This window comes from Nicotiana tomentosiformis, chromosome 5 (genome assembly GCF_000390325.3).
Source record: "Nicotiana tomentosiformis chromosome 5, ASM39032v3, whole genome shotgun sequence".
NCBI classification, from domain to species: domain Eukaryota; kingdom Viridiplantae; phylum Streptophyta; class Magnoliopsida; order Solanales; family Solanaceae; genus Nicotiana; species Nicotiana tomentosiformis.
In genome coordinates, this window is record NC_090816.1 from 111,224,184 (window position 1) to 111,368,362 (window position 144,179).

Below are 144,179 nucleotides of genomic sequence, written 5' to 3' on the forward strand. Positions count from 1 at the left end.
GTGAAAGCTTGTACGGCCCAGTCGTCTGTGACTGGTGGAAAATCCATGCGTTCCATTTGAAACCAGGATACGAATTCCCTCAGTATTTCGTCACCCCTTTGTTTCATTTTGAATAGATCCAATTTCCTCGTTGCGACCTTTATGGCACCAGCATGTGCTTTTACGAACGAATCTGCTAACATGGCAAAAGAATCGATAGAATTTGGTGGTAAGTTGTGATACCAGATCATTGCTCCTTTTGCGAGGGTCTCTCCGAACTTTTTCAATAATACGGACTCGATCTCATCGTCTTCCAAATCGTTGCCTTTGATGGCACATGTATAGGAGGTGAGATGTTCGTTAGGATCGGTCGTACCATTATATTTGGGAATTACGGGCATACAGAACTTTTTTGGGATTGGTTTCGGGGCCGCGCTCGATGGAAAAGGCTTTTGTATGAACTTCTTCGAATCCAGCCCTTTCATCATTGGCGGAGCCCCCGGTATCTGATCGATCCTAGCATCATATGTTTTGAATTTTTTGTCGTTGGCTTCGACTTGTTTTGTGAGTTCCTCGAGCAGTTTAGCAATTTCAGGAGCGGTTCCTGATTCTCGCTCGTTCGATTTCACTGTGTCGGGCTCCGTTCTAGGGGTTACTTCTCGAAGAAGCGGATTGGAGTTTGGCTTACTTTGCATATGAGTTTGGCTCTGCAACTGAGCTATCGCTACTTGTTGGGCTTGTAGCATTTCAAAAATCATACGCAAGCTGACCTCGATTTCCCCCGTGCTGTGGGTGTCTCGGGCTATGGGTCGAGCGCCACCCTGAACGCTTCTTTCCTGCTCAGAACGCTGATTCGCTTCTAGAGCTATTCGTGAATTGATATCTACTGGTACTTCGGCTCGAATTTCGGGTTCCTCGATTCGAGCCTCGTTGTCGTTGTTGGGTATCCTTTCGGCCCCGGGCACCAAGTTATTGGTTTCATCCTGAAGGCCAGCTTCGAGGTCGATTGGCAGAGCCATTGCTGGTATGAAGTTGTAAGCTGGAGTGTACTGTATATTTCTATCAAATAATCACTTATTATCCTTAGCCCCACGGTGGGCGCCAAACTGTTTACCCGAAAAATCGGATAATCGTTGAATTTGTGTATGGTTCTAAGGATAGGTAGATTCCTTTGACCTGAAGGTAACAATACACGTATTTGTTATATGAAATAGAAATGATGAACGAAGATACTTAGTGAGCTTAGAAAGATAAACACAATGAATTTTTGATATCCTGGAGAAGATGCCTTCTATTACAATCTATCTTGCTTTTTATAGCCAAGGATCACCACTTTATCTATAACAACATAATAGAATAATATTACTAGTGGAGGACCCATGATGGTATGTCTCCTCCTTAATTCCCGCCAAGATTCTCTCCTTTGGTATGGTTGTAACGGCTTTTTGTCTGTGAGCTCGATACTGACTCGAGCTCGGTGTCGGATCGGAACCTCGGCCTTGGTTTCGAGCTTGGTGAACACTTTCGGGCATCGATGTTCGGGACCTGCGTCGGTCGATGTTGCCTCGGTCGATTCGGACGCCCCGACGCTCGACGCCCCCATCTCGGAATTCGTTTGAGCTCTCCATGTAGATACCCCTTGACTGAGATGCCATTGTCGATCTATCTTCATGATAGAGGACCGATTTTAACCGTATATACACATTTAATATATGCCACTAAAGAATAGTAGTATCGGTTTAATCTCATCTTGACTTTGAATCTTTTGCAGATTTTCTTCCTCTCTTTTTGTTTTTCCTAAAATAAAAAAAAAAGGAAAAATTTATTTAATTCATGACAAAATACATAGTTTACCGATCCGCCTTGCACCCAAATCCTTGTTACACACTTGTTGACCACCGGTTTAACGTTGACACACTACTTTTGACCAGCCTAGTTAATACTCAATGTTATGTATACACGCGCTTATTTAAATTAAAAACAAATAATTCTTTAATTAAAAATGGGCAATCAGGCCCTTTTTTAATCTCGACCCAAAAAAGATCCAACCTGGTAAATTAAAAACCACCCCTCGACCAGATTAACAAACATATTTCTAATTTCACCAAAATATTCTTTAGCCCTAACCTTTGAAGGCGACTCCGACGAGAACACATCTACTGGTTGTTGCTATTACTTTCGTCATTTTCAAGTTAATATTCTCATTTTATGTTGTTCAATCGTTTTGATTTAGATAGGTTGGTCGAAATAGTTAGGGTTTATTTGGGTATTTCGCCACGAGTATTTTTAGGGCTTTAAGAAATTTTTATGGGGAATCTCTTGTCTTTGTCTACTGAAACCTGGTGCTTTTGAGCTTGTGTTGTCTTTTTCTTTCTTTATTGTGTTATATCTGTCACGACCCAATTTCACCTAGAGGTCGTGATGGCGCCCAACACTACAGCTAGGCAAGTCAAACTAATAAATTAAACATATATCAATCATTCTTTAATAATTTTTTAGATAATTTATTCTTTTTCCTAGCAATATTAATGAAAGTAGAAAAGGTACTGATTAATTTAAATTTAAGGAAAATAATACAAATCCAAATTCTATCAGTGTGTGTGCCAAGACTTGGTGTCACAAATGTATGAGCATCTAGTAATTTGTACAAAACTCCAAATAATATCTGAAATAAAATAGACAGAGTGCAAATACAAGAAGAGGCACAGGTAGCTGCAGAACGGCTCAGAAAGACAGCTCACCACTACGCCTCTGGATAACGTGGGTGTACGATAATAGGTCCTCCACAAGTGCCGGTCTCAGATCCTGCACAAAAAGTACAGCAAGTGTAGCATGAGTACGTAAGCAACGTGTATCCAGTAAGTATCAAGCCTAATCTCGAAGAGGTAGAGACGAGAGGTCGACTTTGACACTCACTAAGGGGTCAATAATAATAATTAAAATAAAAATAAAATATTAAAATCAACATGATTCATAGAATTTATGATAATCTCAACCAACAAAAATAATTAAATTCTTTCAAATGCAACAAATTCTAATCTATTAATTAAATTCACAAGCTGCCATTAAAACATCAAGGTATCGTATAATTATTATTATTATTATTATTAGGCACGATTTCTGTCGAGGTCGTACGACCCATTCCAGAGTATCATGTACATTGCCGAGGGACGTGCGGCGCGATCCAAAGATGCATCTATACTGTCGAGGCGTTCGGCCTGCTCCACAAGAAAGGAGGACATTTTCTTATGTACCTCCGGAATGAGAGTGTATTTATTATAAGATTAATTCGAGAGGATGAAAAATTTCTTTGAACAATTAATTAATTTAAACAGAAAATTAAGTATATGAGATTCCTTTCTTTTACTATCTTTCCCTAACAATTCACAATATATTTCAAATAATTTAATTAAATAAAGAATACAATTTACATACATAATTCATGCTTTGAGTCCTAAACTACCCGAACTTAGCATAAATAGTAGCTACGTACGGACTCTCATCACCTCGTGCGTACGTAGCCGCCACAATTAGCAACAATTATTAATTTAATCACCTATGAGGTAATTTCCCCCTCACAAGATTAGACAAGAGACTTACCTCGTCTTGCTCCAATTTAATCTACTAGTAGACCCTTTTCTCAATTATCCAACTCTAAATGGCTCGAATCTAACCAAAAATAATTCGATACAGTCACCAAAATTATAGAATCAATTTTATAAGAAAATACTACATTTTCAATAAAAATCCGAAATTAATTAAAAATTCGTCCGTGGGAACCACATATCGGAATTCGGAAAAAGTTAGAAAATCCGACAACCCATTCAATTACGAGTCCAACCATACAAGTTTCACTCAAATCCAACTCCGAATCGACACCGAAATCTCAAAAATTCGTTTCTATGAGATTTCAAAATTGTAACCTCAAAACACTAATTAAATGGTGAAAACAATGATATATTCGTGTATATTGACCAAATCCGAGTTAGAATCACTTACCACAATGTCTTTCCTTGAAAATCTATCAAAAATCGCATCTGCTCAAGCTCCAATTTGTCAAAAATGGAGAATGGGACGAAGTCCCCTCCTTTATAGTTCTGCCCAGGCAGCCCTCGATCCTGCCTCGATCATGGCCTCGATCATGGCCTCGATCATGGCTTCGATCATGGCCTCGATCATGGCCTAAATACTCGGCCTCGATCGTGGCTTCGATCGTGACCCTCGAGCCTGGGCCTTCGATCGTGACCCTCGAGCCCTGCCTTCGATCATGACTCTCGAGCATGGGCCTTCGATTATGACCCTCGATCATGGGCCTTTGATCATGGCCTTCGATCATGACCCTCGATCATGGGCTCGACCATGACTTCGATTTCAACCCCGAATTTCCAGCATAAAAGAAAAATTGCAGCAGTTGTTTTTAAGTCCAACTTTTGATCCGTTAACCATTCGGGACCTCAACCAAATATATCAGCAAGTCCTAAAACATCATACGAACTTATTTGAAACCTCAAATCAATAAAACGACGCTAAAACCACGAATCATGCTCCAATTCAAGCTTAATGAAACTTAAAATTTCCAACTTTTACATTTGATGTCGAAACCTATCAAATCAAGTCTGATTGACCTCAAATTTTGCACACAAGTCATAAATGACATAATAGAGCTATAAAAAAATTTGGAACTGAATTCCGACCCCGATATCAAAAAGTCAACTCCCCGGTCAAACTTCCAAACTTAAATTTTAGTTTTAGCCATTTCAAGCCTAATTTAACTACGAACTTCCAAATAAAATTCCGAACATGCTCCTAAGTCCAAAATCACCATACGGAGCTATTGGAACCGTCAAATCCCGATTCCGATGTCGTTTTCTCAAAATATTGACCGAAGTCAAACTTAGCATTTTAATGCCAACTTAAGGAACCAAGTGTTCCGATTTCAACCCGAACACTTTCAAATCCCGAACCAACTATCCCCGCAAGTCATAAATTAATAAAAACATATACATGGAGTTTTATTTAGGGAAACGGGGTTCTAAAAGTTAAAATGACCGGTTGGATCATTACATTCTCCACCTCTTAAATAACGTTCGTCCTCGAACGGGTTTAGAATTGTACCTGGAGTGCTGAATAAGTGTGGATATTTGCTCCGCATATTTTTCTCGGCCTCCCAAGTCGCTTCCTTAACTGGTTGGCCCCTCCACTGGACCTTTACTGCAGAAATCCTCTTGGACCTCAACTGGCGAACCTGTTTATCAACAATGGCAACTGGTTCTTCTTCATAGCCCAAACTATTATCTAGTTGAACTGTGCTGAATTCTAACACATGTGATAGGTCGGCATGATACTTCTAGAGCATAGATACATGGAAAACCAGATGAACTCCTGATAGATTGGGAGGCAAAGAAAGCTCATAAGCAACCTCCCCAACTCGTCTCAACACCTCAAATGGGCCTATAAACCTTGGGCTCAATTTCCCCTTTTTCCCAAATCTCATGATTCCCTTCATCGGCGAAACTTTCAAAAGAACTTTTTCACCCACCATAAATGATAAATCACGCTCTTTCTGATCCGCGTAACTCTTCTGTCTGGACTGTGCTGTATGAAGTCGCTCCTGAATCAACTTTACCTTTTTCAAGGCATCTTTCACCAAATCAGTATCATATAACTTAGACTCACCGGGCTCAAACCATCCAATGGGCGAACGGCATCGCCGACCATATAAAGCCTCAAACGGAGCCATCTCAATGCTGGATTGGTAACTGTTGTTATAAGCAAACTCAGCCAAAGGCAGGAAACGATCCCACTAACCTCCAAAGTCAATCACACATGCCCTGAGCATATCCTCCAAAATCTAAATTGTCCGCTCTGACTGCCCGTCGGTCTGCGGATGAAAGGTTGTACTGAGCTCTATGCGGGTCTCCAATTCACTCTGTACTGCTCTCCAGAAATGTGAAGTAAACTGAGGGCCTCTATCTGATATGATAGAAACTGGCACATCGTGTAACCGAACTATCTCCTGAATATAAATCTAGGCCAACCTCTCTGAAGTATATGTAGTCACAACCGAAATAAAGTGTGCCGACTTGGTCAACCTGTCAACAATCACCCAAACTGCATCAAACTTCCGCAAGGTTCGTGGCAATCCAACTACAAAGTCCATAGTAATGCATTCCCATTTCCACTATGGTATAGTCATCTGCTGAAGTAGGCCACCTGGCCTCTGGTGCTCATATTTAACTTGCTGGCAATTTAGACACCTAACTACATACTCGACTATGTCCTTTTTCATTCGTCGCCACCAAAAATGTTGCCTCATGTCACGATACATCTTCGTAGTACCTGGGTGAATAGAATACCGAGAACTGTGTGCTTCCTCTAGGATCTTTTTCCTCAGTCCATCCACATAAAGAACACATAGACGATCCTGGAGTCGCAGAACTCCGCGCCAATAGCAACTTCCTTGGCACCACCCCGTAGTTCCGTTTTTCGAAGAACCATTAAGTGTAGATCATCATACTGGCGAGCCTTGATCTGCTCAAATAGTGAAGACTGGGTCAAAACACATGCAAGAACTCGGCTGGGCTCTGAAATATCCAGCCGCACAAGTCTGTTAGCCAAGGACTGAATATACAAAGCTAATGGCCTCTCCTCTACTGAAATGAAAGCCAAACTACCCATACTCTCTGTCTTCCTACTCAAGGCATTTGCAACCACGTTTGCTTTGCCCGGATGATACAGGATAGTAATATCATAATCTTTTAGTAACTCAAGCCATCTGTGTTGCCTCAAATTTAGGTCTCTCTGCTTGAACAAATTCTGCAAACTACGATGATCAGTGTAAACATTACAAGACATCCCATAAAGATAATGCCTCCAAATCTTAAGAGCGTGAACAACCGCAGCTAACTCCAAATCATGCACCAGATAATTCTTCTCGTGGGGCTTCAGCTGACGTGATGCATATGCAATAACTCGCCCTTCATACATCAATACACAACCCAAGCCAACGCGTGAAGCGTCAGAATATACTGTATACATTCCCGAATCGGAAGGCAACACTAACACTGGTGTTGTAGTCAATACTGTCTTGAGCTTCTGAAAACTCACTTCACAATCATCGAACCATCGGAACGGAGCACCCTTCTGGGTTAATTTGGTCAAAGGTGCTGCAATAGATGAAAAGCCCTCCACGAACCAACGATAATAACCCGCTAAACCTAGGAAACTCCTGATCTCAGCCGCCAAAGTGGGACAATGCCAATTTTCAACTGCCTCAATCTTTTTGGGATCAACCTTAATACCCTCGTCCGATACAATATGCCCCAAAAATGCTACAGACACTAGCCAGAACTCACATTTGGAGAACTTAGCATATAGCTTTTGTTCCCGCAATGTCTGAAGCACCACTCTCATATATTGTTAGTACTCCTCCTTACTGCACGAGTAGATCAAAATATCATCAATGAAGACAATGACAAACGAATCAATATATGGCCCGAATACCATGTTCATCAAATCTATAAATGTTGCCGGGGCATTAGTTAAATCGAAGGACATCACCAGAAACTCATAATGACCATATCTAGTACGGAAAGCAGTTTTCGGGACATTCGAATCCCGAATCTTCAACTGATGGTACCCCGACCTCAAGTCGATCTTAGAGAATACCCTAGCACCCTGCAACTGGTCAAATAGATCATCAATACGTGGCAACGAGTACTTGTTCTTAATAGTGACTTTGTTCAATTGACGATAATCAATACACATTCGCATTGTTCCATTCTTCTTCTTCACAAATAATACTGGTGCACCCCAAGGCGATACACTCGGTCTGACGAACCCTTTGCTAGTAACTCTTCAAGTTGTTCTTTCCATTCTTTCAATTCTTTTGGAGCCATGCGATATGATGGGATAAATATAGGCTGGGTATCTGGAGCCAAGTCAATACATAAATCAATATCACGATCAGGTGGCATACCTAGAAGATCTGAAGGAAATACATCGGAGAACTCCCAAACCACATGCACTGAATCAATAGCCGGAGTCTCTGCAGTAGTATCCCGAACATAGGCTAGATAAGCTAAACAACCCTTCTCAACCATGTGTTAAGCCTTTATAAAATAAATAACCCAATTAAATGCACTAACAGACGAACCCTTCCACTCCAGCTTAGGCAACACTGGAATAGCCAAGGTTAAAGCCTCAAGTTCTTGTTAATTAATCTTTTCCAACCCCAAATTATCTTTCCCAAAATTAATTCAAAGTTAATGGGCGAGTCCTAGGGTTAGCTAATCCCTTTGAAAACATTAAAAACAAGAATAATTAAACAAACAATAACTCACTTCAATATAACTAAAAATCGTTCAATACATAAGCACAACAAGATATTTCGTCCACACTTTAAACATGAATATTTCCATAAACAAGATTAGAGTATTGGAAAAAATACTACACGCTTAGATATTCAATAAAAAGCAAGGAAATAAAGAAATGAACATAAATGAGTAAGAAATTCTCAACCAAAAGCTTCAAATCTTCAAAACCCAAGTGTGTGTGCAAGAACCCTAGCTTCCAAAACTTGACTTCTCTAGTAATAAGCCAAAAGATAATCTTATAAATGAGCTAGGTCATGTATTAAATGGTTTGGAGTCAAAATCGTAAAATTTCAGAACTGCCCAGATTTGTCAATCACGATTGCAAAAAGAGGCCTGCGATCGCGAAGAGTTATGTTGTAAAGCATTGCGATCGCAGACCAGATCACTAGTTCGCGTAGAGCACTTGGGAGCAGTTGACCAACCTCTTCTTCGCGTTCGCAGATTTTTCCCTGCGTTTGCGATATATTGTTTCCTGGCCTTCAGCGATCGCATGTCAATATTCTGGCCTCGGCAATGAATTCAAAAGACTCGATCCTTGAGTGATTTCTTATCCAGTTTGTCATCTTTCCACCGTGCAAATGGTCTACAAACCACTGTAAGCCCAAGTCTTTAGCTCTATCCCCATACACATGGTTGTCAGCATTGGGAAGATTGAAATATGCATTTATCAGCTCTGGATCAAAGCGGACTTGTTTGCCCCTGAAAGTAACAACCAAATCATTCTTGAAGTCGGTCTCTACAGCATTTGTATAAAGTTCTCTTATCACTTCATGATTGGCTGTTCTTGGCTCTTCCGCAAAGCAAATCCATCCACTCGATATTAATCTTCCATGGAACTCGGGCCATCGACCTTCAAGGTCGGTCAAGAGAATTCCTCTTTCTTTAATCATACTTCTACACAGTTGTTTGTCGTAGTGGTGGGAATATCTTAATGATGAGAATATGTCCTGATCAAAGTACTCCTCTTCGGCAACTTGTTCGACATATTCTTGAACATTTTCAATTGGTGTCGAATCCATTTTAGAGCACAAAGTACCTACAAAAGGAGTAAACATGTTAAATACCTGTATGGACACTTAAAGCATTTGTATTAGGATGTATTTAGGCCAAAGAAAGAGATCAAAAGGCCTTAGGATCAAAAATGGCGAAGCTACTATTTTGTTGCCTGGGCTTCAATGAATCTCGATTGCAGAATTGGGCACGCGACCGTGAAGAACAATTGGGTTTCCAGCTGTAATAAAGTTATGCGATCGCAGAAGTATATACGCGATCGCGATGTGTAACTTTGGTTCTCAGCAGAATTAGACCTACGCGATCGTGAGGGTCTTCTTCCTCGTCCAGCAACAGTTCGTTTGGGCATTCCATCAAACAGGTTGTGTGCATCAATTTTGTGTTCATTTCTGGCAGTCAGTTAAGCACACATCTCACCCAAAAAAATTTCAACAATAAAACCCTCACACTAAACCAACCTCACCCAGCAAGCAAGAACATATAAAGCACACAAGATTTCTATTTTAAAATTTTAACTCAAGCCCCAAAATCTCAGGAGTTTCTGCCATTTATCATTTCACACTAAGCAGAAGAGCAGAAGAAACAAAAAGAAATCCAAGAGATAGGAGAGAAATGCACATACCTTGAGAGTGATGGGTGAAATATTTGCAATGGAATTGAAGCAAGAGGAGGATTGGAGATGATTTTCATGGGTTAGGGGAGTATGAGAAAATCGTTTCTTTGTTTTGAGGCCAAGTGGGCGTTCTTTTTTATTTCCACTGTTTTAAGGTTTAGAACTTACCTGTTAACCATAATCGCGTGAAAGTTCATGCGATTGTGTAGAACAAATTTACCAAAATGATGCGACCGCTTCTCTATTTACGCGATCGCGTAGCGATAGAAAAATTTTGTTCTCTGCGAATGCGTGACTTTTTATGCGATCGCAATTATCATCATTTTTTATCAGCTACTGGTTTGGACTGTCCGGACCATGCAACCTACTCAAAACAACTCCAAAAAATATGAAACTTGACAGATTAGTCAAAAATAATATACTAAGTTATTCTAAAAAAAGAAAATTTCAAAAAGAAAACGACTACAAATTTTGAAAACGATGGGTTGCCTCCTACCAAGTGCCGCATTTAACGTCGTGGCACGATGCGGATCAATTTTATCACTTTTCTTGCCATTTGGATGATATGAATTGGGCACCTAACTTGGAATTAAGTTTGTGTCCACGAGCGATGGGGGATGGTAAGTTAGATGATCAAGCCAAGCATTAACTTCTTCATTTTGCACTTCTTGGCTTTTATGTGAGGAATGTCATTTTGCTTCCTTGTACCTTCAAACTGTAAAATGTATGGCCTTTGTCTTTCCTCCTCGCAATCCCTTATTGACTCGTGTAATTCAATTCCCATATCACCATACAATTCCAATGTTGAAAAATACTTGGAATGTGACATCAAACCTCCAAATTATAATTCTTCCCGGATTTTGACATCCTTTTTTTTTCCGGACTAGAGTCAATCTCAACCATATTTTTAATTACACCGGTTGACTCTAATTCTATATTTTTCTCGGCATCATTGACAAGTATAGAGTCGGTTGGCGGATGTTCAATTCTTGATTCCTCAAAGTAAAGCTCACTTTCTTCCTCGGAGTTGGACTCTTCTTGATCTCTTTCCACACTTTCAAATTGATGGGCATAATGAGCCTCAATCAATGATTCCATTTGCTTTTCCAAGATGCGGATATCATCATCATTTTGAGTCAAGCCTTGTTTCAAGTCTTCGAGTGCCAAGTGGTGCTTCTCCTCATTTTCAAGAATGGACTCCATCATGAGCATCATTTTCTCATTTTGAGCATTTGAGAGTTCTTCTTGGTTTTGATCAAGTGCCAAGGAAGGATTTTCGGCTTCCACATCTAATGAGGGTTTTTGGCTTTCATTCACTTCCGAGGCTTTTTGGGCCTCTAAAGCTTCAAGCATTTCTCCTATTTGTGAGTGCATCCATTCAAGAGCCAAGTAGTTTTGGAGACTATTTTCTAAAAGCTCCTCCAAGGCACCTTGCTCTTTGTTTTCTCCTTCAAGTAGTCATTCTAACATGAGCTTGAACTCTCCATTTTGACCATGCTCAATTTCTTCCATTTCTATGTCCATATACTTGTCATCACAAAAGGTAGAATCATCATAGAGGGGGCTTAGGGAAGGGAAGGACAAATATGCACAATTATCCCAATGACCATTTTGACGACCACACTTATCACAAATACTCCACTCATGGGTTTGAGATTGTGTGCACAATCCACCTCCGGGAGAATTTAAATAATTTTGCCATGAGTGTGGTCCTCCACAATAAGGACAAGGGTCATCAAAGTATGAACAACTACCATCCGACCAATTTTCATTATATGATGCCCTTTTTTTTAAAAAACTAAGAGAGTAAACAAGAAAAAAATAGGAAGATAAACAAGGATGAGAAAATAATTACACAAATATTCACAAGTTTGGACCAAAGCACTTACGCTTACTTCTGAAACAACCCAAATTACGCCAAATTATTCCCCGACAACGGTGCCAATTTTGATGATGTCCAAATCCACTACTAAAAAGTAAATCGACACGGTCGCATGCAATATAACTTACCCAACTATGAGTCGGGGTCGAATCCCACAGAGAACAATATGTAGGCAATTAGGAATGTAAGAGAATTATCACTTGTTATGCAATGCCAAACACTTAGAATTTGGTTGTGAAAATATTATAGCTAAATGCAAAAATGTAAACTAACCTAGAAAGAAAATAACATGATCAATGGCTACAAGCATGGATGCATTGGGAATTACACTCAAGTAATGATCCAATGTATTTTACGACTTTACAAATATGAGCGAGTTTATGTTAATTAGTCTAGGGTAATAATTCTAGATTAGCTCCTTTCGAAGACTAACAAGACTTCCTAATTGAATTATCCCTAAAATAATTAAGAGATTAAGCACACCCGAATATGGCTACAGGTAGTTCAATCCTATCCCTAGGTAGAATCTATAAAGTGAGGGTTAAAGCCTCAAGTTCTTATTAATTAATCTTTTTCAACCCCAAATTATCTTTTCCAAAATTAATTCGAAGTTAATAGGCGAGTCTTAGGGTTAGTTAATCATTTTGAAAACATTAAAAAAAAAAGAATAATTAAAGAAACAATAACTCACTTCAATATAACTAAAAATCGTTCAATATATAAGCACAACAAGATATTTAATCCACACTTTAAACATAAATATTTCTATAAACAAGATTCAAGTATTGGAAAAAATACTACACACTTAGATATTCAATACAAAGCAAGAAAATGAAGAAATGAACATAAATGAGTAAGAAATTCTCAACCGAAAGCTTCAAACCCAAGTGTGTGTGCAAGAACCCTAGCTTCCAAAACTTGTCTTCTCTAGTCTATGGAGTGAAAAATAAGCCAAAAGATAATCTTACAAATGAGCTAGGTCGTGTATTAAATGGTTTGGGGTCAAAATCGTAAAATTCCAAAACTGCCCAGATTTGTCAATCGCGATCGCGAAAAGAGGCCTGCGGTCGCGAAGAGTTATGTTGTAAAGCATTGCAATCGCAGACCAGATCACGCATTCGCGTAGAGCACTTGGGAGTAGTTGACCGGCCTCTTCTTCGTGTTCGCAGATTTTGCCCTGCGTTCGCGATGTATTATTTCCTGGCCTTCCCCGATCGCATGTCAATGTTCGCGATCGTGAAGAGCATTATATGGCAGCAGTCATTTTTTCTCAATTTAGCACATTTTGACTTGGTTTCTTCCGTATTTCTTCTAAATCACTTGATACCTGAAATATGCCAATAAACCTCAATAAATGCCTTAGTTTCTCAACAAAATCATCCAAAATCCTAAGTATCAAGAAGAGATAAGTTGGTGAAATACCAACTTTTCAGTCATTAGCACAGAAACTAAGACTAAGAGGTCTACAACTTCAGGGGAGAAATGTGCTTACCAAACAAGAAGTGCCGACTTGAGGTGGATGGGCAGAAACCCCCATAAGCACAAGACAACTTCAAAGAGCTACAACATCACAACACAATCTTAGTCAATCTAGTTCATCATTTCAACCAACGAAGAAGTAGAAAAAGAAATGAAGACTTTGGTTGTAGTTTAAGCTTTATGTTTTGTTAAGTGTTGCTATGGACAACAAAGTATTATATTTTGTAAAGTATTGCTATGGACAACCAAGTGCTATATTTTGTAAAGTGGTATGTTCTGTGGAATAAGGTATATTTTGGTCTTCTTTTTATACTGGTATACTTTGGTTATATAAAAGCTGCATTACCCATATTTGGTTACCAAAGCTAAATAGGAACATAACATAAGATAAGACCAACAACTTCAATGAGCTAAATAGGAACATAACATAAGAGAAGACCAACAACTTCAATGATCTAAATAGGATAGGAACATAATATAAGAGAAGACCAACAACTTCAATGAGCTAAATAGGAACATAACACAAAGCTTGAATACATTTCTAATAAAATAGGGGATAACCCTCATAGACAACAACAACTTCAATGATCCAAATACATGAACACCCAATACAGGGGAATATCATTCCACTATACAACAGTGCTCGAAACTACCAAATACAATGGCTTTAAGGATGATTAATAAGAAGAAGAAGAAGAAGAAGAAGAAGAAGAAGAAGAAGAAGAAGAAGAGTCTCATACAATTCCTCTATTTTTTGGATTCCTACAAATGCCCTTCAAACTGCTTCTTCTTCTTAAGTAGACCCAAAATCACTGGCTTCAAGTGTTCATGAGTCGAGGGATCAAACCATGCGAAATACTAACACCCAGTTTTCTTATCTTTCTGCAAAGTCAAAAATAAATTAAAATGAAGCTTATAAAATCTTGAAATAACGATTATAACAATCTAAGCTTACCTCATAATTTTTACAGCCGAATAATCGACGACCAGGGTTGTCTGTGCTCCATGAAATTACTAGTTCAGTTGCATCTCCACATCGACAAAATGGACCCGAATTCTCTATTCAATATGAACCCTAATACGAGAATTGACAGAAGAATAATTATCTTACTTTATGAATTGCACTTTAATTTAATAAAGATAATGAGCGTGAAAATATTAGATGTTGAAGGTTAAGATGGGGGTTAGATTTTTCTGAAAATGGTTGCCAAATAGATTTTAATATAGAGAGAAGAAGAAGTGGGTTGTAGGATTAAGAAAATGGGCCCAATTCCAGTAATTAGCCGTTGTAATTTGTCATGTGAGGCAAAAATTAACTTTTCACGCGCCGCACTGTTCGTGTTTCACACGTCCGAGAGGCTGGTCAAAAGTAGCGTGTCATTGACACACTTTTGAAAGATTTGGTGTGTAACGTTAAACCCGTGATCAACAGGTGTGTAACTAGGATTTGGATGCAAGGTGGATGAGTAAACTATGTATTTTGCCTTAATTCATCGAAAAGAAGTGAATGAAGTTCTACATTAACATAATTTTTCTGTTATCCTTGGTTAAAGTAAAGGTGTCACAAATCTAATCTCAGCTTTAGAAAGTCTGCAAAAAAAGTATCTTAATTAGTGTATGATATCTACTTCTGCAAATACACATCTTAACTATTTAATTGAACAATCACCATGATTTGAACTCATGCGTAAGAATTCTAGATGTGACCTCTTGACCGTCCAATTAGTTTAAAGGCAAAATACAAAAGTGACCGGCCAAAACTAATTGCATCCGTTAGTCCAAAAATTTATAAAATATGTATATAATACACATATATACAAAAATAATATATTTTGTAGGCTATTATTTTTTAGAGCGGCTAAAAATATATATTTCTCTTAATGTTTTGTAAAACATGTGTAGAAAAAATAAATTAAATAAGTAGAATGAAAAACTGTTTGCTATTTTTGCTACTCTTTCTCGTTTGGGAACTATTGACAAATGTGCGAACGTGAGTACTAATCCATGCTTGAACCTCTCATTTTCCTTTCTTGTAGAATCTCCATTACTTCCACACACCTAATTACCTACAAAAACTCAATATCTCCATTAACACAATAACCACTTCACCTTCAAAAGGTTTTCATCTTTTCCAAATTGGGGAAACAACTAAAAAAACATGGAATTTATTAGAAAACTAAGTGTAGTTATACTTTTTTGTCTTATCATATTTTCCTTTGGAATTATTCACACAGCTAGTGATGCTGCTCATTATCAGAACAATAACGTCAAAGACAAACAAAAAGATCAATCTCCCACACAGATGCTAGAAGAAGCCTATTCTATGTTGGTTACATCTTCTTGGCGTTCTTGGGATATGGCTAAGTCTTATATCAATCAATTCCAGCTTAAGTTTTTTCCTCCAAATGTAGAGTAAGTTCTATTCTCCATTTTTCCTTCTTTCTTTTCTTTGGTATATTTGAATGATTTAGTTGTTCTTTTATGGTTGCGTTGGAGCAACGGTAAAGTTGTCTCCGTGTGACCTATAGGTCATGGGTTCGAGCCATGGAACCAACCACTGATGCTTGCATTATGTGAATACTAAATATTTCGTGCACCGAGCTTGCCTTTTTTAGTTGTTCTTTTATGGTACGAGGTAGTTCTCTATATTATGCAGGACCAATAGGGTTGTGAACGTTATTGATCATTTTATGCAACAGTTTAGAGAAAGGTTAAACACTTAAACCAACCCTGTTTAGAGAGTGAAATAGAGAACCTGAAATATTATGCGAACAATCAGTCAAATCCTTAGATACTCCGATTTCTTATATTTATACCAGTGACGAAGCAACATGGTCACATTAACCATCCTTGTTGCATTGTGTATATAGATAAAATATTACGTTTTAGAGATATATAACACATATTGAACACCCTTTGTCGGAAATATTTTTTCACTTCTTTCAAATTTGAATATCCTTGAAAAAATTCCTAGTTTCGCCACTGATTGATACATACGTGTTTTATCTTCTGCTGTATGCTTAGCTTCATTGGACGATTATCACTGTAGTCGGTGAACCTAATGTTTAGGAAGAACCGAAGAATGCATCATGCTTTACTCCCAAGATTGGTTCACTAGTCGTGTACATTAGCCTTATAGCGTTCGGGTTTATCTGAACCTTGTACTTTCGATATGATACATAAATTTATGCATAAAAAATCACAAAAAATTGCAACAAATAATAAGTCTGATCCGCCTGTGCTAACTCTACGTTGATGGGGTTGTTCTCTCTTTTTTCATGGTACGATGCCAAAGTAGTTATTTTGAAAATGAGTTGAGAAGTTAATCTTTTTGAAATAAAAATGGACAGTTTTAGGAGCAGGGATGATGGCAAGGCTAATGGAGGTGCTGGAGAGAGGATGAAGGAGGCTACTCAGAAGAGTTTTGAAAAGAGCAAAGAGACAGTAGAAGAAACCGCGAAATCGGCTGCTGAGATGATGGAGCAGAAAGTGCAGAAAACAGCTGAGAAAGTGAAGGATACTGTATCTGGAGGCCAGAAAACAGCTGAGAAAATAAAGAATACTGTCTCTTCTGGACATGATGAGCTCTAAAAATTATATGTACCAAGAAAACAGAGAAAAACCTAGCTTTTCCTCCTTTCACTTCTGTAGTGTAATATCTTTACTCTTTTTTTTCTTTCTATATCTTTTATAGCATCATAGGTTTGTCAATTTGTCTACAATTCAATTTTGATTACTGTAAAAGTTCACAAGAGTTAGGGATAACTGATTGGACTTTGCTTATTGAATTATGAAGCAAGCATCGTAATCGTACCGCTATAAAACAATCCATAGGAAGCGGAGCAACCTCTACGTATTGCCCATTTGCATTTCTTGGTGAGTCCGGTTTTCTGTGCTACGTTATTCTTAGATCCAGCGAAATCATTGGTATTGGTTTCAGAGTCCACTGGCTGTCTAGAAAGCCGATTGTCAACTTGAATGTTTACACAAGAATCTCCAATCCAAGCCTCTTTTGTCAATTCGGGGCAATACGAGTGGCATAAGCTATTTCTTATAAAGCTTTCGAGAAGAAATTGGAGGACTACCGATTGATTGACCCCGGAAGTAAAGAATGACGGTTCGACGAGCTCTTATTCGCCCCTGGCGGACCTGTACCCGACCAGGGATGGACGTAAACTCGTAAGCTACCGAAGGTAGGGATAATCGTCCAGGTCTTATTGTGAAAGAAAAAAGCCGCCCCGCCACAGCAGACGGGTTGCTTCCTCTGTCGTCGCCGGGGAGCTCTTGGCGAGGAGACGCGATGGGGGAAGTTTTTCTTTTTTCATCAATGCTGGCCCAGTCGAGGCTCGCCCATGCCCAATCTCGATGGGCCTTCGATTTGCCCCTAACCTATATCCTAATCCAAACATCCCAGAATCCTTTCGGAACTCCAAAGAGGTGGTGTTCATTTTGCACCTATGGTTTCTCTTGTATTAAAGTTAACAACTGCTCCAATTTGATATCGAGAAAACCAGAAATAACACTTTGATATTACAATGGCTGAAAGTCCATCAAAATAACACCATAACTGGCTATATCTGAACTATAGGTACAAGCTGACAAACCATTGATCTAAAAGTGAGATAAGTTGTAACAAAGTTGAGAAGACATGCACAAAAGAAAACATACCATTTGACCCAAGCTTGAGAATGGTGCCTCTACAAGTTTGGCAAAGAAATCATAATGTAAAAACAGGTACAGTATCATGAAGAGAAAGAAGAGGAAAGCTTGAGGCATTCACTTTGACATCTCCTGAGGCAGACGTCATTCCAGTTTGGGACTTGATGCTGGTTAACACAGACAGTGCGAGCACAGGCATCGGAGCAAGCATCAAGTTCTGATACGCCACATACGGTAACGCAAGTGTCGGGGATTGGATCCTTGGAAAATGCACCCACCTTCTTCAACATTCTCTTTGATGTACAGACTCTCTCGCACACGAAAATATCATCAGTACTCTTCTCCCTGCCCCTTGCACTCTTGATTCTCTGCTCCTCGGCATGATTTCTCCTAATTCTGTAAGCTTGACCAGCTACAATGGCAGGAATAGCAGCCCCCAACAAGGACCACCATACCTCAACCATCAGGGCTAGGGCTGCGAAATTGTTCGCCTTCTTACTCCCTGCTTTGTGGTTAACATTTTACAATAAGAACATAAGACTTCTTAACCACCACTCTTCTCAAACACAAAATAGCAGAACTCTTGAAATGTGGAGTATTTAATAGATGCAAAATACCATGCAACCCCCCCCCCCCCCCCCACACACACACAAAAAAATAAAATAAAAAAGAAAAACGACTGCACCAAGGGAAATAAAATGGTAATAGGGAAATCAGTCACACAATTGTTTGAATACGATGCTTAATCGAATCGACATTATGATGAATGAGTCCTGAGTGAGAAGAATACAAGGCTGAGAGATTCATGACAACAAATGTTCGTTGTTTAGTTTATCTGCAAAATTCAGCTGATTGTATAAGCATTATCTGGTATGATTCTGCCAATAGCTAAGGGATAGAGCATTAATAGCACGGAATACATCTTATAAGTGGGGTGTCAGTGTCATCTTCATTTAGAGTGATAACGAACGCCACAACAATTTATCTCAAAGTATATCCATGTCAATTAACCACAATAGAATCACTAGATTGAATCTAGGAATCAAAACAGGAAAAGGAAACCATTTCAACTTGGAGATACTATCTCCATCTTTTCCTATTGTTGTATCTCCGAACACAGATAAAAAAAAAGGATTATGAAGCAAGAATAAGTTTCAAGTCCATCGTTAATAGCTCATCGATGAAATCACTCACCTACCATTCATCCCTCAAAGAAAGGAAAAGATCTTTCTTCACTCAACATGCTAATCCTCCCCCCCCAAAAAAAAAAAAGAAAGCTCGAAATTGGAAACTTCTACTATTGCCAATTCTACAACAACAACAAACCCAGGATAATCTCACACGTGGGATCTAAGGATGGTGGTGTGTATGCAGACCTTACCATGAATTTATCTTGAATCGAGATCTTTTGGCTCAACTTTATCCCATTTTGCCGAGGGAGCAACCCCATTTTTCACCTTGAATTGGTCAAAATATGCGAAATTTCTTACTTTTCACCCCTAAATTGAGGTAGAGAGATTGTTTCTAATAGACCGCCACCGGGGGCTCGAACCCCCGACCACAAGGTTAACAGCCTTGCGCTCGACTATTTCCAACTCTAAGTACAGAAAATTAATCCTATCAGTAAAAACTCAAACTACCAGGTTTTCCTTTATCAGCAGTGTTTCTTAGCAATACGATATCTAATCGTTTCCTCAGTCTTTTTTTAAATTTAATCAGCAAAACCAAAAACAGTACTATGTTAAAAATACAGAACATTTTAAGAGTGGAAATTTTCTCCTTCCCTCACTTTGAACGTCCAAAATTGAACACTATGTGGTCAAAGAAATGGGAAAAATGCAAGAATAGACTCCACCAAAGAAAGATGGAAAATCTTCTGAAAAAACAAAATTAAAACTTAAAAACACGAAACTACATTATAACCATTACTATAGTAACTTGCTTTGGGTGAAAATTATTGATTTAGCCTCTTAATTAGTGAAATTAGTCATTGGGTCGGGGCTAAACTGCAAGACAAATATAATACTACAACAAAACTAACAGCTCAAAGAGGCAGAACCACAAATTAGACTAGCATTCACTCAACAAATTTCCGAGAACATAATCCAAAAACATTAAAAGAAGAAACCAACGAAATCAAACAAGAAATGCCGAAAACAACCCGAGAAAAAAGGGGCATAAATACTATGTAAAGCAAAATTTCTTACCTTAAAATCGACGAAGCGAAGTAGAATGAAGTGTCAAGAGCAGAGCAAGTGGATTGTGTGAAGGATTTAAAGGAGAAAGGGTTCTAAGGGTTTTCTGTTTTGCTTTTTCGCTTCGTGTAGTTTATTTATTATAAAAAACGGCAAACGGCTCGTATATACTTTTTCAAAATGGTATAAAAATATATCTCTTTATATTATTGGCTTATCTATATACCTGCTGTCATACTTTGGAACAAAAATACATTTATTTTGGATGCAATGCCATGTGACAACACTAGATGAAAACGATCAATTTTATTTTTTACCCGATCGGTTTTAAAGAAACTCACCACCGCTAAATTTACCATATGTTGATCTAAAGCAATTTTTTTGTAAAAACTAGAAAAATATTATTTTAAAAAAATCAGTTTTTTCTAAAGTATTTTTAAAAAAAAAAAAAAAACTGAAAAAACAAAAGGATTTTGCAAAATATTTTTGTTTTTTTTAAAACTAATGCATATGTAGTCCACTACTTTAGGAAAGTCTATTTTTTTCAATTTTTACAAAAAAGAAATAATTCAGTTTTTTCAGTTTTTTTAAAACGTATATTTTGTAGAAAGAGAATTTCTTTTTTTGTAAAAACCGAAGAAAAAAAAATTGCAAAATATATATTTTTAAGATTTTTCAGTTTTTTTAAAGCATATTTTTTATAAAAACTGAAAAAACAAAAAAGACTCTCCTAAAGCAGTGGACTACATATGCATTAGTTTAAAAAAATAAAAATATTTTGCAAAATCTTTTTTTTTCAAAAGAATGCTTGAAAAAACTGAAAAGTGTATATTTTGCAAATTCCTTTTTTCAATTTTTACAACAAAAAAAAAAAGCAGTTTTTACAAAGTATATGCTTTTTTCAATTTAAAAAAATAACTATCATGTGTTACTAAAAAAAATTCTCCCATTAGAATATTTTAATAGATCATATGTTTGTCAATTTTTTCAATATTTACTAAACATATATTCACTTATCAAAACTTTATCTATAACTTTAACAAAGTAAGATTGGAATAATATTCATGTAACAAAAAAAAACTGAAAACCTGAAACCCCCGACAAAACCGAACCAATCCAAACCGATATAGTTGGTTTGGATAAAAATCGAATCAACCCGGTCCATGTACACTCCTATTATCCACCCATATTATCTACTAAAAATGGGTTAGATAATGATTTTTTTTAAAAATGGGTCAAATATGGATCAGGTTCATATTATCCACTTAAAAAATGGATAACCAATGAATAACCAATGGTTTAACTTTTACATTTATAAACATTCAAACTGGGGTTCCTCAAGTTTGTACGTATTCAAGAAGTCATGGATAATATGGATACTCATATTATCTGCCGGTTAACCCTTTTTTTTATTAGTATTAAGTGTGGGTCGGGCCGGATAAATTATCTATTTTTACATTACCTATTTTTTACTCAGTCATATCCGATCCGACCCACTTGTATGCAACCCCTAGCTTTACGTATGAAAAACTATTACTCTATACGTTTAAAGAGTTTAAGTGTTATGCGAGTGTAAAAGATATTTATATAATTAGGTTACGTATTAAGTAATTACAAGTAAATCTCTTAACACATATTAATTCTGTTTGTCCTAGTTTATGTAAGTCGCTTTTCATTTTAGTCGGTCTAAAAAAGAATGACATATTTCTTTCTTTAGCAACGAGCTTTAAAATACTCATTTTACTCATAATGAGATGGTCTATAGTCACGCTAATATTTATAGCTTATTTTAGACCTCAGGTTTCAAAAGTCTTTCTTTATTTCTTAAATTTGTACGCCGTCAAAAATCATCACATAAATTGGATAAAGGGAGGAATTAATAATCGAATAAAAATAATAACTAACTTATTATCACGAGTTAAAATTATTTAATCAGGGGTGTATCTAGCTTAAATGGTATGGGTTCACGTGAACTCATACTCCTTTATCTTAAATCATGTATAACAATATTATATTTATTTGAAATTATTTAAATATATGTGTGTGCACCCATGCTTAAAGACTCCTATGGTGTAACAATTATGGGGTGCCCCTCTACAAGTGAAATTGACGGTTTATATCCCACTTCGAACCGTCTCGTTTTTGGCAAGGAAATCAATAAAATTTCAAAAGTGCAGTGTATTCATGGTAAGAGATTAAAGCTATACTCGTTAAATATAAATTCTAGAACCACCTCTTCAAAATAGTGCACCCATCATCTTGAAATCTTGGATCCGCCTCTGTTAATATAACGTGTAAAAATCTTTATATATGATTTAAATCCCCCTTTAAAGGCCCCGAAGAAGGGTGTTGGTTCGCTTTGTGTGTGTGAGGGGAGGGGGGTGCCTTTGAGGAGAAAAGGAAAATGTAAATTTTCATTATTAGTATAAGGTTTTAATAAATCACATAGTCTTGGTTTTGGAGTTATCTTTTGCAGCTGACGAAAAGTTAACGTATATATATATTTTTTTTCTAAATTGATAGAAAATGTACATTTTTATTTACGCAGTACATTATTATATCATGTGTATTTTATGTTTTGTTTTCTCTACAAAGGCAGGAAAATCACCATTAAACTATCCAAGCACTTGGATAGACATGCTTTGTGTTTCTTCAAATGATGTTTTATAAGTTAATTATAACCTGTTGTATTCTCTAATTGGTCGTGTCGCTAGTCCGTATTCAACGGAATAAGGTACACCTACGGATGTCTTTTTTTTCTTAAATAGGTAATAGATACCTCAATCATACTATTTGTACCACGTTTTCATTAGAAAACAAAAATGCATAAATACTAACGGAGAATTTTAATAAAATAATGAAAAAGAGGGAAAATCAGCTAAAAGTGAATATAGAAAAGATCTATCATATAAAGAGGGCAACCTGATGCATAAGATATGTTACGCGGCGCCTTCCTGAACTTTTTTGGAAGGGCGACGTAAGGCTAAGCAACCGATGTCAGTGCGATTGTTGTCCGCCAGCTGAGGTCTCCTCCGTACGCTAGACTAGATTGTCAGTGCCGTACGGAAAAATCAATGTCGTGAGTAACTGAGAGAACTGAAATGAGCAATTGATGATGAAAGTTGATTGTATTGATGATGATGAAAGCTATTACAAAATGATATGCGATGTCGGGGGGAGAGACACCAGTACAGAGAAATGTTTGCTTGCTTGAATGTTTGAATGCTTTGGTCCCCCTTAATAATGCTTAAAAAAAATAAACTAAAATTACATGACTTGACCTATGAAAGTTACAGAAGCACACTGAAAATGAATGAAGTAAAACTACTATATAATTACAATGAAAAGGACTTAGTCTTCTACAAGGTAGAAGTAAGTCTGATGGCAACAACTTTGTCTTGAGCATCAGGGTCTGCACACGTGGTGCTGTCGGGGCGCTAGCACCCGGGCCATACTTGCCGAGCACCAACGTACATTTTATCTAACCTTCCTTATTATCTTTAAGGACCGACGAGATCAATATAAATGGTAGACATGGATCATGAACAGCCAACAATGAAAGATAAAGGCATGAACATACATAATATGGGACGACAAGACTGTCAAGAAACTATATATAAGGTACGAGCTACCACGCTGCCATGAAATACTATACAACAAAAATCTGCCGACAAGGCATTCCAAACCATACATGAGTCGACACCTGTCTATGAGTCTCTAAAGGAACATAAGTGCTGCAAGGATCTGCCTGCGGCTGGGCGTTGATGCTTGGATCAGGATCTGTGCGCGCGGCAATGTTGGCACTCGCCAGCCGCTGGGCGTTGGCGAGGATTATCGGTGGGGAGACATAGGCACATGCGCGCTTGTCACTTGGCGCTGCCGAGACCACGGGGCCGACCGTGGCGCTAGGCGTTGGGAGGCTTGCCAGGACGCTACGGGACGCATCCAAGGAGTCATGGGTCGAGGCTGGAAAGCAGCCCATGACATTCTCCCCTACCTGAGTTGGCGACGTCCTCGAAGCCTTACCTGTAGAATGATGATTGGTCAGGCTCTTGTTGGCTGGGAGGTTTTGTGAGGTGGCTTTCTGAATGACGTTCCATGTATTTCTGAAATGATCTGAGGCGGCTGACATGGAAGACTGGATGGATTTTCCACCAGGCTGGAGTATTCATGTTACACCCCATATTTTCATACGTGGAAGTACAAGCACGCCATAAGTAAATTGACATAAGATCGAAAATGAGATAGTACATCCCGCATTTTCGTATGTTAAAAGTTTCGTCGTAAGCTAATCGACGTAAGTTCGAGAATGAGATTATTTTGAGATTATAAGCATTAGGCTATTTCAAATAAGTGATGAGTAAATTCGTGAATGTGAGAGGGTAAGCAAATCGAAGAAAATGAATTTCGTCGAAATTTGACATTTTGGGGTAAAATACAGTCTAAGCTATAATACCCCATATTTATGGACTAGTGTCATACAAGGTACCACATGGCCATGATAGTAAAGTGTATAAAGTGTATTAAAAGTGAGTAGCATTTTATGTTAATTCTTAATTATGTGGAAAATTGGTTAATTATTTGATAACTGTTATAAAATAAAAGTAATTTAGTAAAACATGAACAAGACATGTTGTTATAAAATAAAAGCAATTTAGTAAAACATGAACAAGAAATAGAGATAGAGAGAAGGAAGAGATTTTCTTCTTCAATTGTGTCTATTTTCTTATCTATTACAAGGCCTTTATATAGGCATGAAAAGTAAAGAAAAATATGTCACTGAATATGTCACTAAGCATAGAAATATGTCATTGAATATGTCATTAAGCATTTGAGAAGATCATAGAGGAAGAGTAGACATCCACCATAATTTGATTTTTCTTATAACACTCCCCCTTGGATGTCCATAGATAATGTGCCTCGTTAAAACTTTATTAGGAAAAAAAATCCTATGGGAAAAAAATCCTAATGAAGAAAAAAGAGTACACATATTTAGAAATACGCCTTTTGGTTGCCTCGTTAAAAACCTTGCAAGGAAAACCCAGTGGGACAAAACCTTGTAAGGGAAAAAGAGTACAACGCGTATTAACTCCCCCTGATGAGAGCATCAATTCACATCCTTGAGCCTTCGCATCCCAATCTTGTACACTAGTTTCTTGAAGGTTGACGTCGGTAGAGATTTGGTGAACATATCAGCCATATTATCACTTGAACGGATATATTGCACATTCATATCACCATTCTTTTGAAGATCATGTGTGAAAAATAACTTTGGTAAAATTTGCTTTGTCCTATCCCCTTTATGAATCCTCCCTTCAATTGGGCTATGCATGCTGCATTGTCTTCATACAAAATTATGGGTAGTTTGTCACACTTCAAACAATATTTGTCTCGAATAAGATGTATTATAGACCTCAACCATACACATTCTCGACTTGCTTCATGAATAACAATTATCTCAGCATGATTAAATGAAGTAGCCACGATTGATTGCTTAGTCGATCGCCAAGATATGGTAGTGCCTCCATATGTAAACACATAGCATGTTTGAGATCGAGCCTTGTGTGGGTCATATAAATACCCAGTATCGGCATAACCAACAAGATCGGGACTGAAATAATTGTCATAAAATAATCTCATATCGGTAGTCCCTTTTAGATACCGCAATATGTGTTTGATTCCATTCCAATGTCTCTTTGTAGGAGCAGAGATATATCTTGTTAAGACATTAACTGGAAAAGTTATGTCAGACCTTGTAATGTTAGAAAGATACATTAGTGCACCAATTGCACTAAGATATGGTATTTCGGGACTAAGAAGCTCTTCATTATTTTCATGATGTCGGAATAAATGTGCTTTATATATATATAATCGCTTTAAAATTATTTTAGTGTATGCTGGTTGATGGACAAAAATTCCATCTTTCATATACTCAATTTGTAGACCAAGACAAAATTTTGTCTTTCCAAGATCTTTCATTTCAAATCCTTTCTTTAAATAGTTTACTGCTTTAGGAAGCTCCCTAGGAGTTCCAATGATATTTAAATCATCAACATACACGGTGATTATAACAAATTTAGATCCAGATCTTTTTATAAAGACACAAGGACAAATTGATTCATTCTTGTACCCTTCTTTCAACCGGTACTCACTCAAGCGATTATACCATATGCGCCCTGATTGTTTCAACCCGTATAAGGATTTTTTGAAGCTTTATTTAATAAATTTTTTTTTTGAAAACCTTAATATGCTTCAGAACAATTTAAATCCTCAATGATTTTCATTATACGCATATCATATTTTTCTTGTATTGCAAGATTAAAACCTGAAATGGCGACATCCATCACAGGAGAACATGTCTCTATATAATCAATGCCAGGATATTTACAAAAAAATTTTGTGACACAAGTCGTCTTTATGTTTATCGACTTGACCTTTTTTTTTCCGCACAAGAACACATTTATACCTCCACTGGCTTTATACTTTCAGATGTTGGGACTATCCGTCCAACTTCATATTTTTCAGGTGAAATTAATTTTCATTGCGTATTTTTCATTTGGCAAATCATTTATCTGTCCAAATTTTATGACAGATTTGAGCTCAAGATCCTCATCAATATTAATAATATTGAGCGCTACATTATATTAACAATATCGTCAACGATCATTTTATATTGGTTCTACTATTACCCAATAAAGACATAACTTATTGAGATCTCTTTATCTTATTATCTTCAGGTACCTGAGCTTCTCCCATGAGGTCTTATGAAGTGTTATGTCGTGGTGTTCTTCTAGAGCACTTGCCTCCTTATTATGACCATCTTGAACATTTGCTCCTCTCCTTCTTCAAGGAGTTTTATCTTTGGAACCGATTAGTCTATTATGCTTCATGCATGCCATAGACTTTATTCATTATGAACTTTATTTTATTTGGAGCATTAGTAGTTGAATATGATATTTAGTTTTGGGTCAGCAAATAAGTCTGGCAATATTTTGCAAATAAATTATCACTTGAACTTCAAGTTCACATTTTCTCATACGAGGATCTAGATGTACTAATAACAATTCATTACATGCATTACTTTTTCAGCTGCCTATTTTCTCCCCCTATTGTTGGGATCACCAACAAATATCCCTAGCCTTATTTGGGGATCCATCTTTGTGCATTGTGGTGGAACAATTAAATCATATAGCACATTCATATTTCTAGATGGAAATTATTTGGTTTATGACCCAGAACCGATTGTGATAGGGAGAACTTATCATAACTTGGCTAGATGCGTACAAGTGCTGTTGTATATTTAATAATATATCACATACCAAATTTTATTTTGGCAATTTTATTCTCATAACCAATGGTTTAGATATAATTGGAGGCATACAATTTCTGCTAAACCAACTTGGATTTAAACCAGTATTATCAAGATAAATCATCATAATTTATATTATGGAACTGTGCTCTAATAATTTGAGCAATCAATCTTGCAAAAGCCAAACTGCAAGTTGATAACAAATGCACATGTGACCATAGAATAGATGCATCTATTAAAATCATATAATAGTAAACGGTCCACATGGAAGGTGACTGGGCCCATATTTATCACCTTTTATTCGTTCCATAAATCAAGGGATTCAATCCCAACCTTAACTGGTATATCATGAGAATAAGCAGCAGAAGAGAATTCTTGAAGAATCTTATATTTCTTCAATATATGCCAATATAATTCTCAATTAAATTTTCGCATCATAATTGAACCGAGATGGTCAACCGGTCATGCCAACTAATATTTATTTCAGTAAACCTCTAGTTTACTTATGGCTTGTGATTGCATCATCATGCTTATACTTGTGTAGTACAAATAGAAGAAAAGTCAGGTAACATTTCATATTTACCCGATATGATTATAGTAATATAAAGATATTCAATCTTCTTTTCATTTATAGTCTCAATATGCCAACCACTTTGGCTAATATATTTGTAAATCAAAATGTTTCTTTTGAGACTTACTACAAGATTAATATCATGAACAATTTCATTCATTCGGGTAGTAACAAATTAGTTCTTTCAGATCTCTTAACTATTTTTGTACTACAAGATCTTTTGTCACACCATCCATATAATGAATGTCTCCTTCACAAAGAGAATCATATCATAATAATTGTCATGTTCAAAATCATCGTAAGCAAAATAATTTCTTGCTTTAATTTTGCTTTTAATAACTTTCATAAAACTTGACAAAATATTTGGCGTATCACATGTATGCGACCAATGATATATTCATGTAAGTACACAATAATATTCATTATTTTTCTTTGTCTCAAACCTCCCTTAGAGGTGAGTTGTAGTATTTATCCAATCATGCACTAGTACATTATTATGCATAATCTTTATCACATATATATTTTCACATTCACTTTCAGGAATGAGTATGCATTCTCAATGTTTATCACATGTCACATTCTCTTCAAAGAATGGAGTATAATCATACAATGTGCTTTATTTTATTTTATTTTTTTCATACCAATTTGATGGTAAACATTGTCTTGTTCTCCCTTTTTATAATTACCATAGTGATAACTATTATTATTTTGGCCTTTCGCACGCCCACATTCATTTTTCAACCACTTGTCTTTATTTAGACTTATCATGCACTACTATCACATTCACTTCAAGAATGGAGCAAATCAAGTGGGACAAGCTTCATGTTTTTTCATGAAAAATATATTATTTTTTCTTTAGTTATTATTATTATCAATATGGTGCATTAGGACTCAAACCCAATGCCTTACCCATATAAAGGCATGCTAGGCCATAATGCGTTGGAACTTGAATCCAGCGTCTTTTTATCAACATAGTGCGTTGGGACTTGAACCCATCGTCTTACCCTCAATCTTTGGCATAATAGGCCAAAACTCACTAGGACTCGCACTCGAGCCTTTAAAATATTATTACTTCATAATTATAGGCATAAGTAAATTAACTTTCAAGAAGACATATATAACTATTTCAATCTTGAAACAGTTCCTCTGCAACAAAAATGCTAGTTAGGATATATGCCATTTTTTTTTTAAAATGATACAATTATTTTTATATTTTAATAAATTAATTAGGGAAAAGATTAAGATAACCTATAACCACTTATATTTCAAAGACTATAAGAACTTCACCAAAAAAATCTAATACGGAGGAATGAGCCTTATGTTTCCAGCAAAAATATTTAAGGCTTAATGCATAACTGTGACTATTATAAATTATAACTATAATGAGTTTATATTGATTGTATATTCGAATGCCAAATTTGCAAGGTACTGTAAAATCGCCTACATATTTGATAATTTTGCTTTCAATAAAATACATCATGTGATGGTAAAAATATTATTACTAAATTACCTTAATAATTATCTATCATAGTATGTAAAAGGTCAGAACATATATATATATGTTGGAATATTATATTTGTCCTATAAGAGATATAGCAAATAAAGACATACCTTTCCAGTTCTTTATTTCAGTGAATACAATTGAAAAAAAATATTTTAACTAAATACTGCACATAAAGTTAATGCAAAGATATGAAAATATGAATGGGTTTAGATGGATATAAAACTTATCTTTGTATTATCATCCAAGACATTTCATTGTACTTGATCTCATTGTCTGCTTATAATTTACATAGTCTTGACGTAGAAGATCATGAAATGAGCAATTCGTGCTGATAACGTGTTATAAAACAAAAGCAATTTAGTAAAACATGAACAAGACATGTTGTTATGAAATAAAAGCAATTTAGTAAAACATGAACAAGAAATAGAGATAGAGAGAAGGAAGAGATTTTCTTCTTCAATTGTGTCTATTTTCTTATCTATTACAAGACCTTTATATAGGCATGAAAAGTGAAGAAAAATATGTCATTGAATATGTCATTAAGCATAGAAATATGTCATTGAATATGTCATTAAGCATTTAAGAAGATCACGGAGGAAGAGTAGACATCCACCATAATTTGATTTTTCTTATAACAGTAACGAGATATTACCTAATTAACTAATGAGTTATGGATAAAGATTAAAACCTCCCACCCCACGTGGCAGCAAGCCACTACCAAACCATATGACTCTTAGTCATTATGGGTTAGGTGGCAATCAATTCAACATAGAGCCTTTTTATACAAAGATAGATATGTATCTTTCAACAATTTAAAGAATAGCAAAGATTCTAATTATGGTGCAATCTGCAGATGTAATGAGTAGTTGATTAACATAAATACCTTATACAATTCAGTGAGATGTAATAGAAACGTTCTTGAACATGTCTAATTGGGTATTCTTCACGCTGCGGTGTCTTGGTTGATGAAAGAAGTGTTGCACAATTTTATTCACTTTAAAAGCTTCTATTGGCTCCAAAAGTGGTACTTGGTATTCAACATTTATGAGCAATTCCAAAGCATCATAGGAAAGAGTAAAGCTAGTGCTGTTTTTGTGCCAATTACCATTTACTCATCTCTATGCATGTCAATCTAGTTCAGTTGGAAAGATGATTGGATTCTTTCCTGGTCATCTTTACACAAGAACTATCAGTATTGATATTAAAATTTGTTGCTATCATGATTCTAGTTGTCTCAGATGACAACTCCAAAAGGATGTATGAAATAAAAAGCTGATAAAGGAAGAGTACATTAGTTTAATGATGAATTCAGAGTGAGACTTTATAATATTAAGGGAGTACGGTGTAATCTTTCTCAAGAGAATCGACTCAGGTATGTTAAGGCTATCTCTTCTTTCTTTTTGGCATGATCAATACGATACAAACGAAACGAGTAAATGCACAATTTCCATAAATGACTCTATTCATAGAAATATTAGGGGTGTCTATATTCTTGATTCCCCATGTGAATTATTATTATATCTTCTGTTCATGGGTCTCAGAAAAATACATATTTGATCAAATTTATCCGACAGGCATATTATTTTTATGACATTCCGAGAAAATCTTATTAATGTATTTCTTATGCATTTCATGCATTTATACATGTACATTGACCCATGACCATATGGCGTTATATACGCGTATATTATATGTATATGGGATATGGGAAAAAGTTATGGCGTTATATACGCACCACCACCTGATCAGCTGGTATACGTTGATGATTTGCCCACAGTGGCCGAAATGATATGATGGGATGCCCTCAGAGGCTTGATGGTGTTATGAACACATATACCTATGCATGGTATTATATTTATACGCATATGCATGACATTATAAAAAATGAAATGATTCACAGAGCTATGCAGACGTACATGTCGAGTCTTTTACTCCATGTTTCTCTCATGTCTATTATTTACTGATTTTCATTCCTTACATACTCGGTACATTATTTGTACTGACGTCCCTTTTGCCTGGGGACGCTGCGTTTCATGCCTGCAAGTCCCGGTAGACAGGTCGAGAGTCCTCCAAGTAGGCGATCAGCTGAGCGGAAGATGTTGGTACACTCCATTCACTCCGGAGTTGCTTGTTTGGTTAGTATAATTTAGATGTGTATTGTTTGGTATGGCGGGGCTCTGTCCCGACCTTTATGACATTTCGGTACACTTAGAGGCTTGTAGACATATGTCGTGTATGTGAAAGATTGTACGGCCTTGTCGACCTATGTTTTGAGTTTATAAATGATCATGTTGGCCTATTAGGCCCGTATGTCACGTGTATATGATGTTGTAATAAGAAAGATATGTTACATTGGTACTCAGTTGAATAAGGTATCGGGTGCCCGTCGCGGTCCATCGGTTTGGGTCATGACAATTCACCCGGTATGTGACTTTCCCAATGTGTCTTTCAATGGACAAGGGTCCGATGTAGTTTTGCAATAGGCGAGGGTCATGGGTCCTCACTGCAAACAAGTACCGCTTTGGGATTCTTACCATCACTTTGTCTCCTGCAAGATGTTAGACAAATTGAAGGTTTTGTTCGACATACCTCGATGCCCTCTCTTGGGCTTTGACAAGATAGCTCTGCACTATCTCCAAAGTTTGCTCCCATTCTTTTGAGAAAATGGCAGCTCGAGGCGATGTTGGCATGTTTGTTGCATTCACCATCTGTAGGAGTAGCGGTTGTTGTCTGGTAACAATTTCAAAAGCGTTTTTGTTTGAAATGGAGCACTTTTGTGAATTGAAACACAGTTGAGCAGCATCCAGAAGCTTCACCCAATTCTTCTGTGATCCGGTTGCAAAGTGGCGGAGATATTCCTCCAGCTTGTCATTGAACTGTTCTGTCTGGCCATCTGCTTGTTGATGGAAGTTTGAGTTATGACTCAATTTGGATCCGAGGCACCTGAAGAGATAGGTCCAAAATTTGCTAGTGAAGCGTGAGTCGCAGTCACTAATGATGTCTTTGGGCAAGCCCCAATATTTGACAATATGAGAGAAGAAAAGTCGAGTCGTATCTTCTGCCGATATGTTCTGTGGGGCTGCTATGAAGGTAGCATACTTGGAAAACCGGTCTACCACAACCAAGATTGTTGCAAGATCTCCGACCTTAGGTAATCCTGTGATGAAATTTAGGGAAATGCTTTCCCAAGGTCTCTTTGGGACAGGTAGTGGCTCCAAGAGTCCCGCTTGTGCTGAGCAATCAGACTTGTCCTTTTGGCATGCTTGACAAGTCTTCACACACTGAGGGGCGCCATGAGTTGTTTGAGGCAGATGATATGATGTTTGATTCTTGATGCTGAGGGCAGCCGGAACCATGGGCTCAGGTCTTTTGATTCCCTTCTTTGACTGCATGGCCGAGATGTTTTCAGCGGCCATCTTTATGGGTATGCATGTGTAACGACCCGACCGGTCATTCTGAACATTTGCACTTCGCTCGGTTGTTTGAGGGCATGAGTAGCTCCGTATGATGTACTTTGACTTGTGTGAATCGTCGGTTTTGGTTTGCAGGTATTTCGGAATCGGATTGGAAGAAAGAATTTCATTGTTGAAGCTTTAAATTGGGAGAGTTGACCAAGTTTGACTTTTTAGCATTTGACCTCGGATTGGAATTCGGATGGTTCCATTAGCTTCGTTAGTTGATTTTGGACTTAGGAGTGCATCCGGAATGTGATTTGGAGGTCCGTGGTAGAATTAGGCTTGAATTGGTGAAATTGGAAATTTGGCGATTTTCGGTGGGGAGTGAAAAATTTGATATCGGGGTCGGAATGGAATTCCGAAAGTTGGAGTAGGTTCATAGTGTCATTTGTGACGTGTGTGCAAAATTTGAGGTCATTCGGACGTGGTTTGGTTGGTTTCGGCATCGGTTGCCGAATTTGGAAATTTAGAAGTTCTTAGGCTTGAATCCGAGGGTAATTTGGTATTTGGATGTTGTTTTGAGTGATTCGAAGGTTCGACTAAGTTTGTATGTTGATATATGACTTGTTGGTATTTTTGATTGAGGTCCCGAGGGCCTCGGGGTGATTCCGGGTGGTTAACGGATTTGTCGAAGTAGGAAAATGCAGCTGAAGCTGCTGCTTCTGATATTTTCATACCTGCGGAAGGGGGAGTCGCAGGTGCGAGGTCGCTGGTGCGCGTGGGGAGTCCGCAGGTGCGGGCAGTGCTGGGCTAGGCAGGATGCGCAGGTACGAGTTGGAGGTCGCATCTGCGAGCCCGCAGGTGCGAGACCTGGGGCGCAGATGCGGAGAGGAGAACGTTGGGTAGGCTTTGCAGAAACGGAGGAAACGCGCAGGTGCACCTTCGCAGGCGCGGGGTTTTGGGCCGCAAATGCAGAACCTGGGCTCCTAAGTGAGTTCCGCACCTGCGATGGATTTTTCGCAAATGCGGTGGCGCAGAAGCGTGAAATTTGTCCGCAGGTGCGAAAAACCTGGGCAGAAACCATAAATAGTACCCTTCGCGAATTTGGTTCATTTCCACTATTTTTCAAGTCGGTGTTTGGAGCTTTTGAAGTGATTTTTGAAGGGTGATTCAAGGGCTATAAGTGAGGTAAGTTGCTTGAGCCCTAATACTCGTATGTATGGTGATTTCCCGTTGTTTAATCATGTAATTAGTGAAAATGAGGAGTTAGGACATTGAATTTTTGGAGAGAAATTTAAGGATTTGAAGGACCAAACAATGTCGGATTTTGATGAATTTTGTATGTATGGACTCGTGAGTGAATGAGCTTTCTAGTTTTGTAAATTTTGTTGGATTTCGAGACGTGGGCCCGAGGGCCGGGTTTGAGCCAATTTCGGGTTTTGGGCTAATTTGATAATTTTTCTTGTGAAATTCATTCTATTAGCGTATATTGATGGTATTGTACTGATTGTGAATAGATTCGGAGCATTTGGAGGCCGAGTCGAGAGGCAAGAGCATTGCGGGGTAGAGATTTGACCGGTTTAAGGTAAGTAACGATTGTAAATCTAGTCCTGAGGGTATGAAACCTCGAATTTCATATCATTCTACTATTTTGAGGTGACGTACATGCTAGGTGACGGGCGTGTGGGCGTGCACTGTTGGGGATTGTGACTTGGTCTGTCCCGTAGCAACTGTAAAGTTGCATATTTTGTTGAACTATATGATACTTATATGTTTTAGAAAGAGTTTCTGTAAATCGGGCTGAATGTCATTTTTGGGCCTTGTGCCAGTGCTGTTTGGACCCTTAGGGGCCTTTTCTTATTATCCTCTCACAGTTTTCGATTGAAAATCTATACTCAGTCATGGTTATACCTGTTTACTGCATAACTCTATTTTATTACTCGATTTTGATGCATATAAATGTTGTTTTGGGCTGAGCATCCTGTTTTTACTGAAATGCCCGAGTGGCTTGAGAGGTTCATGATTGAGTGAGGCCGAGGGGCCTGATTTGTGAGAATATTTATAGGATCGGGCTGCACGCCACAACATGTTTGATATAGGCCGAGGGCTTGAGTGATTTATGCCATAATTTGGCTTGATATAGCACTTGGGCTAAAGGAGCCCCTCCGGCGTCTGTACACACCCCCAGTGAGCGCAGGTACCTAATGAGTGCGAGTGGCAAGTGTTGAGTGACTGGGAGGCATGAGTGATTGTGATATATGCCCGAGTGGCAAGAGTGATTGTGCGGTATGACCGAGTGGCAAGAGTGATTGTGAGGTATGCCCGAGAGGCATGAGTGACTGTGAGGTTTGCCCGAGGGGCTGTATATGAGTGATATTTTGCCCGAGGGGCTGTTTATGATTTCATCATTTTTGCTCACCTTTGCATTAAGTCTCTGTTTGAAAACTGTTGAAAAATATCTTTAAATAATTTTTACTGGAACTGGTTTAACGAGATATTTTGATTCAAATCCTGATTTTTAAAGAATGTTGTATTTTACTAAGATTTCATGATATGAACTTTATATGCTTTATTGCTCGTCACTACTGCTTAGTCTTTATTTATTGTTGTTACTTACTGAGTTGGCGTACTCACGTTACTCCCTGCACCTTGTGTGCAGATTCAGGTGTAGCTGGACACGGTAACGGTTGTTGATTATTCTGGTTGCAGATTTCACGGTAACAGGCATTCTGCAGCTTGGATCGCCTTAGGCAGGGTATCTGCCCTTTGTCTTTGTAGCTCCATACGAGCATGAGGTTTCAAACCTTCTACGAATGCGAATAGTTTGTCTTTGTCCCCATATCTCGTATGTTTAGCATGAGTGCGTAGAATTCCCGCATGTAATCCTACACTGACCTGGTTTGGCGGAGTTCACGTAGCTGTCTCCGTGCATTATATTCCAAGTTTTCGGGGAAGAACTGCAGACGTATGGTTGCCTTCAGTTCTGCCCATATGTTGAGAGTATCTTCCTCGGTCCTGATGGCTTCGTATTTCACTCGCCAACATCGTTTGGCATCACCCTGAAGATACATGGCAGCAGTTGCTACCTTTTTGGCTTCTTCCAACTGTCCTACAGCATCGAAGTATTGTTAGATGTCGAATATGAAATTTTCGACTTCTTTAGCATCCCGAGCTCCGTTGTATGGCTTTGGCTCCGGAATTTTCAGCTTTTGTGGCACAGGGGCGATGTTAATGGCTCCCCTGATTTAGTTTCGCCTCCTGTAAGTAGGCTTTGAGGGCAGCATTGACAACATTGAGTTGGCCTGTCAAGTTGTCTATGGTTTGCTGCATGGCAGTGAGTCCGTCTGTCTCTAGTTCCCGATAGGCTAAATCCTTGGCACGCTCCTGCTGGAGGTCCTCGAATTTGCCATGAATTGCGGCTGCTTCGACGGTTGTCGTATGCCGGTCTTCCTCAGAGTCGCGACTGATGTTTGCTATGTCAACTTCGGCCAGCTGCATTTTGCGGTCCAGGTCGTCCAACCTTTGCACTAGGCTGGTTTTTAGATCAGGCACCGTATCCACAATGGGTCGTAGTACGTCAACCGTCTCTTCAAGGACCGAGATGCGATCCCCGTAATTCACTATGGTCAGATATGGTGGCAATGGCAATGTGTTCCCTCGTCCGATGTCGAGCCTAGGCTCTGATACCAACGGTTACACGGCGCCTTCCTGAAGTTTCATGGAAGGGCCACGTAAGGCTAAGCAACCGATGTCAGTGCGGTTGATGTCCGCCAACTGAGGTCCCTTCCGTACGCTAGACTAGATTGTCAGTGTCGTACGGGAAAACCAATGTCATGAGCAACTGAGATAACTGAAATGAGCAATTGATGATGAAAGCTGATTGTATTGATGATGATGAAAGCTATTACAAAATGATATGCGGTGTCGGGGGAGAGACACCAATACAGAGAAATGTTTGCTTGCTTGAATGTTTGAATGCTTTGGTCCCCCTTAATAATGCTTAAAAAAATAAACCAAAGTTACATGACTTGTCCTATAAAAGTTGTTAGAAGCACACTGAAAATGAATGAAGTAAACATACTCTATAATTACAATGAAAAGGACTTAGTCTTCTACAAGGTAGAAGAGTCCAATGGTAGCAACTTTGTCTTGAGCATCAGGGTCTGCGCGCGTGGTACTGTCAGCGCGCGCGACACTATTTGGATCCGCCTGCGGCTGGGCTCTGGCGCTTAGATTAGGATCTGTGCGCGCGGAAATGTTGGCACTCACCAGCCATTGGGCGCTGGCGAGGATTATCAGTGGGGCGACAGAGGCACATGCGCGCTTGTCACTTGGCACTGCCGAGACCACGGGGCCGATCGTGGCGCTAGGCGTTGGGAAGCTTGCTAGGACGCCACGGGGCGCGTCCAAGGGGTCATGGGTCGAGGTTGGAAAGCACCCCATGACAGATATCACGCGTTCATGCAGGGTCCGAGGAAAGGCTGCGTCACCTAACCCTACTAACATTAGTGTTGCTTCCACGACTCGAACCTATGGCCTATAAGTCATATAGAGACAACTTTATCGTTGCTCCAAGGCTCCCTTCAAAAAGATCGATTGCATGTTGAAATAAATGACACAAAATAGGAGGCACATGCAATGGACCTAATCCTAAGCATCTTCCATGTTTATCAGAATTTCATCAGCTTCAGATTAAAGTGCATGTTCATATGTAACGATCCGGCCGGTCGTTTTGAGTGTAATAGCCCCGATCCCCTATTTACTATTTTTCCCGTATCTTTTTCTGCTTATGCGACTTGTCGGGAGGCCCTGTTTTTGGTTTCGGAGTGTTTTGGGACACTTAGTCCCTAAAACGGAAGCTTAAGCCTTAGGATTTTAACCGTAGTCGGAACTGTATGAATACAACTCCGGAATGGAGTTATGTCGGTTTCGTTAGCTCCGTTGGGTGATTTTGGACTTAGGGGGTGTCTAGATTGTGTTTTGGAGGTCTATAGATCATTTAGGCTTGAAATGGCGAAAGTTGAATTTTTGGAGATTTTGACCGGTAGTGGACTTTTTTATATCGGAGTCGAATTCCGATTTCGGAAGTTGGAGTAGGTCTGTAATGTCAATTATGACTTGTGTGCAAAATTTAAGGTCAATCGGATGTGATTTGATATGCTTCTGCATCGGTTGTAGAAGTTTGAAATTTTAAAGTTCATTAAGTTTGAATTGGAGGGTGATTCGTGTTTTTAGCATTGTTTGATGTGATTTGAAGGCTCGACTAAGTTCGTATGGTGTTTTAGGACTTGTAGGTATGTTTGGTTGAGGTCCAGGGGGCCTAGGGTTGATTTTGGGTGGTTAACGGATCATTTTGGACTTAGGAGAGATTGCAGATTTCTGGTGTTCTTCAGTTCTGGTTTCCTTCTTCGCGTTCACGAGGGGAGTCTCACGTTCGCGAAGAGGAACTGGAGGCAGGCGAGATTTTGTGCTTCGCGTTCACGATGGAGGTCCCGCGTTCGCGAAGCACTAAGGTACTTGGTCTACGCGTTCGCGGTAGAGGTCCCACGTTCGTGTAGAGGTATTGGCCAACTGGGTGTCCATGCCCTTATTGCCTACGTGTTCGCGATGTTGTTCCCGCGTTCGCGTAGGGTCGAGCTGAGTGGTCTTCGCGTTCGCGATGGAGGATTTTGGGCCGAAGTAAATTTGTGCTTCGCGAACGCGAGGTGTGGCCGCGTTCGCGAAGAAGGAAATGTGTGGCAGTATTAAAGTTTCCAAAAACGAGGGTTGACCATTTTTATCAAACTTGAGATAGGGAGCTCGGATTTAGACGAGATTTTGAGGGATTTTCAGATAAAGCTTTTGGATAACGATTCTTAACTCCTTTATGATTATATTCCACTAATCTATGGTTGATTTCATCATTTAATTTCGGATTTGGATTGAAAATTTAGGGAAAATGGGAAGAAGTTTTTCAACTAAGATTTTGGGTTTTGATTGAGATTTTGACGTCGGATTTAGATGATTTTGGTACGAATGAACTCATGAGTGAATGGGTGTTCATATTTTGTGACTTTTACCCGATTCCGAGACGTGGGCCCGGAGAGACTTTTTGGGGCGATTTTCTAATTTCTTGCTTTAGCTTTGATTTCATTAATTAGATTAATTTCTTATAGTTGTATTTATGGTATGTAATTGATTTTGGCTAGATTTGGACCATTCGGAGTCGGATATTCGTGGAAAAGGTGTTGTTACCGATTGATTGAGCTTGCTTCGAGGTAAGTGGCTTGCCTAACCTTGTGTGGGAAAAATTCCCTTAAAATTTGGTACTATTGTGATATGTGAGCGCCGTGTATGTGAGGTGACGTGTACGTACACGGGCTATTTGTTGAAAAAATCGATTTATTTTACTGAGTAGTAATCTGTTTTTCCTTTAAATTGAGTTATACCGCTTAAATAAGTATTAGTCGGTTTTCATTCTTAATTGAGCTATTCCAATATGTGTAGCTATCATGTTTAGTCTAATATCACATCTCTACGTGCTTTAATTGCTTATTTGAACTCTGTGAAGCATGCCTAGTTGATTTCCTGTTTTTCCTTGTTCTTTATCAGTATAACTGTACAAATCTTGTTGTTAACTGTTGTATTATCGGTTTGAGCTGTGTGTCTACTTTTGAGACTACGAGGCGGTTCCTCGGGAGTTCTCCCTGCATATTTACTTTTGAGACTACAAGGCGGTTCCTCGGGAGTTCTCCCCGCATATTTACTTTTGAGACTACGAGGCGGTTCGGAGTGTTTTGGAACACTTAGTCCCTAAAACGGAAGCTTAAGCCTTAGGATTTTAACCGTAGTCGGAACTGTGTGAATACAACTCCGGAATGGAGTTATGTCGGTTTCGTTAGCTCCGTTGGGTGATTTTGGACTTAGGGGGTGTCTAGATTGTGTTTTGGAGGTCTATAGCTCATTTAGGCTTGAAATGGCGAAAGTTAAATTTTTGGAGATTTTGACCGGTAGTGGACTTTTTGATATCGGGTCGAATTTCGATTCCGGAAGTTGGAGTAGGCCTGTAATGTCAATTATGACATGTGTGCAAAATTTGAGGTCAATCGGGCGTGATTTGATATGTTTCGACATCGGTTGTAGAAGTTTGAAGTTTCAAAGTTCATTAAGTTTGAATTGGAGGGCGATTCGTGTTTTTAGCGTTGTTTGATGTAATTTGAAGGCTCGACTAAGTTCGTATGGTGTTTTAGGACTTGTAGGTATGTTTGGTTGAGTTCCAGGGGGGCTCGGGTTGATTTTGGGTGGTTAACGGATCATTTTGGACTTAGAGATTGCAAATTTCTGGTGTTCTTCAGTTCTGGTTTCCTTCTTCGCGTTCGCGAGGGGAGTCTCACGTTCGCGAAGAGGAACTGGAGGCGGGCAAGATTTTGTGCTTCGCGTTCACGATGGAGGTCCCGCGTTCGCAAAGCACTAAGGTACTTGGTCTACGTGTTCGCGATGGAGGTCCCACGTTCGCGTAGAGGTATTGGCCAACTGGGTCCCCATGCCCTTATTGCCTACGTGTTCGTGACGTTGGTCCCGCGTTCGCGTAGGGTCGAGCTGAGTGGTCTTCGCGTTCGTGATGGAGGATTTTGGGCCGAAGTAAATTTGTGCTTCGTGAACGCGAGGATGTGGCCGCGTTCGCGAAGAAGGAAATGTCTGGGCAGTATTAAAGTTTTCAAAAACAAGAGTTGGCCATTTTTATCAAACTTGAGATAGGGAGCTCGGATTTGGACGAGATTTTGAGAGATTTTTAGAGAAAGCTTTTGGGTAACGATTCTTAACTCCTTTGTGGTTATATTCCACTAATCTATGGTTGATTTATCATTTAATTTCGAATTTGGATTGAAAATTTGGGGAAAATGGGAAGAAGTTCTTCAACTAAGATTTTGGGTTTTGATTGAGATTTTGACATCGGATTTGGATAATTTTGGTACGAGTGAACTCATGAGTGAATGGGTGTTCATATTTTGTGACTTTTACCCGATTCCGAGACGTGGGCCCGGAGAGACCTTTTGGGGCGATTTTCTAATTTCTTGCTTTAGCTTTGATTTCATTAATTAGATTAATTTCTTATAGTTGTATTTGTAGTATGTAATTAATTTTGGCTAGATTTGGACTATTCGGAGTCGGATATTCGTGAAAAAGGCATCGTTACCGATTGATTGAGCTTGGTTCAAGGTAAGTGGCTTGTCTAACCTTGTGTGGGGGAAATCCCCTTAGGATTTGGTACTATTGTGATATGTGAGCGTCGTGTACGTGAGGTGACGAGTACGTACACGGATTATTTGTTGAAAACCCCGATTTATTTTACTGAGCAGTAAACTGTTTTTCCTTTAAATTGAGTTATACTGCTTAAATGAGTATTAGTCTGTTCTCATTCTTAATTGAGCTATTCCAATATGTGTAGCTATCCTGTTTAGTCTAATATCGCATGTCTACGTGCTTTAATTATTTATTTGAACTCTGTGAAGCATGCCTAGTTGATTTCTTGTTTTTCCTTGTTCTTTATCAGTATAACTGTAGAAATCTTGTTGTTAACTGTTTTATTATCGGTTTGAGCTGTGTGTTTACTTTTGAGACTACGAGGCGGTTCCTCGGGAGTTCTCCCTGCATATTTACTTTTGAGACTACGAGGCGGTTACTCGGGAGTTCTCCCTGCATATTTACTTTTGAGACTACGATGCGGTTCCTCGGGAGTTTTTCCTGCATATTTACTTTTGAGACTACGAGGCGGTCCCTCGGGAGTTCTCCCTGCACATTTTCTTTTGAGACTACGAGGCGGTACCTCGAGAGTTCTCCCTGTACATTTGCTTTTGAGACTACGAGGCGGTTCCTCGGGAGATCTCCCTACACATTTACTTTTGAGACTACGAGACGGTATCTCGGGAGCGCCCCTGTTGTTATCACATTGTTCTTGTGTTGTTGTTTCTCTGTGAATCCTTCTGTTAAATTCTCAGTTTTACTTCATTTTAGTATATCATCTGCCTTTTTATTATATCCTAGTAGGGCCTGGGCCTGACCTCGTCACTACTCTACCGAGGTTAGGCTTGGCACTTACTGGGTACATTTGTGGTGTACTCATGCTACTCTTCTGTACATGTTTTGTGTGCAGATCCAGGTACTTCTTATCAGCCCCGCTATTAGCTGAGAGTGCTTGCTGTTGTACAGAGACTTCAAGGTACATCTGTCGCGTCCGCAGATCTCAGAGTCACCCTCTATTCTCTCATATGTCATTTACCTTCCGCACTTCTTTTATTAGACTATGGTGTATAGAGTTACTAGTTTCCTTCTGTAGCTTGTGACTCATGATGTTTCGGGTTTTGGAAAAGCTGTGTACGTCTAGCATTTTGGTTATTGTACATGCTGAGCGGCATTGTTATCGGTTATTCAGTATCTATCACAGTTAGTTGATAAGTTTTACTTTCGTATTGTTATTTCCGCAATTTTTTAGGCTTACCTAGTCATAGAGACTAGGTGTCGTCACGACGTTATACGGAGGGAGTTTGGGTCGTGACAAGTTGGTATCAGAGCTCTAGGTTCATAGGTGTCGTGAGTCACAAGCCGGTTTATTAGATTCTCGCAGATCGGTACGGAGACGTCTGTACTTATATTCGGGAGGCTATGGAACTGTTAGGAAAAATTATACTTCTTTGATTCCTTGTCGTGCGAAATTTGTTGACATCAAAAATTCTAAACTTTTGTATTCTATTCTTTCTCACATATTGTGAGGACCCGTACCGAATGATCTGATGACCAGGCACCCGCTCCCCCTGCTAGAGCCGTGAGAGGCCGAGGTAGAGACCAAGGACGACCACGCGAATTGGTCTCGGTGCGGTGTTGATGCAGGACGGTAGGGTGATTGCCTACGCGTCCAGACAGTTGAAGGTACATGAAAAGAACTATCATGTCTATGACCTTGAGTTAGCAGCTATTGTTCATGCCTTGAAGATTTGGCGGCACTATTTGTACGGTGTCCCTTGTGAGATCTACACCGATCACCGGAGTTTGCAGCATCTGTTCAAACAGAAGGATCATAACTTGCGTCAGCGGAGATGGTTGGAGTTGCTTAAGGATTATGATATCACCATTTTGTACCATCCCGGGAAGGCCAATGTGGTGGCTGATGCTTTGAGTCGCCGGGCGAAGAGTTTGGGGAGCTTAGCATATCTACCAGCAGTAGAGAGACCATTGACGTTGGATGTTTAGGCCTTAGCCAGCCAGTTTGTGAGATTGGATATTTCTGAGCCGAGCCGAGTATTGGCTTGTGTGGTCTCTCGGTCTTCTCTTTATGATTGTATCAGGGAGCGTCAGTATGATGACCCCCATCTGCTTGCCCTTAAGGACACGGTCCAACACGGTGATGCTAAGGAGGTCACTATTGGGGATGATGGTGCATTGAGGATACAGGGCAGGTTATGTGTGCCCAATGTAGATGGTTTGCGAGAGTTGATTCTTCAGAAGGCTCACAGTTCGCGGTACTCCATTCATCCGGGTGCCGCAAAGATGTATCAGGACTTGAGGCAGCATTACTGGTGGAGGAGGATGAGGAAAGACATAGTGGAGTATGTGGCTCGCTGTCTAAATTGCCAGCAGGTGAAGTATTAGCACCAGCGGCCAGGTAGGTTGCTTCAGAAGTTAGGGATTCCAGAGTGGAAATGGGAGCAGATCACTATGGATTTGGTTGTTGGACTCCCACAGACTCAGCGGAGGTTTGATGCAGTCTGGGTGATTGTGGATAGGCTGACCAAGTCATCTTATTTCATTCCTGTGATGACTACCTATTCTTCCGAGCAGTTGGCTCGAATTTATATCCGCGAGATCGTCAGGCTTCATGACGTACCGGTATCCATCATCTCTGACCGGGGTACGCAGTTTACATCATGGTTCTGAAGGGCTGTGCAGCAGGAGTTAGGTACTCGGGTTGAGTTGAGCACAGCATTTCACCCTCAGACGGACGGACAGTCCGAGCGCACTATTCAGATATTGGAGGATATGCTTCTCGCTTGTGTGATAGATTTTAGGGGTGCTTGGGATCAGTTATTGCCACTTGCGGAGTTTGCCTACAACAACAGTTATCAGTCGAGCATTCAGATGGTACCGTATGAGGCTCTGTATGGTAGGCGGTGTCGGTCTCCAGTGGGTTGGTTCGAGCCAGGCGAGGCTAGATTATTGGGTACAGACTTGGTTCAGGATGCCCTGGATAAGGTGAAGGTGATTCAGGATCGACTTCGCACAACCCAGTCCAGACATAAGAGTTATGCGGATCGGAAGGTTCGTGATGGTTCGTTCATGGTTGGAGAGTGGGCCTTGCTCCGGGTTTCGCCTATGAATTGCGTTATGAGGTTCGGGAAGAAGGGAAAGTTGAGCCCATTCAAGGTGTTGCGACGTGTTGGGGAGGTTGCTTATGAGCTTGCCTTGCCTCCCAGTCTTGCAGGGGTCCATCAAGTATTCCATGTTTCTATGCTCCGGAAGTATCACGGCGATCCGGCTCATGTGTTGGATTTCAGCTCAGTCTAGTTGGACAGGGATCTATCTTATGTTAAGGAGCCAGTGACTATTTTGGACAGGTAGGTTCGAAAGCTGAGGTCAAAGAACATTGCTTCCGTGAAGGTTCAGTGGAGGGGTCAGCCGGTCGAGGAGGCGACTTGGGAGACCGAGCATGATATGCGCAGCCACTATCCTCATCTTTTCACCACTTCAGGTATGTCTCTATGCTCGTTCGATGACGAACGATTATTTTAAGAGGGGGAGGATGTAACGACCCGACCGGTCGTTTTGAGAGTAATAGCCCCGATCCCCTATTTGATGTTTTCCCCGTATCTTTTTCTGCTTATGCGACTTGTCGGGAGGTCTTGTTTTTGGTTTCAGAGTATTTTGGGACACTTAGTCCCTAAAACGGAAGTTTAAGCCTTAGGATTTTGGCTATAGTCGGAACTGTGTAAAGACGACTTCGGAATGGAGTTATGTCGGTTCCATTAGCTCCGTTGTGTGATTTTGGACTTAGGGGCGTGTCCGGATTGTGTTTTGGAGGTTTGTAGCTGATTTAGGCTTGAAATGGCGAAAGTCGAATTTTCGGAGATTTTGACCGGTAGTGGACTTTTTGATATCGGGTCGAATTTCGATTCCGAAAGTTGGAGTAGGTCTGTAATGTCAATTATGACATGTGTGCAAAATTTGAGGTCAATCGGGCGTGATTTGATATGTTTCGACATCGGTTGTAGAAGTTTGAAGTTTCAAAGTTCATTAAGTTTGAATTGGAGGGCGATTCGTGTTTTTAGCGTTGTTTGATGTGATTTGAAGGCTCGACTAAGTTCATATGGTGTTTTAGGACTTGTAGGTATGTTTGGTTGAGTTCCAGGGGGGCTCGGGTTGATTTTGGGTGGTTAACGGATCATTTTGGACTTAGAGATTGCAAATTTCTGGTGTTCTTCAGTTCTGGTTTCCTTCTTCGCGTTCGCGAGGGGAGTCTCACGTTCGCGAAGAGGAACTGGAAGCGGGCGAGATTTTGTGCTTCGCGTTCACGATGGAGGTCCCGCGTTCGCAAAGCACTAAGGTACTTGGTCTACGTGTTCGCGATGGAGGTCCCACGTTCGCGTAGAGGTATTGGCCAACTGGGTCCCCATGCCCTTATTGCCTACGTGTTCGCGACGTTGGTCCCGCGTTCGCGTAGGGTCGAGCTGAGTGGTCTTCGCGTTCGCGATGGAGGATTTTGGGCCGAAGTAAATTTGTGCTTCGTGAACGCGAGGATGTGGCCGCGTTCGCGAAGAAGGAAATGTCTGGGCAGTATTAAAGTTTCCAAAAATGAGAGTTGGCCATTTTTATCAAACTTGAGATAGGGAGCTCGGATTTGGACGAGATTTTGAGAGATTTTTAGAGAAAGCTTTTGGGTAACGATTCTTAACTCCTTTGTGGTTATATTCCACTAATCTATGGTTGATTTATCATTTAATTTCGAATTTGGATTGAAAATTTGGGGAAAATGGGAAGAAGTTCTTCAACTAAGATTTTGGGTTTTGATTGAGATTTTGACATCGGATTTGGATAATTTTGGTACGAGTGAACTCATGAGTGAATGGGTATTCATATTTTGTGACTTTTACCCGATTCCGAGACGTGGGCCCGGAGAGACTTTTTGGGGCGATTTTCTAATTTCTTGCTTTAGCTTTGATTTCATTAATTAGATTAATTTCTTATAGTTGTATTTGTGGTATGTAATTAATTTTGGCTAGATTTGGACCATTCGGAGTCGGATATTCGTGGAAAAGGCATCGTTACCGATTGATTGAGCTTGGTTCAAGGTAAGTGGCTTGTCTAACCTTGTGTGGGGGAAATCCCCTTAGGATTTAGTACTATTGTGATATGTGAGCGTCGTGTACGTGAGGTGACGAGTACGTACACGGACTATTTGTTGAAAACCCCGATTTATTTTACTGAGCAGTAAATTGTTTTTCCTTTAAATTGAGTTATACCGCTTAAATGAGTATTAGTCTGTTTTCATTCTTAATTGAGTTATTCCAATATGTGTAGCTATCCTGTTTAGTCTAATATCGCATGTCTACGTGCTTTAATTGCTTATTTGAACTCTGTGAAGCATGCCTAGTTGATTTCTTGTTTTTCCTTGTTCTTTATCAGTATAACTGTAGAAATCTTGTTGTTAACTGTTTTATTATCGGTTTGAGCTGTGTGTTTACTTTTGAGACTACGAGGCGGTTCCTCGAGAGTTCTCCCCGCATATTTACTTTTGAGACTACGAGGCGGTTACTCGGGAGTTCTCCCTGCATATTTACTTTTGAGACTACGAGGCGGTCCCTCGGGAGTTCTCCCTGCACATTTTCTTTTGAGACTACGAGGCGGTACCTCGAGAGTTCTCCCTGTACATTTACTTTTGAGACTACGAGGCGGTTTCTCGGGAGATCTCCCTACACATTTACTTTTGAGACTACGAGACGGTATCTCGGGAGCGCCCCTGTTATTATCACATTGTTCTTGTGTTGTTGTTTCTCTGTGAATCCTTCTGTTAAATTCTCAGTTTTACTTCATTTTAGTATATCATCTACCTTGTTATTATATCCTAGTAGGGCCCGGGCCTGACCTCGTCACTACTCTACCGAGGCTAGGCTTGGCACTTACTGGGTACATTTGTGGTGTACTCATGCTACTCTTCTGCACATGTTTTGTGTGCAGATTCAGGTACTTCTTATCAGCCCCGCTATTAGCTGAGAGTGTTTGCTACTGTACGGAGACTTAAAGGTACATCAAACGCGTCCGCAGACCTCGGAGTCCCTCCATACTTCTTTTATTAGACTCTGGTGTATAGAGATACTAGTTTCCTTCTGTAGCTTGTGACTCATGATGTTCCGGGTTTTGAAAAAGCTGTGTATTAGACTCTAGTGTATAGAGATACTAGTTTCCTTCTGTAGCTTGTGACTCATGATGTTCCGAGTTTTGGGAAAGTTGTGTACGTTTAGCATTTTGGTTATTGTACATGCTAAGCGGCATTGTAATTGGTTATTCAGTATCTATCACAGTTAGTTGATATGTTTTACTTTCGTATTGTTATTTCTGCAATTTGTTAGGCTTACCTAATCGTAGAGATTAGATGTCGCCACGACGTTATACGGAGGGAGTTTGGGTCGTGACAAGTTGGTATCAGAGCTCTAGGTTCATAGGTGTCGTGAGTCACAAGCCGGTTTATTAGTCTCGCGGATCGGTACGGAGACGTCCATACTTATCTTCGAGAGGCTATGGAATTGTTAGGAAAAATTATACTTCTTTGATTCCTTGTCGTGCGAAATTTGTTGACATCAAAAATTCTAAACTTTTGTATTCTATTCTTTCTCACAGATGGTGATGACCCGTATCGGAAGATCTGATAACCAGGCACCCGCGTCCCCTGCTAGAGCCGCGAGAGGCCGGGGCCGGGGTAGAGGCCGAGGACGACCACACGGTGCAGCCAGGTAGATCATCTAAGAAGTATCTCCTCCTGATTAACTGAAATAGAGAACCCCGCACTTCAATAATGTAAGATAGATTAAGTAAACCTCAGTTTAGATGCAAAGCAATAATATACAGACCATGCGGAAAAACTTCATGACAGCTTCTTTGTCATATCTTTCTCCCTTAGCGGCCTGCAATATTTCTAAAACATTACACTGTAAATCCATTGACACTTATTATTTAAATGAGATTAAACTTCTTATTCACCATTTTTGAAAGAAATTTATAAACTTACATCAATAAATAGCAACATGAAATAAACTCAACATTCGCCTTTTGTCACAAGACTTATTATCATGGGTGGAGCTAGGGTGGCAAAAGGGGACCCCCCCCTTGCCGGAAATTACACTATATACAAGGTTAAAATTATTTTTTATGCATATATAGCAGATGTTGAATCTGGTCCCTTTGCCGGAAATTACACTATATACAAGGTTAAAATTATTTTTTATGCATATATAGCAGATGTTGAATCCCCTTGACTTTCTCATGTATTTACTCCTTTATATTGAATCCCCTTATAGCAGATGCATGTTTAAAAATTTCGAGGAGAGTTGCTGGGGCAGGGGGGGCAAGGGCTAAAAAAAGCAACCGGAGTGTAGAGAAAGCATAGCTATCTTTCAATTTGAAAATAGGCCTGAATGCTAGCCATATCTAGCTTCTCTTCATGTTTACTATTATTATTCATTGGCAGGAAATAGAAGCTGCCTATTTCATAAGCTATCCATTAGAAAAAAAGCTAAAAGTTCCAAGCTTCAGACTACCCAATATGACAGTAGCTATTGTTCTTTTCTCCCTCTCTTTTAGGGGTCTGGTTGCAATCTAATGAAAAGACAGCTTATGATCAGTAAGACCAAAAAATGCTTTAATTTGCCAAACTCAAAAGACATGTCGATGAACAGCTTAGACCTACTAGAACGTCCTTTTTCTAATGAAACTGAGACATGTAACGACTTATACAGAAGCTTAGCCATGAAGAAGAAACAAAGTGATGGATCAAACAGGGATTTGCCAATTAATCTATCAACTACTCAAATCTAACTAGTTCCAAATCGATAATAAATGTATGATCAGAGAATCTCAAGTATGAAAAAACTATCCAAAAAAGGAGAAGGAAAACCAAGTGGAAGAAGGAAAAAGCATCCTGTCCCCTTGGTTCAGTTGACAGTTTATATAAGTCAACAATCTCTCAGCTTTTATAGTCTAAACTATATATATATAAACAAAAAAGAAAGATTATTCCTATTCAGTTACTAAGAAAGACTGTTGGTAGCTGGAAACCATTTTTCTTCTCTTCATACACAAGAAAATGCAAGCAGGGTAGAGCTCAAGAGAAGATTCGAGAATAGTGTAAGGTAATCTCCACAAGATTTACAAAAATGGGGAAAAAAAGAGTTTCAAACCTTTAAGCATGCACCTCAATAGACTGCTACCCTTACTAAGCACCTTTTACCCAACAAGAAGAAGATGAAAACTTAAATTGCTATGCCAATACAGACTTGGTTAAACAAGAGTGAGCACTGTGAGACCAAAACAACAAGCTTAAGCATCAGAATTTGTGTTGCCCGAGAGAATATTGTTTTTCTCAACAAACCAAGATGCATCACTCTTTAATAGTTTTCAAATATGAATCAATGCAATTTGTGTTAGACAAAATTACCGCAATAAGACCTCCACCACCAGGAAAACTCTCTGTCAATGGGATCTCTTCGCTTGAAGGAAGTAGACCTTGCTTCTCAACCCACTGGCGAGCCATATCAACAAGATTGCCACTGCTTCCTCTAGTGCCCTCTTTTGTAGCACTATCTGCTTTATTGCCAATGACAATGTAAGGAACAGGGAGACCACCAGGACCTCCTGAAGCTAGAGGAGCCGAGAATGTCCCTGCTGTTGCTATCTCTACAGCCCACTTCTGCAAGCTTGTTTTTGTCCTTCTTTGAGATAGATCATATACAAAGATAACACCTAAAGTAGAAATTAACAAATCTTACATATTAGATTTCGTCCGACTATCATCAGGATGAATAATTCTGCAAAGTGATCTCTTCCCACCTCCGTAGAGAGAGATAGTATACAAAAGTAACGCCTAATGTGGAAATAAAAAGGATTTCATCCGACTATCATCAGAATGTATACTTCATGGAAAGAAAGTCGTCCACTGCCCTCTCCCAAATGAAGGAAAAATGTAAATATTAAAAAATTTGATGACAACAAACATGTGAAAACATCTCTGATTGAGTGATTTCTGCTAAAATAAACAAACATAATCAGATATCTAGCACATGTTCGTGCTTTAACCATCTTCTGATATTAACGATCAGGTATTTAGACACAGAGCCATCCAGAATAGATATCGTACATGTTTCCGCAAGAAGAAAATTTTAGGCAAAAAAAAACAGTTTAAGAGATGAAGCTAGTTGCTCACCATTAATTTGTGAGTAGAACAGAGATCGGCAATCTTTATAACGATCATGTCCTGATATATCCCAAAGTTCAATAAAAAAATCTCTCTCAGCATCACCTTTTATGCTTGCTGATGAGCTACCAGAATTTCCATAGGTAGTGTGCTTTACAGAAGAAACAGGAATAAATTAGTTTTTATAGGACATGCATTCTCAGCACATTTTCATATTATAGGGAGAACAAAATTATCAGTGAGCCATACTTTTACTCCGACTGTACAGCCAATTGTTTGAGGAGGGCGAGCAATGGAAGAACCGTTGAGAATCAGATGAACAAGAGAAGTCTTCCCCACACCTACCAGAAAATATGAAGCAGAAAAAATGGTGAAACTAGGAGCTGAAAACAAGGAATCACTGGGTATAAATAAAAACAGAGAAACTAATATCCAGAACATCTTACAAAGTCTGAATATCAAGGGGAGAAAAGCTAATGCCAAACAAGAAAGACTTGAACACTTAATAAGAAGACTACATCAGAATGAACTTAGAGTATATAAATTGGAAAGTAAAACCTAGTGTATCCAAAGAAACATTGATTGAATGAAATACACAAAGGGCATTTGAAAATGATATCCAAAGATAGTGATACATTTTGGATCGGGCAACTAAACCTAGAAGATAATTATTAGAGCAAGTGAGGCTATTGTTTAGATTAAGGGTGTGTTTGGTCCCATTTACTCATGTTTGGTTGGCACAAGTAGTTTGGAAAATATTTTCCCAATCAACTTATTTTCCTTTAATTGGGGGAAAATATTTTCCCTAAAATTTGAAGGGAAAACATTTTCCTAAAACCAAAACGCGTGATCTAGCTTCTCTATCCCCTCCCCACCCCATCACTGGTTCTCAAACCAGTTGATTAATTTCTCTCCCTTCTCTCATCTCGCTTCACTCCAATTTCTCTCTCTTCAGTCTCGCGTTTTAAGATCCTCCGCCATCGCACCAAAACACCCAACTTGTTGTTTTCTCCGAGGTCGGAGACAAACGCTTTGGATCTGGAGATCAGGAAATGCTCTAAAATCTCCGTCAATTTCGCTCTTGGGCTCTTGATTTTAGGTAACGCACGTCCCCCTTTCCTGCGTTTGTTTTAAGGGTTTTAAACTTTTCTTCAATTCCTTCTGTTTTTGCTTGGTGAACTGATGAATAATAGTCTAATGCTCTGCCTGATATCCATTGCAATACAAAAGATTAATTCATGAGTTCAAATTTTCAATATTTAGAATCCTAAAATGTAATTTCTAACCTGAATATAGTCAAAATTGGTACATCTTCAGTTAGTTTGGTTTATCTAAGTATTCAAAACTTTTGGTAATTGTTCTTCATGTTGGGATTTGATAGAGTTTGTTTGTTCATGATCCACTTTCTTGTTGTTTTTGCTGCTCAATATTAATTTCTATATGATATCAGGTTCTATGTCCTCTTTTGTCTTTTAAGTTATGAAACAAAACAATGTAGTACTGGAAGTTAATGTTACCTATCAAAACACAAGTGTTGAACTTGGAAGCTTTTCTAGCTAGGATATTGTCGATCAAGAAGATAATATATGATTCAAGTTCAATGAAATTTTAGCAATGTGGCTTCACTCGCAACTTGGAAATTTGATTGTTGTGTGGTCAGAGGAGCTTATATGTTGTGCATAGTTTCATAAAAAAGTAAAGGATCCATATGGACAATATCTACTAAAAACGAGAAACCTACATATTCTTATATCTTTTGGGTTGTTTGAGTGATTTACTGGTTCCAAGTTCGATTTCTTTTAGGCTCTCTTTAATGCTTTTATCAATCCATTTTTATGAGTAGAAGTTCTAAAGTTGGGTTGCAACAGATGGATTCGATTGAAAACGACGAAGATGATGCAATAATTGGAGCGGCAGCCATATCTATCTTAGATGCCGGGGCTGCAATTATTTTAGCCTACGAAAATCAAAGTAACATTCCTAGGGCACCTTATACCAATAAAGACCAAGAGAGGGAATTTTACATGAATAGTATTTTGAATGGAAGTACTGTTCATTGTGTAGGTCCGATAAGAATGAGCCAACCCGTACATTTTGAATTGTGTAATGCTCTTAGAAGAAATAATTTCTTGAGATCAACCAAAAATATGTCTTTGCAAGAACAAGTACTAATTTTCTTAGAAATTGTTGGTTTTAATGAACGGTTTCGCAAGATAGGGTCCCATTTTTATAGGTCGATTGAATCTGTTCATCGATGTTTCCACACTGTACTTCAAGCAATTTTGAAGCTCTATCCAACCCTTGTGAAATCACCGAATGATACTATCCAGTCGGAGATAAGGAACAACTATCGTTATTACCCTTGGTTTGCAGTGAGTAACATATTAAATATTAAGTTTTTAATTAATTTTGAATATTAGTATATATTTTGAACACCTAGACAAAGACGTGAAGAAGCTAGGGAATGGTCGTTGAAAAGAGATGCCATTGCTCATGCCATGTTTACAAACTATGATCGGAGGAGGAATAGATGAATATAATCTATCAAGAAACAGTTTTTTTTATAGTCATCTTGGTTTTAATTGTTTGTGTTTAATTGTTTATGTTTTCATATACTCTTATGTACAGTGACTTTACATTCTATATGATTTTGTTGTCCTATCTCTATTTATCTTAAATTTCATGTTTGAGATAGGAACTATAACAGCTAACAATGGTAAAAAAAGGAGATAAACAATTTAGGTGGACAAAACCAATGGAATATTTGATGTTGGAGATCCTAGCTGATGAAGTGAAGCAAAGGAATACATCAACTAATCAGTTTAAGGCCATATCATTCAATCGTGTTTCGAATGCCATTAAGCAACAACTAGGAATGGAGGAGTGTTCACCTAAGCATGTGGAGAATCATCTTAAAATACTAAGAAGCACATGGAATACAGTGCAACCTCTTCTAAACAAAAGTAGTCTTGGATGGGATGATAATTTGAAGATGATTACTGCTAGTCCTAGAGTTTATGCTTTCCACGTTCAGGTAAAATGTTTTCTTATATGTAATGTCATTTGCAAAGGTGCCAAATTTGAATATGGTTCTAAAATTTTCCCTGACATTTTATTTGATTCTGTTGACTGCTAGATTCTGCAAATTCTATTTTTTGAGTTATTATGTCTTTTTCGTTTACATGGATTTTCCTGTTATTTTGTATGAGAAACTTTTGATTCTAGTATTAGCAGAATTAGCTCTTAAGTTAGAACTCATACTTTGATAAGTTGTTACTTCATTATGCATTAACCAGCCTATGTATTGTCGTTTCGATCTTAGAATGTATCTTTTAAAATTGTGTTATACTGCAGAAGATAACTGATAAAAGCTAATGCAAATGATTGTCAGAGCAATGCTCTGGGACATACATAAGGGAGAAGTAGTAGCTGAGTAAAGTGTGTTTCTTTTTTACCTTATCAAAAAAATAAAGTGTGTTTCTTTTCTCTTGAAATTGTCGTATGCGAACGATGTAATATTCAATTATTTTCCGTGAACTCACTGAATTATTCACTTGTTTCTTATACTTTTTGCTTTGTCGTTGTATTATAGGCTCATCCTACTCATGAGAAGTTGGTTAACAAAAAGATCGAAATGTTTGAAGAAATGTCCCTCGTGTGTGGGAACAATCGAGCTAGGGGTGATTGTGCTAAGTCGCTTGATGATATAGGCTTGGATTGCAGTTCGGAGAAAGGTAATGATAATGACATTGAAGGGCCATCTAAGGAAAAAGATGTGCAAGATGTAGTAAGTGGAACTTCTCAAGCTAAAGCAAGTCGCAAACGAAGTCGTTCTTCTGATGTGCAAGATGTGGTCAGTGATATATCAACAAAGCTTGGAGAAGTGGCAGCGGCAATCAGTAAAATAGCTGATAGTCGACTAGATATGACAAGATTGTACGAAGAAATTATGGCATTTGAGGGTTATGAAGAAGAGTTCTTAGGTGAAGCTTTTGATTATTTGGTGCAAAGTGACATGTTAGCTAAGGCATTCATGGCAAAAAATCAGAATCTACGCAAGGTTTGGCTGGAAAGATTCAAGCGACAACACTAAAATACACAAATGGGGTTGGAAGAACAAAGCTAGAATAGGAAGCAATTGTCATAGAAAGATATTTTGTTGCTTGTCCAATATGGTATGCCATACTTCTGTGATGGTTTTTCTCATGTCTACTTGCTTCTCGAGTACTCCTATACGGAGAATGGTTATTATGGAGTTGCTCATATTTCTTCTCTTTTATGTGTGTATGAGACGTTTATCATTGTTAGCCTGAATCTTATATGTTGCGAGAGGTTATATAATAAAAATATTGTTTTAGTGACTACAAAATTATTCCTGTTATGGGGTTGAGGTCTATTATTGAGGTTTATTAACAAAATGAGTATTTTCTTTTCATGTTGTAGAAATAGAACTTTCATTTTGTTTTAACAAATAAAAGAGTATTTTCTTTTCAGTTATGGAGCTCAAATTTTAACGTTCTTGTGTGAAAAAGTAAATCTAACATATTAGTTCCTTTGGGTTTATTAGAATTTATGAGAAGAATAATTGAATTCTTGAAAGAAAATAGCGTTGTGGAAACGTTGAGTAATTGTGGTGGGGGAGACTGGAGAGCACAAGAAACATAGGAACTGGGGGAGGGTTGGGGATGAGGAAAGTAGCATAGAAAATTATTTTCCTACAAAACATTGTCTGTTCTCTAACCAAACACTAGAAAACATTTTCCGAAAAAAGTTTTTCACTCACCAACCAAACAAGGGAAAATAAGTGATAACACCGTTCATTTTCCGGGAAAACATTTTCACCCTAAGTGTTCAAATGAGCAATCTGATTGTACATCCTGTTTTCAAACTTGTATCAAAAGAAATTCATTTTACTCTTAATAATCATAATACAACAACAACAACAACATATCTAGTGTGGTCCCATAAGTGGTCACAATATCAAAAGAAATTCATTTTATTTTTTTCTTGATAAATATATCATCAGAAAAAAACTTCTATTTATCTATTCTTAATAATCAGCATTCTCATACACTTACACCATCACCAAACAACTCTTAAGAAGGTGTTCTATAAACTCTAACATATTAGGAATCATCTCACCACAGCTACGAACCAGACTGTACGATGATACTAAGACGTGGTCACAGATTAAATAGGTTGGATCAATCATTACAATATTTATCAAACAAATGTAACAGTATGCAGTACCCATATCCTCCAGATTTAGTAGGTTAAAAAATTTCTTGCAGTTATAAACAGTTTAGTGGCTCATCACCAACTTTTTAGTAACAATAGAGAACAGGAGCTCCCAGATTCTAAATAAACTCTTCATCATCTTGCATTGACCTAAATTTTCCGAATTGCGAGAAGTCCAAAAGAACTTATGTCTTTGTTTTTTTGGATAAAGGTGGCGTCCAGTCCGGTTGCTCATCTCGACTATTCCACCGGGTACCTGATAATCCCATTAGCACAGGTATAACCTCCTTCATTGACCTCTACGCCACACCCTTTAGCTCAACCCAAAAGCAATTATGTCTATAAATCAGAGACCTCATATTATTAGCATCTATTAGTTATCTCCGTTCCTGAAGCATTTCTGAATCTATGCAATTACTATATTTTACCACCAAACACCAAGCTACAGACTAGAAATCAAATTCAAGAAGATACATAACTAGTAAGATGCATAAGAAAACATAGCAAAATCATATAATCAAAAGATGAAAACTAAAAGCATTTAAATTTTAGCTAAATACCTGAATCTCCAACAACAAGCACCCTGACTTGTCCACAAGGTGGACCACCAATATGCTCTTTAGTCTCCCTTTCCCTTTCCCTCCAAAACATCATCTCCTCCTCCTCCAAAAACCCAAACCAAAAACCAACAGAATACAATCCAATAAAAAAAGAACAAATTTTGAAACCAACCCAAATCAGCTAATCAACTCAAGTACCATAAAACACAACCTGAATCTCCACAACAAACAACATTTGTTCAAGCCCATATCAATAGCAAATACTACCCACGAAATGCTTCAGTTTCAAGAACCCATCTCCCATAAGATTCAACACTGCACTGAATTAACCAAAAACGCAATAACAGTAGATCTATTAACAAATCTTGAAATGGGTGAATTTAACTAAGGTATATTTTTGCATTAACAGTATGTATATTTTACATGTCTTACACCTATCATTAGACCAACTTTGCGCGAGAGTGATATTCCTTTCTTACACTCTATGACCACTTTACATGTTTGAAGCGATGTCCAATTCTTTTTTGAAATTTTCCACAGTTTTTGATTTATCTAAGGTGAGGCACTAATCCTACTTGTGTACTCAACAATGTTATGTTTTATTCATAGGGTCTGTTTGGATATTTTAATACTCCATGTGTTAGCAAATACTAAACTAAGGGAAGTAACCATGCAGCACATGGCAATATCACCAAATGTTTCCAAATTTAAAAAATGCTTGAATTCATAGTATCAACAGAAATTTCAAGCTACAATAGTTTTCCTTTCTGGAGATTTCGGATAAAAGGCACCAGCATACTGATACATTGGAGAAACCTATGGAAAGTAAACAGGCCAATTGAAGTAGTACGAGTCTCGTGCTTCTTTATCCATGTACTGGTTCCACTGCAATTAATGAAAACTCAAATGAGAGAAAGAATCAAGTAATTCCGTCCTAGTTATAAACTAAAAACATTGAAACAAAAATCTTTTTTTTTTACAACTCTATAGCGTATAAGGGAGAACATCATTACATAAGAAACTTAGGAAGCATCGAGTACCTTAAATTCGTAATCCTTATTTTTCTTTAGAGCTTTCTTCCAGTGATGTTGCTCAAAGAGCATGGCTTTGTCATGCCAGCTGCACATAACACATATTCAAAAGCTCAGACGCAGCAAAAAGGAAGTTTTTAGAAATCTCAGTCATGCATTAGTATGGGTGTCGTTGAGCCACCACTTGACGATATCGGTGGCCAACATGGCAAAATGTAATCACCTACTGGGGTACAGATTTAGCCATAGTGGAGAGCACCTAGGTCAAACTAAAGTTTCTAAGCTATAATGGCATCCACAACTCAGAAGAATAGCTCTAATGAGATCAAGAAGGATAAGTCAGCCCCCATCACAATTTATGAACGTTATACAAGCACCATCATGCGGGAAGCTTCGAACGTTGTTGTTAAAGAGAAATGATCAAGCGGCAGTTAAAAACATGGAGCCTTTATGCTTAATCAATTATTCACTCCTACCTTGTATTAGATCTCGAGAGTTGAAGACTTTGCAACTGTTAGTGTAAAGTGATAAACAGATGAGCTAAGTAGAGGAGAACGATGACCCAAGAACTTCCTTGAAAAATGAACTTGGGAAATAGGAGGGAGCCACATATTACCCTTACTACACCTTCACTCGGTCTCCCTGCGAAAGCACCCTCTTTGCACCCCCTTTTGCGAAAAATATAGACGGCTGCCATCTTTATTTCTCCTACCGTACTACTAAGCAATACATGAAAGATCAAACAGCTAATCTTCAAGAAGCTGATTAACAAAAGCACTCTACTGTTCTCATGTATAGTTTTGTTCTAGTGAATATGAAATGGTTCTAGAGAGATGCATTTATTAACAAATTTATTATAAACCCAACAATATACTACCTCATTAGCTTTCGCAAATTCTCCCAATTTCCATACATAAACGATCCTAACGATTGTTTGTCCCGTATAACTATAAAAACAATGTATTTAGCCTTGCATTTATACCATTAAGTCATTTTTTAATACCAATGACTAATGGACCAATTTGCGCGCACACCATAACGTTATTATGTCAAAAAGAATATATACACGGAGAGTGGGACATTATGTCATAGCAAATTTAACTAAACTGATACACCCCTTTCTTATAAAAATAAAAATGATGCACGCTGCATCAAAGATATTTGTATTATAAGCCTTTCAACTTTACCCTACATATTTCAAGAACCTCACAATGAGTCAAAAGAATGAATTGGAACATTTTACAAGACATGCTTTTCACAGAGCTGGCTGTTCTGTCTTGAAAATCTGCACCATTACATGAAAAATATAAAAATAACAGGAAAAAAAGAAAGATCATCAGACGTTAATATCTGAACGCTTAGATCTGGCACTGCTGATTTCTTGGTTGCTCGTAAAGGCAAATCTGGGGATGTTATAGTTGTCAGGTGTAGACATAGGCTGCTGTGGGTAAAGCGTGGGAGGCGGTGTGAGATTGCGTTGAGCTGGTAAAGGAGGGAGTGCATTGTACTTGTATTCGCCGATATAACTGCAACAAGCGGAAGAAATTATGAATATGATTTAAAGAACAGGTAACATAAGAGTTACTGAAAACAAGACCAGTAAGAAGACACCATTGTCACTGAATATGGTACTACTCTATAACATAAAAGTCTCTCCATCCCAATCACCACTATCGGAAGGTATCAACTATACGTCAAGTGTCAACAGAAGCCAAAAAGACCTTATTATCATTAAGACATGTAGATTTGCCCCACAATCCTTCATAGTTCACATTCAGTGACCATCAATCCGATAGTCGACTACAATAAATGGAAAGCTTTTTTCTACACGGATGAGACGCTTTAACAGCAACCAGTTTTCATCAAATTCAACAGGCATACCTTGAACTTTTACTTTTGTACAAGTGATCATCATCATTTGAGATTTCGCTCGATTGCTGCAGTGGTTTCGGAACTGGGGTAGACCAATGATTACCAGGTAGATCATCTGAGAAGTATCTCCTCCTGATTAACTGAAATAGAGAACCCAGCACTTCAATAATGTAAGATTAGATTAAGTAAACCTCAGTTTAGATGCAAAGCAATAATATACAGACCATGCGGAAAAACTTCATGACAGCTTCTTTGTCATATCTTGCTCCCTTAGCGGCCTGCAATATTTCAAAAACATTACACTGTAAATCCATTGACACTTATTATTTAAATGAGATTAAACTTCTTATTCACCATTTTTGAAAGAAAATTATAAACTTACACCAATAAATAGCAACATGAAATAAACTCAACATTCGCCTTTGTCACAAAGACTTATTATCATGGGTGGAGATAGGGTGGCGGAAGGGGACCCCCCTTGCCGGAAATTACACTATATACAAGGTTAAAATTATTTTTTATGCATATATAGCAGATGTTGAATCCCCTTGACTTTCTCATGTATTTACTCCTTTATATTGAATCCCCTTATAGCAGATGCATGTTTAAAAATTTCGAGGAGAGTTGCTGGGGCAGGGGGGGCAAGGGCTAAAAAAAGCAACCGGAGTGTAGAGAAAGCATAGCTATCTTTCAATTTGAAAATAGGCCTGAATGCTAGCCATATCTAGCTTCTCTTCATGTTTACTATTATTATTCATTGGCAGGAAATAGAAGCTGCCTATTTCATAAGCTATCCATTAGAAAAAAAGCTAAAAGTTCCAAGCTTCAGACTACCCAATATGACAGTAGCTATTGTTCTTTTCTCCCTCTCTTTTAGGGGTCTGGTTGCAATCTAATGAAAAGACAGCTTATGATCAGTAAGACCAAAAAATGCTTTAATTTGCCAAACTCAAAAGACATGTCGATGAACAGCTTAGACCTACTAGAACGTCCTTTTTCTAATGAAACTGAGACATGTAACGACTTATACAGAAGCTTAGCCATGAAGAAGAAACAAAGTGATGGATCAAACAGGGATTTGCCAATTAATCTATCAACTACTCAAATCTAACTAGTTCCAAATCGATAATAAATGTATGATCAGAGAATCTCAAGTATGAAAAAACTATCCAAAAAAGGAGAAGGAAAACCAAGTGGAAGAAGGAAAAAGCATCCTGTCCCCTTGGTTCAGTTGACAGTTTATATAAGTCAACAATCTCTCAGCTTTTATAGTCTAAACTATATATATATAAACAAAAAAGAAAGATTATTCCTATTCAGTTACTAAGAAAGACTGTTGGTAGCTGGAAACCATTTTTCTTCTCTTCATACACAAGAAAATGCAAGCAGGGTAGAGCTCAAGAGAAGATTCGAGAATAGTGTAAGGTAATCTCCACAAGATTTACAAAAATGGGGAAAAAAAGAGTTTCAAACCTTTAAGCATGCACCTCAATAGACTGCTACCCTTACTAAGCACCTTTTACCCAACAAGAAGAAGATGAAAACTTAAATTGCTATGCCAATACAGACTTGGTTAAACAAGAGTGAGCACTGTGAGACCAAAACAACAAGCTTAAGCATCAGAATTTGTGTTGCCCGAGAGAATATTGTTTTTCTCAACAAACCAAGATGCATCACTCTTTAATAGTTTTCAAATATGAATCAATGCAATTTGTGTTAGACAAAATTACCGCAATAAGACCTCCACCACCAGGAAAACTCTCTGTCAATGGGATCTCTTCGCTTGAAGGAAGTAGACCTTGCTTCTCAACCCACTGGCGAGCCATATCAACAAGATTGCCACTGCTTCCTCTAGTGCCCTCTTTTGTAGCACTATCTGCTTTATTGCCAATGACAATGTAAGGAACAGGGAGACCACCAGGACCTCCTGAAGCTAGAGGAGCCGAGAATGTCCCTGCTGTTGCTATCTCTACAGCCCACTTCTGCAAGCTTGTTTTTGTCCTTCTTTGAGATAGATCATATACAAAGATAACACCTAAAGTAGAAATTAACAAATCTTACATATTAGATTTCGTCCGACTATCATCAGGATGAATAATTCTGCAAAGTGATCTCTTCCCACCTCCGTAGAGAGAGATAGTATACAAAAGTAACGCCTAATGTGGAAATAAAAAGGATTTCATCCGACTATCATCAGAATGTATACTTCATGGAAAGAAAGTCGTCCACTGCCCTCTCCCAAATGAAGGAAAAATGTAAATATTAAAAAATTTGATGACAACAAACATGTGAAAACATCTCTGATTGAGTGATTTCTGCTAAAATAAACAAACATAATCAGATATCTAGCACATGTTCGTGCTTTAACCATCTTCTGATATTAACGATCAGGTATTTAGACACAGAGCCATCCAGAATAGATATCGTACATGTTTCCGCAAGAAGAAAATTTTAGGCAAAAAAAAACAGTTTAAGAGATGAAGCTAGTTGCTCACCATTAATTTGTGAGTAGAACAGAGATCGGCAATCTTTATAACGATCATGTCCTGATATATCCCAAAGTTCAATAAAAAAATCTCTCTCAGCATCACCTTTTATGCTTGCTGATGAGCTACCAGAATTTCCATAGGTAGTGTGCTTTACAGAAGAAACAGGAATAAATTAGTTTTTATAGGACATGCATTCTCAGCACATTTTCATATTATAGGGAGAACAAAATTATCAGTGAGCCATACTTTTACTCCGACTGTACAGCCAATTGTTTGAGGAGGGCGAGCAATGGAAGAACCGTTGAGAATCAGATGAACAAGAGAAGTCTTCCCCACACCTACCAGAAAATATGAAGCAGAAAAAATGGTGAAACTAGGAGCTGAAAACAAGGAATCACTGGGTATAAATAAAAACAGAGAAACTAATATCCAGAACATCTTACAAAGTCTGAATATCAAGGGGAGAAAAGCTAATGCCAAACAAGAAAGACTTGAACACTTAATAAGAAGACTACATCAGAATGAACTTAGAGTATATAAATTGGAAAGTAAAACCTAGTGTATCCAAAGAAACATTGATTGAATGTAATACACAAAGGGCATTTGAAAATGATATCCAAAGATAGTGATACATTTTGGATCGGGCAACTAAACCTAGAAGATAATTATTAGAGCAAGTGAGGCTATTGTTTAGATTAAGGGTGTGTTTGGTCCCATTTTCTCATGTTTGGTTGGCACAAGTAGTTTGGAAAACATTTTCCCAATCAACTTATTTTCCTTTAATTGGGGGAAAATGTTTTCCCTAAAATTTGAAGGGAAAACATTTTCCTAAAAACAAAACGCGTGATCTGGCTTCTCTCTCCCCTCCCCACCCCATCACTGGTTCTCAAACCAGTTGATTAATTTCTCTCCCTTCTCTCATCTCGCTTCACTCCAATTTCTCTCTCTTCAGTCTCGCGTTTTAAGATCCTCCGCCATCGCACCAAAACGCCCAACTTGTTGTTTTCTCCGAGGTCGGAGACAAACGCTTTGGATCTGGAGATCAGGAAATGCTCTAAAATCTCCGTCAATTTCGCTCTTGGGCTCTTGATTTTAGGTAACGCACGTCCCCCTTTCCTGCGTTTGTTTTAAGGGTTTTAAACTTTTCTTCAATTCCTTCTGTTTTTGCTTGGTGAACTGATGAATAATAGTCTAATGCTCTGCCTGATATCCATTGCAATACAAAAGATTAATTCATGAGTTCAAATTTTCAATATTTAGAATCCTAAAATGTAATTTCTAACCTGAATATAGTCAAAATTGGTACATCTTCAGTTAGTTTGGTTTATCTAAGTATTCAGAACTTTTGGTAATTGTTCTTCATGTTGGGATTTGATAGAGTTTGTTTGTTCATGATCCACTTTCTTGTTGTTTTTGCTGCTCAATATTAATTTCTATATGATATGAGGTTCTATGTCCTCTTTTGTCTTTTAAGTTATGAAACAAAACAATGTAGTACTGGAAGTTAATGTTACCTATCAAAACACAAGTGTTGAACTTGGAAGCTTTTCTAGCTAGGATATTGTCGATCAAGAAGATAATATATGATTCAAGTTCAATGAAATTTTAGCAATGTGGCTTCACTCGCAACTTGGAAATTTGATTGTTGTGTGGTCAGAGGAGCTTATATGTTGTGCATAGTTTCATAAAAAAGTAAAGGATCCATATGGACAATATCTACTAAAAACGAGAAACCTACATATTCTTATATCTTTTGGGTTGTTTGAGTGATTTACTGGTTCCAAGTTCGATTTCTTTTAGGCTCTCTTTAATGCTTTTATCAATCCATTTTTATGAGTAGAAGTTCTAAAGTTGGGTTGCAACAGATGGATTCGATTGAAAACGATGAAGATGATGCAATAATTGGAGCGGCAGCCATATCTATCTTAGATGCCGGGGCTGCAATTATTTTAGCCTACGAAAATCAAAGTAACATTCCTAGGGCACCTTATACCAATAAAGACCAAGAGAGGGAATTTTACATGAATAGTATTTTGAATGGAAGTACTGTTCATTGTGTAGGTCCGATAAGAATGAGCCAACCCGTACATTTTGAATTGTGTAATGCTCTTAGAAGAAATAATTTCTTGAGATCAACCAAAAATATGTCTTTGCAAGAACAAGTACTAATTTTCTTAGAAATTGTTGGTTTTAATGAACGGTTTCGCAAGATAGGGTCCCATTTTTATAGGTCGATTGAATCTGTTCATCGATGTTTCCACACTGTACTTCAAGCAATTTTGAAGCTCTATCCAACCCTTGTGAAATCACCGAATGATACTATCCAGTCGGAGATAAGGAACAACTATCGTTATTACCCTTGGTTTGTAGTGAGTAACATATTAAATATTAAGTTTTTAATTAATTTTGAATATTAGTATATATTTTGAACACCTAGACAAAGACGTGAAGAAGCTAGGGAATGGTCGTTGAAAAGAGATGCCATTGCTCATGCCATGTTTACAAACTATGATCGGAGGAGGAATAGATGAATATAATCTATCAAGAAACAGTTTTTTTTATAGTCATCTTGGTTTTAATTGTGTGTGTTTAATTGTTTATGTTTTCATATACTCTTATGTACAGTGACTTTACATTCTATATGATTTTGTTGTCCTATCTCTATTTATCTTAAATTTCATGTTTGAGATAGGAACTATAACAGCTAACAATGGTAAAAAAAGGAGATAAACAATTTAGGTGGACAAAACCAATGGAATATTTGATGTTGGAGATCCTAGCTGATGAAGTGAAGCAAAGGAATACATCAACTAATCAGTTTAAGGCCATATCATTCAATCGTGTTTCGAATGCCCTTAAGCAACAACTAGGAATGGAGGAGTGTTCACCTAAGCATGTGGAGAATCATCTTAAAATACTAAGAAGCACATGGAATACAGAGCAACCTCTTCTCTAAACAAAAGTGGTCTTGGATGGGATGATAATTTGAAGATGATTACTGCTAGTCCTAGAGTTTATGCTTTCCACGTTCAGGTAAAATGTTTTCTTATATGTAATGTCATATGCAAAGGTGCCAAATTTGAATATGGTTCTAAAATTTTCCCTGACATTTTATTTGATTCTGTTGACTGCTAGATTCTGCAAATTCTATTTTTTGAGTTATTATGTCTTTTTCGTTTACATGGATTTTCCTGTTATTTTGTATGAGAAACTTTTGATTCTAGTATTAGCAGAATTAGCTCTTAAGTTAGAACTCATACTTTGATAAGTTGTTACTTCATTATGCATTAACCAGCCTATGTATTGTCGTTTCGATCTTAGAATGTATCTTTTAAAATTGTGTTATACTGCAGAAGATAACTGATAAAAGCTAATGCAAATGATTGTCAGAGCAATGCTCTGGGACATACATAAGGGAGAAGTAGTAGCTGAGTAAAGTGTGTTTCTTTTTTACCTTATCAAAAAAATAAAGTGTGTTTCTTTTCTCTTGAAATTGTCGTATGCGAGCGATGTAATATTCAATTATTTTCCGTGAACTCACTGAATTATTCACTTGTTTCTTATACTTTTTGCTTTGTCGTTGTATTATAGGCTCATCCTACTCATGAGAAGTTCGTTAACAAAAAGATCGAAATGTTTGAAGAAATGTCCCTCGTGTGTGGGAACAATCGAGCTAGGGGTGATTGTGCTAAGTCGCTTGATGATATAGGCTTGGATTGCAGTTCGGAGAAAGGTAATGATAATGACATTGAAGGGCCATCTAAGGAAAAAGATGTGCAAGATGTAGTAAGTGGAACTTCTCAAGCTAAAGCAAGTCGCAAACGAAGTCGTTCTTCTGATGTGCAAGATGTGGTCAGTGATATATCAACAAAGCTTGGAGAAGTGGCAGCGGCAATCAGTAAAATAGCTGATAGTCGACTAGATATGACAAGATTGTACGAAGAAATTATGGCATTTGAGGGTTATGAAGAAGAGTTCTTAGGTGAAGCTTTTGATTATTTGGTGCAAAGTGACATGTTAGCTAAGGCATTCATGGCAAAAAATCAGAATCTACGCAAGGTTTGGCTGGAAAGATTCAAGCGACAACACTAAAATACACAAATGGGGTTGGAAGAACAAAGCTAGAATAGGAAGCAATTGTCATAGAAAGATATTTTGTTGCTTGTCCAATATGGTATGCCATACTTCTGTGATGGTTTTTCTCATGTCTACTTGCTTCTCGAGTACTCCTATACGGAGAATGGTTATTATGGAGTTGCTCATATTTCTTCTCTTTTATGTGTGTATGAGACGTTTATCATTGTTAGCCTGAATCTTATATGTTGCGAGAGGTTATATAATAAAAATATTGTTTTAGTGACTACAAAATTATTCCTGTTATGGGGTTGAGGTCTATTATTGAGGTTTATTAACAAAATGAGTATTTTCTTTTCATGTTGTAGAAATAGAACTTTCATTTTGTTTTAACAAATAAAAGAGTATTTTCTTTTCAGTTATGGAGCTCAAATTTTAACGTTCTTGTGTGAAAAAGTAAATCTAACATATTAGTTCCTTTGGGTTTATTAGAATTTATGAGAAGAATAATTGAATTCTTGAAAGAAAATAGCGTTGTGGAAACGTTGAGTAATTGTGGTGGGGGAGACTGGAGAGCACAAGAAACATAGGAACTGGGGGAGGGTTGGGGATGAGGAAAGTAGCATAGAAAATTATTTTCCTACAAAACATTGTCTGTTCTCTAACCAAACACTAGAAAACATTTTCCGGAAAAAGTTTTTCACTCACCAACCAAACAAGGGAAAATAAGTGATAACACCGTTCATTTTCCGGGAAAACATTTTCACCCTAAGTGTTCAAATGAGCAATCTGATTGTACATCCTGTTTTCAAACTTGTATCAAAAGAAATTCATTTTACTCTTAATAATCATAATACAACAACAACAACATATCTAGTGTGGTCCCATAAGTGGTCACAATATCAAAAGAAATTCATTTTATTTTTTTCTTGATAAATATATCATCAGAAAAAAACTTCTATTTATCTATTCTTAATAATCAGCATTCTCATACACTTACACCATCACCAAACAACTCTTAAGAAGGTGTTCTATAAACTCTAACATATTAGGAATCATCTCACCACAGCTACGAACCAGACTGTACGATGATACTAAGACGTGGTCACAGATTAAATAGGTTGGATCAATCATTACAATATTTATCAAACAAATGTAACAGTATGCAGTACCCATATCCTCCAGATTTAGTAGGTTAAAAAATTTCTTGCAGTTATAAACAGTTTAGTGGCTCATCACCAACTTTTTAGTAACAATAGAGAACAGGAGCTCCCAGATTCTAAATAAACTCTTCATCATCTTGCATTGACCTAAATTTTCCGAATTGCGAGAAGTCCAAAAGAACTTATGTCTTTGTTTTTTTGGATAAAGGTGGCGTCCAGTCCGGTTGCTCATCTCGACTATTCCACCGGGTACCTGATAATCCCATTAGCACAGGTATAACCTCCTTCATTGACCTCTACGCCACACCCTTTAGCTCAACCCAAAAGCAATTATGTCTATAAATCAGAGACCTCATATTATTAGCATCTATTAGTTATCTCCGTTCCTGAAGCATTTCTGAATCTATGCAACTACTATATTTTACCACCAAACACCAAGCTACAGACTAGAAATCAAATTCAAGAAGATACATAACTAGTAAGATGCATAAGAAAACATAGCAAAATCATATAATCAAAAGATGAAAACTAAAAGCATTTAAATTTTAGCTAAATACCTGAATCTCCAACAACAAGCACCCTGACTTGTCCACAAGGTGGACCACCAATATGCTCTTTAGTCTCCCTTTCCCTTTCCCTCCAAAACATCATCTCCTCCTCCTCCAAAAACCCAAACCAAAAACCAACAGAATACAATCCAATAAAAAAAGAACAAATTTTGAAACCAACCCAAATCAGCTAATCAACTCAAGTACCATAAAACACAACCTGAATCTCCACAACAAACAACATTTGTTCAAGCCCATATCAATAGCAAATACTACCCACGAAATGCTTCAGTTTCAAGAACCCATCTCCCATAAGATTCAACACTGCACTGAATTAACCAAAAACGCAATAACAGTAGATCTATTAACAAATCTTGAAATGGGTGAATTTAACTAAGGTATATTTTTGCATTAACAGTATGTATATTTTACATGTCTTACACCTATCATTAGACCAACTTTGCGCGAGAGTGATATTCCTTTCTTACACTCTATGACCACTTTACATGTTTGAAGCGATGTCCAATTCTTTTTTGAAATTTTCCACAGTTTTTGATTTATCTAAGGTGAGGCACTAATCCTACTTGTGTACTCAACAATGTTATGTTTTATTCATAGGGTCTGTTTGGATATTTTAATACTCCATGTGTTAGCAAATACTAAACTAAGGGAAGTAACCATGCAGCACATGGCAATATCACCAAATGTTTCCAAATTTAAAAAATGCTTGAATTCATAGTATCAACAGAAATTTCAAGCTACAATAGTTTTCCTTTCTGGAGATTTCGGATAAAAGGCACCAGCATACTGATACATTGGAGAAACCTATGGAAAGTAAACAGGCCAATTGAAGTAGTACGAGTCTCGTGCTTCTTTATCCATGTACTGGTTCCACTGCAATTAATGAAAACTCAAATGAGAGAAAGAATCAAGTAATTCCGTCCTAGTTATAAACTAAAAACATTGAAACAAAAATCTTTTTTTTTTACAACTCTATAGCGTATAAGGGAGAACATCATTACATAAGAAACTTAGGAAGCATCGAGTACCTTAAATTCGTAATCCTTATTTTTCTTTAGAGCTTTCTTCCAGTGATGTTGCTCAAAGAGCATGGCTTTGTCATGCCAGCTGCACATAACACATATTCAAAAGCTCAGACGCAGCAAAAAGGAAGTTTTTAGAAATCTCAGTCATGCATTAGTATGGGTGTCGTTGAGCCACCACTTGACGATATCGGTGGCCAACATGGCAAAATGTAATCACCTACTGGGGTACAGATTTAGCCATAGTGGAGAGCACCTAGGTCAAACTAAAGTTTCTAAGCTATAATGGCATCCACAACTCAGAAGAATAGCTCTAATGAGATCAAGAAGGATAAGTCAGCCCCCATCACAATTTATGAACGTTATACAAGCACCATCATGCGGGAAGCTTCGAACGTTGTTGTTAAAGAGAAATGATCAAGCGGCAGTTAAAAACATGGAGCCTTTATGCTTAATCAATTATTCACTCCTACCTTGTATTAGATCTCGAGAGTTGAAGACTTTGCAACTGTTAGTGTAAAGTGATAAACAGATGAGCTAAGTAGAGGAGAACGATGACCCAAGAACTTCCTTGAAAAATGAACTTGGGAAATAGGAGGGAGCCACATATTACCCTTACTACACCTTCACTCGGTCTCCCTGCGAAAGCACCCTCTTTGCACCCCCTTTTGCGAAAAATATAGACGGCTGCCATCTTTATTTCTCCTACCGTACTACTAAGCAATACATGAAAGATCAAACAGCTAATCTTCAAGAAGCTGATTAACAAAAGCACTCTACTGTTCTCATGTATAGTTTTGTTCTAGTGAATATGAAATGGTTCTAGAGAGATGCATTTCATGCTCTAATATGGCCGTCCTGAACAGCAGTACTCAAGAATTTTTCCAGGTCTTACACCTCTCACTAGACCAAGTTTGCGGGAGAGTGATTTTCCTTTCTTTAGAAGTGGTGCAAAACTCTATGACCACTTTCCATGTTTGAAGCGACTGCCAAATTTCCTGCATTTTTCATAGTTTTGCTTTATCTAAGGTGGAGCTCTAATCCTTCCTTTGTACTCAGCAATGTTATGTTTTGTTCTTAATAAAAAACAGAAGAAAAAAAACATTGAGAAGGATTAGAACTTCATCTTAGCATTAATGCGATGCTCCTTTGTCGTTCAAATGCAAAGGAATGCCACTTAGCTGGAAGAGGTGGAAAGTTATGGAGAACGGCACCCAAAAGAAAGAGGTGTGTTAACATAATTTAATAAGAAAAAAGATAAGAAAACATTTAGAGACTAGAATAAACCAAGCCCCACTTCTCCCTATAACTTCTGCCCCCAGTAATCCTACAGACTCAACAAACTAGCAAAACATGTTTAAGCAACACTATCTTGCACTAATTTACTGGGAGAAACAAAGGAAACTCTAACCATCGCACTCCATGAACAAGAGATACCACATTTTGACTAATAGGAGGTGACCATGACTTTTGTAATTTTTCTTGTCAAAAATATATAAGATAGCAAACACAAAAGATGTAGTCCGTGCACATATGATCGGAAGAATGGAACAATATAGCTGATTGTAATTATGTGATTGTTGTAATGTAAATTCAATAGAGCTGATTGTAATTATGTGATTGTTGTAATGTAAATTAGTTATCTGCTTAGTTGGTTTTATGCCCTAGCTAGAGAGATTAGGAAATCGTATCCCACAATTCTGGAACTAGGAACATTCTGATAATCGATGGGATTAGGAACCACTGTAAAAGGCCCACAATCACGTTCATTCTCAACTTTCTACTTCTCTCACTACCTTATTCTTTATAAGCCGATTTCACTATTGTTCTTATAACCGAGAAATCCCGTGTGGACCAGTAGCGCAAGGTTCGAAACTCGGTGGATAGTGGGTCCGCTCCTCTACCCTTTTCCACTTAAATACCAGGCTTTTGTTTGCGGCTGGATTCAAACCCGTGACGTGCACCGAAACCACACATCACGCACAATGCTCTTACCACTAGATAGAAGCCTTGTAGGCACAAACAGAAATATTTCGCTATTCACAAGAAATCAATCACAAATTAGTGATCCCCCACCTATTTACCAAGATATTTTTTGCTATTTGTATTCTGTTAAGAGCAGGAATGCCAAGAAGTAGATTTACGATAATATTCTCCATGTGATAACAAACAGAAAGGTGAAACCAAAAGGGGGAAAACAGAGGCGAAAAATTATTCCTCCATCCCTTTAGTGTAGTATTCTCCAAGTTCAAACTTCCACTTCTTTGAGGAGGCATTACTGTGAGCATTACACCTTCCTTTGACTGTTTCCACAATTTCCTCAGGTTAAACTAATTCTTAGTATATTCAATAAAAGGTGTAAAAACCTAATTAAACAACCTATATTAACAGATATTTCCATTTTGGAATATCTCAAATGGAAACGCAGACAATGTAATGGACTTCTCAACATGGACGGAATGAGGGTCGGAGCGAGCATATAAAACAATTGTTAACAAACCCCTTGATCAAGAATAGATTTGCTCATATCTATTTTACTATATAGACTAACGCAATATCTTTTACTGAAACCTTCAAAGAGAAACCCGTAGGGTAAAGTCAGCCCCTTTATCTATCATAATGATATCAGTAACAGCTTTGAAGGTTAATTACCTATCCATCCAAAAAAATAAGGAGCTTACGAGGTGAAAACAACCTTGCTTGTAGTTTTTACGACACCAAATGGACCTCCACTATACTTCAATTGTTACATCATAAGTTGATATATCATTCAACCATCAACCATGCCTGATCCTAAATCAATTGCATTCCGCTATATGAAAGCAAATTAGAAGTCTAAAGACTAGAGGTTCTCTAGATAAACTCCTTATCCTTAGACGGACATAATTTCCTAACCAAATAATAAAGATGAGGGACAACACCAAACCTAATGTAAGTCTAACAACACTTCAAAAGGCTGAGAAATGTATGTAAGTGTAACAACATCTAAACCTTAATTCACAACTAGTTGGCATCACCTGTATAGATTTAGGGGTGGATTCACATAGGGTTTGATGGGTGCTCGAGCACCCATTGCCTTTGACTTGGGATGATAGACTCTTCTTATCAGACTCTTTTTTTTTTCTTTTCTTTTATCTTTATCAGACTCTTCTTACCCAACCCCCTTCCCTAAAACACAACATTCTTTTGCCCTTTCTTTTTTCTTTATTTTCTTTTCTTTTTTGTTTTACTTTCTCTTCCCTATTACTCTTTTTCCCACCTGGCCCATCTTCTTCAATACATCTTCTAGCAGTGAAGCACCGTAACCTTAAAATCCTGGGTCCATTGTAGTATAGATCATTTGCTTCTACTGCACTCTGTTTTTAGTTGCATGTGCATTGATTTTGGAGTGACTGGAAGTCTATTCAGATAACTTCCCTTCATATGTGTCTCAATTAGTCCCTTCACTGCTTATCTATAGACCAGCAAATTTGCAGATTTTTGCACGATCTTACAGAAGCATCGTACACAACCTCTCTCATACATCCTCTATATACGATGTTTGTAGTCTTGTACCCTTTATTAGATATAAGCATTTCTTTGTTTATCTAATCTTAAGTGGGCGCACATCCATCTTAATACTTTTTTGATAAGGTAAGGTACATCCATCATAACATTTGAATCTATATAATTTTCAGCTTATGGGGGTTTGGAGGAGTTGTGGGGACGCGAGCAGTATGTGGACCTCGACAGCAAACTGCATTAGGGAAACTGCTAGGGCGGTGTTAGGGGTCACGAAGGGTTTTTCCGGGGCCCACAAAGGTGACTGGTAGTGGAATGGAGAGGTCCAAGGAAAAGTAGAAGCCAAGAAAGCGGTGTATATGAAGCTAGTGGAGAACGCTGACGAGGAGGAGAGGAGGACGCTTAGGGAGGGTTATAAGAAAGCTAAGAAAGAGGAGAAAGCGGTCACGCGGCGAAGATCGCAGCATTTGAACGCCTGTATGCGGAACATGGGGGCAGAGGCGGTGACAAAAGGCTGTTCAGGTTAGCCAAAGTTCAAGAGAGGAAGGCTCGGGACCTGGACCGAGTGAGGTGCATCAAAGACGAGGATGGCAAGGTATTGGTGGAAGAGGCGTGCATTAGGCGCAAGTGACAGTCATAATTCCACAAAATCTTGAACAAGGATGGGGACAGGGACATTGTGCTTGGCGAGTTGGAGAACTCGGAGAACCGACGTGGTTTTAGGTTTTGTAGGCGTATTAAGGTTGAGAAGGTAATGCGGAAGAAGAGTAGAGGGCTAGAGGCAGGCAACTGGGCCAGATGAGATCCAGGTTGAATTTCGGAAGGCCATGGGACGAGTAGGCTTGGAGTGGCTTACTGGATTGTTTAATGTCATTTTTAGGACTACGAAGATGCCCGAAGAATAGAGGTGGAGTTTGATGGTCCGTTGTACAAGAACAAAGGTGAGATCCAAAATTGTAACAACTACTGGGTATCAAGCTATTGAGTCACACTATGAAAGTGTGGGAGTGGGTGGTGGAGAAGAGGGTGAGGAGCAGTGTGTCTATTTCGTAGAATCAGTTCGGTTTCACGCCGGGGCATTCGACCACAGAAGCCATTCATCTGGCGAGGAGGTTGATGGAGCAGTATCAGGAGAGGAAGAGGTACATGCATATGGTGTTCATCCATTTAGAAAAAACTTACGATAAAGTCAAGGGAGGTTCTATGGAGATGTCTAGAGGTTAGTGGTGTCCCGATAGCGTACAATAGGGTGATTAAGGATATGTACGATGGAGTGAAGACTCGGGCGAGGACTATGGGAGGAAACTTAGACTATTTTCCTATGATGATGGGGTTACATCAGGGTACAGCTCTTAGCCCATTTTTATTTGCCCTTGCGATGGACGTGTTGACGCGCCACATTTAAGGGAAGGTGCCATGGTGTATCTTATTTGCAGATGGCATAGTGCTAATTGATGAGACGCGTCGCGGGATTAACGATCGGCTGGAGCTGTGGAGGCAGACCCTGGAGTCTAAAGGTTTCAAGTTGAGTAGGACTAAAAATGAATACTTGGAGTCCAAGTTCAGTGTGGAGACGCAGGAAACAGAAGTGGAGGTGAAGCTTGATTCACAAGTCATCCCAAGAGAGATAGTTTCAAATACCTTGGGTCTGTCATTCAGGGGAACGTGGAAATTGACGAGGATGTTACACGTGTTGGAGCGGGGTGGATAAAATGAAGGCTTGCGTCTGCTGTTTTGTGTGATAGGAATGTGCCACCGAGACTTAAGGGCAAGTTCTACAAAGTGGTAGTTAGGTCGACTATGTTGTATTGAGCCGAGTGTTGGCCAGTCAAGAAATCTCATATCCAGAAGATGAAAGTAGCAGAGATGGCGATGCTGAGATGAATGTGTGGCATACCAAGAAGGACCGAATTAGGAATGAATTTATTAGGGACAAGGTGGGTGTGGCCACTGTGGAAGACAAGTTGCGGGAGTCGAGGCTGAGATGGTTCGGACATGTGAAGAGGAGAGACACCGATGCCCCGGTGAGAAGATGCGGGAGGTTGACCATATAGGGTCAGAGGAAAGGTAAGAGCGAGGCCTAAGAAGTACTGGAAGAGGTGATTAGGTAGGACATGGTACTACTTCATCTTAACGAAGACATTACCCTCGATAGGGAGGTGTGGGTTGTGGGTTAGTCGAGAGTCTCTTCTAGTCGTACTAGTAGTATTAGTATTATATTCTACTATTCCGAGTTCCTTGTTGATCAGACGATGTGGCATTATTGCTGGTAGTTTTCGCATTTCTCTTATAGCTTTGTATTCCTAGTTTCTTTGCTATTACATGTTGTGCTATTTGTTTCTGATACCTTATTTCCTTGTCGTTGTTACTGTTTGTTTATTGTGTCCTTTTCACTGTTCTTGAGTCGAGGGTCTATCGGAAACAGCCCTTCTTCCTTCATAAGGTAGGGGTAAGGTCTGCGTACACATTACCCTCCCCAGACCCCACGTGTAGGATTGCACTGGGTTTGTTGTTGTTGTTGTTGTTGGATATTCTGGACTTTTGGGAATGACCTCCATGATGGACAAGATGCGGGAAGCAAGGCTGAGATGTTTCGGGCATGTAAAGAGAAGAAGCACAAATGCCCCACTGAGAAGGTGCGAGAAGTTGGCAGTGATAGGTCTAAAGAGAGGTAAAAATAGACCAGGAATAATTGGTGAGACGTGATCAGACAAAACATAGCACATCTTCAGCTCACCGAAAACATGACCCTAGATAGGACAGCATGGAAGTCGAAGATTAGGGGAGAAGGTTAGTAGGTAGTCGAGCGATTAGAAGAGTAGAAGGTTAGTAGGTAGCATGGTTCTAGTTTAGAGCACCTTAGCTACTTCCTCTCCTCCTTGCCAGTATTATTGTTATTATGCTATCTTTATCTTACTCTTCACTTTTACGACTACTGGTGTTTCTTTTACTTTGGTTAGCTTTACTATTTTTGTTGTCATTACTTTTCTATTCTATAGTATTTTCATCATAGCTTTTTTACTCTTGCACTTTTCAAACATGTTTTGAAAAACACTTTTCTTAAGTCAAGAGTATATCGGAAACAACCTCTTTACCCCACAAAAGTAGGGGTAAGATCTGGGTACACACCACCCTTCCCAAACCCTACTTGTGGGATCACACTGGATATGTTGTTAGTTGTTGTTGGATATATTGGACTTTAGAAGCACGACATGCACTCCTATATACAATTGTTTCTTACAACCATTATATGAAACTTTTCTTGCACTTTGTTACATAAAGCTCCCTTAGCACTCCTCCTATTTTAATTATACAAGTAATATTTTTATCTATCAAGCCATTCTCTTGAAAGACTACCTACATAAGAAATAGTTTGCATTTAGACAGCATAGCCCCATCTAATTTACTTCACCTGCCTTCTTCTTTTAGGTACACACTTCTACTTATCCTAAATCATTTCTCTCTAGAGAGTTTCTCCATATTTCCAATTATATTTTGATTTTCTTATTTGTTTCAGCAATTAGCACAATATCATCTGCAAATAATATCTCTTCAAGACCTCATCTTGAATACTATTGGTTAGCTCATCCATAACTAGGTAAACGAATATGGGATAATGCGACCCATGGTTGTGGAAACTCCTCTTACTCCCCTTTACTATCTCAAACGTGTGACCGCTCTCTCATACATAACTTCTATAATATCAATATATTTCATACAAAGATATTTCTTCTCAACCACTTATCAATTGACTTTTATTGGCATTGTACCATATGTTTTCCATAAGCCAATGAATAGCCCAGTGTTATCAAAGGCGAAAAGCGCAAAAAAGCTATAAGGTCTGTTGGGGCTTTAAGCGCAAAGTGCAAATAAAGCGTGGGCTTTAATGAAAAAAGGCGCAACTGGAGAAAAAGTAAAAATATGTATATGTAGTCCAAGACTAATAATTATAAGCATAAATAACAAATATATGGACAAAGAAATTGAAAAGAATTACGATAAAGTGAAATATCAAATGTTTAATGTCGCATTTTCAGGATTACACTCATTGGCAAGGAAAAGTATGCCTTAGAGCCTTGATGCGACACTAAAGCGCCCACAAAGCGAAGCGAAGTGCTCAACATGTTTTGAGCCTCGCTTCAGGGCTTAAGCGCGCTTTAAGCGCGCCTTTGACAACACTGGAATAGCCTACGCAAATACTTCTTCTTTTTCTATGAATTTCATCATCTTTCCTCACCAAAATAGTGAAGGTTGCATAAACTAGTTATCAATTACCCTTACAATGTCCTTATGTCTATGCTTCATCAATCTTTCCCAAAGTCTCAATCATATAACCTATAAAATCATAGTTAGCACAATTTTGAGTATCTCCTTTGTTTTCTCTCTCTAACACACACACACACAAAAACTTTTCTCCACTGCTTTGGCATCTTTCTACTCCTCAACATATCCTTGAATACTTGGTTACCACACTACTTGAAACTTTCCATAAAGCTTCTAAACCTTAGAGGATCACCTGGACAAAAGGCTTTTCTAAGTCTTCATATTTTTCATTGCATCTCCGCAACCCTAATTTTACAAGTGAAGCAAAGGTTTAGCGACGTTAGTCTCGTTATTTGCCTCGAGCGATTTGATCCAAATACCATTTGCATCTCTATTTGACCATGTTATCTCTTGCCATAACTTGTTGGGGAATGGGGATCATTTTCTTATACACATTTTCCTAACTTTTCTCCCTTTCCCGTTTTCCTAACTTTTAGTACAAATTGTTAGTTTATAGATATGTATAGTGTAGTGTTGTCCCACATTGGAAGAGGAGTAATATCTTCTTATAGTGTATAGCTATAAATAGGGACCTCTTGTATTGCATTTATCATCCAATATCAATAACATATTTTCTCCCGAGTCTTCTCACATGGTATCAAAGCATTAGTGAGAAAAAAAAATCGTTGTGCGTCATTCCAGCGTTAACCGGGAAGAAAGAACTTAGTCATCGTGCAATTTTTCCGATGACCTAAGGCTTGTCTAAGTGAAAGTCACTTTCTGTCGGTGTTGTGCTAAAACCAACCCAGTTTCATCTTTTGGAGATTCATTCACTCCAGCTCCAGCTCCAGCTCCAGCTCCACCACCTACAGCTCCAGTTGTAGCTCCACCACCTATAGCTCCAGTTCCACCACCTACAGCTCCAGTTGTAGCTCCACCACCTATAGCTCCAGTTCCTCCGCATAATCCAGTTCAACCTTCTGCAGCTACACCACTCTTGACTTATCATCGTCGTCCAGGCCCAGGTGATTCACGCCCTGCATCAGATTCTGCATCTACTGCGGACTTGTCTCCTCTTAGTCAACCAATTGCACTCCGCAAAGGTGTACGATCCACACTTAATCCTAATCCCCACTATGTCGGTTTAAGTTATCATCGTCTGTCGTCACCTCATTATGCTTTTATATCTTCTTTGTCCACTGTTTCTATCCCTAAGTCTACAGGTGAGGCACTATCTCATCCAGGATGGCGACATGCTATGATTGACGAGATGTCTGCTTTACATGCGAGTGGCACTTGGGAGCTTGTTCCTCTTCCTACAAGTAAGTCTATTGTTGGTTGTCGTTGGGTTTATGCAGTCAAAGTCGGCCCGGATGGCCATCGGCTTAAGGCTCGTCTTGTTGCAAAAGGATATACTCAGATTTTTCAGCTTGATTATAGTGATACTTTCTCTCTCGTGGCTAAAGTAGCATTTGTTCGTCTCTTTTTGTCCAAGGCTGTTGTACGTCATTGGCCTCTTTATTAGTTAGACATTAAGAATGCTTTTCTCCACGGTGATCTTGAGGAAGAAGTTTATATGGAGCAACCACCTGGTTTTGTTGCTCAGGGGAGTTTAATGGTTGTGTGTGCAGATTGCGCAAGTCACTATATGGTTTGAAACAGTCCCCTCGAGCTTGGTTTGGTAAGTTCAGCACAATTATTCAGGAGTTCGGCATGACTCGTAGTGAGGCTGATCACTCTGTGTTTTATCGGCATTCTGCTCCTAATCTGTGTATTTATCTAGTGGTTTATGTTGATGATATTGTTATTACTGGTAATGATCAGGATGGTATTACTAATCTGAAGCAACATCTCTTTCAGCTCTTCCAGATTAAGGATCTGGGCAGATTGAAGTATTTTCTAGGTATTGAAGTCGCTCAGTCTAGCTCAGGTATTGTTATTTCACAACGGAAGTATGCCTTAGACATTCTTGAGGAGACTGGAATGATGGGTTGCAGACCTATTGACTCTCCTATGGATCCGAATGCTAAGCTTCTGCCTGGACAGGGGAGCCTCTTAGAGACCCTACGAGATATAGGAGATTGGTTGGCAAATTAAATTACCTCACAGTGACTAGACCTGACATTTCTTTTCCGGTGAATGTGGTAAGTCAGTTTATGGATTCTCCCTGTGATAGTCACTGGGATGCAATTGTTCGCATTCTTCTGTATATAAAGTCAGCTCCAGGCAAAGGATTACTATTCGAGGATCGAGGCCACGAGCAGATTGTTGAGTACACAGATGCTGATTGGGCAGAATCACATTTTGATAGACGTTCTACGTCTGGATAGTGTGTTCTAGTAGGAGGTAATTTGGTCTCGTGGAAGAGCAAGAAACAGAATGTAGTTGCTCGATCTAGCGCTGAAACCGAATATCGGGCCATGGCTATGGCGACGTGTGCGTTAGTTTGGGTCAAGCAGTTGCTCAAGGAGTTAAAGTTCGGAGAAATCAGCAAGATGGAACTGGTGTGTGATAACCAAGCTGCTCTTCATATTGCGTCAAATCCGGTATTCCATGAGAGGACTAAACACATTGAGATTGACTGTCACTTTGTCAGAGAAAAAATACTTTAGGAGATATTGTTACAAAGTTTGTAAAGTCGAATGATCAACTAGTAGATATTTTCACTAAGTCTCTTACTGGTTCTCGTATTAGTTACATGTGTAACAAGCTCGGTACATATGATGTGTATGCACCGGCTTAAGGGGAGTGTTAGTTTAAAGATATGTATAGTGTAGTCTTGTCCCACATTGGAAGAGGAGTAATATCTCCTTGTAGTGTATAGTTATAAATAGGGACCTCTTGTATTGTATTTATCATCCAATATCAATAACATATTTTCTCTCGTGTCTTCTCACACAAGTCATCTAATGCTTTTTACATAGGGCTTTGCTAATCCCGCAATCTTCTTACTTAGCTCTCTTATAACTACAAGTTGATGCTACTCCAAAAATATTATAAGCATGCTATATAAAACAAGAAATTAAGATTAATCCTTTATCAAATTAACAAACAAATATGAAAGAAAAAAAAAAAGACATTTGAGGCAATTCAAAGTGAGTACTTGTATTGATTGGAGAGAGTCCACATGTATGGATTGATAAAAGTGAGGGCGGAGAAAGCAGCGGACCCTATCCATATGTTCACGAACCGTTCTGGGTCAGCATGTGGAACTCCCGGGTCGCCCCTGTATGCGTTCCCAAAGTACTTCTCCATTTTCTTCTTCTTCTTCTGCTTATCAAGGGTATCAAGCGTTAGGAGTATCCCAATATATCTATCGTGTGTTCCAATGGAACAAATGATATATGTGCTCTTTTGCAATTGTGGTAAACTAGTTATACCTCTGAAAAAACAAAATTAAAACTTAAAAACACGAAACTACATTATAACCATTACTATAGTAACTTGCTTTGCTTGAAAATTATTGATTTAGCCCCTTAATTAGAGAAATTAGTCATTGGGGTCGGGGCCAAACTGCGAGACAAATATAATACTACAACAAAACTAACAGCTCAAAGAGGCAGAACCACAAATTAGACTAGCATTCACTCAACAAATTTCCGAGAACATAATCGAAAAACATTAAAAGAAGAAACCAACGAAATCAAACAAGAAATGCTGAAAACAACCCAAAACAAGGGGGCATAAATACTATGTAAAGCAAAATTTCTTACCTTAAAATCGACGAAGCGAAGTAGAATGAAGTGTCCAGATAAGAGCAAGTGGATTGTGAGGATATAAAGGCAAAAGGGTTTTAAGGGTTTTCTGTTTTGCTTTTTCGCTTCTTGTAGTTTATTTATTATAAAAAATAATAAAAAAGTTTCTCCCACATTCATTTCCTTTGCTAAAATTGCTGAATTGGGAAATTAGGTATTGGAAATTTAACATCTATTTTTAATTCTCTCGGGAACTCCCCACTTTACTCCCTTAATAATTTGAACCGGTAATCTTTTCCTGTCAAGATTTTAAGATCTAATCCGTAAGTTATGAAAAGTTTATTATTAAAAGTGGAAGTTAAAATTTCTTTCTCTTTTTCCTTTTCTTTCAAAAAATCTTTTGAAAAGCGGAAGGTGTGAAGGTCGGGATTAACATAGCAGGTAATAAATAGTCGAGCATTTTTCTTTTTCATGCTTGTATTTGTTTTCCATATTTATTGATTTAGTATTACTCTCTATTCCATATTTTTAGAATTCTATTGTTATTAACCCAAATAGTCGTCCATCATATTATTTAAACAAAAAATAGCCAGTGAATCTATAATATATGCATAATTTATGTATTACATGTGCATAATTATGTATAATTTATGTATATGGCTAGAAAAAGTAAATAATTAATATGGCCGGCTATTTGTGTAAAGATCTCTCATCAGTTATTTTATTTTTTGGTTATTGTTATTGCTTCTCTTTTTATAGCTTTTTTCATTACCGTATCTCTTTTTCAAAATTGCTATGTTTGTACTTTCCTTAAGTCGTCCGCGTATACAATATCCTTCCTACATCTCACTTATAAAAATACACTAAATACATTGTTATTGTCGTGAAGCTGTAATTAGTTTGGAAGGGGGGAAGTGAAAATAAAAGAGAGAACCTTACCCTTTATCTAAGTGAATGTAAGGTAAAGTTTCAATTTTTAACAGCAGAATAAGTTTGCACATTTAAATTTTTGAATTTACATGCATTTCGAGTAATTTATCAAGTTGTATGTTTTACTCGCAAGCACAAAATGTCAAAGTAATATGTCTACCAAAATTTGATACATTGTCACTTAACTAAAATCAGGTGGCATGTAAAATAGAACTAAATGAGCAAACCTTATTAAGCCACGAAGCCCATGATGCAATCATGAAATAAAGAGGAAAAAGGGAGAATGACACGGTTACACATAAAAATAAAATTATTTATTCTTTATTATCAATTTATTTTTTTACCCATCAAATTAATTACATTTCCTACCCATAGTAGTTTTGTGGAGAATTTTCTTTTTTTTCTCCAATACTTTTTTATTTCTATGCTTCTTTTCTTTTTTCCGTTTTTCTTTCTCTTCTCATTTTCCTTCTTCACGATTTCTTCTTATTTTTTTCCTTTGTTCCTTTTCTAATTTCATTTTAAGTTATTTTTTATATTCTTTTTCTCTTCATAATCTAATTTCATTTACTGTTTTCACTATTTTTTATTTTTTATTTTTTATACAATAAGAAAAAATAACTGATATAGTAAATATTTGTTCACCCTTTTTTAATATAACTAGTATAATATACCTTTTGTCTTTTTTCTCATTTTTTAAATTCAATTATTAAACTGAAATAATATCAATTGTCACTTGATCTAATTCACTTAATATCACATTGACTACTGCTGAGCACCATAAATTACATAATCAGATTCTAAGAATCAACACGTGATTGTCATGCAAACTTTGATCTTATTCCCTATAAATACCAGTACACACTCTACCATTAGCAGTAACACAACCAGTTATGGAGCAAGAAAACATAAGCTACGGCTATCAAATCTCCATATATACTAGTTAGAATATAAATGATAATAAAATATTGAAAAATGCAATAAAAGTATAAGTAGCAAAAAAGACTTCTAGTACCATATGATACCAATATGGTATACATGTATATCACATAGTATATGATTGCTCTAGAATATTGCTACAACTATCTACAACTATATTATTGTACCAAAACATTAAAGGATGCAATAAAAGTATGAGAAAATTAGACTGTAGAATTCGCAAATCAACTTGCTCATTCCGTATACTAACATAGTATATAGTTATATGGGGTCGTTTCAACAACTGGCTATAACTATAAAAAAATATTACATAATACACATAATCTATGTCCATCGACACAAAAAAATTCCAGCACTGCAAAATCATATTCATATAAATAATTTTAAAATAGTAATCACTTAAAAATATAGCTAAAACAATATGGTATACAACTTTACTGGTTAATTTTTGGCAATTGTATGACTATATTACTATTACATAACACACATGCATAAAGAGACAATTAAAAAATTAGTGTACCACATATTAATATAATAAAGTATTTCAAGATATTGTACTACATTACTATTATTAAAAGAAAATTAAATAGTGTACCAATTAAATGCAGTCAATACAATCAAAAAATGATTCAACAAGCATATGATACCAATCTAAGTATATAACTATACTAATAGGGTATATAATTGTATGGGGGCGTTCCAACAACTGCATGCATATAACTATAAAAATTATTACATAATACACAAAATCTATATCCATAGGTACAAGAAAATCCAACACAGCAAAACATGATCGTATAAATCACTTCATAATAGAATTCACTTAAAATGCAACTAAAACAACCCAAAAATATTCCAACTACCATATGATACCAATATGACATATAATTATACCAATAGGATATATAGTTCTACTAATTAATTCCAGGTAACTATATATGATTATACTACTATTACATAATATACATGCACAAAGAAAAAAATAAAAAACTAGTGTACCACATATTAATATAAGAATGTATTTCAAGTTATTGTACTATAATACTATTATATAAACCAAGCGCATAAAGAAAAAATCAAAATGATTACATAATACACATGCATGAAGGAAAATTAAAAATATTCAAGATATTGTATTATTCTACTATTACTAAAGAAAAATCAAATAGTATACCAATTAAATGTAGTTAATACAACAAAAAAAATGTTCCAACTAATATATGATACCAGTATAGTATAAAGATATACCAACAGGGTATACAATTGTACGCAAAGAGTTTTTTTTTTTTTAAAGTCAATTATTAAACTGAAATAATAACAGTTGTCGCATAATCTAACTAATTCAATGAGAGCTTATGCAAAGAATAATACCTCCATGGAATTTCATTAATGTTAATAAATATTATTAATGTTAATAAATATTATTATTTATTTATTGAAAATGTGGACAACAATTGGACAAAAAATTAGGATAATCTTTTTTGAAATTATGGAATGCACGACAACCGGGAGTTTCTCCGATCAACTTATTCCTCTTGTCCATTTTTCTCACTACGATTACCCTATTTCATTTTTATTTTTATTTTTTAAATAATTATTAATATATGTTTCTAAAGTCAAAGTACATATCGATGGAAAGATAATCAAAAGTAATGTGATTCAAGTCATAAAATAAAACAAAAAGGGAAAAAGATTTGCATTTTTCACATGCCTCTCACGTGGGGTAAAGCAAATTAAAGGGAAAATAGCAAATTGAATAGTCTAGTAATAAGTTTGTGCTGTATAGGTAGAAATTGTAATTAATTTTTAAGTGGGCAACACAGGTAATTATTTTGGCCTTGATAGGCACTATGCGTTATTTCCTCGGGAAAAAAAAATCATAAAATTGCTAATTGAAAACTAGTCATAGTTTCCAATTAATCGAAATTTAGCAACTTTTTTATTTGAAAATAAAATTTTGACAAAAAGAGCCTTAAAAATTCAGAAGAATTCCAACATAATATGTTTGAGTTTAAATGTTTTACATATGAGATTCCACCATAATCTGTTGGAATTCATAATGTGACGGAGACTGGAGTTCCACCATAATATGCTAGAAGTTTATATGCAGGAATTCTATAATCCAGCATATTATGCTGGAACTTTCTGTACGTCAGCTAAGGTAATTTTGTCCAGATTTTATCTCCGCATTAAATAGTGACTACTTTTCAATAAATTTACAAACGCTAGCTATTTGTCAATACAACTCGTAAAAATGATTATGCCATGCCATTTTGACTGAAACGAAATAATTCAATCCCATCCACAATCTAATTAACAAATTTATTATAAACCCAACAATATACTACCTCATTAGCTTTCGCAAATTCTCCCAATTTCCATACATAAACGATCCTAACGATTGTTTGTCCCGTATAACTATAAAAACAATGTATTTAGCCTTGCATTTATACCATTAAGTCATTTTTTAATACCAATGACTAATGGACCAATTTGCGCGCACACCATAACGTTATTATGTCAAAAAGAATATATACACGGAGAGTGGGACATTATGTCATAGCAAATTTAACTAAACTGATACACCCCTTTCTTATAAAAATAAAAATGATGCACGCTGCATCAAAGATATTTGTATTATAAGCCTTTCAACTTTACCCTACATATTTCAAGAACCTCACAATGAGTCAAAAGAATGAATTGGAACATTTTACAAGACATGCTTTTCACAGAGCTGGCTGTTCTGTCTTGAAAATCTGCACCATTACATGAAAAATATAAAAATAACAGGAAAAAAAGAAAGATCATCAGACGTTAATATCTGAACGCTTAGATCTGGCACTGCTGATTTCTTGGTTGCTCGTAAAGGCAAATCTGGGGATGTTATAGTTGTCAGGTGTAGACATAGGCTGCTGTGGGTAAAGCGTGGGAGGCGGTGTGAGATTGCGTTGAGCTGGTAAAGGAGGGAGTGCATTGTACTTGTATTCGCCGATATAACTGCAACAAGCGGAAGAAATTATGAATATGATTTAAAGAACAGGTAACATAAGAGTTACTGAAAACAAGACCAGTAAGAAGACACCATTGTCACTGAATATGGTACTACTCTATAACATAAAAGTCTCTCCATCCCAATCACCACTATCGGAAGGTATCAACTATACGTCAAGTGTCAACAGAAGCCAAAAAGACCTTATTATCATTAAGACATGTAGATTTGCCCCACAATCCTTCATAGTTCACATTCAGTGACCATCAATCCGATAGTCGACTACAATAAATGGAAAGCTTTTTTCTACACGGATGAGACGCTTTAACAGCAACCAGTTTTCATCAAATTCAACAGGCATACCTTGAACTTTTACTTTTGTACAAGTGATCATCATCATTTGAGATTTCGCTCGATTGCTGCAGTGGTTTCGGAACTGGGGTAGACCAATGATTACCAGGTAGATCATCTGAGAAGTATCTCCTCCTGATTAACTGAAATAGAGAACCCAGCACTTCAATAATGTAAGATAGATTAAGTAAACCTCAGTTTAGATGCAAAGCAATAATATACAGACCATGCGGAAAAACTTCATGACAGCTTCTTTGTCATATCTTGCTCCCTTAGCGGCCTGCAATATTTCAAAAACATTACACTGTAAATCCATTGACACTTATTATTTAAATGAGATTAAACTTCTTATTCACCATTTTTGAAAGAAAATTATAAACTTACACCAATAAATAGCAACATGAAATAAACTCAACATTCGCCTTTGTCACAAAGACTTATTATCATGGGTGGAGATAGGGTGGCGGAAGGGGACCCCCCTTGCCGGAAATTACACTATATACAAGGTTAAAATTATTTTTTATGCATATATAGCAGATGTTGAATCCCCTTGACTTTCTCATGTATTTACTCCTTTATATTGAATCCCCTTATAGCAGATGCATGTTTAAAAATTTCGAGGAGAGTTGCTGGGGCAGGGGGGGCAAGGGCTAAAAAAAGCAACCGGAGTGTAGAGAAAGCATAGCTATCTTTCAATTTGAAAATAGGCCTGAATGCAAGCCATATCTAGCTTCTCTTCATGTTTACTATTATTATTCATTGGCAGGAAATAGAAGCTGCCTATTTCATAAGCTATCCATTAGAAAAAAAGCTAAAAGTTCCAAGCTTCAGACTACCCAATATGACAGTAGCTATTGTTCTTTTCTCCCTCTCTTTTAGGGGTCTGGTTGCAATCTAATGAAAAGACAGCTTATGATCAGTAAGACCAAAAAATGCTTTAATTTGCCAAACTCAAAAGACATGTCGACGAACAGCTTAGACCTACTAGAACGTCCTTTTTCTAATGAAACTGAGACATGTAACGACTTATACAGAAGCTTAGCCATGAAGAAGAAACAAAGTGATGGATCAAACAGGGATTTGCCAATTAATCTATCAACTACTCAAATCTAACTAGTTCCAAATCGATAATAAATGTATGATCAGAGAATCTCAAGTATGAAAAAACTATCCAAAAAAGGAGAAGGAAAACCAAGTGGAAGAAGGAAAAAGCATCCTGTCCCCTTGGTTCAGTTGACAGTTTATATAAGTCAACAATCTCTCAGCTTTTATAGTCTAAACTATATATATATAAACAAAAAAGAAAGATTATTCCTATTCAGTTACTAAGAAAGACTGTTGGTAGCTGGAAACCATTTTTCTTCTCTTCATACACAAGAAAATGCAAGCAGGGTAGAGCTCAAGAGAAGATTCGAGAATAGTGTAAGGTAATCTCCACAAGATTTACAAAAATGGGGAAAAAAAGAGTTTCAAACCTTTAAGCATGCACCTCAATAGACTGCTACCCTTACTAAGCACCTTTTACCCAACAAGAAGAAGATGAAAACTTAAATTGCTATGCCAATACAGACTTGGTTAAACAAGAGTGAGCACTGTGAGACCAAAACAACAAGCTTAAGCATCAGAATTTGTGTTGCCCGAGAGAATATTGTTTTTCTCAACAAACCAAGATGCATCACTCTTTAATAGTTTTCAAATATGAATCAATGCAATTTGTGTTAGACAAAATTACCGCAATAAGACCTCCACCACCAGGAAAACTCTCTGTCAATGGGATCTCTTCGCTTGAAGGAAGTAGACCTTGCTTCTCAACCCACTGGCGAGCCATATCAACAAGATTGCCACTGCTTCCTCTAGTGCCCTCTTTTGTAGCACTATCTGCTTTATTGCCAATGACAATGTAAGGAACAGGGAGACCACCAGGACCTCCTGAAGCTAGAGGAGCCGAGAATGTCCCTGCTGTTGCTATCTCTACAGCCCACTTCTGCAAGCTTGTTTTTGTCCTTCTTTGAGATAGATCATATACAAAGATAACACCTAAAGTAGAAATTAACAAATCTTACATATTAGATTTCGTCCGACTATCATCAGGATGAATAATTCTACAAAGTGATCTCTTCCCACCTCCGTAGAGAGAGATAGTATACAAAAGTAACGCCTAATGTGGAAATAAAAAGGATTTCATCCGACTATCATCAGAATGTATACTTCATGGAAAGAAAGTCGTCCACTGCCCTCTCCCAAATGAAGGAAAAATGTAAATATTAAAAAATTTGATGACAACAAACATGTGAAAACATCTCTGATTGAGTGATTTCTGCTAAAATAAACAAACATAATCAGATATCTAGCACATGTTCGTGCTTTAACCATCTTCTGATATTAACGATCAGGTATTTAGACACAGAGCCATCCAGAATAGATATCGTACATGTTTCCGCAAGAAGAAAATTTTAGGCAAAAAAAACAGTTTAAGAGATGAAGCTAGTTGCTCACCATTAATTTGTGAGTAGAACAGAGATCGGCAATCTTTATAACGATCATGTCCTGATATATCCCAAAGTTCAATAAAAAAATCTCTCTCAGCATCACCTTTTATGCTTGCTGATGAGCTACCAGAATTTCCATAGGTAGTGTGCTTTACAGAAGAAACAGGAATAAATTAGTTTTTATAGGACATGCATTCTCAGCACATTTTCATATTATAGGGAGAACAAAATTATCAGTGAGCCATACTTTTACTCCGACTGTACAGCCAATTGTTTGAGGAGGGCGAGCAATGGAAGAACCGTTGAGAATCAGATGAACAAGAGAAGTCTTCCCCACACCTACCAGAAAATATGAAGCAGAAAAAATGGTGAAACTAGGAGCTGAAAACAAGGAATCACTGGGTATAAATAAAAACAGAGAAACTAATATCCAGAACATCTTACAAAGTCTGAATATCAAGGGGAGAAAAGCTAATGCCAAACAAGAAAGACTTGAACACTTAATAAGAAGACTACATCAGAATGAACTTAGAGTATATAAATTGGAAAGTAAAACCTAGTGTATCCAAAGAAACATTGATTGAATGAAATACACAAAGGGCATTTGAAAATGATATCCAAAGATAGTGATACATTTTGGATCGGGCAACTAAACCTAGAAGATAATTATTAGAGCAAGTGAGGCTATTGTTTAGATTAAGGGTGTGTTTGGTCCCATTTTCTCATGTTTGGTTGGCACAAGTAGTTTGGAAAACATTTTCCCAATCAACTTATTTTCCTTTAATTGGGGGAAAATGTTTTCCCTAAAATTTGAAGGGAAAACATTTTCCTAAAAACAAAACGCGTGATCTGGCTTCTCTCTCCCCTCCCCACCCCATCACTGGTTCTCAAACCAGTTGATTAATTTCTCTCCCTTCTCTCATCTCGCTTCACTCCAATTTCTCTTTCTTCAGTCTCGCGTTTTAAGATCCTCCGCCATCGCACCAAAACGCCCAACTTGTTGTTTTCTCCGAGGTCGGAGACAAACGCTTTGGATCTGGAGATCAGGAAATGCTCTAAAATCTCCGTCAATTTCGCTCTTGGGCTCTTGATTTTAGGTAACGCACGTCCCCCTTTCCTGCGTTTGTTTTAAGGGTTTTAAACTTTTCTTCAATTCCTTCTGTTTTTGCTTGGTGAACTGATGAATAATAGTCTAATGCTCTGCCTGATATCCATTGCAATACAAAAGATTAATTCATGAGTTCAAATTTTCAATATTTAGAATCCTAAAATGTAATTTCTAACCTGAATATAGTCAAAATTGGTACATCTTCAGTTAGTTTGGTTTATCTAAGTATTCAGAACTTTTGGTAATTGTTCTTCATGTTGGGATTTGATAGAGTTTGTTTGTTCATGATCCACTTTCTTGTTGTTTTTGCTGCTCAATATTAATTTCTATATGATATGAGGTTCTATGTCCTCTTTTGTCTTTTAAGTTATGAAACAAAACAATGTAGTACTGGAAGTTAATGTTACCTATCAAAACACAAGTGTTGAACTTGGAAGCTTTTCTAGCTAGGATATTGTCGATCAAGAAGATAATATATGATTCAAGTTCAATGAAATTTTAGCAATGTGGCTTCACTCGCAACTTGGAAATTTGATTGTTGTGTGGTCAGAGGAGCTTATATGTTGTGCATAGTTTCATGAAAAGTAAAGGATCCATATGGACAATATCTACTAAAAACGAGAAACCTACATATTCTTATATCTTTTGGGTTGTTTGAGTGATTTACTGGTTCCAAGTTCGATTTCTTTTAGGCTCTCTTTAATGCTTTTATCAATCCATTTTTATGAGTAGAAGTTCTAAAGTTGGGTTGCAACAGATGGATTCGATTGAAAACGACGAAGATGATGCAATAATTGGAGCGGCAGCCATATCTATCTTAGATGCCGGGGCTGCAATTATTTTAGCCTACGAAAATCAAAGTAACATTCCTAGGGCACCTTATACCAATAAAGACCAAGAGAGGGAATTTTACATGAATAGTATTTTGAATGGAAGTACTGTTCATTGTGTAGGTCCGATAAGAATGAGCCAACCCGTACATTTTGAATTGTGTAATGCTCTTAGAAGAAATAATTTCTTGAGATCAACCAAAAATATGTCTGTGCAAGAACAAGTACTAATTTTCTTAGAAATTGTTGGTTTTAATGAACGGTTTCGCAAGATAGGGTCCCATTTTTATAGGTCGATTGAATCTGTTCATCGATGTTTCCACACTGTACTTCAAGCAATTTTGAAGCTCTATCCAACCCTTGTGAAATCACCGAATGATACTATCCAGTCGGAGATAAGGAACAACTATCGTTATTACCCTTGGTTTGCAGTGAGTAACATATAAAATATTAAGTTTTTAATTAATTTTGAATATTACTATATATTTTGAACACCTAGAGAAAGACGTGAAGAAGCTAGGGAATGGTCGTTGAAAAGAGATGCCATTGCTCATGCCATGTTTACAAACTATGATCGGAGGAGGAATAGATGAATATAATCTATCAAGAAACAGTTTTTTTTATAGTCATCTTGGTTTTAATTGTTTGTGTTTAATTGTTTATGTTTTCATATACTCTTATGTACAGTGACTTTACATTCTATATGATTTTGTTGTCCTATCTCTATTTATCTTAAATTTCATGTTTGAGATAGGAACTATAACAGCTAACAATGGTAAAAAAAGGAGATAAACAATTTAGGTGGACAAAACCAATGGAATATTTGATGTTGGAGATCCTAGCTGATGAAGTGAAGCAAAGGAATACATCAACTAATAAGTTTAAGGCCATATCATTCAATCGTGTTTCGAATGCCATTAAGCAACAACTAGGAATGGAGGAGTGTTCACCTAAGCATGTGGAGAATCATCTTAAAATACTAAGAAGCACATGAAATACAGTGCAACCTCTTCTCTAAACAAAAGTGGTCTTGGATGGGATGATAATTTGAAGATGATTACTGCTAGTCCTAGAGTTTATGCTTTCCACGTTCAGGTAAAATGTTTTCTTATATGTAATGTCATATGCAAAGGTGCCAAATTTGAATATGGTTCTAAAATTTTCCCTGACATTTTATTTGATTCTGTTGACTGCTAGATTCTGCAAATTCTATTTTTTGAGTTATTATGTCTTTTTCGTTTACATGGATTTTCCTGTTATTTTGTATGAGAAACTTTTGATTCTAGTATTAGCAGAATTAGCTCTTAAGTTAGAACTCATACTTTGATAAGTTGTTACTTCATTATGCATTAACCAGCCTATGTATTGTCGTTTCGATCTTAGAATGTATCTTTTAGAATTGTGTTATACTGCTGAAGATAACTGATAAAAGCTAATGCAAATGATTGTCAGAGCAATGCTCTGGGACATACATAAGGGAGAAGTAGTAGCTGAGTAAAGTGTGTTTCTTTTTTACCTTATCAAAAAAATAAAGTGTGTTTCTTTTCTCTTGAAATTGTCGTATGCGAGCGATGTAATATTCAATTATTTTCCGTGAACTCACTGAATTATTCACTTGTTTCTTATACTTTTTGCTTTGTCGTTGTATTATAGGCTCATCCTACTCATGAGAAGTTCGTTAACAAAAAGATCGAAATGTTTGAAGAAATGTCCCTCGTGTGTGGGAACAATCGAGCTAGGGGTGATTGTGCTAAGTCGCTTGATGATATAGGCTTGGATTGCAGTTCGGAGAAAGGTAATGATAATGACATTGAAGGGCCATCTAAGGAAAAAGATGTGCAAGATGTAGTAAGTGGAACTTCTCAAGCTAAAGCAAGTCGCAAACGAAGTCGTTCTTCTAATGTGCAAGATGTGGTCAGTGATATATCAACAAAGCTTGGAGAAGTGGCAGCGACAATCAGTAAAATAGCTGATAGTCGACTAGATATGACAAGATTGTACGAAGAAATTATGGCATTTGAGGGTTATGAAGAAGAGTTCTTAGGTGAAGCTTTTGATTATTTGGTGCAAAGTGACATGTTAGCTAAGGCATTCATGGCAAAAAATCAGAATCTACGCAAGGTTTGGCTGGAAAGATTCAAGCGACAACACTAAAATACACAAATGGGGTTGGAAGAACAAAGCTAGAATAGGAAGCAATTGTCATAGAAAGATATTTTGTTGCTTGTCCAATATGGTATGCCATACTTCTGTGATGGTTTTTCTCATGTCTACTTGCTTCTTGAGTACTCCTATACGGAGAATGGTTATTATGGAGTTGCTCATATTTCTTCTCTTTTATGTGTGTATGAGACGTTTATCATTGTTAGCCTGAATCTTATATGTTGCGAGAGGTTATATAATAAAAATATTGTTTTAGTGACTACAAAATTATTCCTGTTATGGGGTTGAGGTCTATTATTGAGGTTTATTAACAAAATGAGTATTTTCTTTTCATGTTGTAGAAATAGAACTTTCATTTTGTTTTAACAAATAAAAGAGTATTTTCTTTTCAGTTATGGAGCTCAAATTTTAACGTTCTTGTGTGAAAAAGTAAATCTAACATATTAGTTCCTTTGGTTTTATTAGAATTGATGAGAAGAATAATTGAATTCTTGAAAGAAAATAGCGTTGTGGAAACGTTGAGTAATTGTGGTGGGGGAGACTGGAGAGCACAAGAAACATAGGAACTGGGGGAGGGTTGGGGATGAGGAAAGTAGCATAGAAAATTATTTTCCTACAAAACATTGTCTGTTCTCTAACCAAACACTAGAAAACATTTTCCGAAAAAGTTTTTCACTCACCAACCAAACAAGGGAAAATAAGTGATAACACCGTTCATTTTCCGGGAAAACATTTTCACCCTAAGTGTTCAAATGAGCAATCTGATTGTACATCCTGTTTTCAAACTTGTATCAAAAGAAATTCATTTTACTCTTAATAATCATAATACAACAACAACAACATATCTAGTGTGGTCCCATAAGTGGTCACAATATCAAAAGAAATTCATTTTATTTTTTTCTTGATAAATATATCATCAGAAAAAAACTTCTATTTATCTATTCTTAATAATCAGCATTCTCATACACTTACACCATCACCAAACAACTCTTAAGAAGGTGTTCTATAAACTCTAACATATTAGGAATCATCTCACCACAGCTACGAACCAGACTGTACGATGATACTAAGACGTGGTCACAGATTAAATAGGTTGGATCAATCATTACAATATTTATCAAACAAATGTAACAGTATGCAGTACCCATATCCTCCAGATTTAGTAGGTTAAAAAATTTCTTGCAGTTATAAACAGTTTAGTGGCTCATCACCAACTTTTTAGTAACAATAGAGAACAGGAGCTCCCAGATTCTAAATAAACTCTTCATCATCTTGCATTGACCTAAATTTTCCGAATTGCGAGAAGTCCAAAAGAACTTATGTCTTTGTTTTTTTGGATAAAGGTGGCGTCCAGTCCGGTTGCTCATCTCGACTATTCCACCGGGTACCTGATAATCCCATTAGCACAGGTATAACCTCCTTCATTGACCTCTACGCCACACCCTTTAGCTCAACCCAAAAGCAATTATGTCTATAAATCAGAGACCTCATATTATTAGCATCTATTAGTTATCTCCGTTCCTGAAGCATTTCTGAATCTATGCAACTACTATATTTTACCACCAAACACCAAGCTACAGACTAGAAATCAAATTCAAGAAGATACATAACTAGTAAGATGCATAAGAAAACATAGCAAAATCATATAATCAAAAGATGAAAACTAAAAGCATTTAAATTTTAGCTAAATACCTGAATCTCCAACAACAAGCACCCTGACTTGTCCACAAGGTGGACCACCAATATGCTCTTTAGTCTCCCTTTCCCTTTCCCTCCAAAACATCATCTCCTCCTCCTCCAAAAACCCAAACCAAAAACCAACAGAATACAATCCAATAAAAAAAGAACAAATTTTGAAACCAACCCAAATCAGCTAATCAACTCAAGTACCATAAAACACAACCTGAATCTCCACAACAAACAACATTTGTTCAAGCCCATATCAATAGCAAATACTACCCACGAAATGCTTCAGTTTCAAGAACCCATCTCCCATAAGATTCAACACTGCACTGAATTAACCAAAAACGCAATAACAGTAGATCTATTAACAAATCTTGAAATGGGTGAATTTAACTAAGGTATATTTTTGCATTAAGAAAAAGAAAAGAAAACGAATAGGGGTTTTTGATTTTTCAGTATAGTAGTGATTGGAGTATAAATTTGTGAACTTTTTTTGAGTTAGATTCGTGTAGAGATCGAGCGAGGTTTGTTAATCAAACGCTATGAAAAGACAGTTTAGACGGTTGATGTGTCACCGACCAATGAATTAAAGCAAGACTCGTGGAAACCCAAAATGTTAGCTTCGGCCCAAACTAACAAAGACAATTTTGGGCCCAATAAGTGCTTCTCTTGAGCCCAACATAGATCTCCAAGAACGGTCCAACTATGTGTTCTTTTAAATCGATCCAATTTTGTCGAGTATTTTTGGGTTTTTAGTAGCCAACAACGTAAAAATTGCACGGGGCGCCCTATTTGGTCGCCCCCATTTAATTTATACCCACTTTTTAAATTTTTTTTAACTTGTACCCATTTTTTAAATAATTTCAGGCCTCTTTCTCCTCCTCCTTCTCCTCCTTCGTTTTCTGAATGTTGAAACTTGAGATATTGTTATGCGTTCTAGCCTGATGATTCATATATATATGCTTGTCCCATTATGTTCAGTTTGGTCTTATTCACAGTAACTTAACCTCTTAGATATTTTAGCTTTACAGGCACATTGATTTTTGGTTCTAATTTATCTGTAGTAACTTGTTTTCATGTCGAATATATTTTTTATTCTTTAATCTTTGAAATGAACAGCATCAATCGCTGCTAATCATGATCTATTAAATTCATTGTTGTTTAGAACTTCAGCTCTAATAATGCTTAAATTCAGCAAATATAAACAAAAACTCCAGCTCCTAGAATACTGAAGTTCAGCAATTACAAAACAAACTTCAGCTCCTAGAATGCTGAAGTTCATCAATTACAAAACAAAAATTTCAGCCAAAACATGCTGTAGTTTTATTAAACTGAAGTTTGTCATTGCACTATGAACTGAAATTTGTGTGATTGCCTTTGCAAGTCAGGCCAAACTTCAGGCAAAAATATCTGAAGTTTTGCTACACTTCAGGCAAAACATTCTGAAGTTCAAACTTCAGACATAAATTTTTGCTACTTCAGGCCCGTATGTCTGAAGTAACGCGAAAAGTGGGTACGCTTGTAATTTTTTTTTTACAAAGCGGGTATAAGTTAAAAGGTGACCCAAAAACTGGGTATAGATGCAAATGCCCCGCCAACAACCCAACCATTTAAACTAAAAAAAATGATATATGTGTAATATATGTATAAGAATGTATAATAAGAATTAAATTTATGTAAACTGACTAGAAAAAATAAATAGTGAATTCGACCGGCTATTTGTCTAAAGATCTCCTCTTTTTGCAAATACAAAATAAGAGGTTCAAGTAAGTGGTACTCGTGATTTCAGGTCTTCAAATATCACTTGATTGGAATTGTAAATTTTACTCTATTTAACTAACCATATTAGCGTTTTATTTCCTTTGTTTGAAACATGACAGTAATCCTTCGCTTAAGACATTGCTTTTCAATATAATTACTTTTAAACTATTATATTAGGTTGGTTTAATCTCACTTAACAGACTTCTAAAATGACAACAAGATATCAATCTCTTATTAGAGAGAGAGGAAAGCAAAAAAAGGAGTAATTGGACATACTTGAAGTGAAAATCTTAATATCTACGCTCTTCGACCTTAGCCTCTACTTAACATTAGAGCATTATCTACACTCTTCGACCTTAGCCTCTACTTAACATTAGAGCATTGGGATTAGTCATAAATTATAATCACAGTTTCATCGGAAAAAAACAGCTTAAATATTTAAATCCATGTGACACTTATTTCAAATAATTATAAAATTCATTAATTATTTAAGTTTTGCCATAAATATAGTCGAGCCCGCCATTCAGAGGGACGAACGCCTACATAACCTAGCCAAATCCGTAACTACTGTAGTGTCAAGTTAAGCAGTAATTACAGTTTCAAGTTTGGCTATGGTAATGAAGGAAATAGTTTTGGTATCACCCCAAAATGTAGTTCTCATGGCCCCTAGTGTAGGTGTTTCACCTTTTTACTTAAAATTTTTAAAAGAAAAAAGTCCTCAAACGAGCATAGTGTAACTCAAGTTTTGTAACAGCAATTTGCTTAATATAATATATCATTATCCCTTGTGGGAACATAGGTTCCTCCATCAAGTAAACCAAAGACTTAAGTAAAATAGAAAATTACGCGACACATCAAATATTTATACTGTATTTACCATTCGTAACTATACTTTCAGCAAATTTATCATTCATAGCTATATTTGAATCTTATAGCAAACCCATGAAATAAGAGATTAATTGTTTTGAACTGAAACAAGAGAGCAACAAACTCACGTAGCTCAGTTGGTTAGATTTCCTGTTTAGTTAGCGAAGGTCTTGAGTTTGACTCTCAACAAGAACATTTTATTTTTCTGTATTTTGCCTTAGTTGTATTCGTTGCACGAACAAATACAGTCGATGCATGTTGTATCATTTGTATACACCCCAGTATACAATCTATACAAGCTGTATCCATTGTTTATACCCTTATATTTCGCATTGGTTACAGTTGATACATATTGTATTCGTTGTACGAATAAATACAATTGCGTAAATGAATACAGTTGATACACGATGTATTCGTTACACGAACGAATACAGTTGCCACAAGTTGTATTCGTTGCACATTTGAATGCAAGTGATATAAGTTAATAACAATTGAATAGTAGTTACGAATCGTAATTAGGCAAATAATAGTTACTAAACTCTAAATTATAGTGGTTTATGAAAATTTCTCAAAATACAACTATAGAAATTGTTGGAAAGACACAAAGAGCTAAGACCATATCCCTATCAGGCCTAACACCAAATATTTGGATCAACTTAATTACAAACTTCATTTTTTTTTTGTCCAAAAAAAAAAAAAAATCTAAAGGCGAAGGTTATGAAGGCCAATATTTTTGGGAGGGAATTGTGTGTAGTGAAGCACATGAGAAGGGCTCTGGTGATTGTGAATTCCTTCATAGGTAGTGATGACATAGCTTGAGTCCTCATTGTCCCTTTCAACTCTTTTCTTCACATTGCATCCTCCACTTGAGCATTTGTAGTAATTCCTGTTTATGTCCATTAATTGCTCATTAATCAACTCAACTATACCTAATAATATTTTACACATGGTACAATCATAATATTTATTATCATATAGACAACTCTTACAGACACATACAAAGCTAAATTAGTTCAACTCTAAAAGAGTGAAATATGGACAATCTTTTTAGAATAAAAGAATGTTAAAATTTTCAAGAATTCAACAAGGTATATGAAAAAATTGCAACTACTTATATCAAACCACATATTCAATAACTAATGATGTAGCTGATTTTGTTTTTTTTTTTCTGTCAAAGAATTAGAGAGAATGGTCAGATGAAAGATTTTGAGTAGAAAAAGAAATAAATTTTCTAACCAAATAATAAAATTCAATATAAGGCTCTTATTAGCTTAGAAAATAAGAATATTCTAGTCGATATCAACAAAATGGTGTAGGACGTCTTTTTAATGGTGCACTAGTGCAATACATTACATTACAACAAAATAAGAAGATAAAATGGAGGGCATTCTATTGAATTCACTTCTTGTTAATCATACTTTCGCACTTTTGCAACTTTAACTGAAAAGTTAGGCCAGTTAACACCAATAAAGATAACAGCCACTGTTATTCTTCTTTTCTTTTTATGCTAATAATAGTGAGGCAAATGTCCTTTATGAGACCAATAAGAAAATGCAGTAAAATCTTTAATAATTATGGCACAGGTCCTATTTGTTGTGGTTCCAGTAAAATTCTTATAATACTCTGTTTTTTTTTTCTGGTGAAATCGTTTTTTTATTTTTTTATTTACATATTGTTCTGTTCGGTTGCTAAAATTAAATAAAAGGAAATGGGAGAAAATTCGCAAAATTTGGGCATAAGTCGCTTTTCGTCTACTTTTATTACTTGCTTCAATCAACATGCAAATACAATCTCCTTCTTAGTGGGCGTTTGGACATAAGAATTGTAAAAAAAAAAAAAAGTAAATTTTTTTTTCAAGTGAAAATGATATTTGGAAATTAGAGTTGTGTTTTGACATGAATATAATTTTGAGTTGTTTTTGAAGATTTGTGAGTAATTTGAGTGAAAATTTTGAAAAACAGCTTTTTGAAGTTTTTCAAAATTTCGAAAAATTCCAAAATGCATTTTCAATTGAAAATTAAAAATTTTATGAACAAACGCTGATTTCGGAAAAAAATATTTTTCTTTTTAAAAAAAAAAAAAAAATTTCTTATGTCCAAACAGACTCTTAGTTTCTTATGATTATTACCACATAAAGTTTATTCAATTTATTTTTAATTAAGTAACAAATAAAACAAAGAGGAATTTTACCCTATCACCACCACCACTAATTTCCTCCCCTCCTAGGGCCGCAGAGCTTCATGATACAAAGTAGTTCATTTGAATCCCCTCCCACGAAAAATTATATAATACAAACAAGATAAAAATTGCTTTTTATAATTTGTGCATGTACAAACATATAGTTGAATACCTTGACATAAGAAATAATTCTAGTAAGCGGTGTACAAATCGAACCGAAAAATCGCGTCAAACAGAAAAGTCAAACCAAACCAATTAAAAAATCCGACTAGGTTTGGTTTGGTATTGAGTAAAAAAACCCGAACCAAACCGACATATAAATATATAATTTTTTATATATAATTTTAAGACTTTATATAAAATTTTATTTAAAAGATGTCTAGAAATATTTGAGATCCTCTCGTGGGATATAATATTCAATAGAACTATAAAGTGCATTCATTTTTATTTACTTTAAATAATAGATTGTATCACTTTCTTATTATGTGTTATTGAAATGCGTCAATCATCTTTTTGTTCTTTCATATTCATATGTCAAGATTTATTATATGTTTTTCGAATTTGAAGTGGTATTTCGATAATCTAAAATTACATAGAACATATCATTATTTAGGTATCATATTGATTTTTTATGTTTAATTATTAAATTTGGTTAACCCTGAAAGCGTATATCAACCAAAAATTATTGGTAGACGACTAAGAAAATAAACTATTATGTGTTACTAAAAATAATTCTCCCGTAAGATCACTTTAATAGATCATATGTTTGTTATTTTTTTTTTAAATTTTTAGTAAACATATATTCACTTATCAAAATATTATCTATAACTTTAATAATGCAAGATTGAAATAATATTCATGCAACAAAAAAAATCTAAAAAATCCGAAAAATCCGACAAAACAGAACCAATCCAAACCGATATAATTGATTTGGTTTGATTTAGTTTTGATAAAATCCGAACCAACCCGGTCCAAGCACACCCCTAATTCTAGTCTAGTATAAATAGAAGTGGCTCTAAAAATTGTTAAGGTCGCAAAATTCCAAATATGGCACTTTTGTATTCTTATAAATTCCCCTAATTAGAATTTTTTGTTCTGCTACTGCCCTTAATGCAATAAACATATGCTTTAAGATAGATGTGAAGATAAAATTATATCAGTCTAAACCTCAGGGGCGGATCCATCTTGCGACCTACGGGTAGCTTTTGTCCAAACAGTATAAATGTGTGTTCGAAAAATTCATTAAATATCTATAATAATGTTTGAATGTGAATTCAATTACTATTAAAAATTTACTTACGGTTGTTGCACCAACCCATCAACGTTAAATAATGGATCCGCCTAACATGATTGGATGTTCAAGTTCCCTCTAATAATGGGTACCAAAGCAGAAACAAAAAGCACAACATTATCTTCTCTACTTGTCTACTGTCGGTTGTCCCTTTTCATTTCCCTCTCTTGTCCAAAGTATTTTTGCAACTTTGGCACAATTATATTCCATACCAAATTTTCTTTATCAAAAAGGTCACATTCATCACATATATATGGTCCTATCATAATCATCAGTATTTTAGCTGGTGTATGTGATATATGACATTGTTCTTAACTGTTTCTGCTTAGAGAAAGTATAGAAGCAACTCAATTTTGCCACAAATATTTTTAGTTGTAATCCCTTTCAGTCATTACACTGTTAATAAAGTTATTAAGAAGCTTTTCCCTTTTAATTAATGATGCTCCTATTAATTGTATCAACAACTATGGTATTTCTAGCACTATAAACCCTATGGGGATAAGATAACTGTTCTCATTGGATTAAATTATTGTAGTATTTCTAGCACTCGAAGCCCTACATTATGATTGCTATCATGAATTGATAGAAATAAACAGTGATAAAGAGAAGAGCCGAAACTATGAAGTTTATGAATTTTGAACTTGTCATTGGATACATAATTCATTTTAATAATTGGGTTCGTAAATTAATACATTGTCTGATAAAAAATTATTGAATTCATCCTAACTGTATGTAATATTGTAGCTCCGCCCCTCATAAAGGTCCCTATAGCTACAACTTGGGTTAGTTGACCACCTCCCAATGGGTACTAAAAATGTTAAAAACGAATTGACCGTTAGAAAAACTGGCTTACATTATTTAGACTATTTTTTATGTTTTACCTATTTCTAATTTTCCTGCTGAACCCGTTTCCCGTACTCTAGCTCTGCCCCGGAATGTATATCCATGTTATGTGTTGACGAGTCTAAAATGAAACGATGAGTGTAGGTTAAACCTAATGAAGCCCTTAATGGGAGGTTAAACTCTCCTTTGTCTTCTGCTCTTCTTCAACGTAATATTCTACAAGTGACTAAAAATTGTGTTGTACGTAGCTGCTTCATTGACCTCACCATCTTTAAAAATGGATTCAGAAAAAAGACCTAAACGTACATCAACCTGACATATATGGCTCAATCTCAAACTGGTACGTGAACTTAATTTCTCTTTCAAATTTATACATATTTTGTGTGTCATTAGTTATTATGTTTGATCGAGGTATTTATTGTGTTAAGAGTTAAGACTGCAAACTTTGTCCATTTCTAAATATCTTGTACTAGCTAGCATTTGGTAAATGATTGTCACATATATGGATCCGCCAAAACCAAATGGCTGCTAGCATTATAATTAGCATAATATAAGAGCACACCTGTACCTATAAAAGTAGAGCAATGTTTATCACGTGAATCCACTATACTTAACAGTGATCTGGAAAGCCATATGTTTGGACTATTCCACTCTTCACTTCTAATTTATTTTCTGGGGTGTAGATAAGATGGCTATTCTAATACTCAGCTTAATTTATATAAATTCTATGGAATAACTAGCATACATTATATTATAATGGCAAATGGATATGGAAGGTTTTAGGCTGCCCACCTTATATTTTTTTGGGTGCGGACCTTTTCCGAAACTTGCGTAAATATAATATGGGATTCTTCAAAAATCAAAATTGTCTTTTTTTTAGCAAGTGATAGGATATTATAATTATGTATATCTTAGTTCAATACTACCCTTCAATTATAGTGACATTAATAAGCCAATAAGGTCTAAGACACTTTGAGCATGCAATAACAATAATGATGATCTTATAATTATAGGAGAGAATAGAGATGGTGCGGATTTGGCGAAAGTTTAGGAGATGATATGATTATCTTCAAGAGAATACTTATAACTAAAAATGATACTTATATATAGTTCTCAAATTAACTTAGTTGAAATTGCCCCATTTTCTACCCTTTGATGTAACGAATAAGGAAAAAACACAATGAGAATCAAATAAATTTAAAAGCAAAATTATAGTTCTATAATCTCATAATGATAAGTAAGAGAATAAGAATAATACTTGTTCATGATTAAAAAATGGGCAATATTAATAATATAACTATTCTTATTGTTACTTACCTTGGATTTGGACGATTCTTGACCATCTTCTTGCCATACTTCCTCCATTTAAATCCATCATCCAAAACATCCAAGTCCGATTTAAATCTAAATGCAACCCTAGACTTTGCATCCACCTTGTTGTACTTCTTTACACCTTTTGTACATTTTCTGTTAAGAAAAAGACTCAAATAAGATTCATACTTAACATAATTTGAGCAATAAAATGCAACATATTTATCATAGGACTTGCATGTTATTAGCTGAACTTGGAGTGGGATTGGAATATGATCCACTGCTGGAAATACTTTGAACAAATTCAGATGTCATTTCATTTTGTAACAAAAAATCATCACTCAATTCGTCGACAGGAAAGAGATAATCGGAAAGTTCAAATTCCGGCGTCTCAATAAAATCAGTAGCTCCATAATTAGGGTTAGGATTAGGGTTTGAGTAATGAAAATTTTCCATTGTTGAAAGTAAAGGAGAGGAAATGCTATGAAAATGTTTGAAGGACTTGACGAGATGACTTTTCAAGACTTCTTTCTATTTATTTGCTCTTGCTTCCATTTCTTTATTATTTCTTTTTATTTTTATTTTTTTTCCTTGAGTAACTTTCCTAGATTCTTTCTTGGTGGGTACAAGGAAGGTGCTTTTGTTAACACGTGGAAACATTTTGTAGGTCGTAGTGATGTCATAGAAATGATATCACCTTAGTGAGGACTTATGTTTTGTTTGTAACGCCTCTGTCCACAAAAATATTTTCCCAGTTTCACTTATTAAAATAGCAGCATCTAATTTTATATATGCAGGAATAAAGAGAATTTTGCTGGATAGAAGCTTTCTCTTTTACCTTTTCTTTTCTTTTATTTTTCATACTCTTGCATTTATTTCTGATGATTGGGTGGCTAAGGTATTTTTGTGGTGATTGAGATAAGATAGGGTGTAAACTCTCTTTTCTAGTCTTATTTTAACATTTTCTAGAGATTAATATTCTCTTTGATTTGATTGTGTTTAGACTGATGACATAGTAGATTAATTAATTAGCAAATCTTATCGCGAATCTTCGCCATTTCACACAACTCTGCTTTTACATTTTTGATCCTTTACACATTAAGGTAGTTTAGTGGGGAGCAGATCCGCTTTAGTGAAATTGATTAATTAGTAACCTGTTTGATCAAAGTTCTCCAATTCTAATTTTTTTTTTCTTCAAAGTTGAAGTGTTTGGCCAAGCTTTTGGAAGAAAAACTGACAGAAAAAATAGCTTCTCTCCGAAAGTACTTTTTTGAAAGCACTTTTGAGAAAAACACTTAGAAGCAGTTTTTAAAAACTTGACCAAACACTAATTGCTGCTCAGAAGTGCTTTTCAAATTAATTAGCCAAACACAAAATGCTTCTCACCAAAAGTACTTTTGAGAAAAGCACTATTGAGAAAAAATACTTCTCAAAATAAGCTGAATTTTGCAGCTTGGCCAAACAGGCTATAAGTTTTGGTCAAGCTTCTCCCATCCTAGAAACACTTTTTTTCCTTCAAAAAAGTACCTTTTTTTTCAAAGTTGAAATGTTTGGCTAAGTTTTTGGAAGGAAAAAAGTACTTTTAAGGAGAAACAGAAGTAGTTTTGGAGAAGTAGAAAAAGTAGCTTATCTCCAACAACACTTTTTTGAAAAACACTTTTGAGAAAAATACACTTAGAAATAGTTTTTAAAAGCTTGGACAAATATCTATTGCCGCTCAAAAGTATTTTTCAAATTAATTAGCTAAACACAAACTGATTCTCACCAAAAATACTTTTGAGAAAAGCACTTTTAAGAAAAAAAAACACTTCTCAAAATAAGATGATTTTTGTACCTTGGCCAAACAGACTATTAATGCTAAACTGGTGTGGATGTATTTACTTTTTCCTAAATTTTGAATAAATAATATTTACCAAACATGTTTTTTAGCATGATAATATTGAAGACTACACAAATAAAAAAAAAAAATCAGAGTATTATAAGTAATGTATTAGTGAAAAACAGACTCGCCATGTGGGTCTATTAAATAGCGATACATGCTAGCAAGGTTATGAGAAAACTAAAGAATGACATATAAAGATGATATGTGAAGTACCTTCGGGACCAAACATATTCGTACCGTATCTATTAGTCTATTGATCATCATAGAATAGCCATGGATCAGGTACGGAGAATAACTCATAATTACAAATGAGAAAAGAATCAATTAATCCCATATTACATGGAATTTACTATTATTACGCCATCACTTACAAATCAATATGTAACATACAATAAATGCAATAAGTAGTTATAACAGGCAAAACAAGACAATCAGTTATAGAATTAAATCAACAGGTACATAATTGATTCAATAGCTATAGAATTGACTCAACATGTATAGAATTAGCTCATCAGTTAAGGAATTTCACCACTTACTCAGCTGTTATAAGTGTTCCAAAAGTAACAAATGAATTGAGTAAATGCTCATAATAGACCCATAATTCAAGAAGAGTGATTGCCTAGAATTAGTCTTATATATAGACACACTTCACCACCATTGTGATCATCTAATTTTTTTTTGTGCAATTCTATACATTATAATTCATAGCAAATTGCTCCTAAGTTTGCCATAATTCGGCTTTTCAAGCTCTGCTTGACTCATCATCCTATCAAGGATCATCCAATAAGAATTATTTCTTCCTTGTTTTATTTTTACTATATTATCTGTCATTGAATTGATTTTTTATTTTTATATTATGTTGTATTAATGAATATTTATATCATTCGGACCGAATCAGTTGCTTGTGGCCCATCACATAAAATTAATTGCTTTGGCCTTGAAGATTATTTTTTGGGTTAAACTATTTAGTTTTGTTACTAGAAACTCAAGAAAATTTTCTATTCATCCAAAGATACTAATAATTTTTTGTTAATCTTCGCTTGTTTTCAGTTTAAACCTAAATCATGGCCGAAATTTGCCAATCAACACAGTTGAGGATAACCGAGTTGGAGATGGCTTTACTAGGCAAAATAAAAATGGAAGAATAACCATGATAATGATAGGTAAGTAATGAACAAAGAAAAATAGAGAATGGACATCGGTACTAGATATATTGATAACGTAACTATTAGTACCAGAACTGATTATACCAGATCTACACCAAACAGTTTCGGAACAGGAGGTTCAGATACACCAGGTCCTTTCGATTTGTAAAATTTAGTTGTAACCTTACAGAAACAAATCAAGGAACAGAACGAACAGATAGAACACCTCCGGGATTCCCAACCATCCCACGAGAATGATATGCGTAACCATTGAAACACCGAACTTCAAACAGAAGAAGAATAGTAAGTCGAATTGACACTAATAGGATGTCCGAAAATAGGCTCAAAAATCGAACGAGGGTGATTCTGAATCTGATCGAAGGAGTTAGGAGAACAACACCGAACCTTCCCGGAGCTGAGAAATAAAATTTACAATTGGTATAATTCGAAGCATTGAACATAGGAAGACATGAAGGTTCAATCAAAAGTCAAAAACATGCTCGAAGATCAACGGAGGTGATTCCTAGGAGATCTGAATCTGTATGAAGAAATTTGAAAACCAGGCCTGAGCAAAGAGATACATGACTTTTTTCATAGGCTGAAAAAATTTGCGGATCTTCCTGAACAGGTAATGAATCAACTTGCTACATTGCAAGATTCTACAGGGTCCTCAATTGAAGGAAGCTCGAATGTAGATAGGCAATTAGACAAATATTTTCCGACATAATCATTGAACCGAAAGAATCAAAATCCACGAGATCAAATGCTAAAGAACTAGAACTATCATTGACTTTCCGGATAGGAAAGTTTACGTTGGCTGAGACTCGACCCTGAACTTAAAGGAAAGTCGATTGAATTTTTACGTGCTAACGCAAATTACTTTACTTGCCCCTATGCCAACATGACAGATATACTGCCAGAGGTAATGACATGTATGCTCACTATTGACCGGCCTATAATATGGTTAAGCAAAAGAAGAAATCAAAGTCAAATAATAAAACATGAACTTATCAAACTTCTAAAGCTCGGATTAGTCCGTAAAGTCGAATTATCCGGACTCTCTAGCTAACATCAACCCACCATTGCATTCAAAAATCCGAGGAGGAGGATGATTTTTGGTATACTAAGCTGTCTCGGAGGTCTCAGTAAGCACATTCTTTGTTCAAGAAGACAAAGGTACACAATGTCCTATCTATTATAAAATACTCTTAGACACAAAAACTAGGTATTCACATTTTGAGAAGTTGGCATTAATAATAGTTGTCCTAAACCTATGGCTTTATATTCAATATCATCCAATTCCCCTAGTCATTATATATTCATTAAGCAATATTCTGCATAAACATGAACTATCAGGAAGGCTATCTAAGTGGATAGTCGAACTTAGTACATTTGATATTATTTATTAGCTACGTACGGGTATAAAATTACAAGTTTTAGCAAATTTTATGGTTGAGTTTTAGCTAGAACATATTATCCGAGGCTGAAAAGCAAGTACATGTTACTTCTGGGATAATTCTCGAAATTTGGACCTTCTACACGATTAGGTCCACAAATGTTATAAGTCCCAGGTAAGGGATAAGGCTTAATACATCTATCAGGAAAGTAGTTAGACAATTCGTAAAAGTTATTTTATTATTAACAATGAAACCGAGTGTGAAACATATGTTACATGACTTGAATTAGCTCGGGGACTCAAACCAAAAATATTGAGTTAAAGAGTGATTCTTAACTCTTGATCAATCAAATCCAAAGAAACTATGCAGCCCGAGAAAGCCGAGCCAAATGCACTGGTCTCAGATCTACTGCTAAAAATAGTGAATCCAAAAATAACTCCGGGCTCTTATTGAAAAATGTCATTTTCGGATCAAACAGTCTCAGGATCGAGTCATCCCTTATTCGGGAGATCCCTGATCTATCATCAATTAGAATGAAAATTAGATTAGATTTATTAATTTAATTTGGAATTTGTATAATAAATTCATTGATTACTTGCAGAATGGTACTTTATCCGAAGATAAGCATGCGTCTCAACAACTTTGAGTGCGCATCACCCCATATTGCCTTGTTGAAGGAGAATTATATTGGAGAATATTCAAGATCCCAAAGCTAAATACCAATGACCCAGACAAACAGAATATATGATACGAGATATTCATAAAGGGAGATGTGAAAATTACTCCGACAATAAGGCTCTAGATTGAAAACTCATCAAAACTAGTATGACTAGCTTAAATCAAAATATGGCATGATCCTCGATTAGAACCTCCGTAGTTTCCGTCTAGAGTTAAAAATATTTGATAAAAAGAGCTCTAGTGTCGTCCCTTTTTTGGAACCGTACCATTTGAAAGTCCATCAACATCAGAACTAGCTATCCTATAGGGAACTATTAAATTGGGGACTGCCAAATTATGATTTCAGTATTCGAGTTCTCATAACTCACAACTCGAACACTAGGGGGACTACCTATACTTGAAGATTCGTGAATTTGACTTGATATTTGTCACGACCCTAATTTTTCTTCAAAGGATGTCGTGATAGCACATAATCTCTACAACTAGGTAAGCCTAATAATTAATAATAACTTGACAGACATATTTAACAAAATACTAAAACAAAGATGAATAACTTATATAAACTTTCGAAAATAGATTCAACAACAATAAACTCCCCAAAACCGGTAGAACAGAGTCATAAGTTCTAAAGAGTAAAACTAGAATATCTACTGCATCACTGTCTAAAAGGAAATACAACAGTAAATAAGAATAAGGGAAGGTGACTTCAAGGCCTGCGGATGCCGAGCATGCATAACTTGAAGTCTCCTTAAAGTAGCTAACATGTTATCTCTAACGACTGGCATATGCAGACGTACCTGGATCTGTACAAAAATATGCAGAAGTATAGTATGAGTACACCACAACGGTACCGAGTAAGTATCAAGCCTAACCTCAATAGAGTAGTGACGAGGCCAGGTCAAGACACCTACTACTTTAAATTACGTGTTATGTGATTGGTGTTGAGGTGACGCACATGCTGGGTGACGGGCATGTGGGCGTGCACCGTAGAATTTTGATCCGGTTATTTTCGTGGTACTGTGTAGTCATCAGACCTTGTAGCCATTCATGTGATCTCTATGTGTTAGAGTAATTAAGCTACCGATTCATGTTAGAAATCATATTAGGATATATGTTTATCCTATTGAGACTCACTGCTTAGATGGAAATTTTGTACTCAGTCACATCCATTATTTGCATATCATATCTCAGTCTCTGTTACTATTATTGTTGTATCCTATATCATTATTTGGGCTAATTGGCATGAGATTTGTGAGCCCGAGAGATTGGAGAGATTGATGACTGAGTTGGGGCTTGAGAGCCGTGTTGTGAGTGAGATTTATGGATCGGGTTGCACACCGCAACAAGACTTATAAAAATATATAGATCGAGTTGCATGTCGCAACAATCCTTATGGTTATATGTGGATCAAGTTGGATGCCGCAACAAGATTTATGGCTATATGTGGATCAGGTTGTTTATACCAGCTATTTATGAGAGTTATTACTATTAAAATTGTTTCATCTTATTTTTAATACAAAATGTCTAGTTTTATTGTGAATGTCGGCTTGCCTAGTTTTGTGATAGGCGCCATCATGACATGTCGAGTTTTGGGTCATGATAAGTTGGTATTAGAGCATAGGTTACATAGGTCTCACGAGTCATGAGAAGGTTTAGTAGAGTCTTGCGGATCGGTACGAAGATGTCTGTACTTATCTTCGAGAGGCTGCCGAAACCTTAGGAAAACTTCACTTTCTTGTATTCTTGTCGTGCAAATTTGTTGATTCTGGGAACTAAACTTCTGTTATTCTATTCTCTCACAGATGGTGAGAAAACGTGCTATTGGACCTTGTGAACGGCCACCAGTACCACCAGCTAGATCCACGAGAGGCCGAGGCCGCGGTAGAGGCTGAGGTGCAGCTCGTACAACAGCTAGAGAAGTACCTGTAGACCCACCAGTTGCTCCAGCTCAGGAGCAGATTCAAGATGTAGTTGATCCAGTGGGGTCATCTCAGGCACCAGCTCTGCCCATTGTGATTCCAGGCCTTCAGGAGGCTCTGGCCCAGATATTGACTGTTTGCACTAGCCTTGCTCAGGCAGTTTCAGTTCCAGCTGCAACAACCACTTCTCAGGACGGGGGAGGTGCTCAGACTTCTGCCTCCCGTACTCCAGTGCAGGTGGTACAGGGACTTCAAACACCGGGGGTACTTGTCATGACCCAAACTCCCTCCGTATAATGTCGTGACGGCACCTAGTCTCTACGACTAGGTAAGCCTAACAAATTGCGGAAAATAACAAAACGAAAGTAAAACTTGGAAACTAACAGTAGTGGATAACTAAATAACTAGTAACAATGATGCTCGTCATGTACAATAACCAATACTCTATAAATACACAGTCTTCCCAAAATTCGGAACATCATAAGTCACAAGTTACAAAAAAAAACTAGTATCTCTATACACCAGAGTCTAACAAAAGAAGTACGGAAGGTAAATGACATAAGAGAGAATATAGGGGGACTCTAAGGTCTGCGGACGTGGAAGATGTACCTTGAAGTCTCCGTACAACAGCAAGCACTCTCAACTAGTAGCGGGGCTGATAAGAAGTACCTGGATCTGTACACAAAAATATGTGTAGAAAAGTAGCATGAGTACACCACAACGGTACCCAGTAAGTGTCAAGCCTAACCTCGATCGAGTAGTGACGAGGTCAGGTCAGGGCCACTGGTATATAATAAATAAAGCAGGAGAATATACAGTATAATAAGAGACTAGAATTTAACAAAAGGAAACACAGCAAGGCAACAATACAACACATATGGATAAACAGCAGGGGATCTCCCGAGATACCGTCTTGTAGTCCCAAAATAAATATACAGGGAGAACTCTTGAGGTACCGCCTCGTAGTCTCAAAAGTAAATATGTAGGGAGAACTCCCGAGGAACCGCCTTATAGTCTCAAAAGTAAATGTGCAGGGAGAACTTCCGAGGAACCGCCTCGTAGTCTCAAAAGTAAATATACAGGGAGAACTCCCGAGGAACCGCCTCGTAGTCTCAAAAGTAAATGTGCAAGGAGAACTCCCGAGAAACCACCTCGTAGTCTCAAAAGTAAATATACAGAGAGAACTCCCGAGGTACCTCCTCGTAGTCTCAAAAGTAAACACACAACTCAAACCGACAAATACAACATCTAATAGCAAGATTTCTACAGTTATACTGATAAAGAATAAGGAAAAGCAGAAAATCAACTAGGCATGCTTCACAGAGTTCAAATAAGCAGTTAAAGCACGTAGACATGCGATATTAGACTAAACAAGAAAACTACACATATTGGAATAGCTCAATTAAGAATGAAAATAGACTAATACTCATTTAAACGGTATAACTCAAATTAAAGGAAAACAGGTTGCTACTCAGTAAAAATAAATCGGATTTTACAACAAATAACACGTGTACGTACTCGTCACCTCACGTAAACGACGCTCACATATCACAACAGTACCAAATCCTAAGAGGATTTTCCCCACACAAGATTAGGCAATCCATTTGCCTCGAACCAAGCTCAATCAATCGGTAACAATGCCTTTTCCACGAATATCCGACTCCGAATGGCCCAAATCTAGCCAAAATCAATTACATACCATACAACTATAAGAAATTAATCTAATTAATGAAATCAAAGCTAAAGCGAGAATCTAGAAAATCGCCCCAAAAAGTCGACTCGGGCCCATATCTCGGAATCGGGTAAAAGTTACAAAATATGAACACGCATTCGCTCACGAGTCTAACCATATCAAATTTACTAAAATTCAGCACCAAATGGCCCTTCAAATCCCCAAAATTCACTCTCAAAATCCCTAGCCTCAAACCCCCAAATTTTACCTAAAAAACACACCAACTAGGTGGGAAATCAGTGGGGAAATATCATTATTGAAGAAAAATGAATACAGGAAGCTTACCTCAGTAATCTCTTCAAAAACCCTCTCAAGAACCTCCAAAGTCCGAGCTCAAAATGATGAAAATGGCCAAAATTTCAAAGTCTCGCTTAAGTAGGTTCTGCCTAGGCATTTTCGCACTTGCGGAACCTGGGCTCGCACCTGCGCGTCCGTTTGTGCGGAAACAACTTACTCCCATCTGCCTCCGCACCTGTGACCTATGATCCGCATCTGTGCTATCGCAGGTGCGGGAAAAACATCGCACCTGCGGACTCTGCCGATGCTCCTCACTTTTGCACCTGCGCTCCTCCTTCCGCACATGCGGACACCCCACCGCAGGTGTGATTACACAAGAAGCTTGAAAGCTTCAGCAACTCACACAAGTCCAATTTCGATCCGTTAAGCATCCGAAACTCACCCGAGGCCTCTGGGTCCTCAACCAAACATACCAATAAGTACTATAACACCATACGAACTTAGTAAAGCCCTCAAATCACATCAAACGACGCTAAAAACATGAATCAGCCTCTGATTTAAACTTAATGAACTTGAAACTTTAAATTTCTACAACCGATGTCGAAACCTATCAAATCACGTCTGATTGACCTCAAATTTTATACACAAGTCATAACTGACATTACGGACCTACTCCAACCTCTGAAATCAGAATCCGACCCCGATATCAAAAAGTCCATTACCGGTCAAAATATCTAAAAATTTAACTTTTGCCAATTCAAGCCTAAATCAGCTACGGACCTCCAATTTACAGTCCGGACATGCTTCTAAGTCCAGAATCACCATACAGAGCTAACAGAATCGACAAAACTCTATTCTGGAGTCGTCTTCACACATTTCCAATTACGGTCAAAATTCTAAGACTTAAGCTTCCGTTTTAGGGACTAAGTGTCCCAAATCACTTTGAAACCACAACAAAACTCTCGGTAAGTCTCATAAGCAGAAAAATATATGGGGGAAGCAGTAAATAGGGGATCGGGGCTAATACACTCAAAACGACCGACCGGATCGTTACAGTACTACCAGCCCAGCCGGTTATAGTTGCTCAGGCCCTGGTAGGTCTCATTATAAGTGATGAGGAGCAGAAGAGACTAGAGAGGTTTGGGAGGCTCAAGCCTCCAACATTCAGTAGGGCTGAGTCTAAGTTTTCACAGAACTTCTTGGATAGGTGCCAGTGGATTCTTCGTACGGCGGGTATTCTGGAAATTAGTGGGGTCTCATTTACTACTTTTCAGCTGACGGGGGCAACCTTTAGATGGTGGGAGGCCTATGAGTGGAGCAGGCCAGCCAATACTGCATCACTTTCATGGAACGAGTTCTCCATTCTCTTCTTGGAGAAGTTTGTGCCACCGACCCGCAGGGAGGACTTGTGTAGGCAGTTTGAGCAACTACGCCAAGAGGGCATGTCTGTGACCCAGTATGAGATGAGATTTTTAGAGTTGGCTCATCATGCGATCTGGTTGGTTCCCACTGAGAGGTAGAGGATTAGGAGGTTCATTGATGGCCTCAGCTATCAGTTGCATTTTGTTATGACTTAGGAAAATGCATCAGGTGCTAGGTTTGATGAGGTGGTTCATATTGCTCAGCGGCTAGAGTTGGTCAGCAGTCAGGAGACTGAGGAGAGGGAGGCCATGAGGCCTCGTGGTTTGGGTAGTTTCAGTGGTGTTTCTTCTGGGGGTCAGTCCCACCACAGCATAGGTCGTCCTTATAGGCCTGCTCAGATGGATCGTCAGGTTCATCGTGGTGCATCCGCGAGCTGTGGTTTGTATAGTGCTCGCCTTGGGCAGTTATCTCTTAGTGCTCTCCTAACTCAGAGTTCATCTCGTGCTCCTTCAGTTCAGGGTTCATCTGCACTAGGTTCTTCTACCGGTTATTTTAGTTCTCGGGGTTCGATTTAGTCACCACCACGATTAACGAATAGGGATTACGACGAGTGTGGGGAGCTTGGTCATATTAGGAGGCAGTATCCCCATCTCTTGGAAGGTCCAGTTAAGTAGAGGGTTCAGGATACAACTTCTGCACCACTCACTTCACCACCCGCGCAGCCAACTCGGGGTGGGGCTTAGGCAACTAGAGCCGCCCTAGAGGGGGGAGGTCGATCGGGTGGCGGTAAAGCTCATATCTATGCTATTCCTGCCAGACCAAAGGTTGTTGCTTCTGACACAGTGATCGCAGGTATTGTCTCAGTACTCCATAGGGTTGCTTCTATATTATTTAACCATGGTTCCACTTATTCGTATGTCTCATCATATTTTGCTCATTATTTGGATATGCCCCGTGAGCCCTTAGTCTCACCTGTTCATGTATCTATATCGGTGGGCGATACTATTGTTTTGGACCATGTGTATCGATCGTGTGTAGTGACTATTGGGTGATTGAAGACTAGAATTGATCTCCTATTGCTTAGTATAGTTGATTTCTCGTAATTTTGGGTATGGATTGGTTGCCTCAATGTCATGCTAATCTGGATTATCACGCTAAGACTGTGACGTTAGTGATGCTAGGTTTGTCGAGGATCGAGTGGATGGGTTCTCTAGATTATGTTCCCAGTAGGGTGATTTCATATTTGAAGGCCCAACGGATAGTTGGGAAGGGGTGTTTGTCATATTTGGCCTTTGTGAGAGATCTTAGGGATGGCACTCCTATTGATTCTATCTCGGTAGTGCGAGACTTTCTGGATATGTTTCCTGAAGACCTGCCGGGCATGCCACCCGACAGAGATATTGATTTTGGTATTGACTTGGTGCCGGACACTCAGCCCATTTCTATTCCTCCATATCGTATGGCACTAGCTGAGTTGAAGGAATTGAAAGAGCAACTTCATGAGCTCCTTGATAAGGGGTTTATTCGGCCTAGTGTGTTGCCTTGGGGTGCACCGGTTCTGTTTGTAAAGAAGAAGGATGGTACTATGCGTATGTGCATAGATTATAGGCAGTTGAACTAAGTTACAATCAAGAACAAGTATCCGTTGCCATGCATTGGAGATCTATTTAACTAGATTCAAGGAGCGTGGTGTTCTCTAAGATTGATTTGAGGTCTGGGTATCAGCAGTTGAAGATTCGGGACTCGGATATTCTAAATATGGTATTTAGGACCCGCTACGGTCACTATAAGTTCTTTGTGATGTCTTTTGGGCTGACCAATGCCCCAACAACATTCATGTATCTGATGAGCAATGTATTTCAGCCATATCTTGATTCATTTGTCATAGTATTCATTGATGACATCCTGGTGTACTCATGTAGCCTAGAGGAGCATGCACAATATTTGAGGATTGTACTTCAGAGGTTGAGGGAGCAGAAGCTTTTTGTCAATTTCTCCAAGTGTGAGTTTTTGCTCAGTTCGGTGGCGTTCTTGGGGCACGTGGTGTCCAGTGAGGGGATTAAGGTGGATCCAAAGAAGATAGAGGCGGTTCGGAGTTGGCCCAGACCGTCTTGAGCTACTGAGATTCAGAGCTTTCTCGGCTTGTCTAGGTATTATCCTCGCTTTGTAGAGGGTTTCTCGTCCATTATAGTGCCTTTGACCAGGTTGACCCAAAAGAGTGCTCCATTCAGGTAGTCGGATGAGTATGAGGAGAGCTTTCAGAAGCTCAAGACTGCCTTGACCACAACTCTAGTTCTAGTTTTGCCTTTAGCGTCAGGCTCTTATTCAGTATATTGTGATGCTTCTCAGATTGGTATTGGGCATGTCTTGATGCAGGAGGATAGAGTGGTTGCTTATGCTTTGCACCAGTGAAGCGTCATGAGAAGAACTACCATGTTCATGATTTTGAGTTGGCAGCCATCATTCATGCATTGAAGATTTGTAGGAATTATCTCTACGGTGTGTTTTGTGAGGTATTTATGGATCATCAGAATCTCCAGCACTTGTTCAAACAAAAGGATCTAAATTTGAGGCAGCGAAAATGGTTGGAGCTGCTAAAAGACCATGATATTATCATTTTGTATCATCCCGGGAAGGCCAATATAGTGGTCGATGCCTTGAGTAGAAAGGCGGTGAGTATGGGTATCCTTGCATTTATTCATGTTGGTGAGAGACCGCTTGCATCAAATGTTCCGGCATCGGCCAACCAGTTCGTGAGATTAGATGTTTTAGAGCCCACCCGAGTTCTAGCTTGTGTGGTTTCTCGGTCTTCCTTATATGATCGCATCAGAGGGCGTCAGTATGATGATCCTTATTTGGCTGTCCTTAAGGATACAGTTAAGCACGGTGATGCCAAGGATGTTACTATTGGAGATGATGGGGTGTTGCAGATGCAGTGTCAGATTTGTGTGCCCAATGTGGATGGGCTACGTGAGTTGATTCTTGAGGAGACCCACAGTTCGCGGTATTCCATTCAACCTGGTGCTGCAAAGATGTATTAGGACTTGAGGAAGCACTATTGGCGGAGGAGGATGAAGAAAGACATAGTGGGATTTGTAGCTTGGTTCCTAAATTGCCAGCAGGTGATATATGAGCATCAGAGACCGGGCAGATTGCTTCAGAGGCTTGAGATTCCGGAGTGGAAATAAGAGCATATCACCCTGGATTTTCTAGTTGGGCTCCCACAGACTTCGAGGATGTTTGATGCTATTTGGGTGATAATGGATTGGCTGACCAAGTCCGCACATTTCATTCCAGTTGGGACTACTTATTCTTTGGAGCGGTTGGCTGAGATCTACATCCTCGAGATTGTTTGCCTTCACGGTGTGCCGGTATCCATCATTTCTGATCGGGGCACACAATTTATATCGCAATTTTGGAGAGCAGTGTAGTGAGAGTTAGGCACACAGGTTGAGTTGAGTACAACATTTCACCCTCAGACGGATGGACAGTCCGAGCGCACTATTCAGATATTGGAGGATATTCTACATGCTTGTGTCATAAATTTTGGGAGTTCTTGGGATCAGTTTCTGCTGCTTGTAGAGTTTGCCAACAACAACAACTACTAATCGAGCATTCATATGGCTCCGTATAAGGCTTTGTATGAGAGACGATGTTGGTCTCTGGTAGGTGGTTTGAGCTGGGTAAGGCTAGGCTATTAGATACTGACTTGGTTCAGGATGCTTTGGACAAGGTTAAATTGATTCAGGATCGGCTTTGCACGGCGCAGTCCAGACATAATAGCTATGTCGATCGAAGGGTTTGCGATGTTGCTTACACGGTGGGAGAGAAGGTACTACTCAAGGTTTCACACATGAAGGGTGTTATAAGGTTCAGGAAGAGGGGCAAGTTGAGCCCTCGGTGCATTGGCCCGTTTGAGGTGCTTGAGAGAATTGGAGAGGTGGCTTACAAGCTTGCATTTCTGCCTAGTCTGTCGAGTGTTCACCAAGTGTTTCATGTTTCTATGCTTCGGAATTATGTCAGTGATCCGTCTTATGTTTTGGATTTCAGCACGGTTCAGTTGGATGGTGATTTTGCTTATGATGTGGAGCCAGTGGCCATTTTGGACTAGTAAGTTCAAAAGTTGAGGTCAAAGAATATAGCTCTAGTGAAGGTGCAGTGGAGAGGTCAGTCAGTCGAGGAGGCTACTTGGGAGACCAAGCGGGAGATGCAGAGCAGATATCCATGCCTATTTGAGACTCCAGGTATGATTCTAGACCCGTTCGAGGACGAATGTTTATTTTACAGGGGGAGGATGTAATGACCCGACCGGTCGTTTTGAGTGTTATAGCCCTATTTCCCCATTTATTGCTTATTCTTTGCTTAATTTCTATTATGTGACTTTCCGGGGTAATTGGTTTGGTTCCGGGGATATTTCGGAATGCGTTGGGACACTTAGTTCCAAGGTTAGAAGTTTAAGTTGAAAGAGTTGACCGAATGTTGACTTATGTGTAAACGACTCCGGAATGGAGTTTTGATGGTTCTGATAGTTATGTATGGTTATTTTGGACTTAGGAGTGTGTCCATATAGTGATTTGGAGGTCCGTAGGTGATTTTGGCTTGAAATGGCGAAAGTTGAAAAATTAGAAGTTTGGAGAGTTGAGAAGTTTAACCGAGAGTTGACTTTATGGTTTTCAGGCTCAGATTTTGGTTCCGGAAGTTGGAATAGGCTCGCTGTGTCATTTATGACTTGTGTGCAAAATTTGAGGTCAATCGGACTTGATTTGGTAGATTTTGGCATCGAATGTAGAAGTTGGAATTCATTAGTTTTCATTAGGCTTGAATTGGGATGTGATTCATATTTTTGATGTTGTCTGATGTGATTTGAGGCCTCGACTAAGTTCGTATCGTGTTTTAGGACTTTTTGGTATATTTAGTTAAGGTCCCGGGGGCCTCGAGTGGATTACGGATGGTTAACAGATCAAAAAGTTGGACTTGAAGCATTGCTAGATTTCTGCCTTCTGGTGTGATCACACCTGTGAGGGGATTTGCCGTAGGTGTGACTGATGTGGCGCAAAAGCCGAGCTGGGCTGGGCTGGGGTGTGTCATAAGTGTGAGAGAGTCATTATCGCATGAGCGGGAGTTTTATCACAGGTGCAGAGTTTTGGCCCGCAGGTGCGAAAGCACTAAGCAGAATATAGGTTGAAAGGTTCTGAGGTTTTAATCATTTTTGGACTTTCCAAGTTCGTATTGAGGAGATTTTTGAGAGGGGTTTCGAGTGATTTCTTGAGGTAAGCCACTTTTGATCATTTTTATCCAATAATATTGTTTACCCATTAAATTTCCCACCTAGTGTATGTGTTTTTTAGGTTGAATTTTGGGAGTTTTAGGCTAGGGATTGGAGAATAAAATTTGGGGATTTGAGTGACAATTTGGTGTCGAAATTTGGTAAATTTGGTATGGTTGGACTCGTAGTTGAATGTTGTTTGGATTTTATAACTTTTATCGGATTTCGAGACGTGGGCCCGGGGTTGACTTTTTGACTTTTGATTAAGAACTTAGCATTTTCATATGGAATTGATTCCTATAGCTCGTGTTGATTGTATCAAATTGTTTGTGGCTAGATTCGAGATGTTTGAAGGCCGATACGCAAGGCAAAGGCTTATTGTAGTAGAGATTTGCACGGTTTGAGGTAAGTAACACTTCTAAACTTGGTTCTGAGGGTACAAATCCCTGAATTACGTGTTATGTGATTTGTGTTGAGGTGACGCACATGCTAGGTGACGGGGGTGTGGGAGTGCACCATAGAATTTTGATCCGGTTGTTTTGTGGTACTGTGTATTCATCAGACCTTGTATCCATTCATGTGATCTCTATGTGTTAGAGTAATTGAGCTACAAATTCATGTTAGAAATCATGTTAGGGTATATGTTTATCCTGTTGAGACTCACTGTAGTCATTTATGTTGTTGAATTATTTACTTAGATAGAAATTTTGTACTCAATCACATCCATTATTTGCATATCATATCTCAGTCTCCGTTACTATTATTGTTGTATCCTATATCATTGTTTGGTCTAGTTGGCATGAGATTTGTTAGCCCAAGAGACTGGAGAGATTGATGACTGAGTTGGGGCCTAAGAGCCCTGCCGTGAGTGAGATTTGTGGATCGGGTTGCACGCCGCAACAAGCCTAATGACTATATGTGGATTGGATTGCACGCCGCAACAAGCCTTATGGCTATATGTAGATCAGGTTGCATGCCGCGACAAGCCTTATGGCTATATGTGGATCGGGTTGCATGCCGCGACAAATATCGTACAATGCTGAGTGACTGAGTGTGACGAGCGGGAATTGAGACAGTCAGATTGAGTACTCTGAGAGTGTAAGTACTTGAGGTTTTCATTGTGTTGCATCACATACGGTATTCATATTGGCATATAGATATAGAGATGTCATATTCCTCATATCAGTCACACTTGGCATATTTTTATCTATGTTGAACTTAACTGTTAAACCTGGAAGCATGTCTACATTTTCTGTATTGTTAAACTCTATACTTTTACAGTATTGTTTGAGCTCGTCACTGCTTTCAGCCCAAAGGTTAGACTTGTTACTTATTGAGTTAGTTGTACTTATGCTACACCCTGCATTTCGTGTGCATATCCATGTGTTTACGGACATGGTGGTTGCTGATCTTGGAGTTTTTGTTTGTTCGGAGATCATCGAGGTAGCTGCTTTGACGTCCGCAGACCTTGACTCTCCTCCTCTATTTTTTAGTTTTACTTATGTTGTTCTACCTTTCTAGACGGTGTTTCAGACTATGTTATTATATAGATCCTCATGTACTCAGTGACACCCGAATTTTGGGAAAATTGTATTCGAGCCGCAGTTGTTTATATCGTTTATTTATGAGAGTTATTACTGTTAAACTTGTTTCATCTTATTTTAAATACAGAATGCCTAGTTTTATTGTGAATGTCATCTTGCCTAGTTTTGTGATAGGCGCAATTACGACATGTCGATTTTTGGGTCGTGACATGTAAACACGGAAATAACAATAAGAAATAAGTTAAAGAGAACGACAATGATCATATATAGACAATGACTGGTAAAAGAAAACAAGGAAGAATAAAATAGCAAGAATCACAACGAGGTACCACCTCGTGTATAATAAGAATCACCATCGAGGTACCACATCGTGTATATATATCAAGAATCACAACCGAGGTACCGCCTCGTATTCACAATTCACAATCTCAATCACAATCTTTCCTTATACCTCTGCGTGAGCCTTATATTTTGAAATAGGTTTTGAAACTTATGATGTTGCGTGGCTTCACGTACTTCCCCTACAAGCAACACACACATAAGTCCCACATAATACCGCCATATGCACATTAACCCCAAGCCTTATAATGCCGCATGCGCGTAAATATCACATCACAATAAAAACTCGCATCACAAGTGCCCATATATCATAACTTACCAACAATCAACAATATCAATATTCCACAACAATAGCCCACTGCTCCACTACAACGTGTACACGAATAGCAATAATAACAATGAATGTAAAATTATCAACAAGAAAGATATCTCAACAATTATCAACTTCGCTTCAAAATTATACGGCTTCCACAACTTCAACACCAATAACTCAAAATTAATAAAGATTATATGTAACTACGAACTAAATACAAATAACTCATAATGGAAGGAATATAATGACTTCAAATGAGAATAATAGCAACAAAAGAGACAACTAATAACGATGATTTCAAATAATGAACATTAATAATGAAAGAGATAACAAGTACAATGACTTCAAAAAATGATAATCAACAATGAAAGAGATGACATATATCAGATAAAGGCAATAAGTTTAACTAAGGCATGAGAGCAATTTATCAAGTAGGATATAAAACAAGTATTAAACAAGTCAATTAAGGCATGTAATGATAGACCAACACAAATAAGGATAAATTGACTATGAGAATTTAGAACTTGATATGGCATTTCAATTAAAGCATGGAGCTAGTCTAAGTAGCCTAAATCGGTCAAATACCACATTAACTCATGTACCCACTCATCATCTTGCGTACAAGACTTTCACATAGCAAAAATAAATCAATCAATACCAATCCTAACGGGTAGTTCCTCCATACAAAGTTGTGTAAGCGACTTACCTCAACTAGGCCCATTCAACACTCGAAAATAGTTTTTCCTCTAAAATTTGCGTCTGCACGGCTCAAATCTAACCAAAATCGACTAAATATCATCGAACAATGCAATGAAAATCAATTGCAATTGATAAAGCTAAGATCTATACACTTTTACCAAAAAGTCAAAAAGGTCAACCCAGGGCCCGCCCGGTCAAAACCCTGGTCCAATTGTAGATTCCGACTACCCATGAACCAGCGAGTTGATATATGTGATTAGTTTCAAAATTCAGTCCAAATTGACTCTCAAAACTCAATTTCTTATCTTTCAAAAACTTGACAATGCTTTTATAAATTTTCACTTTGATTCACATGATTTTGATGTTAAAATCTAAAATATATCAATGGAATATGATTAAAATAGATTAGAATCGCTTACCCAAAGATTGTAGATAAAAATCCCATCTCCAAATCGCCTCCTACCGAATCTAGGGTTCAAAAATGAGAGAATATTTTCAAATATCCCGTCTCCCAGCCCTTTAACCAGTTGCAGATGTCACATTTGCGACATAGCATTCGCATAATTACGGACCAGGGCTCGCATTTGTGAACCCTAACAACCTAAGTCATCATCGCATTTGCGAGAAAGGCTTTGCAATTGCGAAGCTGGGAACTTCGCAAAAGCGAACAAATGTTAGCAATTGCGAACCTAGTCCGAATTCTGTTTCCTTCACAATGCGAAGGGGAAGTCGCATTTGCGACATCTGCCCGCTACTGTCACCTTCGCAATTACGATAATAGAGCACCAACACACCAACAGTTCATTTTAAGTTCATATCCATTCCGATACATGTCCGGAACTCATACGAGCCCTGGGGGCTCTAAACCAAATATCCACACAAGTCTAAAAGTATCATACGAATTCGCTCGCGCAATCGAAACACAAAAATAACATCTGAAAGTATGAATCGAACTCTTAAATGCATGAATTTCAAAGTAAAAATTTCATGAATTACAACTAAACGTCCGAATCTTATCAATTTAACACCAAATGACACCAAATTTTTGCAGGCAAGTTCCAGATACCATAACAGACCTATTCTAAGTCCCAAAATTAAATTCTGAGTTTGATAGCTAAAAGTCAACCTACGGTCAAACTTTTCAACTTCAAACTGCCAAATTTTGGTAAATCAATATAAATCAACCCACAGACTTCCGAAATCAATTTCGGGCATACGCCCAAGTTCAAAATCACGATCAAAGATATCAGAGCCATAAAAACACAATTCTGGGGTCATTTTTTTTTTTTTTTTTTTTACCAAAAGTCAAAGTTTGGTCAACACTTTCTAATTTAAACTTCTAAGTTAAGAAGCAAGGGTTCAAATCAACCCGAAAGCTTTTCGAGATGGAACTAACCAACCTCGCAAGTAATAAAATCATAAACACACATGTGTGAAGCATCAAAAGGGAAAACTGGGCGCAATTATACAAAATGACCGATCGGGTCGTTACATTCTCCCCCTCTTAAGACAAACATTTGTCCTCGAACGTGCATAAGGACATACCTGAAGTGGTGAATAAATGAGGATAGCGACTCCGCATGTTGTGCTCGGTCTCCCAGGTTGCCTCATCTACCAGATGACTCCTCCATTGAACCTTCACTGAAGCAATATTCTTTAATCTCAACTTTCGAATATGTCTGTCCAAGATAGCCATAGGCTCCTCAATGTAAGTCAAATCCTTATCTAATTAGAATGTGTTGAAGTCTAAAACATGAGACGATTTACCATAATACTTCTGGGGCATAGAAACATGGAACACCGGATGAACCGCAGATAAACTAGGTTGAGATGCATGCTTGTAGGCCACCTCACCAATCCTCTCAAGGATCTCAAAAGGCCCGATATACCTAGGGCTTAACTTGTCCTTCTCCCTGAACCTCATCACACCCTTCATGGGTGAAAACCGGAGTAGGACTCCCTTTTCCAACCATGAATGCAACATCTCGAACCTTCCAATCCGTATAACTCTTCCATCTATATTGGGTTGTACGAAGCCGATCCTGGATCAACTTGACCTTCTCCAAGGCATCTTGAACCTAATTTGTGCCTAATAACTTAGCCTTTCCCAGCTCAAACCACCCAACTAAAGAATGACACTGTCTCCCATATAGAGCCTCATAAGGAGCCATTTGAATACGTGATTGGTAGCTGTTTTTGTAGGCAAACTACGCAAGTGGCAAGAACTGATCCGAAAAGCCCACGAAATCCATAACGCATGCACAAAGTATATCCTCCAATATATGAATGGTGTGCTCAGATTATCCGTCTGTCTAGGGGTGAAATGATGTACTCAACTCAACTAATGTGCCTAGCTCATGCTGTACCGCTCTCCAGAATTGCAATGTGAACTGCATACTCCGGTCAGAGATGATAGATACCGGCACGCCATAAAGTTGGACAATCTGGCAGATATAAACTTGAGCCAGTTGCTCTGAAGAATAGGTAGTCACTACCGGAATAAAATGAGCCGACTTGGTCAATATGTGTCAAATTTCTTCTAAGTCTGTGAGAGCCCAACAATGAAGTCCATGGTGACACGCTCCCATTTCCATTCGGGAATCTCAAGTCGCTGAAGCAAACCACCCGGTTACTAATGCTCATACTTCACATGCTGACAATTTAGGAATCGATCTACATACTCCACTATGTCTTTCATCATTCTCCTCCACCAATAGTGCTACCTCAAATCCTGATACATCTTAGCGGCACCCGGATGAATAGAGTACCGCGAACTGTGGGCCTCCTAAAGAATCAACTCACGTAACCCGTCCACATTGGGCACAGATAACCGGCCCTGCATCCGTAATACACCGTCATCTCCCATAGTAACCTCCTTGGTATCACCGTGCTGAATCGTGTCCTTAAGGACAAGCAAATGGGGGTCGTCATACTGACACTCTCTGATACAGTCATATAGAGAAGACCAAGAAACCACGCAAGCAAGAACTCGACTGAGCTCCAAAATATCCAATCTAACAAATTAGTTGGCTAAGGCCTGAACATCCAACGCTAATGGCCTCTCCACTGCCGGTAGATATGCTAAGCTGCCCAACTCTCCGCCTTTCGACTCAAGGCATCGGCCACCACATTGGCCTTCCTGGGATGATATATAATGGTGATATCATAGTCCTTAAGTAACTCTAACCACCTCTGTTGCACTGAGTTAAGATCTTTCTATTTAAACAGATGATGTAAACTCTGGTGGTCGGTAAAGACCTCACAAGGGACACCGTACAAATAATGTCGCCAGATTTTCAATGCATGAACAATAGCTGCCAACTCCAAGTCATGAACCAAATAATTCTACTCATGGGTCTTCAGTTGTGGAGACGCGTAGGCAATCACCCTACCGTCTTGCATCAACACCGTGCCAAGGCCAACATGTGACACATTGCAGTACACAGTATAAGATCCCGAGCCCGTAGGCAATACCAACACTAGGGGTGTAGTCAAAGCAGTATTGAGCTTTTGATAGATCGCTTCACACTCCTCAGACCATCTGAAAAGAGCACATTTCAGGATCAATCTGGTCATAGGTGCAACAATAGATGAGAAACCCTCTACGAAACGATGATAATACCCTACCAAACCAAGGAAACTCCGGATCTCAATAGCTGAAGACAGTCTGAGCCAACTCTGCGTTGCTTCAATATTTTTTGAATCTACCTTGATCTCCTCAGTCGATACTTTATGACCCAAAAATGCCATTGAATCAAGCCAGAATTCACACTTTGAGAATTTTGCATACAACTTCTTCTCTCTCAAGGTCTGGAGCATGATCCTCAAGTGATGTTCACGATCTTCCTGACTGCGGGAGTATACCAAGATGTCGTCAATAAACACAATGACGAATGAATCAAGATAAGGCTGGAATATATTGTTCATCAGGTGCATAAATGTTGTTGGGGAGTTGGTCAGCCCAAATGACATCACAAGAAATTTGTATTGACCATGCCAAGTCCTAAAGGATGTCTTCGGAATGTTCGAATCTCGAATGTTTAGCTGATGATAACCCGACCGAAGATCAATCTTTAAGAACACCCTAGCACCCTATAACTGATCAAATAAGTCATCGATGCGTGGCAATGGATATATGTTCTTCACCGTAACCTTGTTCAACTGCCGATAGTCGATACATATGTGCATGCAACCATCATTTTTCTTCACAAACAAGACTGTAGCACCCCACGATGACACACTAGGTCAAATGCAACCATTATCAAGCAATCTTGTAACTGCTACTTTAAATCCTTTAACTCCAGTGGGGCCATACGATATGGTGAAATAGAATGGGCTGAGTGCCCAGCAGCAAGTCAATACCAAAATCAATATCCCTATCGGGCAGCATGCCCGAAAGATTCATTGGAAATATATCTGGAAAGTCTCTCACTATCGGAACTGACTTAATGGTAGGAGTATCAGCACTGGAATCCCTCACAAAGGCTGGATAAGAATCGCACCCCTTATCAACCATCCGCTGAGCCTTTTGAAATGATACAACCCTGCTAGGAAGATAATCTAATATGCCCCTCCACTCTAACCGTGGCAAACCTTGCATAGCCAGTGTCACAGTCTTGGCATGACAATCTATAATAGCGTGATAGGGCAACAACCAAACCATGCTCAAGATAACATCAAAGTCTACCATACTAAGTAACAATAAAGCAACTTAAACCACCAATAACAACTTAGCATGACCGATACACATGGTCGACAATAATGGAATCTCCTACAGGCGTGGACACATAAACAGGAGAACTCAAAGAATCACGAGATATATCCAAATATGGAGCAAAGTAAGATGACATATATGAATAAGTGGATCCCAGATCAAATAAGACTGATGCATCTCTATGATAAACCGAAACCATACCTGTAATGACTGAGTTTGAAGCAACTACCTCCGTCCTACCCAGGAAAGCATAGAATCTGGCCTGGATTCCCCTCTAAGGCGACCTTTACACGTCCATCCCCCACCCCTAGCTGGCTGTGCGGGTGGAGCGGCAATTGATGCAGCAACCATGGCATGAGAAGTCTCTCGGCTTGACTGAATCCGTGGAGCCTGAGTAGTCTATGGAGGTCTCTAACCATATGAAGGATATCACCACACTTAAAGCAAGATCTCGGTGAGTGTGGTTGCTGGGACTGGCTCAGTCCTAGTCGGCTGGATTGACCTCTGAAGGCACCCCATGCTGGAGGTGCACTAGAAAGTTGCTGAGCAAAATGTGCAACCTGAGACCTTGGGACAACTGGAGCACCACTAGAAACTGGAAGTGCTGAGGGAACTGGACGACTCACATAGACTCTACCATGATGAGCTATAGATGCAGCGTGACCACCACTAAATCCTCCCGTACCACGAGGCCTCTTGGCATCCCTGTCCTCTCTTTCACGGCCCCGCATACCCTCCAACCTCTATGCAATCTCTACCACATACTGATATGGGGTATCTGTCTCCAACTCTCGATCCATACTAAACCTAATACCATAGTTGAGCCCCTCGATAAATCGATGGACTCACTCTCTGATTGTAGAAACCAAGGCAGGTGCATGTGCAGACAAATCACTGAATCAGACAATATACTCTGATACTGTCATATTACCCTGGCACAGCTGCTCAAACTCTGTGCGCCATGCATCCCGAAGGGTCTGATGAACAAACTCTCTCAAGAATAACTCTGAAAATCGAGTCCATGTAAGTGAAGCTGCATCGGCTGGCTTACCCTCCTCGTATACTTGACACTACTGATATGCCGCTCCTGATAGCTGGAATATAGTAAAAGCAACCCCACTCATCTCCACAATACCCACTGAAAGTAGGAGGGTGATACTTCTTGAACCTCTCAAGCCTAAGCTTCTCCTCCTTAGATGTTGTTGCCCTAACCGCGGGCTAAACCAGAACAATAGGTTGTACTGGTTTAACCTCTAGGACCTAATCGACCTAGACCTGTTGCTCTAGGGTACGGGCCGCGGGAGTTTGAGCTCCACCCCCAGCATGAGATGTGGATGGTGCAAGTGGAATCAGCCCCGCCTTAGCTAAGGTACCAAACAAGCTCAAGAACTGTGGGAGGGTCTCCTGAAGTGCTGGGGTGGCAACAGGCGCCTTGGGTGCCTGCCCCTTAACTGGAGCTACTGGTGGCTCCTCTGTCGCAACTCGAGCAGGTGCTCTGGTTGCACCACGTGCCCCTCCCCAGCCTCTACCCCGGCTTCTCGCGGCTCTAGCAGGGGGCGCGAGTGTCTGATCGTCGCATCCGGCAGTGAGTGTCCTCACCATATGTGAGAGAATAAAAAGTCAAAGATTCAGTTTTCGAAGTCAACCAATTCGCACAATAAGGAATCAAAGAAGTGAAGTTTTCTTAACAATTCCATAGCCTCTCGAAGATAAGTACAAACATCTCCATATCGATTTGCAAGACTCTACTAAACCTACTAATTATGATCCGTAACACCTATGAACCTAGAGCTCTAATACTAACTTGTCATGATCCCAATTTTCCTCCGAAGGATGTCATGATGGCACCTAGTTTCTACGACTAGGTAAGCTTAAAAGTTAATAATAACTTGACAGAAATAGTTAAAATAATACTAAAACAAAGATGAATAACTGATATAAACTTCTGAAAATAGATTCAACAACAATACACTCCCCAAGACCGATGGAACTGAGTCGTAGCTCTATAGAGTAAAACTAGAATAACTACAACATCACTGTCTGAAAGGAAATATAACGGTAAATAAAAATAAAGTAAAGTGACTCCGAGGCCTGCGGACGCCAAGCAGGTATACCTTGAAGTCTTCGTAAAGCAGTTAACAGATTATCTCTAATGATCGGCACAAGCAGACATACCTGGATTTGCACAAAAATGTGAAGAAGCGGAGTATGAGTACACCACAATGGTACCCAGTAAATATCAAGCCTAACCTCACTAGAGTAGTGACGAGGCCAGGTCAAGACACCTACTGGGATATAAATAAACAGTATGAAAAATGTAATGAGTATAAATAATGGAAAGCGTAGAAATAATTGATACGAAACAACTAACATCATGAACTAATGCCGGAATTGTAAACACGGAAATAACAATAAGAAATCAGTTAAAGAGAACCACAATGATCATATACAGATAATAACTGGTAAAAGAAAACAAGGAAGAACAAAACAACGAGAATCACAACGAGATATCGCCACATGTACAATAAGAATTACCACCGAGGTACCACCTCGTGTATATATATCAAGAATCACAATCGAGGTACCGCCTCGTATTCACAATTCACAATCTCAATCACAATCTTTCCTTATACAGCCACATGCGCGCCAATATCACATCACAATAATAACTTGCACCACAAGTGCTCATATATCACAACTTGTCAACAATTAACAATATCAATGTTCCACAAAAACAACCCATGGCTCTACCACAACGTGTACACGAATAGCAATAATAATAATGAATGTAAAATTCTCAACAAGAAAGATATCTCAACAATTATCAACTTCACTTCAAAATGATATGGCTTCCATAACTTCAACACCAATAACTCAACAATAAGAAAGATAATATGTTAGTACGAACTAAATACAAATAACTCATAATGGAAATAATAACATGACTTCAAACGAGAATAATAGCAACGAAATAGACAACTAGTAACGATGACTTCAAATAATGAACATTAATAATGAAAGAGATAACACGTACAATGACTTTAAGAAATGATAATCAATAATGAAATAGATGACGTGTATCAAATAAAGGAAACAAGTTCAACTAAGGCATGAGAGCAATTTATCAAGTAGGATGTCGAACAAGTATTAAACAAGTCAATTAAGGCATGCAAGGATAGACCAACACAAATAAGGATAGATTGACTATGAGAATTTAGAACATAATATAACATTTCAATTAAAGCATGGAACTAGTATAAGTAGCCTAAACCGGTCAAATATCACATACAACCCGTGTACCCACTCGTCACCTTGCGTACATGACTTTCACATAGCACAAATAAATCAATCACTACCAATCTTAAGGGGTAGTTCTCCCACAAAAAGTCATGCAAGCTATTTACCTCAACTAGGCCAATTCAATACTCAAAAATATTTTTCCTCTAAAATTCACCTCCACACGGCTCAAATCTGACCAAAATCAACTTAATATCATCAAACAATGCTAGGAAAAGCAATTACAATAGATAAAGCTAAGATCTTTATACTTTTCTCAAAAAGTCAACAAAAGTTAACTCGGGGCCCGCCCAGTTAAAATTCGGGTCCAATGGTAGATTCCGACTACCCATGACCCCACAAATTCATATATGTGATTAGTTCCAAAATTAGCGTCCAAATCGACTCTCAAAACTCAATTTCTTATCTTTTAAAAACTTGACAAACCTTTACAAATTATTACTTTGATTCACATGGTTTTGATATTAAAATCTAAGATATATTGATGGAATATGATTAGAAATAGATTATAATAACTTACTCAAAGTTTGTAGGTAAAAATCCCCTCTCCAAATCGCCTGCTACCGAGTCTAGGATTAAAAAATAAAAGAATATTTTCAAAAAATCCCTCTCCCAACCCTTTAACCAACCGCAGATGTCGCATTTGCGATACAAAGCGAACCCTCGCAATTGCGGACCAGGGCTCGCATTTGCGAACCCTAACAGCCTAAGTCATCACCGCATTTGCGAGAAAGGCTTCGCAATCGCGAAGCTAGGAACTTCGCAAAAGCCAACAAATGTTCGCAATTGCGAACCTAGTCCAAATTCTATTGCCTCCGCAATGCAAAGGGAAAGTCTCATTTGTGACATCTGCCCCCTACTATCACATTCACAATTGTGAGGTTGGAGCTCACAATTGCGATATAGAGCACCAACAGTTCATTTTACGTTCAAAACCATTCTGATATATGTCCGGAACTCATACGAGCCCTGGGGGCTCCAAATCAAACATCCACACAAGTTTAAAAATATCATACGAATTCGCTCGCGCGATCGAAACACAAAAATAACATCTAAAAGTACGAATCGAACTCTAAAACGCATGAATTTCAAAGTAAAAATTTCATAAATTAAAACAAAACGCCCGAATCATATCAATTCAACTCTAAATGACACTAAAGTTTTGCAGGCAAGTTCTAGATACCATAACGGGTATATTTCAAGTCCCAAAATTAAATTTCGAGTTCGATAGCTAAAAGTAAACCTACGGTCAAACGTTTCAACTTTAAATTGCCAAATTTAGGCAAATCAACATAAATCAACTCACGGACTTCCGAAATCAATTTCGAAAATACGCCCAAGGCTGAAATCACGATATGAAGCTATCGAAGCCATAAAAATATAATTCCGGGGCCATTTTTAGAAAAGTCAAAGTTTGGTCAACACTTTCTAATTTAAACTTCTAAGTCAATAATCAAGGGTCCAAATCAACCCGAAAGCTTTCCGAGACGGAACTAACCAACCCCGCAAGTCATAAAATCATAAACACATACGTGTGAAGCATCAAAAGGGGAAAAGGGGCATAATTATACAAAACGGACGATCGGGTCGTTACAATATTGTAAGATGTGGTACAAATAGTCGATTGCCTTGGGAGATAGAATTCCTAAGAATATCTCGGCATCATTTATCAGCATCTCAACTCAGTCAGTTTTTTTGCTCATATCAAGCATATACACTTCAAATAGTGTTGAATCAGTTCTTCAAAAATACATATACTACACGTGCACAAAAAGGATCGAGAACTCCATATCAGAGTCAAGAATCCCACTTTCCAAAAAAAAAAAAAAAGAGTTTTATGTCCAAGTCGAGAATGAAAATTTTCTAAGATTAATATACGCAAATATGGCACCATAATAAAGTTTACTTTGAACAAACACGTGACTTATGTTTGGTCCAACAACGACCATTCAAGTTAAACATATAAGCCTTTTTAACGGCTTAATGTGTTGTATCTCGAATATATTATCTCATTTCATTAGTATATGACTTACTTTTCGACATTAGACTCGGATCGATTATCCCGTATACATTAATAAAAATCTCAAGTATCACTTTCGGACATGTGTCCCTCTCTACTTTGAAGTCTGTTCATATACTCCAATTCGGGTTCAACATCCAATTACACTAAATGCCTCTTCAGGTCAAATCCACTAAGATATATATTTATTACAGATCAATATTTTTTTAGACTCAATGTCTTACCAGGATTAATACTCCTGTAAATCCTACCGGGATTAATACTCCTTTAGACTAAAAATATACTCAAATCAATCAAACCTATTTATGTCCGAGTGAAGATGAGACATCCTCTTCATAGCATTTAAAATTTATAAAATGGCCCTCTTTTATTTAAAATTCAGTTACCTATAGATGCAACTTTAAGATATTGCACACAAAACGATGAATTTAACTATTTATATTTCATGTCTATAAGACTAGATATGAGCACTCGATTAAATTCTTAAAGTGCCAAGGAAAAATTAATACTCGGATAAATTTTCTACAGTACCGAAGAATATCTAGACAAACGTGATTGCAATACTTATATCTTTCTCAAATCAAAGAATTCCCTCTATCATCCACCATGATAATGGAAACGTCATCTATTTCGTAGATGAAACTGAGTAGGCTGGGATTGGTTCGGGATTACTCTGACTATGCTCGGAATGCTCTTTCCTCCCCTTGTCAGATCTTTTCTTCGGAGGATGCGCAAGGACATTCTCCGAATCAACCCATTGTACTCTTCTTCTTCCGCTTCTAAGTAGCCTATATAAAAAATTCGGTCTTGAGCCTCATCAGCCGCCAGAGTCTCGATCAAGATTCGAGGCTGTCTATCTCGATTAAAAGACTTACAACAACAGAAGAAAAGCAATTTAGGAGAGTCAGAAGAAACTTATGAGTGTAGTTTCATTTCTCCGGGAACGGACCGTCACTAGGCTCAACCGATTCGATGGTTAAAACAACTACAGATATGTTGTACTTTCCCTATCATGATCATCTTTAGGGTCGACCATAACTCGTTTGCTACGAGCAACAAGAGTAAATATTCCGGCACAGAAGAGTTTGGGAGAATATAAGTGAAGAAGATTGCAAAGGGTGAAGTTTGAAATGAAGGCACGCCGCTACGCTCCAAATTATCGGATCCATTTGAGCTAGGTAGATATTGAAGTTGCGGCAAAATTCTTCTATCGCAGGGTCTATTGTAGGTTGGAACCCGAGGGTGAATGGCACGCCATTAAAGCCTCAGGAAGAGGCGGCAAAATATTTTCACTATAAATAAAATTACCACTTCCCGAATATTCAGTTGAAATTATTCGAAAAGTGAGGGAACTATCTGTATTAGTGAAAAATAGACTCGCCATGTGGGTCTATTAAATGACGATACGTGTCAGTAAAGTTATGAGAAAAGTGAAGAATGATGTATAAGGATGATATGTGCAATACCCTCAGAACTGAACATACTCGTATCGTATCTTTTAGTTTCGGAACTGATCATCGTAGAATTGCCCAGGATCAGGTAGGAGAATAACTCATAATTACAAATAAGGAATAAATCAATTAATCCCGGATTATACGAGATTTACTATCATTACGCCATCAGTTACAAATTAATTATATAACATACAATAAATGCAATAAATGGTTGTAACGGACAGAACAAAGCAACCGGTTACATAATTGACTCAATAGGTACGGAATTGACTCAACATGTACGGAATTAACTCATCAATTATGAAATTCCAGCATTTACTTTGCTATTACAAATCTTCCAAAAGTAACAGATATATTTAGTAAATTCTCATAATAGTCCCATAATTCAAGGAGAATGGTTATCAAGAACTAGTCCTATAAATAGACACATTTTATCACAATTGTGATCATCTAATTTTGTTCTGTGCAATTCTATACATTATAATTTATAGTATTTTGCTCCTAAGTTTGCCATAATTCGGCTCTTCAAAATCTGTTCGGCTCATCATCCTATCAAGGATCATCCAATAAAAATTATTTTTTTGTTTTATTTTTATTATATTATCTGTCATTAAATTTATTTTTTACTTCTCTATCACGTTGTATTAATGAAAATTTAAATCTTTCGAATTGAATCGGTAGCTCGTGGCCCATCATATAAAATTAATTGTTTTGGCCTTGAAAATTATTTTTAGGTTAAACAAGTAACCCATAGAAAATCATTTTCGATGATACTTTTGTTGCAATTTGAATAATGAACAAGTGTTTAAACTTTATGTGAAATGTATTTCGCAAGATGAAAATACTTTTCTACATCATTTTCAAATATTGTTGGTTGTGTTTTTATATTTATTTATTGAAATAGCCACCAGTATGATGCAGAGGTTTAGACAATGACCACCTCAGGGGCGTATCTATGTGTCAGAACATGAGGCACGTGAACTTATGCTCCTCTCTCGTTACCATATATAATAATATTATATATCTATATAAAGTTCCATGGTGCAATGATTATAGAGTGCATCTTTACAAGTGAAGTTAGAGATTCAAATCTCAGTTTGTAGGCATGTCTAATGTTCCTCTTGTATTTTAATTAAGTATTTTTCTTTTTCTTTCTTTTTTATTTGGTCTATTAATTCAGAATTTCCAAATTTAACACATTGCAATCCTTGACCTTCTTTTATCTCATCGCAAGATTTTATATAACTAAAACTAATAGAAGTAGATAATGTAGCGTGATTCAATAATTCAGCATTTTTGATATGGCGTATAAGTATATATATTAAAAATTACTAAACTTGCAAGAATTATTTTTATTTTTAACCTATAATTTCTAACTTATAATGGATTCATGGTAAGAATATAAAGGTTGATTCTGTCAAATTTAAATTTTAGATTAAATTTTTTATAATATCGCACACATCTTCTTAGGATTCTAGATTCGCCTCTGGAGCACCTACTTGTGTATAATCAAAATCCAAAAGGTGAAAACATGGGGGCGGGGACATAGTTCCTTGTTTGCTCCAAATACAAAATTTAAGTTGCCCTATCCAACCTTATCTTAGTTAAGCTTACAAAAGGTACGAAAGGTACAGTCACTAGTTTGATAAGCTAGACGAATGATGAAAGTGTTAGAGCCGGGATTTGAAGTTTACGGGATTTAAATTTTTAATTTTTTTAAGTTATTAGTTCTAAATTAATACTTTATACATATTTAATAAATTTTTTAAATCAAATAGGCAGCATCCGTAACCAACTATGGCTTCGCCCTAGCTACCTTCGTGTCCACAGTTCATTAAGTTACATGTGAGTACAAAAATATTACAGCATTATACATTATCAATATCAGATCTCCTTCTAACTTGTCTAATTTGAAGCATGAAAATTCGAGGTTTTTCCATTCTAAATGCACCTCTGGTCTCAAGAGAAAAAAATTTAACCTGAAAATAGACTTAATCTTAAGAGAGAGAAAGGCAAAAGTTGATTTAATCTTTTTGCAACAATTCCAACTGAACACACTCTTTTGCTTCGTATAATATGTGCACATGCAAAAGAATTATTATTTCTTATAAATATAATGTATAGTATTATATGTACTCAAGTTAACTCACTAGAATTTTAAATTCTATATTTGCCTCTGAAACAGAGGAATCAGATATTCATTTTCGGATTAGGAAGCAGAAAATATTATCCTAATAGCATTTATATATATATATATAATATAGGACAACACTATGGGGATGACGTGAGGAGAAACCGTCAATTGAAGAGTACATTTTACATCTCCAACTTTCAAATAAGTTCATAAGAAAAAAAATGTGAATTTTCAAGCCAACCAACCGTAAAAAAAAGTTAGAATTTTCCATACCAAGTACACTGGATATTTTGAACTTCTAAAAATAATTTGATTTTTTACGGTCATTGAACTTCTATAACTTTAAGGTGGGCCTTTCGCTTTAGCATTTATCTGCAATTTACTACACCTATTTCTTATAATGTATTTTTAAAAATAAAATCCATTTTGCCAAATTATAAGGCTAAATATAGGTTGATTTTCAAAAGCGAAACGTTAATGGATATTAACTTCAAAAGAGATTTTTACCTTCCTATACTACATAAGAAACTTTATTACTCTCCCTAATCAAGTTTTAACTTAATTACATGGTCATATATAAATTTTTAATTATATATAAATTAATTTTAAATGAGTATCCCTTTATATTAGGAATTGAATAAGAAATATCAATTATTTTCACATCTCTCTCCGTCTCTCTCTCTCTCTCCTTCTCTATTTTCCCTCATTTTTTCTTCCTTTGATGTTCTCTGTTTTTTATGCTTTCTTGTGTATAGAGTTTTAATGGAATTCATCAATCGATTTCAATCGTTTTACTATAGAGTTTTAACTTAGCAATTTTCTTTCATGTTGCACAATTGATATTCGAAAGATCTGTCTAAATCCAAAGAATATTTTCGAAGAATTTAACAAAGAAATAATATTAAATATAGAGCTTATGTATTTGTCACAAGATTTTATTTTCCTTTTGAAGTACAAGGGAAAGAAATGGAAATGTGAAAAAAGCAAACAACAGCAACAAACGAACAAACAAGACCACACTTTAATGTCGACTTGGTAATATAGAAAACAAAGAAAATTAATGTCCATATAATTTGGCTAGCTTTGGACACATCAAATGAACTAGTATTTCAGTATGAAATTTCTAAGAAATGTCTTCACTCTTAAGTCTTGGCTGCTGAATTTATCTGCCGAACTTCTGAATTTTCCATCCTTATCTTGAAACGTCAATTTTTCAACAAATCATTACGTCGAAAAACTCATTTCACTTTCAAAAAAAAAAAAAAAAAAGAAACTGATACCTGCAATATATTCGATCGAAGATAGTAAAAAAATATTCATTTTATAATTTTTTATACGTCTAGCTACTAATTGTTAATATGTTGACAAGTCAATAATCTATAATACAGTATACGATAGCAAGCCAATTTCTACGTACTATGGTAAGAAATCAACGACATTATCAAATTTAACACGAGAAAAAGACGTTTCAGGAAGAAAAGAAATATATGAGCCCGTTTGGATTAGTTGATCGTAACTTGCTGATAAATTTAAAGTGTTGAAAAATAATTTTTAAGCTTAGCCAAACACTCTCATATTCTATTGAAAAATCGACCCAATAAAGTTACCGGATATACTTATTAAATCATATTTAAGTTCCTAAAATGTTCGAATTTCGAAACTTAGAGAATTACTGCCTATATTATGAAAAATTAGCTTATAGTAACGTTAGGGAAAAACTTACTTGCACATATCTTGTATTAATTAGCTAAATATAATCATCAGGTGCGAGTAAATTTCTTATATATTTTTAGTTTCTATACATAATACGATATCTAAAGGTTTCTTCTCCACCAAGCTGCACCACCAGTTCACCACCACAACACAACCCTAGACCCGCAGAATGCAACTAGAGCAACCTGCACGTTAGAATAGTTGTATCACGTGCTTGTGTAGTTGTACTCGGCTAAAGTACATAATATCTAAGTCCCCAAAAATTAGAAAAAGATGCGTTTCGGAAAACAAGGCTGAAGCATCACAGACGACGACGTTATGAACTTGAGCTTAAGTAATATATTTACATCATCAGCGTAAAAATTTTATACTATCAGATAATCTTTATATGTAGTACGTAATATGTGACATTTTATTTTCAAGATTATAAATCTCAATTATTATGAAAGTTTACTTGTAGTATCCTTTGGATAATCTAATAATAAAAATTTATTTGCATTAATGGTTTGTACAATTTAATTCTATAAACTTTGGCAAGATCTCTATAAGGTGAGAGTAGAATTTATCTTTTATTTTATTCTTTTTATTCACTCGAAAAAATAAATTATTTTTTTTGAAAAGTATTTTCTTATACTAAATTTTGTATTGGACAAGAAAAGAATTCTCTTTGTGTATGCGCACCTCAAAAAGGTAGAGTCGTGGGTATAGAACCCATTACATATAAGACCTATTGCTCATGCAATTTGGGATCCTCATTTTGGTCAACCAAGCATAGTAGCTTTTACTCAAGGAGTTGTGCTTGTCCTAGTGAATATCGTTTATGCTGGTGTTTATCATAAGAGAAGCAAATGAAAGACTTTAATAACAATTCTCGTGAAATTGAAAATGAAATTTACATTCCGTGCATATCAAATCATGAATTAGTAACCGCTTCCAATTTTCAAAAATAAACCCCTAACATACATATCAGCACCTTTTTACCTTCCTGGATGGTGAAGTTTTGACTTTGACTCATCATATCACCATTGAATTTATTAGGGTGACCTAGCTAAAGTATAAAATGAACCAAAGAGTCCTTTTAGTTGATTGAAAAGTCTAGCTAATTTATTTTAACGTATTATATGGAGAGACCAATAAAATAATCTCATGACCACAAGATTATGGGTGATAAAATTAACCCAAATCTATTTGACTCGCTCAACCCGTTTAAGTTTTAATAGGTTTGAGCCGGAATACTTTTGAAAATCAGAAAATGGGTTGTCTTGGACTAGCACAAAGTTAACCAATAAAAAATCATCATCCCAAATGGACTCATGATATGTCCAACTTTGGTCCATGAAAATACTCAATCTTAGAGTTCTAATTGACTCATATGTTCAAAAATATTTTCTAATTTTTCTATGTTTGGTTGATTTAAATATTTGAAAAATATTTTCTTTATGAATTCATTTTTCTCCAATTGGAGGAAAATATTTTCCAGATCAAGAGAAGAGAAATATTTTCTAAAACTCTTTTTCAACATTTCAAAACTAATTGTTGTTGACAAAAATAATCATCAAACATGAAAAAAAATCTGAAAATAAAGAAGAAACACATTATCACAACAGAAAAAATAACAAATAAAATTTATATCAATAAAATAAAGGATGAGTACTGAACTATTTTTAGGTGTCACAATAAAATAAAAGAAAGTACTTATTTTATTGAAATGAAAGAAAATACTTTTTCTACAACATGAAAAGAAAATATATATTTTGTTGAAATAAAAAAAATCTTTTTCTATAACAGGAAAAGAAGTTCTCATTTTGTAAAAAAAAAAAAGAAATACTTTTTCTATATCATGAAAGAAAGTACTTTTTTGTTAAAAAAAAAAAAAAATATTTTTTCTACAACATGAAAAGAAAGTACTCATTTTTAAAAAAGAAAATATTTTTCTATATCATAAAAACAAAGTACTTTTTTTGTTGAAAAAAATATTTTTTATACAACATAAAAAGAAAGTACTCATTTCGTGAAAAAGAAAATATTTTTTATATATCATTGTAAAAAAAGTAATTATTTTATTAAAATAAAAAAAAAGGAAAATATTCATGTGACATGATCAACGGGGTCTTCCAGATTGTGGCTAGAGAATGTGCATGTCACTTTGCCTCATTAAACTTAGGACCACTTCGTCGACACCTTTTCTTTTCAAAATTAATGGAAGATATTTTTATTTTCAACCTAAATATGCGACCAACTGACCTTGAAAGTTACATACATTAATTAAGACATACAAGAAATATATATATAGTCTTCACTAAACCTCCCCATCTCGAGGAATAAACACAGAGGTCAATTTGGTTCAGAACCGGGATAACCTGGGATTATAACATGGATTATAATTTTGAGATTATAATTAGAATTATAATTAGAATTATAATCGCGATTATCTATCCCACATTTTATATGTGATGGATAAATTGTCACGATCCGAAATTTTCATCATTGGAACCGTAATAACGCCTAACATTACACTTGCTAGGCAAGCCAACGTTAACTATACCTATTAACCATTTTTAACAATTCAAATAAAAGGATAACAATAAAACTGATTAGTCTGAAATAAGGTGATAAACTAATAGACAATGTAATTCAAATACAATCCCAAGAACCGGTATCACGAATACATGAGCGTCTAGAGCACTACAGATAATAGTCCGAATAAAACATAATTGTCTGAATCAAAATAAACAGCTAAGATGACATAGAAGGAGACTTCAGGGCTATGGACGTCGTACAGCTATACCTCAAGTCTCCACTAATAGTTAGATCCGAGCAATATCAAGCGCTGCTGGGACCAACTCTGGTATCTGCACGAGAAGTGCAGAGTGTAATATGAGTACAACTGACCCCATGTACTCTGTAACTGCCGAGCCTACCTCAACAAAGAAATGACGAGGCTAAGGCGAATCACTTACAATAATAATAATAATAATAATAATAATAACTGGAAAGACATAAAATAAAAATAAAGCAGTTAACTCATAAAAACGAACTCGAAATCCAACTATCAGAGAGCCCAGAATAACAAGTCTTATAAACTCATTTCAAAATACCGAGCAAATCCAACAGTCACAAACAAATATAACATATACAATCTGTTGCGGTGCGCAACCCTATCCCACAATATCATCATATATCAATATCATATTCGTTCTTATTCCGCCATTTCAATTCATTACCTTTCAATTTTCATTGCGGCATGCAACCCGCTCCCCAAACAATTGCAATCAACAATAGCAACTTAACAACCAAATTTACAAGAATTTCTACATCAAAAGAGTAAATGAACGAAGCAATGAAGAATAACATAATAATCAAAGAATCTCTAACAACTCGAATGTTTCAAGCTTACCAACTCATCGGTATCTATCAATTAGACAACTCATACAAGTGAAATCACGTTATGAAAAACAACAAATATTACAAAACTATAAGGCAAGTAAGACATATGACAATTTAGATATGCAAGTATGCAAGTCATAGAAGGGATGGACATTTTAATACAAGAATAACTAAATGACAAATAACAAATATGGCATAGAAGTCAATAAAGCATGTAGCAATTAAGGCGCGAAACAAGATATATTATGAAATAGCGAAAACATGGAGGGAAATATCATAATGGTGTATATACACTCGTCACCTTGCATATACGACGTTTCCCACATAATCCGTATAACATGTAATTCAAGGTTTCCTAACTCTCTCAAATCAAGGTTAGACCTAACACTTACCTCACTTCGCAACTCAAACAATCAATCAACCATGACCTTGCCTTTTGAACAAGTCTTCAAACCAACCAAATCTAGCAAATTATTGACCAAATGATTCCAAATAAGCTTCAGAAACTACCCACAAATGAAAAAGATTCAATTTTGATCATTTTTAAAAAAGTCAACAAAAGTCAATCATGGGCCCGCTTGGTCAAAAATCTTAGTTCGGACCAAACCCCGATTACTTATTCACCCCCGAGCCCAGTTATGATTCCAAATAAGCTTCAGAAACTACCCACAAATGAAAGAGGTTCAATTTTGATCATTTTTTAAAAAGTCAACAAAAGTCAATCATGGGCCCGCTTGGTCAAAAATCTTAGTTCGGACCAAATCCCGATTACTCATTCACCCCCGAGCCAAAATATGTGGTATGTTTCAAAATCCGACCTCAATTCGAGGTCTAAATCTCAATTTTATAAAAATTATAAATTCTACCCAAATCCCTAATTTCTACCATGAAAATCCTAAATTAGATATTGAAATCTCATAAAATGTAATGGGTAATTGAAGGGAAATGGATTAAAGTCACTTACCAATAAATTTGGAAAGAAAGATCTCTTGAAAAATCACCTCTAGAGTGTTTAGGGTTGAGAAATAGTGTGAAATGAGCTAAGTCTCATTTCCCCCTCTTTTACCTAGTTGCAGGTGTCGCAATTGCGAAGTCATTTCGCAATTACAGAAATCGTAAATGCGAGAAAAGGGTCACAAATACGAACCCTGCCTCAAAGCCACAGAAGTCACAAATGCGACAAAATGATCGCAATTGCGAAGACACCACCATTGCAAATGCGATCAGGAACTTCTCAAATGCGAAGCATACTCAAAAGCACACCAAGTAGCAAATTGATCACGCCCAACTATGCCTTATAAAAAGGACTAAGCGTTCGTTACAAATATAATCCGATTTACAAGTCCGGAGTCGAATCCCACAAAGAACTAAGGCTTAGCTACAGCTGTTCAATATTGCAAAGAAACACAAGTTCAAATAATTTTCTAGTTATAAAGATTTAATTTTTATTTCTACTAATTAACTAGCAAATATTATAAAGCAGTAAAATTATCAACCAACATGAATGAAATTCTAGACAAGACTAAGGAGGTCTAGAGTTATGATTTTTTTAATTGTCGGAATCCTTTCCGCTACGTTTCCTACAAATTTGCCTAAGTCTTCTCTATCGACCATGAGCACTCTAACTGTCGTAACTCTCTCCTGAGTAATTACCACAATTTACTAGACATATTCTCCTGAATTACGCTAGCTGGAATTAAGTACAACTCACTCAGATCGCACCAAGATTTCGTTATCCCTAAACCCACCTTTAAACCTCCGTATTAATCCCTCATATACGTTTAGGAGTGATATTGTTTAACAACTACCTAAATATACACTCTCTCCCGAGTAATACAAACTAAATAGGCACAAGTAATTGAGGGCCCTTAAATCAACCACAAGAATAATATAGTTGAACAAATAGAGAAAATACTACGACAAATCTATATTAACGTAACAAGAAAATCGTCCTTCAATAGGTTCCATCAACACCCTAGATTAGAAAGTTAGCTAGTCATACTCATAGTAACAATATCCCAAATATTTTGCATAATTAAAATACAGAGTAAAGATAAAAATATGTAGAAATAAATGATTCTAACTCCCAAGAGGTGATTCCACCAGCTTTCCTTGCCTCTGGCTGCTGAAAAAACGTTGGCTGCTGAATAAAACCTCATCTCCAAGTGGTGTTTAAGGTCTATTTATATGTGTAGAAGAAACCCTAAACATGTGGGCCGAGTCCTAGTCAAACCCGGAACGAATTAAGTCTTCAAAACTCGGATTGGACTTGGCCTCGGGCCTGGCGTCACCAGCCTAACGCCTGGAATTTGACTGGCCTCGCCAGGCTAAAGCCTGGTCCAGCATGGCCTTGCCAGGTCTCTCCTTTTTACTGTTCTCGAGTACACTTTCAACGTTTAAGTATCCCTTTTGCTCTACTTTCATCTCCAATTCACCTACACATAAAATAGACTCCATTATGCACAAATAAAGTATAATTTATCATTAAAGCATGTAAAATACAAGGCACATAATGTACGAAACTATGAAATTATAGCCACACATCAATACCCCATACTTAAACATTGCTCGTCCTCGAGCAATCAAACTACACTTATAGATACGACCTTTTTAAGCAATTCTCCTAACTCATTACACCAAGAATTGTTTTAAATAGTTTAAGCACACAAGTGTGACATCCTCGCCTCAAGATTCGACTCACAAATACCATGCCTTATTCACAATTCACTTACTTACTCTGACATGGATGTCAACAACATTACCTTTCTATTATGAATCACGTGCCCTCACACAACAAAAGAGATTAGTTCCACACACAATAAATTTTAAGACCGTAGGAACTCAAGATAGGAAGAATTCACTCGCTCTCAGAAATAACATTCATATGCTACAAAAGATGCACCATAGGCTTGCCCGTAGTATAATACTCTATTAATCTAGTTCATTCAGTCTAAGATCAAGTAGGACTTTCATTGGTTGTAATGTAGGCTGCGGGTCGAGTAGGATACATTTGGATATGAGTGACTACACCTCCCTTTAGCACTTTAATACATATACTTTAACACACATCCCATACTTATGTCAAACCATAACTCCACATTCACCTTAATATATATTAACTCCATATTTCTTTAAGCACAATTATATCAAGAGTCACCACTATCAAGGGATATTTTTCACAGCAATACAACTAATTTTTCTTTTCTTTCTTTTTCAATTCAAGTGGCTCTTACTTTTTCAAAACAGTGCACCTTTCTCCTTATTTCATTAGTTCCACGCCAAAGCCGAACCAACCACCCCACACTTTAACTTTTACAAAGTTCATAACAATTCAAGTGCTCATGAGAGGTGAAAAGGTTCAAATATATGGTCGATTAAAACAAAGGGGTACGACTTGTAATGTGGTTACCAAAGAAACATGATTATAGCCTCAACGGGATTAACTACGGTACATAACATTTAAGTGGGTAAACTTTATATATCTGGCTTAACAAAGAAATGCCTATATCACTTCCTAGACTGAACAATACTACTATTTTGCTTTGCAAATACACAGGGCAAGTTCTAGACATCAAATGCAATGCATAGAATACATACAAAACCTCACACATACATGGTACATAACTCACTCAGGATTGGTTTCATCGCGACATTCCAGTCAAAGCAGTTAAGCAAAATTAGGAAACTACGATTTAAGGTACTTATGCGAGAGTCAAAAACCGAGCCTAAGTGTCACAACCATAGTACTAACTATTCTCAAGGCATAACAAAGCTAAGAGATATTGCTTCAATTCAATTCATGGCACAATGGTTCCTATTCCTAAAAAAGATAAAACTAATTACACCCGGTTCAAACAAAACCCTTAGAAAAGAACCGCGACACAAAGAAAAACCAAGGGGGAATTGCTACACTATCTAATAAAAGAAAATCTTTTTGTCTTTTTCCTTTCGACTTAAATCCCTCAAGAAAATTGTCTAATAGATCCATCGTCGGGAAAATTCCAATCTTTTCTATTTTTGTTCTATAAAAAAATTCAATTAAACTAAGACAATTAAAATAGCATAGAAAGTCACCTAGACAATCTCCTCACCCCATACTTAAAATTGTGCATTGTCCCCAATGCACACCATAACTAATAAGAGGGTAAAAGAAACTCCCTGGTAGGCCAAAGGCCGAAGCACTAGCAACTCATGGGGTACTCAGACTTCTCCCAGGCTTGGTCCTTCGTGCGGGTACCTCACACTTAGTTCCAACCATCTAGTTTGTTGTTGCATCCTTCCAATAGCTTTGCTTTCCATGCTCCTAGAAAAGCAAAAATCGACACTACAAAAATAATAATAATAAATAAATAATAAAATAAAGCTGTAAAGCTGGGTTTCCTCCCAACAAGTTCTTGATTTAACGTTGTGGCACGACACGAATCACTTTCTGCCTACACTTTGAACTTATGAATTGGACCCCAAGTTTTGATTTTGCTCTATGATCATGCTCCTGGGGTGGTGAAATGAATCTGACTGGCCTAATAAAACAATGTAGTATTCTGTACTTCTTGTCCTTTAGATGAAATGTGTATTCCCGACTTTCTGGCAAGAAGAATTTTAGAATGTAGGCACCTTTTTCCTCATTTCTTGACTCCTCAAATGGCTCGGATGACTCTGTTTCTATATCATCATCCAAACACAATGTGAAAAAATACTTAGAGTATGGACCAATACATTCAACTACGTGAACATTGGGACTGTCTACATCCTCAACACTAATGACACTAGAGTCAACTAAATAGGTATCATCAATGTCCTTGCTTGACTCTAGTATCTCTTCTAAAACATCGGCATCCTCAAATTCTAGTTTGATTGATTGTTGGTGTTCTACTATGGACCCCTCTATTGTTACCTCAATTTCTGCATCTAATTCACGCTCTTCTTGGATACTATTCACAATATTGGCTTGTTGAGCATTAAGATCTTCAACCAGTTGATTCACTTGAACTTTCAAGTTGTGAATAGTTTCCTCTTGCCTTTCTATTTGCAGCTGTCTTTTACTATTTTCTTCCACAAGGCACTTTAATATATCATATTATTCTACAAGGCACTTTTGCATATTCTTGATCTCTTTTAGGTCATCATCTCTGGGTTCTTTGTTCCTATTAACTTCACAAGAAAAAGAATAACCATCAAAGTAAGGGGTTGGGGGAACATAAGAAATATAAGTACAACCATGAAAGTGACCATCTTGACCACCATACATATCACACATATTCCACACATAAGATTGAGTTGGTGCACATAACTCGCTCTCGGAAATATTTTGACAATTTTGCCCTGGGTGGT

The 144,179-nt window shown here is 37.3% G+C and overlaps 8 protein-coding genes across 12 annotated transcripts; 2 read left to right on the plus strand and 6 right to left on the minus strand.

Annotated features, from left to right (window-relative positions):
* Positions 1 to 15,434: 15,434 nt before the first annotated feature.
* On the plus strand, positions 15,435 to 17,127 carry LOC104116868 (uncharacterized). Its single transcript, XM_009627818.3, has 2 exons — positions 15,435 to 15,751; positions 16,690 to 17,127. The coding sequence occupies exons 1-2, from the start codon at positions 15,498 to 15,500 to the stop codon at positions 16,928 to 16,930; spliced, it is 495 nt and encodes a 164-aa protein (XP_009626113.1). The 5' UTR covers positions 15,435 to 15,497; the 3' UTR covers positions 16,931 to 17,127.
* Positions 17,128 to 17,833: 706 nt separating this feature from the next.
* Positions 17,834 to 80,005, minus strand: LOC104116869 (uncharacterized protein At5g64816). Of its 3 annotated transcripts, none has more exons than XM_070175214.1 (2): positions 79,902 to 80,005; positions 17,834 to 18,500 (listed from the first exon to the last, which is right to left on the minus strand). In XM_070175214.1, exon 2 carries the CDS (start codon positions 18,460 to 18,462, stop codon positions 18,082 to 18,084), a length of 381 nt encoding a protein of 126 aa, XP_070031315.1. In that variant the 5' UTR covers positions 18,463 to 18,500; positions 79,902 to 80,005; the 3' UTR covers positions 17,834 to 18,081. The 3 variants fall into 3 exon arrangements, with proteins under 3 accessions (XP_070031315.1, XP_009626114.1, XP_009626115.1); XM_009627819.4 differs by lacking the exon at positions 79,902 to 80,005 and adding an exon at positions 20,206 to 20,343; XM_009627820.4 differs by lacking the exon at positions 79,902 to 80,005 and adding an exon at positions 20,206 to 20,332 and having other exon boundaries at positions 17,834 to 18,503.
* Positions 47,744 to 58,031, minus strand: LOC108944210 (small GTPase LIP1-like). The gene is made up of 8 exons (XM_070175209.1): positions 57,245 to 58,031; positions 56,697 to 57,089; positions 56,205 to 56,653; positions 50,656 to 50,747; positions 50,416 to 50,557; positions 49,651 to 49,955; positions 48,068 to 48,121; positions 47,744 to 47,984 (listed from the first exon to the last, which is right to left on the minus strand). Exons 3-8 carry the CDS (start codon positions 56,296 to 56,298, stop codon positions 47,832 to 47,834), a joined length of 840 nt encoding a protein of 279 aa, XP_070031310.1. The 5' UTR covers positions 56,299 to 56,653; positions 56,697 to 57,089; positions 57,245 to 58,031; the 3' UTR covers positions 47,744 to 47,831.
* On the plus strand, positions 51,281 to 54,577 carry LOC138891612 (uncharacterized). Its single transcript, XM_070175210.1, has 3 exons — positions 51,281 to 51,505; positions 53,102 to 53,440; positions 53,999 to 54,577. The coding sequence occupies exons 2-3, from the start codon at positions 53,120 to 53,122 to the stop codon at positions 54,497 to 54,499; spliced, it is 822 nt and encodes a 273-aa protein (XP_070031311.1). The 5' UTR covers positions 51,281 to 51,505; positions 53,102 to 53,119; the 3' UTR covers positions 54,500 to 54,577.
* On the minus strand, positions 58,332 to 68,019 carry LOC138891611 (small GTPase LIP1-like). Its single transcript, XM_070175208.1, has 8 exons — positions 67,883 to 68,019; positions 67,391 to 67,839; positions 61,843 to 61,934; positions 61,603 to 61,744; positions 60,838 to 61,142; positions 59,332 to 59,385; positions 59,117 to 59,247; positions 58,332 to 58,761 (listed from the first exon to the last, which is right to left on the minus strand). The coding sequence occupies exons 2-8, from the start codon at positions 67,482 to 67,484 to the stop codon at positions 58,572 to 58,574; spliced, it is 1,008 nt and encodes a 335-aa protein (XP_070031309.1). The 5' UTR covers positions 67,485 to 67,839; positions 67,883 to 68,019; the 3' UTR covers positions 58,332 to 58,571.
* On the minus strand, positions 68,079 to 80,090 carry LOC117280291 (uncharacterized). 3 transcript variants are annotated; one of them, XM_070175212.1, is made up of 4 exons: positions 79,902 to 80,090; positions 79,292 to 79,458; positions 68,431 to 68,509; positions 68,079 to 68,275 (listed from the first exon to the last, which is right to left on the minus strand). In XM_070175212.1, the coding sequence occupies exons 1-4, from the start codon at positions 80,061 to 80,063 to the stop codon at positions 68,207 to 68,209; spliced, it is 477 nt and encodes a 158-aa protein (XP_070031313.1). In that variant the 5' UTR covers positions 80,064 to 80,090; the 3' UTR covers positions 68,079 to 68,206. The 3 variants fall into 3 exon arrangements, with proteins under 3 accessions (XP_070031313.1, XP_070031312.1, XP_070031314.1); XM_070175211.1 differs by having other exon boundaries at positions 79,292 to 79,461; positions 79,902 to 80,082; XM_070175213.1 differs by having other exon boundaries at positions 79,292 to 79,570; positions 79,902 to 79,989.
* Positions 80,091 to 84,319: 4,229 nt separating this feature from the next.
* On the minus strand, positions 84,320 to 93,921 carry LOC104111116 (small GTPase LIP1). The gene is made up of 7 exons (XM_070175215.1): positions 93,375 to 93,921; positions 87,829 to 87,920; positions 87,589 to 87,730; positions 86,825 to 87,129; positions 85,319 to 85,372; positions 85,105 to 85,235; positions 84,320 to 84,749 (listed from the first exon to the last, which is right to left on the minus strand). The coding sequence occupies exons 1-7, from the start codon at positions 93,466 to 93,468 to the stop codon at positions 84,560 to 84,562; spliced, it is 1,008 nt and encodes a 335-aa protein (XP_070031316.1). The 5' UTR covers positions 93,469 to 93,921; the 3' UTR covers positions 84,320 to 84,559.
* A 2,587-nt stretch (positions 93,922 to 96,508) lies between these two features.
* LOC104119396 (probable WRKY transcription factor 51) lies at positions 96,509 to 102,135 on the minus strand. The gene is made up of 3 exons (XM_009630884.3): positions 101,855 to 102,135; positions 101,623 to 101,772; positions 96,509 to 96,879 (listed from the first exon to the last, which is right to left on the minus strand). The coding sequence occupies exons 1-3, from the start codon at positions 102,070 to 102,072 to the stop codon at positions 96,696 to 96,698; spliced, it is 552 nt and encodes a 183-aa protein (XP_009629179.1). The 5' UTR covers positions 102,073 to 102,135; the 3' UTR covers positions 96,509 to 96,695.
* Between the last annotated feature and the right edge of the window lie 42,044 nt (positions 102,136 to 144,179).

Bases quoted from the DNA above. Each gene is read 5' to 3' on its own strand.
- LOC108944210 (XM_070175209.1), bottom strand. From the start codon at position 56,298: ATGATGTTTTGGAGGGAAAGGGAAAGGGAGACTAAAGAGCATATTGGT. The intron at 50,748-56,204 runs GTATTTAGCTAA...ATTTTCTGGTAG, and splicing joins GCTTGTTGTTGGAGATTCAG to GTGTGGGGAAGACTTCTCTT. The intron at 49,956-50,415 runs GTGAGCAACTAG...TTTCTACTTTAG, and splicing joins GTTCTACTCACAAATTAATG to GTGTTATCTTTGTATATGAT.
- LOC117280291 (XM_070175211.1), bottom strand. From the start codon at position 80,063: ATGAATGTGGGAGAAACTTTTTTATTATTTTTTATAATAAATAAACTA. The intron at 68,510-79,291 runs GTACTCACTTTG...TGTTATGTGCAG, and splicing joins ACTCTCTCCAATCAATACAA to CTGGCATGACAAAGCCATGC. The intron at 68,276-68,430 runs GTACTCGATGCT...CATTAATTGCAG, and splicing joins ATAAGGATTACGAATTTAAG to TGGAACCAGTACATGGATAA.
- LOC104111116 (XM_070175215.1), bottom strand. From the start codon at position 93,468: ATGATGTTTTGGAGGGAAAGGGAAAGGGAGACTAAAGAGCATATTGGT. The intron at 87,921-93,374 runs GTATTTAGCTAA...ATTTTCTGGTAG, and splicing joins GCTTGTTGTTGGAGATTCAG to GTGTGGGGAAGACTTCTCTT. The intron at 85,373-86,824 runs GTAATTTTGTCT...GAAATATTGCAG, and splicing joins GTGGTGGAGGTCTTATTGCG to GCCGCTAAGGGAGCAAGATA.
- LOC104116868 (XM_009627818.3), top strand. From the start codon at position 15,498: ATGGAATTTATTAGAAAACTAAGTGTAGTTATACTTTTTTGTCTTATC. The intron at 15,752-16,689 runs GTAAGTTCTATT...AAAAATGGACAG, and splicing joins TTTTTTCCTCCAAATGTAGA to TTTTAGGAGCAGGGATGATG.
- LOC104116869 (XM_070175214.1), bottom strand. From the start codon at position 18,462: ATGGTTGAGGTATGGTGGTCCTTGTTGGGGGCTGCTATTCCTGCCATT.
- LOC138891612 (XM_070175210.1), top strand. From the start codon at position 53,120: ATGGTAAAAAAAGGAGATAAACAATTTAGGTGGACAAAACCAATGGAA. The intron at 53,441-53,998 runs GTAAAATGTTTT...GTTGTATTATAG, and splicing joins TTTATGCTTTCCACGTTCAG to GCTCATCCTACTCATGAGAA.
- LOC104119396 (XM_009630884.3), bottom strand. From the start codon at position 102,072: ATGGAAAATTTTCATTACTCAAACCCTAATCCTAACCCTAATTATGGA. The intron at 101,773-101,854 runs GCAAGTCCTATG...TTTTCTTAACAG, and splicing joins CCAAGTTCAGCTAATAACAT to AAAATGTACAAAAGGTGTAA. The intron at 96,880-101,622 runs GTAAGTAACAAT...GGACATAAACAG, and splicing joins AAGAATCGTCCAAATCCAAG to GAATTACTACAAATGCTCAA.
- LOC138891611 (XM_070175208.1), bottom strand. From the start codon at position 67,484: ATGATGTTTTGGAGGGAAAGGGAAAGGGAGACTAAAGAGCATATTGGT. The intron at 61,745-61,842 runs GTATGGCTCACT...TCTTCTGTAAAG, and splicing joins GCTGTACAGTCGGAGTAAAA to CACACTACCTATGGAAATTC. The intron at 58,762-59,116 runs GTATGCCTGTTG...CGCTTGTTGCAG, and splicing joins TACAAAAGTAAAAGTTCAAG to TTATATCGGCGAATACAAGT.